Source organism: Pelophylax lessonae, assembly GCF_965119305.1.
Source record: "Pelophylax lessonae genome assembly, contig: HAP1_SCAFFOLD_227, whole genome shotgun sequence".
NCBI classification, from domain to species: Eukaryota; Metazoa; Chordata; class Amphibia; order Anura; family Ranidae; genus Pelophylax; species Pelophylax lessonae.
In genome coordinates, this window is record NW_028120103.1 from 7,585 (window position 1) to 151,763 (window position 144,179).

Consider the following 144,179-nt stretch of genomic DNA (forward strand, 5'->3'; position numbering starts at 1 on the left):
TACAAATAACCCCCAAATGATCCTTTTTTGGAAAGTAGACATTTCAAATGTATTTAGTAACAGGTGTGGTGAGTTTTTTTTGCAGTAGTCCTTTTTTCCCACAATTCTTTGTAAAAACATTTCTCACACACTTTATAGGCATACTTGCATATACACCCCAAAATACATTCTGCTACTCCTCCCGAGTATGGTGATACCGCATGTGTGAGACTTCTACACAGTCTGGTCACATACAGTGGTCCAACATCCACTAGGTGTTCTGGGAGCATAAATTACACAAATAATTTCATTGCAACCGATCACATTTTTGAAGGCCCTGCAGCACCAGGAAAGCGGAATTACCCACAAAATGACCCCATTTTGGAAAGCAAACACCCTGATGTAAATTCTACAAAGCATAATGAGTCTTTTAAACATCATTTTTTTTTATGCACAAGTTTTTGGAAAATGTGGAAAGAAAATGAAAACTTATTTTTTTTTTCACACATAGTTGTCAATTTATAAGATATTTCTAACACATAGCATGTACATAGCAAAAATTACACCCCAAAATACATTTTGCTACTCCTGAGTATGGCGATACCACATGTGTGATGTGGGACTTTTACACAGCCTGACCACATACAGAGACCCAACATCCTCTAGGCGTTCCAAGAGCATAAATTACACATCTAATTTCTTACCTATCACTTTTTTGAAGGCCCTAGAGCACCAGGACAATGGAAACGCCCACAAATTGACCCCATTTTGAAAAGCACCCCAACGTATAATTTATAAGGCATGGGCTGCAGAAAGGTACTCTAATATAGGTACCCGGGTACTCTAAGGCAGTGGTCCTCAACACCGGTCCTCGGGGCCCACTAACAAGCCAGATTTTTAAGTATTACCTTGGGGAGATGCAGACTAGAATACTGCAATCACTGAGCAGCAAATGAGATCACCTGTGATGTAGTTTAGTTATCTTGCAAACCTGGCCTGTTAGTGGGCCCTGAGGAACGGAGTTGAGGACCACTGCTCTAAGGGGCTGTAGACAGGTACTTGGGTACTCTGGTGGGCTTCAGATAGGTACTCTGGGCTGGAGACAGATACTTTGATGGTCTGCAGATAAGTACTCTGGGCTGGTGACAGGTACTCGGCTACTCTGATGGGCTGGTGACAGGTACTCGGCTACTCTGATGGGCTGGTGACAGGTACTCGGCTACTCTGGTGGGCTTCCGATAGGTACTCTGGGCTGGAGACAGGTACTTTGATGGTCTGCAGATAAGTACTCTGGGCTGGTGACAGGTACTCGGGTACTCTGATGGGCTGGTGACATGTACTTGGGTATTCTGATGGGCTGGAGACAGGTACTTGGGTACTCTGGTGGGCTTCAGATAGGTACTTAGGTACTCTGGGCTGGAGACAAGTACTCTGATGGTCTGCAGATAAGTACTCTGGGCTGGTGACAGGTACTCTGATGGGCTGGTGACAGGTACTCGGGTACTCTTATGGGCTGGTGACCGGTACTTGGGTACTCTGATGGGCTGGTGACGGGTACTCGGGTACTCTGATGGGCTGGTCACAGGTACTCGGGTACTCTGATGAGCTGGTCACAGGATACTTGGGTACTCTGATGGGCTGGTGATGGGTCCTCTTTATTACTGGGGGTAATCGGTGTGTTTTACTTTGTAATGTGGGCGGTAACTAGCTGTTACTGCAATCTTCTTCTCACACTGGGTCGGTGTGTGAGGAGGAGAACCTGGTAACGGCTAGTTACCACGGCTTGTTTACATTCTGTGACAGCCGCTCACATGGTAAAGAGCTGTTTTTATTGGCTCTTTATACTGATCAAGGATGGACTGTGTCCCGAGAGATGCTCCTCATCCCCCTATCGTTGTGATGCATGCCGATAATGGGTGGACGTCACATGACGCCCGCCCGGAGCGAGAGTGTTCCTTCCGGCGTCATTTTACAATGCGGCAGTAGGGAACTGGTTAAAAACAGTGACAAGCAGATGTGTGTTGTATCCAATCACAGTGGCATATGTTCCCCCTTCCACTTTACAAAGTGTCAGATGAAATAAGCCCGTATCCTTTATTTTTCACAACGGTTCGGCTAACATGTCCTTATCAAGGTGTCCATAAAGAACACAAACCACTACAGCCAACTGAAAACAAACCACCATAGACCTCGCAAAGTGGCCACCCAGCCTATAAACAGTGAGCAATTGCAAAAGGAGTTTTTTTTTGTTAATATTTAAAAAATATTTTATCTGTAAAGCATATGGTTGACTTGGAAAAAGTTAATACTTGGGTAGTAGGTGGTACCATTTGCCGCCACAACAGGGGTAAACCCAAGTTTTCCACACAGGTGGTCTACAGACAGCCGGGAGTTTCTACAGCTCTGATAAAGATTGGGTATGAGTGAATTGTCACAGAGTACTGACCGCACAGTTGTAAGATCAAAGGGCATTTGTGGGGAATTTTAAAGATGGAGCTCACAAAAATGGCGCCTAATACTGGCACAGTCTTAGTGTGCGCCAATTTTATAACATTAGGTCATGACAAAAGTAGGGAGTTTGCACTATTTGTGCTGGTTCCCAACTTCCATGTTGCTCTGGTGATATTTGCAACATTGCTTCCCGTTTATTAAAGTCTAAAATTGCTCTAATAATCTCCACCAAACTGGGGGTGGCGGAGTCTCCATTTCAGAAGCCAATTGTGATGTATAAAACAGATGCAATGGATGTTATACAGTAAATCTTATAACAGCCATTCCACCTTTTCTCACTACCCCAAGACTCACGACTGGGACTCCCTGTAAAAATCACCCTGTATTGGCGTTAGAAACAAATCAGACCAGTACCCATGAACTAAACCATTCTAGGTATAAAATTATACTGAGAGAATATAAAGAGAAAAACTAAAATCTTAACATTAACAATGTTTTAGTGTTTCTGTGACTTTTATTAAAAAACAATGACATGAAGATGGGTGATGTATGTAATCACAGTGTCGTATATCCTCCCTCAACCTTCCACAGGTCTATATATTGCCCACTCTGTTTTCTCCAGTGTCCTTCACTTTCCACATTGCTGCAAATCCCCCCCCCCCATATGTGTGGTACCCCGCTTTCCACACTGCTACAGCTTTACAAAGGTGGGTGCAACTAAATCTCCCTACCTGGCCCAGCAGCATCCAGTGATCATGAGCCACAAGGCCTGCAGCAGGTCTATGTGTGTAACGTGCTCAGATCTCAGTGAGTGCCGTCTTGTGCTCCAGAAAAGATAAAATCATTCCCTTTATTTGCTGGAAAACTTGCAATCAATAAAGTTTAATTAGTAGTATAGGAACTAGGAATTCCTATCCCTATAAAGGACCATTCTTAGCTGGAGGTATAAAGGTCCTCTGAGTGGATAGGAACTAGAGTTCGCACTGTGAGTTGGCTAGTTCCTATCCTTTACCAGGACCCGACCACTATGGAGAAAAAGGTCCTTTCGCAGGATAGGAACTAGCTCTCTCACTGTGAACCGTCTAGTGCCTATCTCTGTAAAGGACCATCCTTAGCTGGAGGTATAAAGGTCCTTTAAGTGGATAGGAACTAGAGTTCTCACTGTGAGCTGGCTAGTTCCTATCCTTTAACAGGACCCGACATCTATGGAGAAAAAGGTTCTTTCGCAGGATAGGAACTAGCTCCCTCACTGTGAAACGTCTAGTTCCTATCCCTGTAAAGGACCATTCTTAGCTGGAGGTATAAAGGTCCTTTGAGTGGATAGGAACTAGCTCTCTCAATGTGAACCGTCTAGTTCCTATCCCTGTAAAGGACCATTGTTAGCAGGAGGTATAAAGGTCCTCTGAGTGGATAGGAACTAGCTCCCTCAATGTGAACCGTCTAGTTCCTATCCCTGTAAAGGACCATTCTTAGCTGGAGGTATAAAGGTCATCTGAGTGGATAGGAACTAGCTCTCTCAATGTGAACCGTCTAGTTCCTATCCCTGTAAAGGACCATTGTTAGCAGGAGGTATAAAGGTCCTCTGAGTGGATAGGAACTAGCTCCCTCACTGTGAACCGTCTAGTTCCTATCCCTGTAAAGGACCATTCTTAGCTGGAGGTATAAAGGTCCTCTGAGTGGATAGGAACTAGCTCTCTCACTGTGAACCGTCTAGTGCCTATCTCTGTAAAGGACCATCCTTAGCTGGAGGTATAAAGGTCCTTTAAGTGGATAGGAACTAGATTTCTCACTGTGAGTTGGCTAGTTCCTATCCTTTAACAGGACCCGACCACTATGGAGAAAAAGGTCCTTTCGCAGGATAGGAACTAGCTCCCTCACTGTGAACCGTCTAGTTCCTATCCCTGTAAAGGACCATTCTTAGCTGGAGGTATAAAGGTCCTCTGAGTGGATAGGAACTAGCTCCCTCACTGTGAACCGTCTAGTTCCTATCCCTGTAAAGGACAGGGGCGTAACTACAGGGGTTGCAGGGGTTGCAATCGCTACCGGGCCCCATGCTCCAGGGGGCCCGGTAGCAAGCCAGTGGGTGAACTTCTAGGATCTCAAAGGTCACACTTGCGACCGGGCCCTGGCATATCACCACTGTGGGGAGGCCCCAAGATTGCAGGAAGGGGGCCCACTGCAGAACTTGTGAAAGGATCCTGATGCGGGACCATAATAAAAGGCCATGCAATGAGATTAAAGAGCCCCAGGATTAGTGGGAAGAGCCCCGGGCTTGAAGGGAAGGGCCCCGGCCAGGGGTCTGGGGGGCCCTTCATGGTTTCTTGCATCGGGGCCCTGAAGGTTCTAGTTACGCCTCTGGTAAAGGACCATTCTTAGCTGGAGGTATAAAGGTCCTCTGAGTGGATAGGAACTAGCTCCCTCAATGTGAACCGTCTAGTTCCTATCCCTGTAAAGGACCATTGTTAGCTGGAGGTATAAAGGTCCTCTGAGTGGATAGGAACTAGCTCCCTCACTGTGAACCGTCTAGTTCCTATCCCTGTAAAGGACCATTGTTAGCAGGAGGTATAAAGGTCCTCTGAGTGGATAGGAACTAGCTCTCTCACTGTGAACCGTCTAATTCCTATCCCTGTAAAGGACCATTGTTAGCTGAAGGTATAAAGGTCCTTTAAGTGGATAGGAACTAGAGTTCTCACTGTGAGTTGGCTAGTTCCTATCCCTGTAAAGGACCATTGTTAGCTGAAGGTATAAAGGTCCTTTATCCACTTAAGCCCCGGAAGTTTTTACCCCCTTCCTGACCAGGGGGTATTTTGCGATTCGGCACTGCGTGACTTTAACAGACAATTGCGCGGTCGTGCGACGCTGTATCTAAACGAATTTGGCATCCTTTTTTTCCCACAAACAGAGCTTTCTTTTGGTGGTATTTGATCACCTGTGCGATTTTTTGATCATGCGCTATAAACAAAAAAAGAGCGTAAATTTTGCAAAAATAACAATATTTTTCACATTTTTTTATATGAAATTCCCCCCCAAAAAAATGTAAAAATCAAATTTTTTTAACATTTTCGGCCAATTTGTTTTATGCTACCTATGTTTGGAAAAAAAAAATCGCAAAAAGCGTATTTTGATTGGCTTGCGCAAAAGTTATCGCGTTTACTAACAAAGGGAAAGATTTTTGTCATTTTTGTTGTTTTTTTTTTTAACGCGTAATGGCGGCGATCTGCGATTTTTTTTGCGGTACTGCGACATTGCGGTGGACAGATCGGACCCTTGACTGACATTTTTGACACTTTTGGGGTTACCAGTGACATTTCTACAGTAATCAGTGCTATACATATGCACTGTTACTGTAAAAATACACTGGCAGTGAAGGTGTTAACTTTTTTTGAAAGGGAGGGGCTTTATGTGTCCCTAGGGGCGTGCTTTCTACATTGATTGGCTGTGGCTTCAGATGTATGAACGGTGATCAACGGTTCTACATAGTAGAACCGTATGATCATCATTCATACACAGGGGAGAATGACAGGCAGCTTGTTTACACAAGCCGCCTGACTTTCTCCCTCTCCCCCGCCGATCGCAGAGTGACCGGCGGACATCGAGTCCGCCGGTCACACGCGCGGGGGGGTCCGTGACCACGCGGGAGCGCGCGCTCGCTCCCTAGACCCTCACAAGCAAGCGACGTAGACCTACGTCAGTTTACCTGTGAGGGGCTGACCGCCGACGTAGATAGTCGTGCGGCGGTCGGCAAGTGGTTAAGTGGATAGGAACTAGCTCTCTCACTGTGAACCGTCTAGTTCCTATCCCTGTAAAGGACCATTCTTAGCTGGAGGTATAAAGGTCCTTTGAGTGGATAGGAACTAGCTCTCTCACTGTGAACCGTCTAGTTCCTATCCCTGTAAAGGACCATTCTTAGCTGGAGGTATAAAGGTCCTTTAAGTGGATAGGAACTAGAGTTCTCACTGTGCGCTGGCTAGTTCCTATCCTTTAACAGGACCTGACCACTATGGAGAAAAAGGTCCTTTCGCAGGATAGGAACTAGCTCTCTCACTGTGAACCGTCTAGTTCCAATCCCTATACAGGACCTGGCCACTAGGGGGCCAAAAGGTCCTTTAGCTGGGTAGGAACTAGCTCTCTCAATGTGAGTTGGATAGTTCCTATCCTTATACAGGACCTGACCACTAGGGGGCTAAAAGGTCCTTTAGCTGGATAGGAAATAGCTCACTCACACTGAGCAAGCTATATCCTACCCTGAGAAAGGACAGGGTCCTTCTACTGGCTAGGAACTAGTCGCAACCGTTTCAATAGGTTTCCCTAGCAGGTGTCCACACACAGGCTCTCTTCTATACACAAAAGAGGACGGCTCAAGTATCTCGATGTTTCCTGAAGAAATCCTTTCTGTTTGGGCGGAAGTTGTGTTTGTAGCCTGAGTGATAGAGAGATGGATGCGGGGGGAAGGAGGACGCTGCTGGTTCGGCATCTCCCTGCTGAGCTGAGTCCCCAGGAGCAGAGAGAGCTGCTGGAGAAGAGCGGAGCATGCAGTGTGCGCATGTGTTGTGGGAGGACGAGGGGGAGCCTGGTAAGAGGGAGCACAGATACCGTGTATGAGCCCCTGTGTGCTCCATGTGTACAGTGATCGCTGTGTGTAATACTAGTACACTCCGGTTAGGAATAAATAATATTGAAGCTGATATGTTGGTATGATTTGTATTGGATAGTTCCATTGGTCCAGCCTGGCACAGTGTACTTACCTGAGGGATCCCTGGGGAAGCTGGAAATGCCCCTCCTCCACTGATCACCGCAGTCTTCTGGGTCCAGTGCCTGAGCAGCTGCATAGTGACCACATGGAGAGGTTCGCTGGCCACCGCTACCATTTACAGAATGTGTTTTTTTTTTTTTCATATTAACCACTTCAATACAGGGCACTTTCACCCCCTTCCTGCCCAGGCCAATTTTCAGCTTTTAGCGCTGTTGCATTTGAATGACAATTGCGCGGTCATGCAACATTGTACCTAAACCAAATTTATGTCATTTTCCCCCCACAAATAGAGCTTTCTTTTGGTGGTATTTGATTACCGCAAGGTTTTTTCTTTTTTGATACACAAATAAAAAAATACACCGAAAAGCTTGAAAAAATATGTTTTTTTTGTTTGTTATAAAATTTTGTAAATACGTTTTTTTCCTGCGCAGAGCACTGATGAGGAGGCACTGATGAGGAGGCACTAATATGCAGCACTGATAGGCGGCAATAATGGGGACTGGTGGGCGGCACTTATAGATTAGAATTATGGGCACTGGTGGGCGGCACTGATAGATGGCAATCATGGGCAGCTCTAATGGGGAGGGCACTGAAAGAGTCCCTGAGCCCTGATTGCCATCCCTTGTGGACATGGGTGGGCATCCCAATTCTCTGATTACCAGCACAGACCCCCACCTGTCAGGAGAGCCACAGATCGGGTCTCCTCTACTCGTGCCTGTCAGGTACGAACTGAGGAAAGCCGATCAACGGCACTTCCTATTTACTATGTGACTGGACACAGCTGGTCACATGGTAAAGAGCCTATGTCATTAGGCTCTTTACCGAGATCGGAGATGCGGTGTGTCAGAGTGACACAGCACCGATCGCCGCTCTGCGCACCCCCTGGGGGAGCACAAAGCACTCTATCCTGCTGGAAGTCATATGACTGCCAGTCAGGATAGTACAACCACTTTGCCACTGTCAATCTGTTATAGGGCGGGTGGCAAGTGGTTAAACAATACAAGACATTCTCTGATTGGATGAGGTGAAGGGGTGGTGATGTCCTGATCTACACCTCATCCAATCAGAGAACGCCCTGTATTTATTACCACTTGCCGACTGTGCTATTAGCTAAAAGACGGCTACAGCATGGTCCTCCCAGAACCCCCCCCAGCGGCACATATCGGGCGCGCTCTGTGGCTACAGTGTTCTTCAGACACATCTGAACACAGATCAGCATAAAGGGCTTAAAATAAGATTTAATTACCTTCCTGTCATGTGTTGACCAAACAATGCAGTAAAGAAAATAACTGGCAAGAGTATAGACCTGGACCTACTAGTCTGTGCTGGAAATAAGGTGAAATTACCAGTGATCAGAAAGGCAATGCTAAAAATGTAATATCAGATCTGTCAATGGTCTAAACTTTCTGTCTTTGTTCTTATTTCTTTTCAGAAGCATGTGGCTTTCGTAACATACCCAGATTAATTTGCTACTGCAAAGGTATTATTTCATATTTTTTTATGCTGCACGTCTTGTTCAAGGACTAACTAGTGGATGCATCATATGAAGTGTGTTAGCAATGCATACCATAGTGTACACTATTCTGGAACAAACAGGCAGAAGAGAAAATTGTGAATGAAATGAAGGATTCTGATTTTTATATTTGGTTCAAATTGCTGCAGCCATGATCATATTTTAAAGCCGGAGATTTTCAGGTAAAGGTGATCCGAGCGGCTCTATAGCTGTGACTAATGAAGCCGCAAGCGATGAGTTTTGTCACTTGAGGTTTTGGTGCCATTTCCCTAGCAAGTACTGCCAGTCAAGCAGCTGATAAAACAGATCTATTTGATGAGTTGCCTTGGAGGGCAGAAGAGTGGTCGTGTTCAATAGGCCTCCGATCTCTCTGTAATGGGTACCTGTCACTACAAAAGCTGTCACAACGGGTGGTGTTCACCCCTTGGGAAAGCAATAAAAGTTGACCCCCCCCCACCTCCACCTTCCCCATGCTAACCTGCAAATGCAACACGCACATAGGTCCCACATAGGTAATTGGTGATTGCACCACGCGTTTGAGGTATTGCCTTAAACTGCAAAGTGAGAGCAAAAATTCTAGTACCAGAGCTCATGGTTAATGCTAAAATGGTACCTGTAAGGGCTTTTAAAGCATTGAATATGTATAATTTTAGGTACAACAGTTTGTCGCCATTTCACAGATGTGCGCAATTTTGAATCTTGACATATTTGGTATTTACTTCAAGCAATACTCCCTTTTATATTTTAGCAAAAAAATATTATTGATATTATATTTGTGCTAGTGTGCACTAAAGTGTATTTTTTTCCTGTGTGTTTGACATATGGCTGCACAAATATTGTATGACATAAAAAAAATTGCAAAAGCCACCGTTTTACTCTCCAGGGCCTTTGCTTTCATAAAATATAAAACGTTTGAAGGTTAAAAGTCGTTTTATAGCACAAAAATGCTGATTTTTAACAAGCATGTAAGAAATGTCAAAATTGACCTGGATGGTAAGTGGATAAAACCCTGACAAGAGTTTCTTGCTAAAGATGAGATGTAATACATACTCTTCAACGGCTCCTTTGTCCTAGCTTTGCTCTGCAGAGGCACTACAGCCTCCATCAGAATGTAATTCTAAAGACTATTTTTTTTTAAAATTAAAATCAAGGTTTATGTGCTTGCCTGCTCTGTGCAGTGATATTGCACAAAGGGGCCCCTTACCTTTTTTGGCAGCCTAAACCTTTTTTTTTTAACCTTTTTTTTTTTTTTTCTTCAGGTGTCCCTATAGCAAGCCTTGTGCTTTTTGGACATATGTGCGGGAGCACTCCTTAGCCAAGCTGTGTGCGCACATATAGACACAACATGGCTTTGCCATGGCCCCGTTTCTTCCTCACAGAGGTTGATTGAGCACAGCAAGAGCCTACGGCTCCACTGCTGCCTGTGTGTTTTGTGAGACCAGGAAGTGAAGGGAGCTGCAGCCTGGGGAGAGAGCTGGATTGTGAGAGGACACAGATAAGTGTTCAGGGATAATGGAGAGGAACAGTTAGTGGGTGTTTCTTATCTTACCGGGAATGCATTAGGGTAAAAAAAAAAAAGCTGATAGCTTTTCTAACCACTTTAGGCATTTAACATTTCAGAATTGTGGATGCCTGTGTCCCCTTCTGTGCATTGTGGTTACATCCTCAGACACCTACAGTATCTCACAAAAGTTATTACACCCTCACATTTTTGTAAATATTTTATTCAACTCATCACTCAAGACATGACACTTTGCTACAATGTAAATTAGTGAGTGTACAGCTTGTATAACAATGTAAATATTCTGTCCTCTCAAAATAACTCAACACACAGCCATTAATGTCTAAACCGCTGGCAACAAAAGTGAGTACACCCCAAAGTGAACATATCCAAATCGGGCCCAATTAGCCATTTTCCCCTCACCAGGGTCATGTGACTCGTTAGTGTTACAAGTTCTCAGGTGTAAATGGGCAGCAGGTGTGGTAAATTTAGTGTTATCGCTCTCTCATACTGGTAACTGTAACTTCAACATGGCACCTCATGGCAAAGAACTCTGAGGATCTGAAAAAAAGAATTGTTGCTCTACATAAAGATGGCCTAGGCTATAAGACGATTACCAAGACCCTGAAACTGACCTGCAGCACTGTGGCCAAGACCATACAGCGCTTTAACAGGGCAGGTTCCACTCAGAACAGGCCTCACCAAAATAGAACAAAGAAGTTGAGTACATGTGATCTGTGTCATATCCAGAGGTTGTCTTTGGGAAATAGACGTATGAGTTCTGCCAGCATTGCTGCAGAGGTTAAAGGGGTGGTGGGTCAGCCTGTCAGTGCTCAGACCATATGCCGCACACTGCGTCAAATTGTTCTGCATGATGTTGTCCCAGAAGGAAGCCTCTTCTAAAGATGATGCACAAGAAAGCCCGCAAACATTTTGCTGAAGACAAAGAGGCTAAGGACATGGATTACTGGAATCATGTCCTGTGATCTGAGGAGTCTAAGATAAACTTATTTGGTTCAGATGCTATCAGCGTGTGTGGCGGCAACCAGGTGAGGAGTACAAAGACAAGTGTGTGTTGCCTACAGTCAGTGGGAGTATCATGGTCTGGGGCTGCATTAGTGCTGACATCACTGGGGAGCTACAGTTCATTGAGGGAATTGTGAATGCCAACATGTACTGTGGCATATTGAAGCAGAGCATGAGACCCTCCAGTTGTAGACTGGGCTGCAGGGCAGTATTCCAACATAACGGCCTCAAACACACCTCCGAGATGACCACTGCCTGCTAAAGAAGCTGAGGGTAAAGGTGATGGACTGGCCAAGCATGTCTCCAGACCTAAACCCTATTGAGCATCTGTGGGGCATCCTCAAAAGAAAGGTGGAGGGCACGGTCTCTAACATCCTCCAGCTCCGTGATATTGTCATAAAGGAGTGGAAGAGGACTCCGGTGGCAACCTGTGAAGCTCTTGTGAACTCCATGCCCAAGAGGGTTAAGGCAGTGCTGGAAAATGATGATGGCCACACAAACTGACTCCTTGGGCCCAATTTGGACATTTTCACTTAGGGGTTTACTCTCTTTTGTTGCCACCGGTTTAGACATTAATGGCTGTGTATTGAGTTATTTTGAGAGGACAGCAAATTTACACTGTTATACAAGCTGTACACTCACTACTTTACATTGCAGCAAACTGTCATTTCTTCAGTGTTGTCACATGAAAAGATATAATAAAATATTTGCAAAACTGTGAGGGGTGTACTCACTTTTTGTGAGATACTGTAAATCTCAACAGGACCAGTAGTGATGTGTGGGCAGGTGCATGGAAACTGACAGCATTGAGGGCTGAGCCAGCTAGGCAAGTGGCATTTTAGAAGGTCAGCAATGATGTCAGTACAGGTTTTCTATAGGATGTGTAGTTGGCTTAGCAAGGTAAGTTGAAGAGCATCAACCTTGAAAAAAAATTTGCAGCCATTATTATGGAAATAAAGAAAAATGCCTACTTTCCCTCTTATAGAATATCGAATTATTCAACAGGTTTTTTTTTTTTTTGGACTTCTCCTAAAGTCTCTAAAATTTTATCGCAAGCAGATAAATGTTTCATGCAGTTTAATTTTATTTTTAAAACATACAAGCACTCTGAAATGACCTCACACCATTCATTCACAGGCTGTTTCAGTACTTCACCAGCTCACAGTGTTGGGTCACACCCTTGTGGTTGAATATGCTAAGGAGAACCACGTTCACCTCCCAGACCAGCCATCTTTCTCTGAAAAAAAGAAAAGGTTTGTGTGTTTTGTTTTTTTGCTCTCTCTGTAGAGTAAAACTTGACTAAGCTATAGAAATAATGTGTGCTCATCTTTCTGGTATTTTGCTCTGGAACATACATGCACTGTAGGTGACAGCAGTACAAGGGTATTGTTTTTTCCATGACCTCCACTTACGCACATAAAAATATATTTTCTCTTTTGTTCATTGACGAACACAGCTCCATATCTTCTTTGACCCTTGGGTTATGCTGCTCTCTGTAGGACACTAGGGTCAAAGAAGATCTGGAGCTGTGTCCGTCAATGAACACCAGAGAAAAGGATTTTACGGTAAGACAAAAATCCAGTCCCCCCCACACTTATCTTTTTACTTGCCTGCCCAGTGACTTTTAACTACAGGTAAGCCTATAATAAATAAGGCTTACCTGTAGGTACAATTAATATCTCCTAAACCTGCACGGTTTAGGAGATATTTGCACTGCATGCAGCCACTGACGCGAGCGGCGCATGCGCTCTGAAGGTCTGGCGGACCTTCAGCGTTCCTTGCCGGGAAGTGCCGAAAAATGACTCCCGCGCGCATGCGCGGGAGTGACGTCATCGCGGCTCCAGCCACTCACAGCGCCGGAGCCGCTGAACCCGGAAGAGACGCCAAGGGATCATGTCAGCTCCCACAGCGGTGTCCTAGGGTCCGTGTCGGGGCTTCATTCTAAGGTAAGTATTTCATAATGAGCTAGTATGCGATGCAATACAAGAGATATTATCACAATAATAAAAAAATATACAATGGAAGTGTTGCGCTAAACCACATAAATGAGCATGTGTAAATAATGAAAATCCGAATGTAAACCGTCTCTTTCATAGACTAAACATTCAAACGGGATGATAACAAGTGAAGATACTCTTGCACTTTTAAGATCAGATGTAAAATCTCCACCAAGTGAAATCACTGCCATCACCAGTAAAGATGGACTCTTACCAAAGAGCCTTGACCCTCTATTAGGCCCCGTTTACACTTGTGCGCTTTGTCCTGTGACTTGGGACTGCAAAGTCGCATGACAATGTCATACCTCATGATTTCAAATCAGTACCATGCATATCGGTGCAACTTCAAGTCACAGTGACTTCAAAGTAGTCCCTGCACTACTTTGGACTGATCTTGATGCGATTTGAGGGCCAGAGACATAGGCATTTCTTTAAGTCCAATCAAAATCGGAGCAAAATAATTTGCCGTAAAATCACACGACTTTTAGGTTGCACAAATGTAAAAGGGAACTAAGGGAAGGTCATATCGGCTTAAGATGTTATCTCCAGCTCTTTAACACAGGTGGGAAACCGAGAAATCAGCTCAAGGCAGACCCCAGGACGATTACAAATCCTGTTACGTCTGGCTGGCTGATTGCAGACACTTTGGTACCTTTTGGCTCACTGCATAAAGTTTAGTAGAATCAAATCCTTCTCAGGTTGCTGGTTAATCATCATTAAGTCAAGGCAATGACCACAGTCTTCAGTATCTTCTCAAGTCCAGATGAAAATAAATGTGGCTTTAAAGCATACAGTTTGAAGGTCAGGAGCAGATAGACCCAAAGTGGAGTCATTGACAACACCTACATCAATAGGTGACGTTTGAACCACGCAGCTGTAGAGCAGAGCAGAACAAACGATACAACGGCAAGTGACCGATAAACGTTATGCAGCAAAAACTGCCATAGATGTGGTCTTACTGGTAAATCCCATTGCAATGGAGACTGGAGAGATAGCCTAGAGGTACATGGCTGCAAGGATGAATTGTGCGGTGTATCTTGCAAAATGTATACAGCCAGGGTCTGTGAATCCTGCAGTGCTGCTCTGTGGAAATCATTAAGCCACATGAAAGCTAATAGCTAAAAATCCATAGAGTTGTCTAGTACCTGAGGATGTGACTAAAGTTGCACAGATAAGTCCTGAAACCAGGTACATCCTGGGGACTGGCTTGATCACTCAAGGATATTCAGTTTTGTCCCATAGCTACTCTTTTGTTACCTTGGCTTTGTGCTTAGGATCATTGTCCTGTTGAAAGATGAACCTTCGCCCCTGTCGGGTCCAGAGCGCTCTGGAGCAGGTTTTCATCAAGAATGTCTCTGTTCATTGCTGCATTCATCTTTCCCTCAATCCTAAATAGTCTCCCAGTTCCTGCTGCTGAAAAACATCCCCACAGCATGATGCTCCCACCACCATGCTTCACTGTAGGGAAGGTATTGGCCAGGTGATGTGCCGTGCCTGGTTTTTGCCAGACATGACGCTTGCTATTCAGGCCAAAGCATTCAATCTTTGTTTCATCAGACCAGAGAATTTTGTTTCTCATGCATGATCTAAGAGTCCTTCAGATGCCTCTTGGCAAACCCCAGGCGGGTTGTCATGTGCCTTTTTACTGAGGAGTGGTTTCCGTCTGGCCATTCTACCATACAGGCCTGATTGGTGGAGTGCTGCAGAGATGATTGTTCTTCTGGTGGGTTCTCCTCAGAGAAATGCTGGAGCTCTGTCAGAGTGACATCTTGGTCACCTCCCTGACTAAGGCCCTTCTCCCGGTTTGCTCAGTTTGGCCGGGCAGCCAGCTTTAGGAAGAGTCCTGGTGGTTCGCAACTTCTTCCATTTTATTGATGATGGAGGCCACTATGCTCATTGGGACCTTCAGTGCTGCAGAATTTTTTTTTTTTTTTTTGTACCCTTCCCCCAGATCTGTGCCTCGATAAAATTCTGTCTTGGAGGTCACAGACAATTCTTGGACCATCCAACAGTGTATAATTTCCTATGTTACAAAAACATCTGTCTTTTTATAATAATTTCTTGTCTTCTTTCAACAGTGGAGAGAAAGCTGATGAATGTAAAGACTCAAAGCTTCCAAGCCAGGTTTCCATTGAGCGAGGAATAGCTCCAAATCATGGGTATGCGTTATGAAGTTTGACTTATATGTAACATCTACTATTTTGATTACTTTTGTAGAGCATTTGTATTGCAATGTGTATGCTTGCCTTAATTAAAATAAGGTCTCTCTCGGCAGTTGAACTGAAACTCGACCAATTTTTTTTTTTTTAAATGGTTATTTAACCTCTTCAATATAGGTCACTTTCACCCCTTCCTTTTTTTGTTATACAAGTGAAAAAAGAGCGAAATTTTGAAAGAAGAAAAAAAAAAAACACCTTCTTTTATGAGCCTTTGGGGGGGGGGGGGCATTCCATTTCAGAATAATTTCCCTCTTGGCAGATTATAACAAATAATTTAGCAGGGTTTTGGTGCACCTAGGCCTCTGCACATTATCCAGGATTACCAACAGAGCAAGCTCCGGGGAAAGAGGAAGTGAGAGCTAGAGGCGGTAGATGATGTGCTCCAAAACCTCAGTCCAATACTGAAGTATAACTGAACAGGTCCAGAACATGTGAATATATGTGCCCTCCTCATTTTTCACATCTGGGACACTCTTGTGATCGTTGATATATTCTGCGCATCCTCTGGAGGGGTATACTACACTCTGTAGAAATTTAACCTGTATCAATTTATCTTTCGAGGAGATCAATAACCTAACGCTATCCTCAAGGCAACTCTCCCTATCCAAATCAGGTAGATCCGCCTTCCATGAGTCCCATAATCTTTCTACCTTAGGACAATCCATTTTTAACAGATCTAGGTAGAAAGCAGAAAGCTGCTTGGCAAGCGACTCCTCGGCCAGTAAAAATAACCCAAATTAGTGAATATTATTTAGTCTGTGTGAAAGTAATAGTCTACAACCTATGGTGCCAGTAATTGAAAATTGATCACACCTAATCACACCTGATGTACCAATGGCCTATCTCATTTTTTGAGGTCCTGAAATGTCAGGACAGTACAATTTTCCCCAAAAATTATTCCTTTTTGGAAATTAGACATTCCAGGCTATTTAGTAAGAGGCTTGGTGAGTTTTTTGGAAGTTGTAATTTTTTTCCCCATAATTCTTTGAAAAATGAAGAAATACATATATATAATTATTTTTTTTTGCACAAAATTGTCATGTTATTTCTCACACACAGCATATGCATACTTGCAATTACACCTCAAAATACATTCTGCTACTCCTCCTGAGTATGGCGATACCATATGTGCACAGCCTGGTTACATACAGAGGCCCAACATCCAAGTAGCACCTTCAGGCGTTCTAGGAGCATAAATTACATATCTAATTCCATTACAACTTATCGCACTTTTGAAGGCTCAGGAGCACCAGGAGAATTGAAACACCCACAAAGTGACCCCATTTTGGAAAGCTAACACCCCAATGTATAATCTACGAGGCATGGGCTGCAGATAGGTACTCGGGTACTCTGATGGGCTTCAGAAAGGTACTTGGGTACTCTGATGGACTAGAGACAGGTACTCGGGTACTCTGATGGACTAGAGACAGGTACTCGGGTACTCTGATGGGCTGGAGACAGGTACACGGGTACTCTGATGGGCTGGGGACAGGTACTCGGTTACTTTGCTGGGCTGGAGACAGGTACTCGGCTGCTCCAGTGACAGGCACTCGGGTACTCTGAGGGGCTAGTAACGGGTCCTATTTATCTGTGGGCAATCAGTGTGTTTTATTGAGCACTGTAGGTGGTAACTAACTGTTGCAACAATCTCCTCCTCACCCAGGATCGGTGTTTTGGGAGGAAAGCCCAGTAACCGCTAGTTACCGCGGTTTGTATACATTTTGTGACTGGCTGTGATTGGACACTTTACCCTGATTAGGGATGGAATGTGTCAGAGTGACGCACTCCATCACCGCTCTGTGCACCCCATGAGCGGCAGATACAAGTACAGTGCATGTGGCCGGCTATGATTGGACACCGCCGGTCACATGGTAAAAAGCCATTTTTTATTGGCTCTTTACACTCATTGGGGATGGTCTGTGTCCCGAGGGACACGCCTCATTACCGATCGCCGTCATAATATGATGTCCGCCCAGGGGTACAGAGCATTCCTGCCGGCGTCATTTTACAATGCACCGGTAGAGAAGTGGTGAAAAAACAATGTCAAGGAAAACTACGGTATTTCTGCAAAGTAAATAACTTTTTATGGTGCTCAATTGCCCTCACCTGTGTGTGTGATTGGTCTTCGTCCTCTCCATCACCAATGACTTTTTCTAATCCTTATGCAGCTGACCTTAGTAAATGGATATGATAGTATATCATTTAGCTTAAGTTCACACTAATGTGGTGCTGGAAACCCATTAATTTGTGCGCGTTTCCCACACTGCATTTAGATCGCACTGTCCTTGTGATCTGCAGTGGGTGTCAGTGCAATCTTAACGACACCCCATGCTCCAGTAGCAAACAGTGGATTTGCCTTTCCCAGGCCCACTCCGAATATACGCTTCACTGCTGAACCTTTTAGTTGTGCTCATCCCTACTATGTGTCCAGTGAGTGGGGACACGAGAGGGGAGCACAGAGTGAAGGTCACAGATTGTCTATTGCCGGGGTCCTCAATAGGCGGACTCCGGGCCGCCTCCGGACCCACACGGATTAAAATCTGGACCGCCGAAGCGGTCTCCTTCCTTCTGTCTCAGCGGGGGGCAGAATGGAGAGGATCGGAGTGGCTGTGTTTAGCGCTGCATGATTACAAAAAGCCGAGTACAAGTTCTTCTGCAGCGGAGAGGATGTCCTACAAAGTCCCGCCTCCTGGGCCGGCTCTTACCTATTATAGACAGAACACTGGTGACGTCTATCATAGGAGCCGGTGTCCAGGAGGCGGGACTTTGTAGGACATCCTCTCCGCCGCAGAAGAACTTGTACTCGGCTTTTTGTAATCATGCAGCGCTAAACACAGCCACTCCGATCCTCTCAATTCTAACCCCCCCGCTGATGACAGAAGGAAGCCGACCGCTTCGGCGGTCCAGATTAATGGGGGCACGCACACTGGTCACTCTGCAATATTGGGGGCACGCACACTGGTCACTCTGCAATATTGGGGGCACGCACACTGGTCACTCTGCAATATTGAGGGCACGCACACTGGTCACTGCATTATTGGGGGCACACACACTTGTCACTGCATTATTGGGGGCACACACACTGGTCACTGCATTATTGGGGGCACACACACTGGTCACTGCATTATTGGGGGCACGCACACTGGTCACTCTGCATTAATGGGGCACACACACTGGTCACTGCATTATTGGGGGCACACACACTTTTCACTCTGCATTATTGGGGGCACACACACTGGTCACTGCATTATTGGGGGCACACACACACTGGTCACTCTGCATTATTGAGGGCAAACACACTGGTCAATCTGCATTATTGGGGGCACACACACTGGTCACTCTGCATTAATGGGGGCACGCACATGGTCGCTCTGCATTAATGGGGACACGCTCTGCATTAATAGGGGCACACACATGGTCGCTCTGCATTTATGGGGGCACGCACATGGTCTCTCTGCATTAATGGGGACACGCTCTGCATTAATAGGGGCACACACATGGTCGCTCTGCATTAATGGGGGCACGCACATGGTCGCTCTGCATTAATGGGGACACGCTCTGCATTAATGGGGGCACGCACATGGTCGCTCTGCATTAATGGGGGCACGCACATGGTCGCTCTGCATTAATGGGGGCACGCACATGGTCACTCTGCATTAATGGGGGCACGCACAATGCTCGCTCTGCATTGGATGGGGGCAAGTTTTGGGGAATGCCTTTTTTTGTTGTTGGCGTTCTGTATTTGGAATTTGACGGTCACTTTTCCGGACCTCGGACTGAATGGAAAATTTGTAAGTGGACCTTTCAAGTTTACATTTGAGTACCCCTGGTCTATTGTTTCACAGTTTGAGCACTTTTGGAATATCTACCTCACCAAATAGTTATTATTAATTACCAGGACTGTCTTCACTTTGCACTTATATATATATATATATATATATATATATATATATATATATCATTGTAGACTATAAGGATGCTTTTTCACTTGGCACTTTATGCATATTCATTTGGCATTTAATGTATATGAATGTATCTATTTATTTATGCTTTTTTGCACATCAAGAAATTGCACAAGTTTTTGAGCTGATATTTTGAGGATTTACACACATTAATTGCACATAGGATTGGCACATATAATAATTTGAACATACAATTTTAGTAATCCAATATTTATATATTTATTTTAAGTAGGCACCGAGCACTTTATATCGTTTAAATAAGGGAGCAGCGCTGATACACATATCATATATCTGAAACAAAAGGATCACCTTGTTTTATCAACAGCAGCCCACATTTATAATTTATCATGCACGTTGATTTTGATACATTTTTTCATATTGTGGAAACACAATATATATTCCTAAGCGCGGGTTCATTTATATTTCTATACCTAGACGATCTGCTTCTGTGTGCAGAGTCTTCATCGGCTCTAGAAGTTGATTTGGAAATTTACTGTGTGAACTCTACAAGGGTTCGGATAGACACTGAATTTTCAGAAATCGGCTCTGACTCAGTCTACCAAACTGGACTACTTGGGTCTGACGCTGGATTCAGCCTCGGCCCGGGTGTTTCTTCCGCAGGCAAAACTCTCTGCTCTTGTTGTCCAACCGTCGGTCGTTGCTCAGGACATGCATACAAGTGCTGGGTCTGATGGTCTCCACCTTCGAAGCGGTTCCGTTTGCTCAGTTCCATACCAGACCCCTGCAAAGAGAGATTCTTGCCAAATGGAACAAGGACCGCAGTTGCTGGAGAATCTGATCCTGCTGATCCGGGGTACGCAATGGTCTCTGATATGGTGGCTCCGCTCTCCGGCACTTCGCCTGGGGAAGTTCTTTCTTCCCCTGTATTGGACAGTGATTTCCACGGATGTCAGTCTGTCCGGATGGGGAGGTGTCTTTGGAGTATACTCCACTCAGGGTGTTTGGACTCGAGAGGAGTTCAGTCTACTGCTCAATATCCTGGAGATTCGGGCGATCAGGCTTTGTCTATCCCAGTGGATGGATCGTCTGCAGGGATGCCCGGTGAGGATACAATCGGACAATGCTATGGCTGTTGCATATGTCCATCATCAAAGGGGCACAAGAAGTGCCTTGGTGGCCCGGGAAGTAGCCAGTATCCTCAGGTGGGCAGAACGATGTGTTCCGGCCCTCTCTGCTGTGCACATTCCAAGGGTAGAGAATTGTCAAGCGGACTATCTCAGTCAGCAGACGTTGGATCAGGGAGAATGGTCTCTCCATCCGGAGGTGTTTCATTAACTGTGTATCCGGTGGGGGACTCCCGATGTGGACCTGTTGGCCTCCTGTCTCAACAGGAAGATGCAGAGGTTCGTGTCAAGGTCTCGGGATCCTCTCGCCGATGCCGCAGACGCCCTGGTGGCCCCCTGGGCTCAGTATCATCTGATTTTACGCTTTTTCTCCAATACAACTTCTGTCGAGATTGCTACGCAGAATTGAGGTGGAAGGGATTCCAGTCATTCTTGTGGAGTCAGACTGGCCTCACCAGTCTTGGTACGCAGGCCTGGTAAGGCTGGTAGCAGACATTCCTTGGAAACTTCCACTCAGGGAAGATCTTCTGTCTCAGGGACCAATCTTCCATCCTGCTTTACAGTTGCTGGCTTTAACGGCCTGGCTATTGAAAGCCAGGTGCTGAAGGACAGAGGGCTGTCTGAGTCGGTGATACCTACACTGTTGAAAGCTAGGAGATCTACTTCTAGGAAGGTTTATCATCGAGTTTGGAAGGCGTACATTACTTGGTGTGAGTCTCAGGGGGAGGGGGGGGGGTTTCTCCCTGTTCCTTTTTCTGTGTCTCGCCTGTTGGAGTTTCTGCAACTTGATGTAGATTAACGTTTGGCTCTCGGCACCATCAAGGGCCAAATTTCCACCTTGGCCATATTTCTCCAAAGGCCGTTGGCGGGGAAGTCCTTGGTTCACACTTATGTGCGGGGGGTTCGCAATCTGGCTCCTCAGGTGTGATCCCTGGTACCTTCCTGGTAACTCAATTTGGTACTGTCGGTACTTCAAAAACCTCCTTTTGAAAATATTTTAACTTCCTCTGCTCAATCTGTTGCAGAAGGTGGCCTTTTTGGTCGCTATTTCTTCTGCGCGTGGGGTGTCTGAGTTGGCTGCGTTGTCCTGGTGGTTCACAGGGACAAGTGGTGTTACGACCCTGTCAGTCGTTCTTTCCTAAAGTTGTCTCCCTAACGGGGGCAAAGACCACAATAAGAACTGACAGGTCTTCTAATCCATCTTCACTCTATCCAAAACTTAAAGTTTTGCCTTTTTAGTTTCTCTTTAACCAGTTTACGACTGCCTACCGCAGATGTACTGCGCTCGCTCTCGGGAGTCAAGGGGGCGAGCACGCGCCGCCGATGCGTGTGTTGGGCGGCTCCGATTGCTGCCTGACACCTGCGATCGTTCCCCGCTGAGAGAGGGCGGTCAGCTGTTGTAAACACAGCCGACCGTCGTCCTCCCTGGGATGATCAGAGAGCTCATGTGATCCTGCTATATAGGATCACATATCTCTATGGTCATCCCGGAAGCCACGCCCCCCCCCCCCACAGTTAGAATGACTCCCCTTGGCTCACATTTAACCATTTGATTACCCACAGGGTTAACCCCTTCCCTGCCAATGGCATTATTACAGTAACAGTGCATATTTTTAGCACTGATTACTGTAGTAATGTCACTGGTACCCACAAAAGTGTCAAAAATGTCAGTTAGTGGTCCGATCTGTCCGCTGCAATGTCGCAGTCCTGCAAAAAATCGCAGATCGCCGCCATTACTAGTTAAAAAAAAATAAATAAAAATGACATAAATCTTTTCCGTAGTTAGTAGACGCGATAACCTTTGCGCAAACCATCAAAAATACGCTTATTGCGCTTTTCTTTTTTTTTTTTTTTTTTTACCAAAAATATGTAGCAGAAAACAAATTGGCCTAACATGTTAAATTTTGATTTTTAAATTTTTCTTTTTTCTTGGGAATGTTCTATAGCAGAATGTGAAAAATATTGTTTTATTTATTTTTCAAAATTTCAAAATTTTTTTTTTTTTTTTTTGTTTATACCGCAAAAAATAAAAATCGCACAGGTGATCAAATATCAGCAAAAGAAATCTCTATTTGTGGGGAAAAAAGGGACGTACATTTTGTTTGGGTACAGTCGCACGACCGCGCAATTGTCCGTTAAAGTAACGCAGTGCCGAATCACAAAATAGGGCCTGGTCAGGAAGAGGGTAAATCTTCCGGGGCTGAAGTGGTTAAGAGGATATTTTCCCTGCATTGAAGTACTATGCTTTCAGTTGCTCTTTGAGTAGAGAAGGGGAGGTGCTGATGTCACTTGAGAGTTCAATCTCCAGTGCACTATGCTGCCATAGTGCCAAAAGTGCTGCCATATTATTGTGGTTCCATAATAACAGTCCATATAAACGAAAGAAAAAACACAATGTAAGGAAAGCACTGTACCCTGGTACAATCATGACATAAATCTCTGGATGAATAAAACATTTCAATTTATTAGAAATGATCCAAAGCATACAGTGGCAGGGAACATCCCATGATATAACGTTGTAGACCCAGTTAAAAATACCTGAAGATGTAACTGCATGAGTGACAGATATGCTCCAGAGAGAACAGTGGGGCTGGTTCAGCTGGGGTCCTGGGGAGGCAAGGCGTGCTGCAGGAGTCCAGATGTGATCCTGATCTGGCTGGGAAACTCAAAAGGAGCATGATGGAGATGCTCCAGTCAGCGAAGGAGCTGACCGGGGGCGTCTGGCTGAGGTGAAACAGCCGAGACGCCTGGGAATAAAAGCCCTCTCGCAGTGAAATCCGGACTGGTCGCCTGGATATAACGTCACAAGCTGGCGGAAGTAGAAGATGGTTAGCCGTAAGGCATGGGCAACGCTGTATCGATTGGGAAGCTCAAGCGGCTCTGTTGCAAAGGAAACATGGGATTAAAACCCAGTAGCCAAGACTACATGTTTCGGGACGTGGCCCCTTCTTCAGGTCTTAATGCCACAGGGTGGTGTCAGCTCCTGTTCAGTTTTCGAGCCAAATGATGGTCACATCTGGAGTCCAGAGATTTATGTCATGACTGTACCAGGGTACAGCACTTTCCTTACATGTGTTTTGTTTTTTCTTTGATCTCATTGGTTTATGAGTTTTGGACAGCAGCGACCCCCCCCCTCCCCCCCACAGCAGGCTCTTTTAATTTCCCCAGTAGTGATTCGAGCGCTTTGACATTTGTGCATTTAAAAGAAAGAGCTTTGTCATCAGCAGATCATGGCTGTAATCTGAAACAGAAAAAAAAAATTGGAAAATAATGAGCAAATTCATGGTGAGAAAGGAAAAAGTACAATGAATCTAAGGAATTTTTTTAATTTTTTCTTTATCCCCATATGAATTCTTGGAGTATATTTTTTTTACTTTTTTCTTTGGAAAGAATTGGGTATTTCTCTATGAGAAGAAAAATCTTTGTCAAAATGTATTATAGAAGGTTATTGAAAATCAATTACACATCTTATATATTGTGTAAAGGCACAGGAAAATTCCAAAAGATATATTTTTATATCTGATTTAATAAGTAAACTATAAAAAACATTATATGATCTTTATAAACTAAATTAATAAACATTAATAAAAAATGAAGAAAGTTAATGTGTAAATCCCCAGAATGCACTTTTCTTATTGGCTTTCGTTTGGTCTGGTAAATATACCTTTTGCAAGCATTTTGTTATATCTGTTTGATAACTGCAAAAAATAAAACAAAAAAAGGTTAATCTTGTCAGAAATTCTGAGCTGTCCTGTCGTCTGTACACTTGCTGTGTTATCTTAAAGAGCCATGTTAGTTCTTATCTTGTAAACAAAGCGTTCTGTATAGGTCACAGAAAAAAAGGAAGGTTATTTTGTCAGCAATAACATAGCGGGCTCTTTAATTCGGTGAACATAGACATTTATTTTGAAAAAATAGGGGATGTGATAATAACATCCGTGCAAAAAAGATGTCAGTGGGTACAATCAGTGTTGGGACAAGAAACAAGACATACATAACATGTGACAAACAGTGACAAAAATCGGCCGGCAAAATAATGTTGCATCAAGAATCTAAATAATCATATAATCAATCAAATGTTAGTTGCAATAATGGTGATTCTTGAAGAGGCTCCTTGGGGGGCTGTGGGGTCGCCAATGGGGCTGATGGCCGTACTGCACAATTGTATGGAGTGTTGGATCCAGTGAAGTCACTCTTTTTTGTGTGCTATTAGTCTTAGCTATGACTTTATGGGGAGAGGGCTGGGGGTATCTCAGTCAGAGAGGTAGCTTTGGGGGAGACAGTATATGTTTAATGTTGCTGCCATGTGGTAAAGCATCAATCGTTAGCATATAGGGTTCTTTGACGGGGACTAGGCAAAGATCTGACAATTGTCTTGATCACTGACGGTAAAATTACCGTTTCTTCACCCCTATCTTGTGACAGAGTGTCGCTCTACGTTTTAACCTTGTAGCTAGTATTGTTGTGGGGGGTATAAGGTGATAAAGGGGACTTGTGCAGAGCAAAACCGATCGGGTATGTGCCTCCGATTCCCGCTGACCGCATGTAATGAATGGCGGTTCAGTGCGGTAAGTGGTATCTCACTTACTCTGACGGCCCTTCGGCCGTTTCTTCACCCCTGTTTAAGGAGCACACAGTACCTCATAGATGATCCGTAGAGCGATTACTTGTGTCCTGCCGCTGCCGGTCTCCGTGCGTGCTGCCCTCGGCTTCTGCTCTCCCGAGCGATCCGTCGCCTGTTAGGAGTGGTGAGGGGATGTGCCGCCGGGCTGTGACGTCGACGCATTTCGCTTCCTGTTGCGTAGCTTCGTCTGGACGTGGTTGAGTCGGTCAGCTGATCCCTTATATGTAGATCTTCTCAGCTGTACTGACTTGGGATTGATTGTGACAAGGGAGTTTCTGTGTGTGCATTCTTCACACAGGTGGGGGTTGCTGCAAGGGCATTGTTGGAGAAAAGGATTTGGAATAAGTTCACGGGATTTTGATTGCCCGATTTTGATTGGACATGTATTGGGTCTAGAAAACATCAATATTATTTTCAAGATGTATAAATCTGAAAATTCGTGGGTTGGAGTGTGGGTTCATTACAGTCATAAAGCCTTTTATATCTATTAAGTATATACATAAATACAAGGTTACCCTTTGGTATAAGGCAATAGATGTATCAGATATACGTTTACTTTTTCTGAAAAATGGGTATTTATCTTATTTAATTTAATAAAGATGGAGTCCCATTTAGAGATCTTGTCCAAAATTTGTGTTTATACAAATTTTGGACAAGATCTCTAAATGGGACTCCATCTTTATTAAATTAAATAAGATAAATACCCATTTTTCAGAAAAAGTAAACGTATATCTGATACATCTATTGCCTTATACCAAAGGGTAACCTTGTATTTATGTATATACTTAATAGATATAGAAGGCTTTATGACTGTAATGAACCCACACTCCAACCCACGAATTTTCAGATTTATACATCTTGAAAATAATATCGATGTTTTCTAGACCCAATACATGTCCAATCAAAATCCCGTGAACTTATTCCAAATCCTTTCCTCCAACAATGCCCTTGCAGCAACCCCCACCTGTGTGAAGAATTCACACACAGAAACTCCCTTGTCACAATCAATCCCAAGTCAGTACAGCTGAGAAGATCTACATATAAGGGATCAGCTGACTGACTCAACCACGTCCAGATGAAGCTACGCAACAGGAAGCGAAACGCGTCAACGTCACAGCTCGGCGGCACATCCCCTCACCACTCCTAACAGGCGACGGATCCCTCAGGAAAGCAGAAGCCGAAGGCAGCACGCACGGAGACCGGCAGCGGCAGGACACGAGTAATCGCTCTACGGATCATCTATGAGGTACTGTGTGCTCCTTAAACAGGGGTGAAGAAACGGCCGAAGGGCCGTCAGAGCAAGTGAGATACCACTTACCGCACTGAACCGCCATTCATTACATGCGGTCAGCGGGAATCGGAGGCACACTCTGTCACAAAATAGGGGTGAAGAAACGGTAATTTTACCGTCAGTGATCAAGACAATTGTCAGATCTCTGCCTAGTCCCCGTCAAAGAACCCTATATGCCAACGATTGATGCTTTACCACATGGCAGCAACATTAAACACATACTGTCTCCCCCAAAGCTACCTCTCTGACTGAGATACCCCCAGCCCTCTCCCCATAAAGTCATAGCTAAGACTAATAGCACACAAAAAAGAGTGACCTCACTGGATCCAACACTCCATACAATTGTGCAGTACGGCCATCAGCCCCATTGGCGACCCACAGCCCCCCAAGGAGCCTCTTCAAGAATCACCATTATTGCAACTAACATTTGATTGATTATATGATAATTTAGATTATTGATGCAACATTATTTTGCCGGCCGATTTTTGTCACTGTTTGTCACATGTTATGTATGTCTTGTTTCTTGTCCCAACACTGATTGTACCCACCGACATCTTTTTTGCACGGATGTTATCACATCCCCTATTTTTTCAAAATAAATGTCTATGTTCACCGAATTAAAGAGCCCGCTATGTTATTGCTGACAAAATAACCTTCCTTTTTTTCTGTGACCTATACAGAACGCTTTTATATGCTGTTTTGGGTTAAGCCAGCCAAACACACACAGACAACACGGGCACGTACATAGACCACGCTAACAATACTCAAAACAAACTACCTTGTATAGTTCTTATCTTGGACTACAGAATCATTTAACTGTTGTGTTGAGATCTGGGAGCGGGAGTGATTTGAGCAGTTTAGCAAAGGCACTCGGTAGGGCTGACCTCACTTACATCACAAAAAAGCCGTGTGTTGTCAGTCCACAAAAGGACTTTAGAGAGGAGCGCATTTCTGGCAAATCTACAGGTACTTTACTGTACTTGCAGAGTCTTTAAAGGGTAAGTTCACTTTTGTTTTTTTTGTTTTTTCAAAAAATTAAAAGGTGAACTAACTAAATATGCAGGCCAATACCCCATACACCATTGCACATAGCTGGCAAGATGCCCTGTAACGTCAGTTTAGTAGTCTGTACACTTCAATACACAATCTCCGAGTGAGTTCCCATCATAATCCTCATAATGGCAAACACTCTTTGGTCTTTACATTCATGTGACCATCCTGACCAAGGAGAAGCACATCTGAGGTTTCTTCTTCTGGTATGATGTCCCAGAAGAAAGAAACATTTCTAATTGGTCAACATAGCTATGTGGTTGTGCTGAATAATGAGTGTTTGCCATTGCAAGCATTCTCATGGGCACTCACTCCAGGCCTGTGTATTGCAGTATACACACATGCTACACTGGCAGCATGGCACATCAGCCACTAGGTGCAGCGGTGTCTAGATAGGTAGCTAAGATATTATTTTTTATATTTTTGAATGGAGCCCTGCTTGTACTGTCTGCTCATTACTGGACAGGTATAATGAACATCCTGTCAAGAGCTGAATTATGGCTGAATGAATAATTTGTAAACTTGGGATGGTAATTTATGGTTAATAAATGAAGAAATGGTTGACAGTAGACTAAATTCCATAGTAAACACTCGGGGCATACCTGACTCCTGTAACAATATTATTTGCTATCACATTATTTTTTACATCTTCACATTAATACGGTCAGAATGGAAGTGTGAAAATGGCAAACTAGTGGTTCAAAAAAAAAAAAAAAATCATTGTATTTTACATGCTTTTATTATAATATTTTAGGATGTGTACTGTATTACAAGCTTATTTAGTTCTGCATGTGCCGATAAAATGCCTTAATGAAAACCTTTTTTTTTTTTTTTTTTTTTTTTTTTTTTTTGTAACAGGCTAGTTTTCCCAATAAAATCCAGCCTAAAGTACCTATATCCACCTCCTACAAGCACAGTTTTGGCAAACATTGCAAATGCCCTAGCAAGTGTCCCAAAGTTCTATGTTCAGGTAAAACCTGTTTTAATACATGTATTTAAATTTAAAAAGTAATTTAAGTTTATAGTTAATGTGACACTACCACTATAAATACAGACAAGGACACAAGAACAAGAGGGTAGGGGCTATGTGTTTTCATTGAACATATTGAATGTAAAGGCAGAGATTATGCATTAGGCAAAAGCCATTCAAACTTTCTTGTCAGGGGTTACGTTGGCTCTGGTGTGGGGGAAAAAAATGCATGCTGCTGGGTTTTCTTTTCTTAAAGGCTAAGATAACTTTATTAAAAAAAAAAAAATATATATATATATAATATATATGTGTGTGTGTAAGTGTAGGAATTACAACAGTTTGTATATGTGCCTCCCACTTTTTAAAGGACCAAAAGTAATGGTACAGATTAACAATCATACATCAAACTTTCACTTTTTAATACTTGGTCGCAAATCCTTTGCAGTCAATTACAGCCTGAAGTCTGGAACGCATAGACATCACCAGACACTGGTTTTCATCCCTGGTGATGCTCTGCCAGGCCTCTACTGCAACTGTCTTCAGTTCCTGCTTGTTCTTGGGGCATTTTCCCTTCAGTTTTGTCTTCAGCAAGTGAAATGCATGCTCAATTGGATTCAGATCAGGTGACTGACTTGGCCATTGCATAACATGCCACTTCTTTCCCTTAAAAGACACTTTGGTTGCTTTCGTATTATGCTTTGGGTCATTGTCCATCTGCACTGTGAAGTGCCGTCCAATGAGTTCTGAAGCATTTGACTGAATATGAGCAGATGATATTGCCCGAAACACTTCAGAATTCATCCTGCTGCTTTTGTCAACAGTCACATCATCAATAAATACAAGAGAACCAGTTCCATTTGTAACCATACATGCCCACGGCATGACACTACCACCACCATGCTTCACTGATGAGGTGGTATGCTTTGGATAGCAGTTCCTTGCCTTCTCCATACTCTTCTCTTTCCATCATTCTGGTACAAGTTGATCTTGGTCTCATCTGTCCATAGGATGTTCCGGAACTGTGAAGGCTTTTTTAAATGTTTGGCAAACTCTAATCTAGCCTTCCTGTTTGAAGCTCACCAATGGTTTACATCTTGTGGTGAACCCTCTGTATTCACTCTGGTGAAGTCTTCTCTTGATTGTTGACTTTGACACACATACACCTACCTCCTGGAAAGTGTTCTTGATCTAGCCAACTGTTGTGAAGGGTGTTTTCTTCACCAGGGAAGAATTCTTCGGTCATCCACCACAGTTGTTTTCCGTGGCCTTCCGGGTCTTTTGGTGTTGCTGAGCTCACCGGTGCGTTCTTTCTTTTTAAGGATGTTCCAAATAGTTGATTTGGCCACACCTAATGTTTTTAATATCTCTGATTGGTTTGTTTTGTTTTTTCAGCCTAATGATGGCTTGCTTCACTGATAGTGACAGCTCATTTGATCTCCCATTCAGCGTTGACGGCAACAGATTCCAAATGCAAATAGCACACTTGAAATGCACTCTGGACCTTTTTTATCTGCTCCTTGTAAATGGGATAATGAGGGAATAACACACACCTGGCCATGGAACAGCTGAGCAGCCAATTGTCCCATTACTTTTGGTCCCTTAAAAAGTAGGAGGCACATATACAAACTGTTGTAATTCCTACAAATTAAAGCTGAGAGTCTGCAGTTAAAGCACATCTTGTTTTGTTTTTATTTCAAATCCATTGTGGTGGTGTATAGAGCCAAAAAGATTAGAATGGTGTCGATGTCCCAATATTTATGGACCTGACTGTAGGTCTGGTTTACACTGATGCAGATCATAGTCCATGCATTTTTGATGCAGAATAAAAGTGTTTAACATGGGTTCCAGTGGCCCTAGTTCACACCAGTGTCGTGCGTTCCAGTGTAATCAACAAAAGTAAAGTGTGGCATTTTCTCTTACGTCCTCCGACAGTCGCCGACCATTCACACAGTCTTCACTAATGGGGTATTGCTTCCTCTCCACAGGAGTTTCTAGGCATAAGACTTGTAAAAGAACAATACATCTACATAGTCACACCTATGGGGGCTGTCCTTCTAGTCCAATACCCCACTGCAATAGCCATTCCAATTCAGTTTGTCTTCTGCCTAGCTTAGGAGTGGATAGGCTTCCCTGTGCTGAGGCTACAGTCTCAGCCTTCCTCTTTTTCTTTTATGATTTATTTTCAAAAGATGTAATTTTTCTTTACATTGTTAGCTGTTTATTTTACCAGCACTAGTTAGTGGATCTTCGGATGGAGACGGCGTTTGCGGAGCCGGGAATCGGACTGACCGTCCTGGTTCTCCAGGACAGAGGGTCAGATGGAATCCCAGCCCGCCATCGAGCGTTTCGCAGGCTATGTGTTGGCCCTGGCCTCACAAGCGACCCATCCCAGTCCATCAGGGATGCAGCCGTGTGAGGTGGCTACCTCACTGGACACAGCATAGGTTCATCCGTGCACTAATGGTGTCCTGCGTTCTGGCTGGCGGCACTCCCCTGCCATCTGAGGGTGGGCGATTTCCCGCTTGATATGAGGCACCCCACGCCATCAGGTACAGGTAAGTACATTCTGTGTGGGGCCTCTGTCTGGGGTCGGCAGTCCTGTGTGTCTGTGGTGTCCCCTATGTCTGTGCGTTTTTGGGCTTCCTGATCCGGTCACTGCGGGGGTTTTATTCTCTCACAGCAGTGCTGTGTGGGGTTTTGGGGGTCCCTCTCCTAAGGTCACTTTGGGTGCTTGGAGGTGCAGACACATGCAGCGGCCGCTGCGGGGTTAAAAACCGCCGGTCCGCCATTTTAAGTGTGGGCAGCATGTCTGGCTTCATTATGGGCGTTTATACAGCATGCTATGTAGTGATTTTGGCGCCTTGCGGAGCCATCTTGCGTGTGGCATTCGATCGTTCAGAGCACATGTCGGCGGCCATCTTGCCGAAGCCTCCCATTAGGTCTGGTCAGTTTTGTGCCTGCGGGGGGTCTGTGTGTCAGTCTCTATAGCGGTGTGCTGTGGGGGTCCGCGCCGCTCTTAAAGGGCCAGTTCAACAAACAAAACAAAAAAATAACTTTTTATTTCTGTTATGGAATCCCAGGACAGCAAATTCCCTCCAGCTTTGGTGGGGGATTCAGGGTCCTCTGAATCTTCTACCGTCACTAATTTTGGCTGCTGTTGTGGCAACTTTGGTGTCAAAAATGGATGTGCTGATATCTGAACGTGCTGCTAGGAAAAGGCCTAGAATTTCCTTTTCTTCTGATTCTGAGTGTGACATGGTTGCTGTAGGTAGCGTGGCCCTTTCGGGGTCTCGCTCTTCTCAGGACCCGCAAGAGTCTGAGTGGGAGGCGGAGGTTGCAGGGGTGGATGATTTCCCCCCCCCCCCCGGGTCACCCGAGGAACGCACAGCTATGAATGAGTTGATCCTAGCAGTAAAGGATACACTACATTTGGAGGATGAGACCACTCCGGGCGTTGTGTCCTCTTTTGGTACACACAGGACCCGCAAGACGGCGCAGGTTTTTCCTTGCCCTGCAGAGTTTCACCATAAGGTGAATGAGCTATGGCGTAATTTAAAACACACCTTCGTGGTGCCTAAGAAGTTTCAACTTCTCTACCCTTTTGCGGCTACTACGGCTGCGCGCTGGTTTGTGCCTCCTCAAGTGGATCACACGGTGGCCAGGTTGAACAGAGCTACCCTTCTCCCTGCCGAGGACTCCCCGGTGTTTAGGGATCCTACTGATAGGAGGCTGGAATCTCTTGCCTGACATTCCTACATGGTGGCGGGTTCCATGCTCAAGCCTATCTTTGCCTCTGTGATGGTGGCTCAGGCTGTGGCGGATTGGACCAAGGTGCTCAAACGCACCCTTGTGGCCGACTGCCCCTCCCACTACAGTGGAGATGGTGGATCAGATTTATCGCGGGGTCATGTATTTGTGCGATGCGGCTCTAAATGAGGCCCCTTTGGCGATACGCCTGTCCAGTGTCGCTGTGATTAACCGTCGCTTAATCTGGTTAAAATGCTGGTCGGCTGACCAAAAATCCAGGAAGACGGTGGCTGACATCCCCTATGCGGGGTCTCGCCTTTTTGGGGAATCCTTGGATGAATTAGTTAAAGGAGTCACTGGGGGTAAGAGCACTCTGCTGCCCCAGAATCCTAAGGGCAAGTTTTTCCGCGGTAAGCGGGGCCCCTCCTTTAAACCTACTCAAGGGTCCTTTCGTGCCTTCAAGGCGCAGAACAAGGGTAAACCCTTCAAGGGCCAAGGTGGTCAGAAAAAGCCCTGGTTTGGCAAACAAAAATCCGGCCAGGCTGGGGCGGCGGCTGCTTGAAGGGGCGCCCTCACCCGTTACAGGGGTGGGGGGACGTTTGCGCAGTTTCCTCCAACCTTGGCTGCTCCGAATCACGGACAGGTGGGTTCAGGAAATCATTCGGTCAGGGTACAAGATCAAATTTCTTTCACGGCTGGCGAACAGATTCTTTCCCTCAAATCTTCATTTGACCCTAGGGCGGGTACAGGACCTACATCAGGCGGTGCAGGATCTTCTCGCTCAGGGGGTGATCGTCCCGGTGCCTCATCGGGACAGGTTTCGGTGTTTTTATTCAAATCTGTTCACTGTGCCCAGAAAGGAGGGCAAAGTGCGTCCGATTCTGGACTTAAAAGAGTTTAACCGCTTTGTGCGAGTTCGAAAGTTCCGCATGGAATCACTCCGCTCGGTGGTGGCCTCCCTAAATCCGAGGGAGTTCCTGGCCTCTATAGACCTGAAGGATGCGTATCTACACATCCCCATTTTCGAGGGTCATCAGAGGTACCTCCGATTCGCTATCGCGAAGGAACATTACCAGTTTGTGGCGTTACCTTTCGGTCTCGCTTCGGCTCCAAGGGTCTTTACCAAAGTGTTGGCGCCTGTTCTGGGCCTGTTGCGGGCACAGGGCATTGTGGTCTTTGGATATCTGGACGATCTCCTGTTAAGATCGAGTGCCAGTCAGAGCCTGCTGCGCGATCTGTCTACTACAGTCCAGACGCTTCAGGAGTTCGGTTGGACAATCAACATTCAGAAGTCTCCTTCGGTTCGTCTCCCGTATCTGGGAATGGTTCTGGACTCTGCTCAAGCAAAGGTGTTCTTACCGGAGGACAAGCTCCGGACCCTACAGAACGAGGTCAGGTCCCTCAGGGACAACAAATCCTCGTCACTCAGGACCTGTATGCGGTCCCTGGGGTTGATGGTGTCGGCCTTCGAGTTTCACACGCGACCTCTTCAATCGGAGATCCTGGCCAGGTGGGACAGACTACCTCAGTCCTTGGACCTGAGAGCGTCTGAGTCGCCAAACCAGAATGGATCTCTTGTGGTGGCTTCAGTCCCCGGCGGTGTCGGACGGAAAATCCTTCCGGCCAATTTTGTGGACGGTAATGACCACGGATGCCAGCCTGTCAGGCTGGGGTGGCGTTCTGGGCAACCTGTCTGCCCAGGGCACCTGGTCAGAGGAGGAATCCTCCCTCCCAATCAACATTTTGGAATTGAGAGCGATCAGGCTGTGCCTGATCCACTGGTCGGATCATCTTCAGGGCCGTCCTGTACGGGTGCAGACGGACAATGCCACTGCGGTGGCTTACATCAATCACCAAGGGGGCACCAGGAGTGCCCGGGCGGCCCAGGAAGTGACCAGTATTCTGTCTTGGGCCGAGACTCATGTCCCGGCGTTATCGGCCGTTCACATTCCGGGTGTGGAGAATTGGCAGGCCGACTATCTGAGCCGCCAGACCCTGGACCAGCTTGAATGGTCCCTACACCCGGAGGTGTTTCAGATGCTGTGTGCGAAGTGGGGATCCCCGGATGTGGATCTGTTCGCGTCTCGACTAAACCACAAGGTGGAAAGGTTCGTGGCAAGAACGCGCGATCCTCTGGCAGACGCCTTGGATGCGTAGTGGTGCCTTGGCGTCAGTATCGACTGATCTATGCCTTTCCTCCGATTCAATTGTTGTCCAGGTTCCTTCGCAGGTTGGCCTCGGAACAATCACTGGTGATTCTGGTGGCACCGGACTGGCCTCGCCGGTCCTGGTGCACGGACATCGTTCACCTGGCTGTAGAGCCTCCGTGGCGGCTGCCAATGCGAGATCTGCTGTCCCAGGGACCGATCTTCCATCCTGCTTTACAGTCGCTGGCTTTAACAGCCTGGCTGTTGAAAGCCTGGTCCTGAGAGACAGGGATCTCTCCTCAGAGGTCATTCCTACTTTGATCAAGGCTAGAAAAGCCTCTTCTGGTAAAATTTATTACCGTACATGGAAAGCTTATTTTGCCTGGTGTGAGTCCAGGGGTTTCTCTCCTCATTCCTATTCGGTGGCGAGGGTGTTGGCTTTCCTTCAGACTGGTGTGGACCAGCGTCTTGCGTTGGCCAGGATTAAGGGCCAGGTCTCTGCACTGGCTATTCTTTTCCAGCGCCCTGTGGCGTCTTAATTCCTTGATTCGCACCTTTATTCAAGGTGTGCGTCACTTGGCTCCTCCTAGAAGGGAGCCTTTACCTCCATGGGACTTGAACTTGGTTCTGTCCGTGTTGCAGCGTTCCCCTTTTGAAAACATCAGGGAAATGTGACCTAATCCGTCCTTTTTGCCAAAGGTGGTTTCGGAATTCCACCTGAATGAGGACAATGTTTTGCCTTCACTTTGTGCGAACCCTAAGAATCCAAAGGAGGTTGCCTTGCATTCCTTGGATGTTGTCCGGACGATCAGGGTTTACCTGTCGTCGACTGAATCCTTTCAAAAATCGGATTCTCTTTGTCTTTCCTGAGGGACCTCGGAAGGGTATGGCTGTGTCTGCAGCAACCATTGGCAAATGGATCAGACAGACCATTGTACAGGCTTATTCGTTGCAAGAACGGGTTCCTCCCTTCCCAGTCAAGGCGCACTCTACCAGATCGGTGAGTACGTCCTGGGCCCTCCGGCATCAGGCCTCAGTGGCCCAGGTGTGCAAGGCTGCGACTTGGTCGTCGGTGCACACCTTTTCCAAATTCTATAAAATTGATGTTCTGGCGTCAGCTGATGCCCTCCTTTGGCCGCAAAGTTCTCTGTGCGGCAGTGCCATAGGGAACCCTGGGTTGTACGGGTCCCTGGCTGTCGGGGTTGTTTTTTCCCCTTGGTTATTTGTTTTCCTGGGTTGTTGCTCATGTTGAGCCCTTTCTTGTTACCCAGAAGGTCACCTTTCTGTGCATGTAAGGTTCCTTTCTCTGTCGGTACTGCGTTGCTTTTCTGGCGGTTGCGTTGCCCACCCCTCATGTCTACACTGCTTTGGGACATCCCCATAAGTGAAGACTGTGTGAATGGGCGGCGACTGTCGGAGGACGTAAGAGAAAACTGAATTTTTGTAAAATCTTACCGTAAAATTCCTTTCTCTGAGTCCTCCGACAGTCGCCGCCCCGCCCCTCTTTTGGGGTTTTTTATACACTATCACTGCTTGCGACCAAACTGAATTGGGATGGCTATTGCAGGGGGGTATTGGACTAGGACAGCCCCCATGGGTGTGACTATGTAGATGTATTGTTCTTTTACAAGTCTTATGCCTAAACTCCTGTGGAGACGAAGTCAATACCCCCATAAATAAAGACTGTGTGAATGGGCGACGACTTCGGAGGACTCGGAGAAAGGAATTTTACGGTAAGATTTTACAAAAATTCTGTTTTTTGCATTAGTTGTTGGGAGCCGGCAACCAGTGACTCATCCCGGATGTCATGGAGAAGTCACTGGCTGTTAAGATGCTGGTTGGTGGCATCTCCTAACAACCAAAGCAAAAATGGACTGTTGGTCCGTTTTACATCCATTTTGGTCCGCTTATGTTTTTTAAACATGTAAGAATGTATATCCCAGCTAAATGAAAGATTGGAGGTGGTTTGCCAACATCCCTGGGCTGAACAAGCAAAGTGGGGGGTCCCCCTAGGGTTGGGACTTTACCGGCAAACACACTTCCACGATATGTAAAAGTTAAATAATTTTATTAACAAAAGATAAAATAGATCATACATTGATCTAAGTTGTAGCATAGATATGTACAGAAAACATAGATTATATGGTATTCAAAGCATAGGTGTAAACAAAATGATTGAAAAAGATATAGTGATGCATATACTCGAAGGTATATGTAGGTTACTTGAAGGAAATCCTCCCACCCGACGCGTTTCAGGCACACAGGCCTTTCCTCAGGGGTCTGAAAGTGGGGAGGTTTTTTGATTTCCTATATAACATAATAGATATTATATAAATTAGTTATATGGAGTATTGCGTCAATTTCAATATAGATAGATCTCAAACATTCAATGTTATACCTATAGAAAAGTTTAGGATAAGGAAGTTTCTTATACCTGTGAGTATGTAGAAGGTGTGACAAGTGAGTCACTGCTGCTAAAAGAAAGAAAGAAGGGAAGAGGGTTCCGCTGTGTCGAGTGTCGATGTACCGCACCTCTTGGTCCCCGGAGGTGTGAGTCTTTCCAGGTGTGGCCCCAGCGAGGATGCTCAAAAGAAGGGGTCCGCAGTTTGTCTCTGTGTGGACGTATATATAGGAAGGTTGATCGTTTTAGTAAACTCAGAGAAATAGGTAATGTAATTTTAAAATGACTGCGGTGGTACAAAAGAAGGGGTGAGAAAATCACCTTATGGCAATTGTCGCAGCATATATATTGTTGAGAATATGCCTGTTGTGCTGAAGTTCGAGGAATGGTTGGTTTAATCTTCTGAAAGAAACACACATATACGTATATACATATGTATGTATACATCCGCATGTATATATGTATGCTATTTGTTTGGGACTGGGTCGTATCAAAAATTTAATCAAGGAGAATATATATGTTTTCATACCTTAGTTTGTTGGTATATATGTTCCGGAGAGGTTTAGTGATAGGAGATGTATTGTTGGTTCTCCGTCAATAACGAGGGGAAAGTGTGGTCCCTGGGTGAATATTTAGATGGAAGCACATTAGATAAAGGGAGGAGGAATAGAGAGTATTTATATTTGTAAATATTGATTAGGATATACCTAAGTAAATTCAGTCAGTCCATATTTGGTTCTCCCCTCTATGTTGCTGAAAAATGCATCTAGGGACCAAACATATGACATCTATGTAGCATACAATGAGATGATGAGGGGTAGACAAGGAGGGGGGGAAAAAAAAAAAAAAAAAAAAGTGAGGTTTAGGAAGTTCCAGGGGTGAGTCTGGATGGTAAAGTACCTGGTGTTAGGGATGGTGATGAATATTCAGGCTGGATTCCGTTGTCTTGTGGTATCCCTGAAATGGTATGTTACCTATTAGGATCATCTAGTAATAGTAGTAATAAGGATGGCTTGAAGGAGTGGTAAGGTTCCGGATGTTTACCTGGGGTTCAGGGGGTCCTCTGTGCGATCACGGCAGCGGGTGCTATGGTAAGCATCTGCCGCTGTTTAAATGTCGGTAAGGGACGCCGGGGCATGCGCAGTGCAAGCCGCAGGCACGCTGTTGCGTCCTTTGTGCGGCCAATGGCATCCCCCGCCGATGGAACGCAGGACACGCCCCCGGATGCGGAAGCGCGGCCTGCGTTCCAACGGCACCGACGCAATGATTGGTCCCAGCGTTGCGGGCGGGGATGATGTCTTCGCCCGTCGTCCGTAGGCGGGGCCAAAGTCCGGGGGAGGCCCGCATGGAGAATGCGTCTCCCCCCGGGTGCGCCGGGTGGGGCCACGAAGGGAAGAACAGCCCCAGGGGATGGAGAGATGAGAAGGGGCGGGGCCGACCTCGACATCTGGGAACAAGTGGACAAAGCAAGGAAGTGGTAGCTGGAAAGGAGGGGAGTGTGTGAGGGAATGAAGGAGAGAAGGAGGGGGGACAGAGGAGGAGAGATATGAATCTAGGATGGGGTGAAGAATGTTATAGAATGTTAGAAAGGTATTTCCATACTTAAAGTATCATACATTGGTCCATATAGAGTAATATGAGGCAATATCTAGCAAGACTAGAGGCTTATAACTGTATATATATATACCGAGAAGAATATATACTTAAAAAAGCTTATTAGTAGTTAGGTTATTGTCAAAAGAGATATTGATCTATACATTCAATATTAAATAAACAAAACAGAACAAAACAAAATATATCTTCAAAGATCTATGTATATACTGTAATTGTATATATAAAGTAGCCACATATGTCTATATCCTCTGGTACAACGGTATGGAAAAAATGAATAGAGAGAAGGAATTGTGGTGTAAAACCTGAGAACAGGAACCTCTACTGGTCTGGGAACAGCAGGCCTAGTTAGTACGAGAAGGAGCAATGGACAGGTCATATAAATATTCATATTAAGATGTTCATATAAGTTACATCATTTTTTATTTTACACTGAAAAAAATATATATAATATAAAATAATAATAATGACGACTGAGGAGAAAAGATGGGGTGGGCTGGGTTTACTTTTCCCAACCTCCGGAAGAGAACCCTTCCAAGAAGGGTCTATAGCTGAGGGAGTCGTTAAGGCCTGGGGGTGAAGTGGCGTTAAGTTCCACTATCCAGCGTGTTTCACGCTGTAATAGTGTTTTGTTCCAGTCTCCCCCTCTTGTGTTTGGGTGTATTCTATCTAAGATGATGAATTGAATCGCAGGGAAATGGCCATGGTGGAAATCTCTAACGTGTCTGCCTAGTGGAAGATCGGGGTTGGCCGTCTTCATGCTTAAAATATGTCGATAAGCTCTATTGTGGAACTCGAGTTTGGTTTTACCGACATAGTACCCGCCACATGGGCATAGTAGTAGATATACTACCCCAGCGGTTTTGCAGTTGGCATAATGTCGTGGTAGGTATTGTTTGCCATTGGGTAGGGTAATATTGGGGGTAGTGCACATATATTGACAATAAGTGCATCCACCACAGCGGAAGGTTCCTGGTCTTTTACAGGGGTCTCGTCTAGATTTACCTGTATACTCGCTATGGACTAGCATGTCCTTTAGTGATTTTGTTTTTCTAAAGGTGATTGCCGGGTATTGTTGTATGTGTTGATTGAGCGTGGGGTCAATTGTCAATAGGTGCCAGTATTTGTTAATAATTTTCTTGACTGTGGCATGCTGTTTGGTGTATTTTGTAATAATACGGATGGTATCTGTCTTTGCTGTTGTTTGTTTTTGTGGCTTAGGAAATAGTAGGTCTGATCTGTTTTTTGCCGCGGCCCGTTTAAAGGCTCTTTTTAGGCATGTGTTAGAGTATCCTCGTGTACGGAGTCTCTCTCTTAGTTTATTGGCCTCAATTTGGAATGTTTCATTGTCTGAGCAATTACGGCGAGTTCTAAGGTACTGACTGTAGGGGATGGATTTGAGAAGGGGGGCTGTGTGTGAACTGGTAGCATGTAATATTGTATTCCCGGCAGTGGGTTTGCGGTATATGGAGCTAGTAAGTAAGCCTTCGGCATTTTTTTCAATGGTTACATCAAGGAAATTTATTGTCTGTTGGTGATATGTCATAGTGAATGATAAATTAAAGTTGTTTGTATTCATGCGTGTTATGCAATCGTGTAATAGATCCAGGGATCCCGTCCATATGATGAACACATCATCTATATATCTATACCAGGATAAGATATGGTCTGTGAAGGATGCAAGTGTAGGATCTAGTAGAAATGAACGTTCCCATTCCCCCAGGTACAAGTTGGCATAGGATGGGGCGCAGCCTGTTCCCATTGCCACGCCTTGTACCTGGAGGAAGTGGGAACCGTTGAAGGAAAAGGCATTATGTGTCAGAATATACTCTAAGGCTTGGATGAGGAAGTCATTGAAGGGGGTGGGTGTGGGATTGGATTGTTGGAGGACACGTCGGATAGCCGCTATTCCTTGTGCATGTGGAATGGAGCTGTATAGAGCCTCTACATCCACTGCTACTAAGAAGGCTTCCGGAGGTACGACCAGACCTTCAATTATTTGCAGAAGGTGAATGGTATCCTTTACATATGACGAAAGGTCTTCTACGTACGGTCTCAGTTTCTCGTCGATGAGTTTGCTTAGATTCTCAGAGATACTACCTCTGCCTGATACAATGGGTCTTCCTGGTGGGTTTTCTAGATTTTTATGTACCTTCGGTAGGCTGTAAAATGTAGGGATTTTGGGGTGACTTATACGGATATATTCCCAGCATTCTTTGTCTATGGTGTTGTAGTAATATGCTGTGTCTACTAGTGAGTAGAACTCCTGGTGATATTTGTCAATGGTAGATTTAGTAATCGGTCTGTACCAGTCGTAGTTTTGTAGAATTTTGTTGCACATTGATGTATATTGGTTATTGTGCATAATCACAATGTTGCCCCCTTTGTCGGAGGGTTTAATCGTGAGTTCTGATTGTTGTAGTAAAGTGTCTAGTGCTTTTTTCTCTGAAGGTGAGAAATTGGAGCTTAATTTAGATGCTTTGAGTTTTTTGATATCTTGAGTAGTGGTTAGGAAGGCATTGAGATTGGGGTTGAGGGAGGGGGAGGGGAACTTATCCGATTTCTTCTTAAGTGTTGTTGTGTTGGTTGTATTTGTTGGTGATGAGTCTACGTGTGCGTTTAGGAGAGATTCTAGGTCGATCTTGTCAATCAGATCCAGACCTTCCTGTTCCTCTAGTAATGACATCAATGTGTCTAGGGCTAGATTTTCTGCTGGCATTTTTTCTTTGGGTTTAGTATAGAAGCTTTTTAATAAAAGTTTCCTAGCAAAGATTTGGAGGTCTTTTATAACTTCAAAATTATCAGTGCTCGAGTCAGGGCAGAAGCTTAGGCCCTTGGTAAGGAGGTTTAATTGATCTTCGGTTAAGGTGTAGTCGGAGAGATTAATGATGTTCATAAAGTTAGTTATAGGTTCAGGGCTTAGTGTATGTCATGTTTGATGTGAAGGTGCTTGGGGAAGTGTGGAGGGTGGTCCTTCTAGTTCGTTCGAAGGAGTGATGGGGGGTGCTATGGTGCTCGTGGTTTTAAAGATGGGTGCTGTGGTCGGTCTACTGGTGCCGTTGCGTAAGGTACCTGTATTGCGTGAGGAGGGCGTCCCTGTCGGTGCGCGTGGGAGTGATTGTGAAGGGGCGTGCGATTCGGTGATGTGCTTCTTGACATGTTGGTCCTCGTTGTCTTGAGGGGTCCTCTTCGTTTTTTGCTTTCTGTTTCCGTGTGATTGCTGTGAGGATGAAGAAATAGAGGAGTTAATGGATGAATCTGAACCGTGAAAATATTTCCTGTCTCTAGTATTACGAGTTTGGGGTATTGTTTTCTGCCATTTGTAGGCTTTTTGTTTATCTAATGTGCTTCCATCTAAATATTCACCCAGGGACCACACTTTCCCCTCGTTATTGACGGAGAACCAACAATACATCTCCTATCACTAAACCTCTCCGGAACATATATACCAACAAACTAAGGTATGAAAACATATATATTCTCCTTGATTAAATTTTTGATACGACCCAGTCCCAAACAAATAGCATACATATATACATGCGGATGTATACATACATATGTATATACGTATATGTGTGTTTCTTTCAGAGGATTAAACCAACCATTCCTCGAACTTCAGCACAACAGGCATATTCTCAACAATATATATGCTGCGACAATTGCCATAAGGTGATTTTCTCACCCCTTCTTTTGTACCACCGCAGTCATTTTAAAATTACATTACCTATTTCTCTGAGTTTACTAAAACGATCAACCTTCCTATATATACGTCCACACAGAGACAAACTGCGGACCCCTTCTTTTGAGCATCCTCGCTGGGGCCACACCTGGAAAGACTCACACCTCCGGGGACCAAGAGGTGCGGTACATCGACACTCGACACAGCGGAACCCTCTTCCCTTCTTTCTTTCTTTTAGCAGCAGTGACTCACTTGTCACACCTTCTACATACTCACAGGTATAAGAAACTTCCTTATCCTAAACTTTTCTATAGGTATAACATTGAATGTTTGAGATCTATCTATATTGAAATTGACGCAATACTCCATATAACTAATTTATATAATATCTATTATGTTATATAGGAAATCAAAAAACCTCCCCACTTTCAGACCCCTGAGGAAAGGCCTGTGTGCCTGAAACGCGTCGGGTGGGAGGATTTCCTTCAAGTAACCTACATATACCTTCGAGTATATGCATCACTATATCTTTTTCAATCATTTTGTTTACACCTATGCTTTGAATACCATATAATCTATGTTTTCTGTACATATCTATGCTACAACTTAGATCAATGTATGATCTATTTTATCTTTTGTTAATAAAATTATTTAACTTTTACATATCGTGGAAGTGTGTTTGCCGGTAAAGTCCCAACCCTAGGGGGACCCCCCACTTTGCATGTTTTTTAAACAGAACAAAAATAGAGACTTGGACTTTGAATGAACGCAGATGTAAACAGATGATTATCTGTTTGCCCATAGGAATGCATTGCTGTCGCTTTTTTCATCTGTCAACGGATAAATAAAGAATGGACATACAGAAATCCCATGTGAAAGAATCCTAAGGAATATGCTTCTGTTTTACTGTCAGTCAAAAACTGGCTTATTGGATAATGGGTTTTTGCTTTGTTTTGGCTGAATGAGTTCAATTTTTACAATCAGTGATACAGTGGTTGGTATCCTTGCTATATCTAATGAGAGACATTTTATTTTAGGTGTTGCATTTAATGAACAAAATGAATCTTCCAGCTCCTTTTGGACGTCTCACTGCACAGCCTCCTTTGGTGAGCAGATATTTGTATCATACATGTTTTACAGCACTTGAACTAAAATAAAAAAGATTATATATGATCAAAATTGGGGAAAAATGTATGTGCACTTGATTGTTTTTGAATTAATGCAATCTTCATTTCTTAACGTTTTGATGGAATTTTTGCTGTGGCTATACCATTCTAATAGAACCGTGTTTTCCAACCAACAAGACACTTGCTTTTCAATAACCAAGACACTTTAACAAAAAAAACTTTGGTGGAAAACACAATGATCAAAATTGGAGAACCATAATGACTGTAGCATGGAGAAAGAATACAACTAAGTTTACAACAATGAACAATTTGTAGGAAGTGTACGGGCTCTTGCTTTGAATGACTTCAGCACATCTGCGGCCACAGGACATTACTAGTCTATCACACTGCTTTGGTGTGATTTTTATTCCACTCTTCCAGTCCCTTCCACAGTTCGGTGACTGTAGTGGGTTTCTTGGCCATAACTTTGCCAAGGATTTTCCAGAGATTTTCTGTTGGGTTTAGATCAGGACTCTGGTCTGGCCATTTAATTATTTTCAATGTTTTCAGCTTTAAGGAACTGCTTTACCAGTTTTGCTGTGTGACAGGGTGTATTGTCATGTATAGAAATTGCTGCCGGATTGGGTGATGAACGCAGAGAAGAAGGTTCTGATTAACATTTACATTCACTCTGCCGTGTAGCTGTATAAGAGACCAAAATCCTGCTGCAGGAAACATCCACCATACCATGACGGGCTCCCTGTCCACCTTTCAAGGACTTCTTTACACACTTTGGGTTCAGTCTTTCCCCAGTTTGACAACGAACCTTGTTTCCCATCGGACCCAAATAAGTTTAAACTTGCTTTCATCACTAAAGTGAACTTTGGACCAGTTCTTCTCTGTCCATACAGCATGCTCCTCAGCAAAGTTTAGTCTAGCTTTTTTTATTCTTTCTGCTAATGAGGTTTGGTCACTGCAGAGTGGGATTTCAGTCCAAATGTAAACGTCGAGACACTGTATGACGAGACAGATCCTTACTCTGGTCAGTATGAACTGGCAAGCAGCTGCAGTGTTGAACCGATTGCCCATTGAGTTTCTCTGCATTTATCTTGTCCTCTCTTGCATTTGTCTTTTGTGGAGGACCAGCCTTCTTGGAAGACTTGAATGAGTTTGTGACGTAAAGATGTAATCTTCTAGAAATCACAGACTTAAAATAACAAACTTCTCTTGCTATGGTTGAAAGGATCATCCCTTCATCTGGACAACCTGTTGCTGGAGGATTTCAGTCGCTTTAGAATGACTCACCATCTTGCAAAGTCAGTGAAAACTGGAAAGTTAGGCTGCCAGTTAAATAGGGTTTGTCATAAAATTAAAGAAATTAGCCCAAGATTAACACCAATAACTGGGAGGTATCTGAAAGTGTTCTCTAATTTTCATCAGCGTTCTTTTTCAAATCTCATTGAAGTTTTTTATTCTGTGCTTCAAAATATATGTAACTCATGAAATATGCTTAACAAAACTGCTCTCTTACTTCTGTTTTACATCCTTTCAAATAGGACTAAGCAGTGACTTTGAAATTTAGGAACTTGTAGGTTGTTCTCGTGTGTATGTGTATGTATGTATGTATGTGTATGTATGTATGTGTGTATGTGTGTGTATATATATATATATATATATATACCGTGTGTGTATATATACAGGTCCTTCTCAAAAAATTAGCATATTGTGATAAAGTTCATTATTTTTCTGATCGTGTGTATGTATGTGTGTGTGTGTGTGTGTGTGTGTGTGTGTGTGTGTGTGTGTGTGTGTGTATGTATGTGTATTGTATTAGCATATTGTGATAAAGTTCATTATTTTCTGTAATGTACTGATAAACATTAGACTTTCATATATTTTAGATTCATTACACACAACTGAAGTAGTACAAGCATTTTATTGTTTTAATATTGATGATTTTGGCATACAGCTCATGAAAACCCAAAATTCCTATCTCAAAAAATTAGCATATCATGAAAAGGTTCTCTAAACTAGCTATTAACCTAATCATCTGAATCAACTAATTAACTCTAAACATCTGCAAAAGATTACTGAGGCTTTTAAAAACTCCCAGCCTGGTTCATTACTCAAAACCGCAATCATGAGTAAGACTGCCGACCTGACTGCTGTCCAGAAGGCCATCATTGACACCCTCAAGCAAGAGGGTAAGACACAGAAATTTCTGAACGAATAGGCTGTTCCCAGAGTGCTGTATCAAGGCACCTCAGTGGGAAGTCTGTGGGAAGGAAAAAGTGTGTCAGAAAACGCTTCACAACGAGAAGAGGTGACCGGACCCTAAGGAAGATTGTGGAGCAGGACCGATTCCAGACCTTGTGGGACCTGCGGAAGCAGTGGACTGAGTCTGGAGTAGAAACATCTAGAGCCACCGTGTACAGGCATGTGCAGGAAATGGGCTACAGGTGCCGCATTCCCCAGGCCAAGCCACTTTTGAACCAGAAACAGCTGCAGAAGCGCCTGACCTGGGCTACAGAGAAGCAGCACTGGACTGTTGCTCAGTGGTCCAAAGTACTTTTTTCGGATGAAAGCTAATTTTGCATGTCATTCGGAAATCAAGGTGCCAGAGTCTGGAGGAAGACTGGGGAGAGGAAAATGCCTGAAGTCCAGTGTCAAGTACCCACAGTCAGTGATGGTCTGTGGTGCCATGTCAGCTGCTGGTGTTGGTCCACTGTGTTTTATCAAGGGCAGGGTCAATGCAGCTAGCTATCAGGAGATTTTGGAGCACTTCATGCTTCCATCTGCTGAAAAGCTTTATGGAGATGAAGATTTCATTTTTTAGCATGACCTGGCACCTGCTCACAGTGCTAAAACCACTGGTAAATGGTTTACTGACCATGGTATTACTGTGCTCAATTGGCCTGCCAAATCTCCTGACCTGAACCCCATAGAGAATCTGTGGGATGTTGTGAAGAGAAAGTTGAGAGACGCAAGACCCAACACTCTGGATGAGCTCAAGGCCGCTATCGAAGCATCCTGGGCCTCCATAAAACCTCAGCAGTGCCACAGGCTGATTGCCTCCATGCCACGCCGCATTGAAGCAGTCATTTCTGCAAAAGGATTCCCGACCAAGTATTGAGTGCATAACTGAACATAATTTTTTTTGAAGGTTGACTTTTTTTGTATTAAAAACACTTTTCTTTTATTGGTCGGATGAAATATGCTAATTTTTTGAGATAGGAATTTTGGGTTTTCATGAGCTGTATGCCAAAATCATCAATATTAAAACAATAAAAGGCTTGCACTACTTCAGCTGTGTGTAATGAATCTAAAATATATTAAAAAGTCTAATGTTTATCAGTACATTACAGAAAATAATGAACTTTATCACAATATGCTAATTTTTTTAGAAGGATCTGTATGTATGTATGTATATGTGTATGTGTATATATATATATTATGTATGTATGTGTGTGTATATGTATGTGTATATATATATATATATATATAGTAGCAGAGCGTCCCAGAGAGAGCTGGGAAAAGTCCTGTTCGGGGTTTATACATCCCCAGGCACCTTTCATACACGTTTAGGGATCTCTGATCCATGATCCAGTTCAGATCTTGGTCCTCTCCCCCAGGCCAATTTAAACTCCCCTGAGACAGCCAGTGCTCTCTCAGCCTGGGAAATCAGACAACGTTTGTCTATGAGAGCAGAAGGTTGTTAAAACTGTCAGATTGTGTCTGTGGAAGCTGACAAGCTGTAGGCTTGCTCAGCCTGTAAGTGAGTGCCTGCATTGTGTACAATAAGTGCCGGGACACAGCTAGGTTTTTGTTTTGTTATTATTTCTCCTGCTTTTTTCTTTAAAGCACTGTACAGCACTTGGATATAGCACCAATAAACACTGCACTGTTTGTCACTACCGCACTGGATTTGGTATCTGTGCCTGAAAGACTGCTTTTTCCAGGGAGCTTTGCACCTGCTACCTGTTCCCCAGCTTACATATGGTGGAGGCCTGCGGGCAGTGGTAGTAAGTTACTACTTAAAGGGCCAGTACCTGGAGTGACTGAACATGGAGGAAATTCTCAAACAGTTGGTTTTATCCAACACTGCACAGCAGCAAGCAAAAGCAGCGCAGCAGCAAGCAAACTCTTTGCTTCAACAACAGATTGGTGCTGATTGGTGCTGTACAAGAGCAAGCCCAGTTAATGTTTGAAAAACTGGCAAGTGCTGCAGAAACAAACAGAAAGGCGCTGGTTGAGGTGGTGCAGACACTTGCGCAAGAGTCTGCTGCTAAAACCGAAGGGGTTAGAGACAGCTCCTCAGCCATCTATGTGGGTCGCTTCCTGTCCAAGATGACTGCTAACAATGACCCAGAGGCCTTTCTGGTTAAGTTTTGAGAGAACCGCTGAAAGAGAAGGCTGGCCCAAAACCCAGTGGGCAGGATTGATCTCTGCCTTAGTGGGGAATCGCAGAAGGCCTTTTACAATTTGGAGTCCATGGATGCAGGACAGTATGAGAAGGTCGAGGAGGAAATCCTGGCGCATCTCAGTGTCACCTTGGCCGTTCAAGCCCAGCGGGTCAACAGCTGGTCCTTCCGAGATGAGAGGCCCCCAAGATCACAGATGTTTGACCTAATCCACCTGGCATGAAAATGGCTACAGTCGGAGTCCTTGTCTGGTCCACAAATAGTGGAGCGTGTGGTCATGGATTAGTTTCTGAGGTCATTACCAAATGCTCTGCAGAAGTGGGTGAGTCGAGGAGACCCGAAGTCGGCAGACAACCTGGTGGAGCTCGTTGAGAGGTACTATGCTGCAGAGAGCCTGGTCACCACCCTTACAGCCGCACAGACTTTCCACCCAAAGCTACGACCTCCCCAGGCAGCCGATAAGACTGTTCCAGGGGAAGTGGGTGGTCAGCATGGCAAGGAGACAGGGGGGAGGATTTTGGTGCCAGAGCTGAAGCTTGGTGTCCCAAACAAGGGAAGCCACTGCCTGTCGGCAAACTAAACTGGGGCAACATCAGGTGTTTCCCTTGCCAGGAACTGAGACATGTTGCAGCAAACTGTCCATTGACAGATGAACCCATGCAGTGTAACATATCTTAGAAGGCAGTCTGTTTGCTGCTGTTTCATGCGCTACTGCGTCAAGTGTAGGAAAACGCATATGCCAAATGACTGTTAATAGCCTATTACGGCCTTGCTGGACTCGGGAAGTCTGGTGACTTTGGTTAAAGCGGAAATTGAAAGCAGAGTTGAAACTGTGAATTTCAATGCTAAAAAAGTTTCTGTGATCTGTGTACACGGTGATACTCTGGAGTATCCCATAGCTACTGTTAGCTTTAAAACTGATTTAGGTCCTATCCGTTCGGACTTGTGCCCCACTTAGTGCATGAGGCCATCATTGGTAGAGACTTCCCTAAGTTTTGAGAACTGTGGGATCGTCCTGACTCGGTCACAGTAACTGACTCCGTGGCGAAGCCAGAACCCCTGGCAAGCACTGACAATGTGGTTTCAATGGATTCTTTTCAATGTTCCCCGGGTTTTCCTTTCTCAGTTATGGCAGGAGAACTGGAGGAGCCTGAGGAAGTCCCCACAGCCAGTGAAGGTGGACAACCTTCTGCTGACCCTGAGGCTACATTGGAGTTTGCTGATCTTAATGTGCACAAGGAAAACTTTGGTAGCGAGCAGAGAAAAGACCCTACTCTTGCCAGGGCCTGGGAGAATGTAGGACAGGCCCTGTTTTCCCTTTTTCAGCAGCAATGAGGATTTATTGTATTGTGTATATAAACAGAACGATTAAATTGTTGAACAGTTGGTGGTCCCTAAGCCTTACAGACAAGTGGGGCTGGAATTGGCTCATGGACACTTACTAGGAGGTCATTTAGGGGTTGAAAAAAAACATTGAAAGGGTGTTATGCAGGTTTTACTGGCCTGGGATACAGAAAGATATTGTCAATTATTGTCAATCCTGTCCTGTTTGTCAGATGTCAGCCCCACAACCCCACTTCCGTAGTCCTTTTAGTGCCCTTACCCATTATTGAAGTGCCCTTTGAGAGGATCGCCATGGACCTCGTAGGTCCACTTCCCAAGTCTGCCCGGGGTCATCAATACATTCTTATAATCATGGGTTATGCTACTTGTTACCCCGAGGCAGTTCCCTTATGCACTGCATCCGCTAAGAACATTGCTAAAGACTTGTTCATGGTGGTCAGTCGCGTTGGGATCCCTAAGGAGGTTCTTACGGACCAGGGCACCCCATTTATGTCACAAATAACTAGAGAGTTGTGCAAGTTATTTAAGGTGACCTCGTTGCGAACCTCTGTATACCACCCTCAAACTGATGGCTTGGTAGAACGCTTCAATAAAACAGAGTATGTTAAAAAAGGTTGTGGAGAAGAATGGAAAAAACTGGGACTTCTTGATTCCATACTTGATGATCGCCATCAGGGAAGTACCCCAATCCTCTATGGGATACTCTCCTTTTGAGTTGCTTTATGGGAGACACCCTCAGGGACTCTTAGACATAGCCAAGGAAACCTTGGAGGGGAGCAGACACCCCCCAAAATTGTCATTGAGCACATCTCTCAAATGCAGGACAGGATTTCAGCGATCATGCCTATGTTAAAGGAACACTTACTGCAGGCCCAAGCAGCCCAATAGAGAATATACAACAGGGGAGCCTGACTCTGTGTCTTCTCAACTGGTGACAGGGTCCTGGTGTTAGTTCCCACTGTTTAGAGTTCCTGGCTAAGTGGCAGGGTCCCTTCGAAGTAGTGGAAAGAGTTGGGGAGGTCAATTATAAAGTGTATCAACCAGGTAAAAGGAAGCCAGAGCAGATATACCATATAAATCTGTGAAAGCCCTGGAAGGATAGGCTAGCCTTGACTGTGAGGTCCGTCCCTGAAACACCTAGGGGTACTGAGTTCCCTCTGGTCCCTGAGGTCACGATTCCAGACCCCCCTGTCTTATTCTCAAAAACAAGAAGCTAGAGAGTTCCTGATAAGGAAAAGAGAAAAATGTTCAGAGTTACCTGGTACGACTTCAGCGGTTTAGCATGATATATTGTTACTGAACCTGGGGTCCGTGTCAAGCTCAAACCGTACAGAATTTCCGAAGCTAGGAGAAAGGACGCTATTGATTAAGTAAAAAGGATGCTGGAGCTAGATGTCATTGAGGAATCCAATAGTGACTGGTCCAGCCCCATCATTTTAGTCCCAAAACCGGATAGTACTTGGAGTTCAATGACTTCAGAAAGCTTAATGCAGTGACAAAAGTTTGACACGTACCCAATGCTCAGGGTTGACAAACTTAGACCGACTTGGCAAAGCCTGCTACCTAACTACTGTGGACTTGACCAAATGATATTGGCAAATACCCCTGACTAGTAGCACCAAAGAAAAGACTGCGTTTGTGACCCCCAGAGGGTTCGTTTCAGTACATAAAAATGCCTTTTGGGTTGCAAAATGCCCCTGCGACATTTCAGAGGGCCATGGACAAAACCCTAAGACCTCACCGACAGTATGCAGCTGCCTATTTGGACGATATAGTGGTACATAGCACTGACTGGAAGTCTCACTTGCTCCCTGTCCAAGCTGTTCTGTATTCCCTCTTTAAGGAAGGTTTTACAGCAAATCTAAAAAAAATGCCATTGGTTTAGAGGAAGCCAGGTATTTGGGCTACACTATTGGTCGTGGAGTCATTAAACCTCAGTTAAACAAAGTAGAAGCCATCCAAGAATGGCCATGTCCTGCAAACAAGAAGCAGGTCAGAGCCTTTCTTGGGATTGCAGGGTACTATAGGAGGTTTATCCCAAATTTTGCAACTTCTGCCCCACTGACTGACCTTACAAAAGGGAAAGAATCGGTAATGGTGAAATGGTCCCCAATAGCAGAGGAGTCTTTCCAAGTCATAAAGAAGGCTGTTTGTGCACAGCCAGTGTTGTACTCCCCTGATTTCTCAAAGGATTTCTTGGTTCAGACAGATGTCTGATGTAGGTATTGGGGCAGTATTGTCACAGGTACACAATGGGGAAGAACACCCTGTGGTGTACCTGAGCAGAAAGCTTAATGAACACGAGAGAAAGTATGCAGTTATTGAAAAGGAATTTTGAGCTATAAAGTCGGTCTTGGATGCGCTAAGGCAGGGCTTGACAAATTTTCCTGAAATCTAGGAGCCAGCTAAAAAAGTTAGGAGCCAGTTTTTTTTTTTTTTAAACTTAACAACCAAGCTTTATTTACACATAAATACGACTAGAACCCCACTCTCCTCTATAGCACAATTGGATGAAAACAGACTGTCTCTTTCCATCCGATGCCATCTGATCCGATCCACGGGATGGATAGAAAATAGAACCACCATCTGTCTGCTTTTGGTGGACAGGATCAGATGGCAGCAGATTACTGCTTCATAGAGGAGAATCAAGGGTCCGATCAGGTCTGCCTGAAAAACTGACAGGCGGACCTGATCAGACAGCCCGTGTGAAAGGGGCCTTCGGCTGTGGCATGGCGATGAGGAAAAAAAAAAAAAAAAAAGTGTGTGTGTATATATATATATATATATATATATATATATATATATATATATATATTTTTTTTTTTTTTTTTTACATTTAAAAAATTAAATAAATAATAATAACCACACTCCCTGTCAAAGGTAACTAACTGGACAGGGGGATGGTAATGAATTGAGAACAAAAAGGCAGTGGAAACAGTCATTACAACAGTCATTACTCCCCGGCCTCCACAAGAGGGCGCCAGTTCCCCATTGGAAGCCTGTCATCTCAAGTAGGCCGAAAAGCCGGGGCCTCAATTTTCGGACGGCCCGGAAGTCCGTGCACTCTGTGCGCGGAAGTCCGGGCAAAAATGACAGGACACCTTCTGCAGGGCACCCCTAGGCGCCAGGTCGCTAATTCAAGTCGCAAATGCGACCTGGCGCCCGGGATTGTCGAGCCCTGCGCTAAGGTACTATCTGTTAGGGCACCAGTTTGATTTGATAACTGACCATGCTCCTCTAAAATGGATGGCCCAAAAGAAGGCGACTAATAGATGGGTGAACCAGTGGTTTTTGGCTCTACTAGATTACTGTAAAACACAGGCCAGGTGTTGAGATGGGGAATGTAGATGCCCTGTCCCGTGTCCACTCCTGTTGGGCCACAGGTGTTCCAACCCTGGGGTTGAAACAAGGCGGGAGGGGATATTTTGCAGAGCGTCCCAGAGAGAGCTGGGAAAAGTCCTGTTTGGGGTTTTATACATTCCCCAGGCACCTCTCATACACGTTTAGGGATCTCTGATCCATGATCCAGTTCGGATCTTGGTCCTCTTCCCCATGCCAATTTAAACTCACCTGCCTGCCTGCCAACGTTGGGGCATGCGCCTAATGAGACTACGGATGGTGTCCCAGATCTGGACCAGGGCATCACTGAGCTCCTAAACAGACTGAGCTGCAACCTGGTGGCGTCAGATGGACTGAAACATAATGTCCCAGAGGTGTTCTATTGGATTTAGATCAGACGAGCATGGTATCAATTACTTCATCCTCCAGAAACTGGCTGCATACTCTCACCAAGCATTGTCTTGCACCAGAAGGGACCCAGGACCCACTGCACCAGCGTAGGGTCTGACAATGGGTTCAAGGATTTTATTCTGATACCTAATGGCAGTCAGGATGCCATTTTCTAGCTTGTGGATGTCTGTACGTCTGCCTCCCCAGGCCATCACTGATCAACCACCAAAACCGGTCATGCTGAACGATGTTGCAAGCAACATAACTTTCTCCAAGGCTTCTCCAGACCCATTCACGTCTGTCACATGTGCTCAGGGTGATCCTGCTCTCATCTGTGAAAAGCACGGTGTGCCAGTGGCGGACCAGCCAATTCTGGTGTTCAATGGCAAATGCCAATCGAGCTACACGGTGCCAGGCAGTGAGCACAGGGCCAACTAGATGGCTTCGGGCCTGTGGAAGTCTGTTTTTGATTGTTTAGTCGTAGACATTCACACTAGTGGCCTGCTGGAGGTCATTTTGTAGGTCTCTGGCAGTGCTCATCCTGTTCCTCCTTGCACAAAAGAGCAGATACCGGTCCTGTTGTGATGGGCTTAGGACCTTCTACGACCCTGTCCAGCTCTCTCCTACAGTAACTGCCTGTCTCCTGGAATCTCCTCCATGCTCTTAAGACTGTGCTGGGCGATGCAGCAAACCTGGCAATGGCACGTATTGATGTGCCATTCTGGAGGGGTTGGACTGCCTTTGCAACCTCTATAGGGTCCAGGTATTGTCTCATGCTACTAGTAGTGACACTGACCCTAGCCAAATGCAAAACTAGTGAAAAACAGTCAGAAAAGATTTTGGACCTTGGTGACCCCATTACTGTATCCCTTGGTTCAGATACTTACTATGTATTATTTTTGTACATTGTTGACATTTTTTTTATGTCAATTTGCATCCTTGATTTTAATGATTGATCATTTTGATAATAAAACTATACCTTTTTAACTGCTTTGTCTACATTTATCTATATTTTGCCATATAGATCCCTGCCTCCAAAGTCCCATGTTTGGCGGTTCTATCACTGTATGCTTCCCCTTATAGGGGCTAATCTGTGGATTAGTACAGATGAACACCCTTTTACATTTTCTCCTATATTCAATTAGGAATGTGGCAGTGATTATTGGCTGAAGGTGAACCAGTGTCGGCATTTTATTATTCTATAGTCAGAAAAGATGAGTAGGGAAAAAACTGTCAGTGGCCACCACTTGTAAAACCATTTCTGTTTTGGAGGTTGTCTCATTGTTGCCCATCTAGTTGCACCAGTTAATTTCATTAACACCAAAGCATCTGAAACTGATTAACAACCCTCTCGGCTACCTAACTGACCAGATCAATATCCCAGGAGTTTAATTGGCTTTAGGATTGACTTGACTTTGACTCTGATTAAAAAGTGTTTGTTATTTTTGAGCAGTGTATATGTATGTGTGTGTATCAGTGATCGACCAATATCGTTTTTTTTTAATGCCCATACCGATATTTTGGTCATCGGATATCGGTATCGGCCGATATTGGCCGATTTATTTTCGGGCTTTATAAAAAGTTTTTCTCTATCGCTCATTGACAGACGTAGTCCTCGGTGATACAGCACCTTCGGGTTATGTTGCCTCCACAGGAGTAGGACTAGACAGGAAATAAAATGCTCTGGCCACACCCTAGGGGCAGTCCCCGAGGGTATATCCTCTCTCTCTCTGCCACAGCAAATCAGTTTTTTTCTGTCTAGTCAGGAGTAAGGACCTAGATACCTTGCTGGGATCTTCGGTCCTGGCAGGATTTTTTTCTTAAAAAGATTTTTTAGACAGCTTTTTTTCTCCAGTGTTCCTGTGAGATCTTCAAGCAAGAAAGCTGAACTGGGCGACGGGCTGGATGTTGAGATCCGGTGGTCACCCCAGTTCAGCCTACGAGCGCGTGCAGGCCATAGCTCCGCGCTGGGTCGGCCGCGAAATAGTCCCACTGGAGGGACTGACCCTGCGAGGTAAACGTCTCGCTAAAACGCCAAGGACCATGAGTCACGGCGTCCGTATTGGTCGACAGCCCTCCCGCCCCGGTGGAGAGGGGTACTGTCAGGAGTTGGTGCCCGCCTGGTTCCGGTATGGTGAGTAGTATGTTCCCCCCTTCCCCTGACGGGTCTTGTGGTGAACGCGGGCCCCTCTCTGTATGGTAAGGATGAGTTCCCCTCTATCCTATAACATGGCACAGATCCCCCTACTTTGAGTGTGATTTTTATGTGCAAAAAGCCAGGAGGCTTGGTTTGGGAGCTGACAATCTAATTGTAAATATGTTAAAAGATTGTAATCAGTGGCAGTATGGGAATCTTACTGTAATAATATAAGTATCCTACCAGTCAGAAGCCACGGACATATAGACTGCTTTCCAAGTCAAGTCTCCAGCAATAGCAGGCCTTCCGACGGCCATGCGGTCCGGTACCGCCGACCAGGCTAAATCCCCATGTAGAGAAGGTGTTGTGATGCTCTGCAGTCACGCCGCTATTCGGTACAACCGCCGCCATTGTTTGCTAGATCGCACGAGGCCGCCATTTTGGCGTAGCCTCGTGTCTCCAGCATGGGGGCGGCCATGTTTGAGGTGACCCAAACACCTCGTGGAGCTAGGGGAGGCGCCGGAAGGCGTGCAGAGGGGCGGAGCCGCCTCCTTTCTTCCCGGGCAGCCAGCCAAAAGACTTCCTGTTTGTGAAGACAGCGCTGTAACCTGTTGCAGTGAACTCTTGAGCATCAAGTGGTGAGCCTGGGGGTCTATCTCTCTCTCTCTCGATCGATAGGGATCCCTAGCAGGTAACACTGAGGGGCTTTTGTGGCGCTGGGGGTCTGAAAAAAAAAAAAAAAAGTTTTTTACTTAAGTTTGGATTGTATTTTCCGGGTAGTTACTGGAATAATCATGGACCCTGCCACACAAGTACCCCCACCTGTTTCCCTCGAGGGGGCCACGGGACCCGTCGGTGCACAGAGTATGGATGCATTTACAGCAGTTTTGGAGTCTATGGTGGCTCGGGTGGAGGCGGCCTGTCAGGGACGGGGGTCAAGAAAGCGACCCCCGCCTACCCCTATATTATCTGACACCTCTGACTCAGATTCAGAGACGGTCACTGCAGCTGCAGGTCCCTCTGTAAGGGCTGTTATCTCAGGTAAAGCTCCCTCAGACAGTGAGGAGGACGTTCATTCTTCCGCCATAATGCAGGAAGAAGCACTGGTGGACGCACTAGTTGTGGCGGTGCGGGAAACCTTAAGACTTGAGGTTTTACCGGCAGAGGCAACTGAAACATAGATTCCCTTTGGTACTAACAAGCCCATCAAAACGGTGAAGGTTTTTCCTGTACCCAAGTGTTTTGGTAATAAAATTAAAGGAGAATGGGAGCATTCTAAGCGTACCTTTACTATTTCCAAGCGTATTGCTAGACGCTATCCGTTTGAGGAATCCCTCATTAAGAAATGGACGGTACCACCAGTGGTGGATCCACCTATTTCCAGGCTGAATAAAGCCACGGTTATCCCAGTGGAGGACACTTCGTCCTTTAAGGATCCGGTGGATCGAAAGATGGAAGCAGAGTCCCGCACTATTTTCTCCCTGATAGGGTCAGCATTTAGACCAGTAATTGTTATTGGTCTAGTTTCCCAGACACTAACGGAATGGGCGAGATTGGTACGCCAAGACCTTAGGGGAAAAGATATTCCCCAGGGAACATCTGATTTGATGGAACAGATTATACAAGGGCTACAGTTTGTCTGTGCCTTGGATGCTACCCCCCTATTAGGGCATGCATCTATGTCAGCGGTAATCCTCAGACGTGTGCTGTGGTTAAAATGCTGGTCAGCTGACCTAGGTTCCAAAAAGACCTTGACGAATCTCCCTTTTTTAGGGGAATCGCCTATTTGGAGCCACCCTAGTTGAAATCATTAAGGATGCCACTGGGGGCAAGAGCACTTTTTTGCCACAGGCTGCTAAAGCTAAGGGACCTCGCAACAAGCGAGGACCTTTCTTTACCGCCCATAAAGGGCGCCCGGCTGGAACAAGCGGGAAAGGCAAGACTCCTCCAGGAGGGTTTAAGAAGGGCTGGTCGGACAAACAGAGGACCAACCCAGCCAAACCCGAAGCAAAGGAGTACACAGCCTGAAGGTGCGCCCCCACCCGGTTTCAGGGTGGGGGGACGTTTTCACCGGTATTCAGGACATTAGATCGAGCATCGACTACTACTACCGGTGCGATTCTTCCCTTCCAACATTTAAGTACTACAGGGAGCGGTAGTCACCGTTCCCTGAACAGATCTTTTTCTTTACCTTTTCCTAAGATTAGTCTCAATTCCCCACAGGAATCGGATCTGGTTGACCAGACAGACCAAGAAGCCTCTAGCCGGGTGACTTCGGTCCCTGAGATTCAACCAGGAGAGATCACCATTCCTGATAGGAATCAGGTGTCGGATAAATGTGTGGGAACAGAAAACGACCAGACTTTCTCGGATGGTCGGGGCCAGATAGCTCTAGGGACGCCTGGTTCAAATCCCGTCAGTGCCAGTGGTCCTAGAAATTCTAGGCTGGCCTCGTCAAGCCGGTCTGGCCGACTTGGACTTGCTAGTCGCGGACGTTCCGTGGGAACTGCGTCTCAGGGAGTATCTGCGGTCTCGAAGACCAATCTACCATTGTGCTTTACAGTCGCTGGTTTTAATGGCCTGGCCATTGAGACCCAAGTACTGAAGGACAGAGGGTTGTCAGCTTCAGTCATTCCTACCCTTATTAAAGCAAGGAAAGCGACTTCCAGCAGAGTCTATTATCACACATGGAAGACTTATATTGCGTGGTGCGAATCTTTAGGATTTCCTCCACGTACCTATTCGGTGACTCGAATATTGGCCTTTTTGCAAAAAGGGGTTGAGCAGAAGCTAGCCTTGAGCACCATCAAGGGTCAAGTTTCAGCATTAGCAATCTTCTTTCAGAAACCTTTAGCTACCAAGTCCTTGGTGCGGAATTTCATCCAGGGGGTGCGGCACCTGGCTCCACCAGTCCGCGCGCCCTTACTGCCCTGGGATCTTAATTTGGTTTTGTCGGTTCTACAGAAACCTCCTTTTGAAAACATCAGGGAGATTCCCTTGCTTACTTTATCCCAGAAGGTGGCCTTCTTGGTGGCTATCACTTCTGCACGCAGGGTGTCAGAACTGGCTGCTTTATCATGCCAGTCCCCATACTTGGTGATTCATAGGGATAAGGTAGTACTCCATCCTAAGCCATCCTTTCTTCCAAAGGTGGTTTCAGATTTTCATCTGAATGAAGATATTGTACTACCTTCCTTGTGTCCTCAGCCCAATCATCATCGGGAACATGCGTTGCATTCCTTGGATGTGGTTCGGGCAATCAGGGTATACCTGAAGGCTACGGAATCGTTCCGTAAGACGGATTCACTTTTTGTGATCACTGATGGACCCAGAAAGGGGTTGCCTGCATCTGCCGCGACTATTGCCAAATGGATTAGACAGACGGTGGTACAGGCTTATTCTATTAAGGGTCAGAGTCCTCCGTTCCCTGTTAGGGCGCACTCCACTCGAGCGCTCAGTACTTCCTGGGCCTTTTGCCATCAGGCGTCAGTGGTCCAGGTATGTAAGGCGGCCACCTGGTCGTCGGTACATACCTTTACAAAATTTTATAAAATTGATGTGATGGCATCGGCGGATGCCTCATTTGGCCGCAAGGTTTTGCAGGCCGCAATTTGAGGAGATCGGTGGTCTACCTCGAGGGTTTTTTTCTGTTTGAAAATTTTTTTGTTGAGTCTCATCATTAAGGATGAGCATTGTAAACTTCTAGTTGGCACCGGTTGGGCCTTCTAGATTTGGATTTGATTTCCATTTTCCCACCCCTCATTTGTGATACTGCTCTGGGACGTCCCGAAGGTGCTGTATCACCGAGGACTACGTCTGTCAATGAGCGATAGAGAAAAATGGATTTTTGTAAAATCTTACCGTAAAATCCTTTTCTCTTAGCTCATTGACAGACGTAGTACCCGCCCCTCTGTTTTTGAGTTGGGTTGGGTTAAATTCTCTAAACACTGCTTTTGTGACATAACTGATTTGCTGTGGCAGAGAGAGAGAGGATATACCCTCGGGGACTGCCCCTAGGGTGTGGCCAGAGCATTTTATTTCCTGTCTAGTCCTACTCCTGTGGAGGCAACATAACCCAGAGGTGCTGTATCACCGAGGACTACGTCTATCAATGAGCTAAGAGAAAAGGATTTTACAAAAATCCATTTTTTTTTTTTTTTTTCACAGGTACTCTTGGGGAGGGATCTGGGGGTCTAAAAGACTCAAAACCCCTCCTCTGCACTTAAAAGCATTCAAAACTCCAAGTTTGGCTGTTTTGAATGCTGTCTTTTTTTTTTTTAATTTGGCGCAGAGTACCCGGAACTGATGTCATGACATCACTTCCGGGTTTTTTACATGTAGACCGGTCAGAGCCGAATGTGACCCTGTCAAATCTACTAACTCCTCCAAGAGCTACAACCCCACCCCCCAAAAAAAAAAAAAAAAATATTCTGGTAAGCCAGCTCCTTGGAAGAGTGCATCTCCTGTGTCCTCTGCAGCTCTTACTGCTTTCTTGCTCTGACCTCAACAACATTAAATAGTAGTGAAGTGGAGGTCTGCTGTAAGAACCAGTGGTTATTCCTAATCAGAGGACATTGGTAGTGCATGGAGTTGTGTAAGTACTTGCAGATGTATGTGTTTTTTTTTTTTTTTTTTTTTCTAGAGGGAGCTGCTGAATTTTTTTATTTTGTTTGTGTTTGAGTCAGCAGGTGATGTGTGAGATAAAGTTTCTCAGTACTTGTAAGTGTAATAGGCATTTGAACTGTCATAAGGTAGTTTTTTCACGTCTGTTGTATCAGTATGCAGATCATTTTGCTGCACCGTCACTATACCCACCAGTCCCACCCGACCTTCCAGAGAACCCTCCACTACCAGAGCTGGATGATGACTATGATATGGATGTGTCAAGCCGAGAAGAGTCAGAGTATGAAAGTGGAGATGATGAAGAAAAGGATAGGTAGGTCTTGGGTGTAATGAAAGAACATTTCATAAGCTATAAGCCGATAAAGAATATAACATTTTGATACTAAGTAGGACATGGTAGCAACATTGTAGTTTTCCAGTACACCCTGTCAATATTCTGACCCTCATTAGTGGTCAGTTAGGAATGTCCTTTTTCTAAATATTGTCAAATTCTTGCAGTTGCAATATTCAGAACTTATTGACAATTGTATTTTTCTATTGAAACGTGAAACTCTCCCTACCTGTCAAATTTGCTAATCCAGAGTAGCTGTTGGTGAATTTGGGCTGGGCAGGTATCTTAATTTGTAATCAGGCCAAGTCAGGTCATGTAATTTTTCATACAAATGTTGTTTTTTTTTTTTTCCTTTTTTGAAGTCTCAGTAAAATGAATCTGGCTGTATATTAGCATACACAGCTGTTGGTAGTTACTCATCTTTAACTGCATTTGGGGCTGGTGAGTTCCTTTTTAAAGCTGCACTCTGGGAAACTTAAAAGTTCTCCCCTGCAATGTTGCTGCATCTTACATAGTTACATAGTAGGAGAGGTTGAATAAAGACAATAGTCCATCCAGTTCAACCTGTGTAGGTGTGTGTGGCTGTAATCATCTCACATACCCCTGAATGTTCTGATCCTTGAGATGTAAGTCTAAGAGTCTTTTGAAAGCCACCATACTACCCGCAGAAACCACCTCTTGTGGTAGAGAATTCCACAATCTTGTAGCCCTAACAGTAAAGAACCCCCCACGTTGCCTGAGGTTAAAACGCTTCTCCTCTAATCGCATTGTATGCCCTCGAGTCCTCATGCAATCCCTTCGAATGAACAGCTTTTTTTCTAAGCTGGGATCCCCATTAAGATATTTATAAATTGCTATCATGTCCCCCCTCAGACGTCTCTTCTCCAGGGAGAATAAATCGAGCGATTGTAGACGCTCTTCATAGTCAAGGTCCTCCAATCCCCTAATTAGTTTAGTTGCCCTTCTCTGGACTCTCTCCAGCTCCAACACATCCCTCCTGAGGACTGGCGACCAGAACTGGACAGAATACTCCAGATGCGGTCGGACCAGAGTTTTATAAAGTGGAAGGATTATAGTCTTATCTCTGGAATACATCCCTTTCTTTATGCATGCCAATATTCTGCTGGCTTTGGCAGCTGCCGCTTGACATTGCATGCTGTTGCCTAATCTATCATCAACCAAGACTCCCAGATCCTTCTCCATTTTTGATTCCCCCAAGGGTTCCCCTCCTAACGTGTATTGTGCTTTTATGTTTTTAGTCCCCAAGTGCAAAACCTTACACTTCTCCACGTTAAACCTCATTTGCCATGTCGTTGCCCACTCTGTAATTTTGTCCAGGTCATTCTGTAAGATATCTGCTTCATGCTGTGCAGTTATTGCTCTGGCCAATTTTGTGTCATCTGCAAAAACTGATATCGAACTACTGATCCCGACCTCAATGTTGTTTATGAATAAATTGAACAAGGTTGGTCCCAGGACTGAGCCCTGGGGCACCCCGCTTACTACCTCAGACCAGTCTGAGTATGCGCTGTTTATTACCACTCTTTGGACACGCCCTTTAAGCCAATTCCGTATCCAAGAGCAAACCCTGCTGTCGATACCTGCAGATCCTATTTTATAAATTAAGCGCTTGTGGGGAACTGTATCAAACGCCTTAGCGAAATCCAAGTACACCACATCCACTGGTCTCCCCCTATCTAGCTCACAGCTCACCTCCTCGTAAAATGTTAATAGATTGGTTTGACAAGAACGCCCATTTGTAAACCCGTGCTGATTACTGCTGATGATGTTGTTGTCTTTAGCAAACTCTACGATATAGTCCCTTATCATCCCCTCCAGAAGTTTACATACTATTGATGTCAAACTGACAGGCCTATAATTTCCCGGGATATGCCTCTGGCCCTTTTTGAATATCGGAATCACGTTAGCTTTCTTCCAATCCCCTGGTACATCTCCTGTCCTAATACTGTCAGCAAAGATCAGGAACAGTGGTCTGGATATAACCTTACTGAGTTCCTTGAGTACTCTCGGATGTACGCCATCCGGGCCTGGTGATTTGTTTGTGTTGAGTTTATCCAGCCTTTCCCTGATTTCACCCTCTGTTAGCCATAGTGGCAAGTCCTGTGTATTACTACTAACCAAACAGTCATGGTCAGTGTACCCCTCCGTTTCCTGTGTAAAGACTGACGAGAAAAAAGCATTCAGCACGGTTGCTTTTTCAGTGTCCTCTGTAACCATCCTCCCATCATTGTTAATTATGTGTGCAATATGCTCTGCCCTAGTTTTTTGCTGTTGATATATTTAAAGAATTTCTTTGGGTTTTTTTTACTATCCTCCGCTATTTGTCTCTCAAAGTTGATTTTAGCCATCTTGATTTCTTGTTTACTTTTCTTATTTGCCTCCTTGTATTGCTCGAAAGCCGATACTGTGCCCTCTGATTTATACTTCTTGAAGGCCAATTTTTTTCCCCTAATAAGTTTTTTGATGCTACGGTTTAGCCAGCCAGGTTTGGCTTTGTCTCTTCTAAATTTATTTCCCATAGGAATGCACTGCAAGATGCCTTTGCCTAATATGTTCCTAAAGCATTCCCATTTTTCCTCTGTGGTCAGGGATCCCAGGGTTTGGTCCCAGTTTACCCTTTCCATCAATGAGTACAATTTTGGAAAGTTTGCCCTTCTGAAGTTTAGGGTTCTTATGTTCCCCACTTGCCTTGTTATATTGTTATTTATACTAAATGTGATCATCCTGTGATCGCTAGCACTGCAAGGGTTAACTGTTTGTGTCTGGGAGGAACAGGTAAAGTTTCTGCTCCTGCAGACTGGTCCCTGCAGACTGTTTTCCCCTGTAGGTCCTCTGACATCATCAAGACCAATGCAGGAACCTTAGTCAGCCCTGCCCAGTGTCTTTTGTTAAACTTTCTAACCATTCCTCCTCACAGATCTACACAATTTTAAATTGTATGTTCGCTGCCAAAAAGAAAGCAAATAAATTCCTTGCATAAGCGTATTTACACGTTTGCAGTCACATATACATGCTTATTCATTTTTTTTTCCATGTGAATGAGAACATCTAAAAACTGTAGTTGTAAAGTAGGTGTTACCTCAGTTTGGCTGCAAAAGTGGAATCGCACTAGGCCATCTTCACACTTGAGCGTTTTGTAGCTCGAAGCTCAACAAGCAAAAACCTATTGTTTACAATAACCCTTGTTCGCATCTAAGTGTCCTGTTGCTTGTACCAAAATGCCTGTCCTGTAAAAAAAGTACGAGCTACTTTTCAAGCAGAATTGAGCATTTTTATCCCCATAGACGTCAATGAAAACTCCTAAAAAGCTTTTTTTCTAACATTTTTTTTAATTGTTTTTGTCATGCTTTTTCTACTCAAACAGCAGTTCCCGACACATTTTAGTTGAAAAACGCTTGAATAAACATCCAACAAAAGCTGCAAAAACATGCAGTTCTGCTCCAAAAATGCTTAAAAATGTGATGCTGTGATGTAGCCATGGGGTTTGTATATGCTCTTAACCATCAGGGTCAGGAACTTTAGCTTTTGGGGGGGGGGGGGGGGGAAGTGACAGTTGTTTTTAACTAAATCCATTGATTTAAAATTAACAGTTCCATGGCTAAATAAACATTTGTATCCTTGTGTTAAAGTATTACGAATCAAGCCTTTTGCAAAGTGTGTGAGAGTATATGTAGGTGCCTTTTTAGATTGCCAAAAATCAAAGTTGGTAATCACTGCTCATTAAGGCTCGGTTCACACTGATGCGATGCGGGAAGGCTGCGAATTCGCAGCCTATTCCCGCATCGCACACGCACCCCCGGCAGTTTACACTGCCATATGCGATCCGCTGGGGGTGTCAATGTAATCTTAACGACACCCCCAGTTTGATCGCATATCGCAGTGCGATCGTGCAGTTCGCACAGGATCGGATCGCACAAGTGTGAACCGCTGTGCGATCCGATCCTGATGCGGCAGCAAAAATGCCTCCTGTGCGTGTTTGCTGCGGGTGCGATGCGAATTTAGCCATACAAACTGTATGGCTAAACTCGCACCGCACAGCTGATCGCATGTCATGTCGGAGCAGTGCGCTCCGACATGACATGCGAACCCCGCACACGCAGTAGTGTGAACCGGGGCTAATGGGAATGTTTTTTAGATGGGAAATCTGATTTCATGTAGTATTAATGAGGAAAAAAAAAATAAAAACCTAGGTTGAGTGGCTAGAATTGCATGGTAAGTTTTCAAATTTGCAGCCTGTTTATAATGCCTGATTTGTTCTTTTGAAATACTCAGGGTTGCTCGTCTAAAAGAATTGGCAGACATGCTGCCCAAGAGACCAAGTCAGAAGAAACAATCTCGTCCTCGAAAAAAGATGAAGATTAAGGACCTTATAGGCATGCCTGCGGCACCCCAGTGAGTCCCAGAAGCATGTACTGTATACTAGGAGTGTGACGATAGAAGGAATTTATAAACGTATAAAATTACCAGACGTGTACACTGTCAAAACTGTGTGTTAGGGAATTAGCCAGAGCAACAATACACTTTATTGATGTCATTTTTCAGTCAGTATGAATTTATCTGTTAGGCTTGATTGAACTCTTGCCATTGCCCATTACGTGGCTGAAGTCGCCACACAGAAAGGAAATTCTAGACAAGATAGCTATGTAATGTGTTAAAGTTTTTGTGTCAATTAATCTAATTTCTTGTCTTTTTCAGACATGCACATGCACCGCTGTTACCGTCTGAGGTGTTTGAACAGCCGTGTATTGTAGGTCCTAAAAAAATGGAATTCCACATTCCTGCAGATGTACCTGCTGCTGCTGATGGTAAGCTTGATATAAATAAACAAACCCATTCCCTTGCGCACACCAATGTATTCAGTGTGACAAATCAAGTAAAGTGCTGCTGCTGAAATTTAGGAGTGCACCACTCACTCCTGTGAGGTAAAATATTTTAAAAATAAAAGTGATCATGCGCCCCACTCCTATAAAAAAAAAAAACACAGACAATTCTATATTTGTGTGAATTTACAAGTCCAACTGTATAACAAACTCCATATATTATCCCACCATTAGGAAGGTGCTGCGCTAGAAACAAAGTGAGTAGATTTCAGTCCTATGAAACGGTAAATCCATCTATCCACCAGGGTCAGCTGTTAGGGCAATTAGGTGCTCCCACCACCAGATCACCTCCAACCACACTGCCTCTTACCATCCTGATGTTAATGCAAAGCATCCAAATCCCAGGCTAATCCCGTATTCAGATCCACACCCAGGGATGGTTCAGGTTCAAACAGGCTCTCAGGGGAAGATCACACAAAATCCCCAGACTCCGAGTCCGGTCCCCAGGGAAGAGGTGTCAGGAGACCCCAAGAATATAAGAACACTCAGAGTAGTATGTAAGGATTAAAGGTCAAGAAATGTTATTAAGCTGTTACTCGCATAACAAATGCAGAACAGGGTCAGTAATCTGTGTGTAGTTCGGTTTCCCACCGACAAAATGGCCGATGCGTCCTCGGCGAGATGACGTCACACCCTCCAGTCCCGCCCCAACATAGCGTTTCGTCAGCAAATGACTCGATTCCTAGAGGCCAGTAATTCATTGCAATCTCTACTACCAGCATCCATCAATGCACGATCTAACGCTTGAGGGTTAAAACCTTTTTCACAAAAGCGTGATTTCAAAACTTCCGATTCACTCAAAAAGTCATCATAATTTGTACAGTTTTTCCGTAACCGGAGAACTGACTTTTAGGAACCGGCTTGAGCCAAGACGGATGGTGGCAGCTAGAGACCTCAATGTACCCATTTCTATCCGTCTCCTTAAAGAATGTAGAAGTCAGCATAGAATTTCCATCAACTTTGATTTTCAAATCCAGATAATGTACCTCCTTCTCGCTAGCCTCCTATTGTAAATGGATGCCCCTATTGTCATTAAACTCTAAAAATAACTCCTGCAGGGATTCCATACTCCCCTCCCACAGAAGGAATCTATGTACCTCCTCCAAAAAAAGTAGCTGTGGTCTGGGGTTACCATATACGACATCCTCCTCCCATTTGGGCATAAATACGTTTGCCATACTTGGGGCGAACTTAGCCCCATAGCTACACCCTTACTTTGCAAGTAGTACTTCCCGTCAAACAAAAAATAGTTATGTGACATGCAGTACTCAAGCAAAGACAGTATGAATTGATGCTGTTTTGGGGGTAGGGAGGCTCCTCCCAATCGAAAATACTCCACTGCCTCACGTCCATCTGCGTGTGAAATCAGTGTAGAGTGAGGTAATATCAGCTGTTGCAAGGAGATTACCATCTCCCCACTGTATTTCACGTAAGATGTTAATTACCTGTGTGGAGTCTTTTAGATAAGAGGGAGTAGTTGCCACTAAAGGCTGTAGGAATAAATCAATATACTTCCCTGCTCTTGATGTAATGGAGTTAATTCCACCAATAATCGGCCGCCCGGGAGGATTAGTCAGACATTTATGAATTTTTGGGAGGAAATAAATAACTGCCACTCTGGACGATAATGGTATCAGGAATGCCTTTTCTTTTTTCGTAATAACGTTGTTCCTAAAACCTTCCTCAAATGAACATGTTGCCAACATCCAAAAAGGTTTTCCTGGCCACAGTCTCTCAAAACATTACGCACTTTGCCACAATAGGGATTCCAAGGGGACCATGTTCTTTGGAATAGAACAGTTTGTGGCAAATTGGCGTGGGAGCAATATGGTCAGGGAAATCTCAAAACTGGAGGCACGGTGGATCTATAGGGCGAAGACATACACTCCACATGGTATGAATGTGGAGTCAGATGTCAACGCCTTTATAGCTAATAGTTAATTTTTCTGATCGTGTGTGTGTATGTATGTGTGTGTGTGTGTGTGTGTGTGTGTGTGTGTGTGTGTGTGTGTATGTATGTGTATTGTATTAGCATATTGTGATAAAGTTCATTATTTTCTGTAATGTACTGATAAACATTAGACTTTCATATATTTTAGATTCATTACACACAACTGAAGTAGTACAAGCATTTTATTGTTTTAATATTGATGATTTTGGCATACAGCTCATGAAAACCCAAAATTCCTATCTCAAAAAATTAGCATATCATGAAAAGGTTCTCTAAACTAGCTATTAACCTAATCATCTGAATCAACTAATTAACTCTAAACATCTGCAAAAGATTACTGAGGCTTTTAAAAACTCCCAGCCTGGTTCATTACTCAAAACCGCAATCATGAGTAAGACTGCCGACCTGACTGCTGTCCAGAAGGCCATCATTGACACCCTCAAGCAAGAGGGTAAGACACAGAAAGAAATTTCTGAACGAATAGGCTGTTCCCAGAGTGCTATATCAAGGCACCTCAGTGGGAAGTCTGTGGGAAGGAAAAAGTGTGGCAGAAAACGCTGCACAACGAGAAGAGGTGACCGGACCCTGAGGAAGATTGTGGAGAAGGACCGATTCCAGACCTTGAGGGACCTGCGGAAGCAGTGGACTGAGTCTGGAGTAGAAACATCTAGAGCCACCGTGTACAGGCGTGTGCAGGAAATGGGCTACAGGTGCCGCATTCCCCAGGTCAAGCCACTTTTGAACCAGAAACAGCGGCAGAAGCGCCTGACCTGGGCTACAGAGAAGCAGCACTGGACTGTTGCTCAGTGGTCCAAAGTACTTTTTTCGGATGAAAGCAAATTTTGCATGTCATTCGGAAATCAAGGTGCCAGAGTCTGGAGGAAGACTGGGGAGAGGGAAATGCCAAAATGCCTGAAGTCCAGTGTCAAGTACCCACAGTCAGTGATGGTCTGGGGTGCCATGTCAGCTGCTGGTGTTGGTCCACTGTGTTTTATCAAGGGCAGGGTCAATGCAGCTAGATATCAGGAGATTTTGGAGCACTTCATGCTTCCATCTGCTGAAAAGCTTTATGGAGATGAAGATTTCATTTTTCAGCACGACCTGGCACCTGCTCACAGTGCCAAAACCACTGGTAAATGGTTTACTGACCATGGTATTACTGTGCTCAATTGGCCTGCCAACTCTCCTGACCTGAACCCCATAGAGAATCTGTGGGATGCTGTGAAGAGAAAGTTGAGAGACGCAAGACCAACACTCTGGATGAGCTCAAGGCCGCTATCGAAGCATCCTGGGCCTCCATAACAACTCAGCAGTGCCACAGGCTGATTGCCTCCATGCCACGCCGCATTGAAGCAGTCATTTCTGCAAAAGGTTTCACGACCAAGTATTGAGTGCATAACTGAACATAATTATTTTAAGGTTGACTTTTTTTTGTATTAAAAACACTTTTTTTTAATTGGTCAGATGAAATATGCTAATTTTTTGAGATAGGAATTTTGGTTTTTCATGAGCTGTATGCCAAAATCATCAATATTAAAACAAAAAAATGGCTTGCACTACTTCAGTTGTGTGTAATGAATCTAAAATATATGAAAGTCTCATGTTTATCAGTACATTACAGAAAATAATGAACTTTATCACAATATGCTAATTTTTTGAAAAGGACCTGTGTGTATATATATATATATATATATATATATGTGTGTATGTGTGTGTATATATATATGTATGTATATATATATATATATATATATATATATATATATATATATATATACATACACACAGTGGGTACGGAAAGTATTCAGACCCCCTTAAATTTTTCACTCTGTTATATTGCAGCCATTTGCTAAAATCATTTAGGTTCATTCTTCTTCCTCATGAATGTACACATAGCACCCCATACTGACAGAAAAACACAGAATTGTTGACATTGTTGCAAATTTATTAAAAAAGAAAAACTGAAATATCACATGGTCCTAAGTATTCAGACCCTTTGCTCAGTATTTAGTAGAAGCCCCCTTTTGATCTAATACAGCCAGGAGTCTTTTTGGGAAAGATGCAATAAGTCTTTCACACCTGGATTTGGAGATCCTCTGCCATTCCTCCTTGCAGATCCTCTCCAGTTCTGTCAGGTTGGATGGTAAACGTTGGTGGACAGCCATTTTTAGGTCTCTCCAGAGATGCTCAATTGGGTTTAAGTCAGGGCTCTGGCTGGGCCATTCAAGAACAGTCACGGAGTTGTTGTGAAGCCACTCCTTCGTTATTTTAGCTGTGTGCTTAGGGTCATTGTCTTGTTGGAAGGTAAACCTTCGGCCCAGTCTGAGGTCCAGAGCACTCTGGAGAAGGTTTTTGTCCAGGATATCCCTGTACTTGGCCGCATTCATCTTTCCCTCGATTGCAACCAGTCGTCCTGTCCCTGCAGCTGAAAAACACCCCCACAGCATGATGCTGCCACCACCATGCTCCACTGTTGGGACTGTATTGGACAGGTGATGAGCAGTGCCTGGTTTTCTCCACACATACCGCTTAGAATTAAGGCCAAAAAGTTCTATTTTGGTCTCATCAAAGAATCTTATTTCTCACCATTTTGGAGTCCTTCAGGTGTTTTTTAGCAAACTCCATGCGGGCTTTCATGTGTCTTACACTGAGGAGAGGCTTCCGTCGGGCCACTCTGCCATAAAGCCCCGACTGGTGGAGGGCTGCAGTGATGGTTGACTTTCTACAACTTTCTCCCATCTCCTGACTGCATCTCTGGAGCTCAGCCACAGTGATCTTTGGGTTCTTCTTTACCTCTCTCACCAAGGCTCTTCTCCCCACGATAGTTCAGTTTGGCCGGACGGCCAGCTCTAGGAAGGGTTCTGGTCATCCCAACATCTTCCATTTGAGGATTATGGAGGCCACTGTGCTCTTAGGAACCTTAAGTGCAGCAGAAATCTTTTTGTAACCTTGGCCAGATCTGTGCCTTGCCACAATTCTGTTTCTGAGCTCTTCAGGCAGTTCCTTTGACCTCATGATTCTCATTTGCTCTGACATGCATTGTTATCTGGAAGGTCTTATATAGACAGGTGTGTTGCTTTCCTAATCAAGTCCAATCAGTATAATCAAACACACCTGGACTCAAATGAAGGTGTAGAACCATCTCAAGGATGATCAGAAGAAATGGAAAGCACCTGAGTTAAATATATGAGTGTCACAGCAAAGGGTCTGAATACTTAGGACCATGTGATATTTCAGTTTTTCTTTTTTAATAAATCTGCAACAATGTCAACAATTCTGTGTTTTTCTGTCAGTATGGGGTGCTATGTGTACATTCATGAGGAAGAAGAATGAACCTAAATGATTTTAGCAAATGGCTGCAATATAACAAAGAGTGAAAAATTTAAGGGGGTCTGAATACTTTCCGTACCCACTGTGTGTATATATATATATATATATATATATATATATATATATATATATATATATTTCTCTGCCGCTCATTGACAGACACAGATTCCATCTCTTGATATCCGTAGGGTATTACTGCCCCCTACAGGAGTAGGACACTAGGCAGAAAAAAAGTTCTGGCTACACCTATGGGCAGTCCCAGGGGGTATACCCTCTCTCTCCCTGCTATAGGATGTCAGTTTTTTTTTTTTTTTTTTTTTTTTTTCTGCCTAGTCAGGAGTAAGGACCTAAGTTCCTTGCTGGGATCTCTGGTCCTGGCAAGTTTTTTTAGATTAATCTTTTTTTAGCTAGCTTTTTTTCTCGGAATTTTTCCTGTGAGATCTACAAGCAGTTATGCCGGATCTGGGAGACAGGCTGGATGCTGAGATCCAGTGGTCACCCCAGCCGGCCTACGAGCGCGTGCAGGCCCTAGCGCCGCGCTGGGTCGGCCGCGACATAGTCCCGCTGGACGGGGACTGGCCCGCGGGTTAAACGTCCCGCCGAGTCGCATACGACCGCAGCGTCTCTTTTGGCTGACCCCCCCCCCCCTCCACTGGGCGGCGAGGGGTTTTGTCTGGAGTGGTGCCCGTTCTGTTCCGGTATGGTGAGTACTTGTTTCCCCCCCTTTCCCTCATGGCTGACTCTGGGGTGGACGCGGGCCCCTCCCTGGGACGGTCGGACCCCCATTGCTCTGGGTTCCCCTCTGTTCCTCTGTGCACCCCCCTCCAGTGGTGTCCCTCAAACCCCCCACCCCCCCCCCTCGGGGGGGGGGGTGTGTGGGGTGGCTGGCAGTGCGTGCAGGCCACTAAGGGGGCGGGGGGTGGGGGGTCTCGACGGTGCGGACGGCTGTTGTGCGGGGGGGCTGCCTCCCTGGCTCCCCAGGGCCTACCTGCCGATCGATCGCCTGTTGGTGTTGGTGGGGGCCCCTGGGGATCCCCCTTCCCGCCGCAGCGCGTGGGGCCCCCTTTTTCTTGTAGCCCCTCGTGTAGTTCATGGCAGCGGCCATCTTGGTACACCCAGCTCGTTCTGCAGAGCTGGGCTGCAGTGGGAGTTACTGGAGGCGTGTGAGGGGGTGGAGCCCCTCCCTAGACCCGGGAAGATCGCTCCACAGGACTTCCTTTTCATGTGGACAGCGCTGAACTCTGGTGCATCGTGTGGTGAACCTTTTGGGGGTCTCTCTCTCTCTGCGGGGGTCTCTAGGCACGCTGCCTTGCCACTGGGGGGCGCTGTAGCGCTGGGTAACATTTAAAAAAAATTTTTTTTTAAATTTTTGTCATAATTTGCTGACTGGTTCCCCTGGTCTACCATGGACCCTGCTGCACATGTGTCCCCACATGATCCCCTCGAGGTGGCCGCAGGGCCCTCCGGTCCCCAGCTCACCATTGATGCACTTTCGGCGGTCCTGGAGTCATTTGTGTCCCGGGTGGAGGTGGCCTGTCAGGGACGGGGGGCTAAAAAGCGACTGCCGCCTACCCCTGTCTCGTCTGATGCCTCAGATTCTGATCCTGAGCCAGTCGCTGCTGATGCGGGTCCCTCCTCTGGGGCTGCTGTCTCGCGCCCCGTCTCCTCTGATAGTGAGGATGACCTTTCTGCCTCCGCTATAGCGCAAGACAAGGCGATGGTGGACGCACTGATTGTGTCTGTCCGGGAGACCCTAAAGCTGGAGGTTGCACCTGCGGATGCGACTGATACGGAAGTTGCCTTTGGCACTCGCAAGCCCTCCAGGGTGGCGAAGGTGTTAACTTTTCTCAAATGCTTTGACGATATCATTAAGAAGGACTGGGTCCGTCCGAAATGACCCCCTAGGATGCCCAAACGGATTGCTAGGCGCTACACGTTTGAAGAGTTCCCCCTTAAGAAATGGACGGTGCCGCCTTCGGTGGATCCGCCGGTCTCCAGGCTAAATAAGGCTACTGTTATCCCGTTAGAGGATTCCCTGTCCTTTAGGGATCCGGTTGATCGTAGCGCGGAATATGTGTCCCGCTCTATATTCTCCCTGGCGGGGTCGGCCTTTAGTGTTTACTATTGCTCTGGTTTGCCGTGACCTGAAAGGTAGAAGTCTCCCCCCTGCCGTGGCGGAGTTGCTGGACCAGATGGTGCAGGGGCTACAGTTTGTTTGTGACGCCGCGCTGGATGCTGCTCCATTGCTGGGGCGTGTGTCGTTCTCGGCGGTGGTCCTCCAGCGCATGCTATGGTTGAAGTGCTGGTCGGCGGATCAGGTTTCCAAAAAAGCCTTGACTGATGTCCCTTTTTTCTTTTTTCTCTTTTGTTTGGTGCTACCTTGGATGAGATTATCAAGGGTCTCACTGGGGGCAAGAGCACTTTTCTCCCGCAGGCTGCCAAGGGTAAGGAACCTCGTCGCAGACGGGGACCTTCCTTTTCAGCTCACAAGAAGTTTTTTCGTTCCTCCAGGGCGGGTGACAAGACGAAGCCCTCCAAGGCCCCCGGGGGGTTTCAAGAGACCCTGGTCTGGTAAGCAAAATTCCGGTTCTTCCAGGCCTGAGGATAAGTCCGCTTCGACCTGAAGGTGCGCCCCCACCCATATCAGGGGTGGGGGGGGGGGGCGTCTTCGCCGGTTCCCGGACCCGTGGCTCTCCAGGCTTCAAGACAAATGGGTTCACAAGGTCATACGGTTGGGATACAAGATCGAGGTTCGAGCGTGAGAGCAATATGGTCAGGGAAATCTCAAAACTGGAGGCACGGTGGATCTATAGGGCAAATACATACACTCTACATGGCATGAATGTGGAGTCGGATGTCAACGCCTTTATAGCGAATAGTTAATTTTTCTGTGTGTGTGTGTGTGTGTGTGTGTGTGTATGTATATATGTATGTGTATATATATATATATATATATATATATATATATATATATATATATATGTGTGTATGTGTTTTTTTCTCTGTCGCTCATTGACAGACACAGATTCCATCTCTTGATATCCGTAGGGTATTACTGCCCCCTACAGGAGTAGGACACTAGGCAGAAAAAAAGTTCTGGCTACACCTATGGGCAGTCCCAGGGGGTATACCCTCTCTCTCCCTGCTATAGGATGTCAGTTTTTTTTTTCTGCCTAGTCAGGAGTAAGGACCGAAGTTCCTTGCTGGGATCTCTGGTCCTGGCAAGTTTTTTTAGATTAATCTTTTTTTAGCTAGCTTTTTTTCTCGGAATTGTTCCTGTGAGATCTACAAGCAATTATGCCGGATCTGGGAGACGGGCTGGATGCTGAGATCCAGTGGTCACCCCAGCCGGCCTACGAGCGCGTGCAGGCCCTAGCTCCACGCTGGATCGGCCGCGACATAGTCCCGCTGGACGGGGACTGGCCCGTGGGTTAAACGTCCCGCCGAGTCGCATACGACCGCAGCGTCTCTTTTGGCTGACATCCCCTTCAAGCTTCAAGACAAATGGGTTCACAAGGTCATACGGTTGGGATACAAGATCGAGTTTCGAGCGTGGGAGCAATATGGTCAGGGAAATCTCAAAACTGGAGGCATGGTGGATCTATAGGGCAAAGACATACACTCCACATGGTATGAATGTGGAGTCGGATGTCAACGCCTTTATAGCTAATGTTGATTTTTCTGATCATGTATGTATGTATGTATATATATGTATATATATATGTATATATATGTATATATATGTATGTATATATATATGTATATATATATATATATATATATATTATATTTTTTTTATTATTTTATTTTATTTTTTGTATCCTCATTTTTTTTATCTGGGTTTTATGTTTATTAATTGAGGTTTTTTTTTTTTTGTATATCTATTTTTTTGAATATTTGAATATTGTTTTTTGTTTTGCTATGCGTTATATTAATTATGTAAGTGCAGTATCGGTTTTCTTCCTGCTTGCCTTATAATATCCCTCTTTTCAAATGCATTAAATTGCTTTTATCCTGGTCGTTACTGATTAACACTGGCCTTTTTTGGAAGAATACACTTTTCCTGCTGTAATATTTAGCTTCTTTACTGAGCTAGATTTTGGGGTTATGTGGCTGTTTTCTTCCGGTCTGGATGCTGATGCATCCGCCGGATGTCACTTTCCCCAGTTAATTATGCCGTTTGCTCCTGATGCTATATAAAGATCGCGATGTTGTCCACCGAACACGCCTCTGATGAGTCATTTACTGACAAAACACCTCGTCGGGCGGGACTGGAGGGTGTGACGGCATCGCACCGAGGACGCGCGTCTATTTTGTCAGTGGGAAACCAAACTACACATAGATTACTTACCCTGCTCTGCACCTGACTTTCTAAATCCGTTTCATGTTTTTATCCTACATATGTGCAGCTGCTGGTAGTATTGAAAGTGATTTTTTTTTTTTAATTAATAGTTTTGTTAGTGGATCCAAGCGCAGCTTTTTCTTTGTTTAATATGATCCCACCATTCCAAGAAAAAAATCAGTAATCCAAGAAACAAACAAACTTAGGGTCCTTTTACACGAACGATCCAATCAGATCCGCCTGTCAGTTTTTCAGGTGGACCTGATCGGATGTTCCATGCATCCATATGGGGCAGCGGATGTCAGGTGACAACCCGCTGCTATCCGCTTCCGATCCTATCCGTGAAATCCGGACAGATGGAAACCCAATTTTCCATCTGTCTGGCGGCTCGGATCGCATGAGAACAGACAGGCGGTCCATTCTCATTCGATCTCCCCATAAAGGAGAGCGGAGATCTGACAACTCCATCTCCGCACACAGAGTGAAGATGGAGCTGTCATCCACCTGCTCAGTGGGGATCGGCGGATCGATCGCTGCTGAGCAGAACGGACTCCGTCGGCGGATGCGGACTGTGGGAAAGGCCAGTTAAAGATATACAAATGACAAAAAAAAAGTCTACGTTAGTGTAGTATTCCATTAACATCCACTAGCTTCTAAAAATGTGCTTGTTTTTAAGTGATCTTTACACTATGTGGGAGATTTACTAAACCTGGTGCACACAGAACAGGATTGATGTCATCGCGTCTCCAGCCAGTCACAGAGCCAGAGTCTGCGAACCCGGAAGCAAAACGGGTGAAGATGGAAGTTGTCTCCAGCGATGACATTGCATCGCTGGAAGGCTCCATTTTTAGGATATTTTTATAGAATGTGCTGATATGCGAGGCATACTAGCACATTATTCCTTTGCCTTGCAGGTACGAAAGAAAATAAAAACATGTTGCGGTTTACAACTGCTAAATCTAAAGGAAAATTGTACATTTTCTGTCCAGCCTTAAGGCTCGTTCGTACACACAATCAGATTATTGGACCAATTTTACGTCCTTTGTGTTGCATGCTAGTTTCATATGCAAAGTGAAGAGGTTACTTTTATATGAAAATTCTCGTACGTAATTCAACTTCAGAAATTATGCAATGTGTTGAATTGTTTTGTATGCATTCTTTTCATTTCCGAGCATTCGTAGTCTTGCTCTTACGATTGTTTTTGGACGAAAACTGTACTATGTAAACAAAAATTGGATGTTGTGTTAACGTACGATAATTTTATAGCCTGCACATTCAGCTTTTGTCGTACGAAAATTCGTAATCGGCTGTCAAAAGCACCATACTAACGATCCGAAAACCGGCAGATCGTTCGGACAAATTTTTACTTCTGATTTTCTTATCGTATGTACGGGCCATAAGGATTTGACAATAAAACCTAGCAGCTGATTGGTTATTGTGCACAGCTGCACCAGATTCTCTGTGCACCGGGTTTAGTAAATCTGCCCCTATGTGTACCCACCACCATTGGATGCTCAGCTCCTATGTTGACCCATGGTTAATAAGTCTAAAGTGCTTGTCCCTTTAAGGGCAATATCTGGATAGCATTTGATCCTCCCCTTGTCTCCGCCTGGTCTTTTTTCTCCCAGTGATGGTAAGCAGATACCACAATTGGAAGCTTAGGAAAAAATACATGGACCATCATAGTACTTACCATAAAAACAACTGTACTTATTAAGAAACTTCATACAGCAAACTCACATTTTGGAGTGCACTAGAGGCTGGTGCTCAACAGACAAGTAGCATGTGTAGAAAGCCCAGCGGCACTTCTACTGAAGACTGCAGCCTGTGGATGGATAGTCAGGGAAAAAAATGTGCGGCAACGTGATACCAACTTTTTATAAACTGGAAAGTTTATACACGATATTACCAAAAGTATTGGGACACCTGCCTTTTCATGCACATCAACTTTAATGGCATCCCAGTCTTTGTCCATAGGGTTCAATATCAAGGTTTAGGAATGTGCCTATGGCAATGTTTGACCATTCTTCCAGAAGCGCATTTGTGAGGTCAGGCACTGATGTTGGAGAGAAGTGCGAACAAAGAAGGGAGCGCACCGATCTAGCGCATTATCCTCAATGTAGGCTTTATTAATAAAACATAAAAATGACTACTCACAAACAAAGGTGTAAATCAGTCATATCAAAACCAAGTGTGTGAATATCAGGAGCAATCCATGCGAATGTCCACTGTCCTTAGCGAATGATAGCTGACACGTTTCGAGGCTTCGCCTCTTCCTCAGAGCCACTGTGCCATGTCGAACTCACAAGTTTAAATAGCAGAGTATCGCCCAACCCTCATCTGTGGGGCCTTGGGAACTCCTTCCTCTAGGGTGTGGTTACAATATTTTTAACCTTTTGCCACATATACCACTGCCATCAGCCCCCAGAGCTGTGGATTCATAACATACCATGATCAAGTGTGCCATCCATGTAACACACACTAAAAACGTATGCAAAGATGCAAATAAAAGTAAAAATAATAATAAGGTCCATTTCAAATTAAAACAATAATAATAATAATAAAAACCATTTCAAATTTAAAACACCAACATACCCCAAACAGATCTAAGGAGGTGTTGCTATTGGCCATAAGTACATCATGTTAATATTGCTGCTGATGATGGGAGTGACAATAAAAGTGTTGATACTGCACTTCCATATTATCCGTTATACATGACATGCAGGGAGGGAGCCGACCGGAGGCCTACCAAGCCTCCTACCCTGCTTGTGTCCACTGATATCAGTGGAACGCATGCCGCCAGCTACCACCCGGGTCGCTGCATTGTGCGTTCCAAACACGTGACGTCAGTTCCGCCTTTCATCTTTTCTCATTCACCGTCCATAACAGCTTGTATAAACCCCAGAACGGACAACCCAGGACTGATGCCAGTGAACCAAAGGAGCAGGGGCTCCCCATCCGTACATCCAGACCCCAAAAAATTCATTAAATCAACCCCTCGCCCTACTTAGCTGACATCCTTGTACATGATGGAAGGGGAGTAAGAGAATTCCTACATCCTGTCAAAATTAACCACCTGCAGCACCTCCAGAGGATATATATGGGCATTACAACTACTATGCATACAAAATTGTAAAATCATTTAAAAAACATTTAAAAACGTATTGATATTATTTAATGTATCTCTCTATGTACCAACAGTTCCATCTGGTAAAATACCTTTGTAATGGTACCGCATATTCAAGTACATATATATTTTAAAAACCTATAAATAGACCTAATTTGTGAATCCACAAAAGAGGCTACCTATAATTGTCACATTAAATCATAATGCGACCAACCCTGAAAGACCTAAACGATGGGCCCGCTTGCAAACTGAAACCAGATATATGAAAACTGTTGAATAAAAAGTAGTGTGTGTGTGTGTGTGTGTGTGTGTGTGTGTGTAAAACTATGTTAAAATATATAATAATAAAACACTGGATAAATAGATATGAGAAAATCATAAATAGTAAATTCTGCAGATATGTTGATAGCTATTATAGGAAAGAAAGAAAAGACAACTTTGTGCATGAGTGTGAGCAATTAACACATAGCTTTAACAAAAAACGTGTACACTGCTCCCCAAATCTTACCCTCAGGAGGTGTATGGTTTGTCCTACGTATAAGCAAATCAAACCATGGGTCAAATAATTGGTTCCACAATTGATAAATTGTTTGATCTTGTGGCTGCGACCATCTGATCTACACAGTTCTTAACCCCACATTTATTGTTGCCCGTTTGGTCAAAGACAGTAAACCAGGGGTTAGTCACTGGTACTCCTTTGTCCTGATTCGGAACCTTTTCAGGGGTTTTTACTCAAACCTTTTTACAGTTCCCAGGAAGGAAGGCAAGGTATGCCCAATTCTGGACCTCAAGGTGCTAAACTGCTTTTTTCTCACTTCTATCGACATCAAGGACACCTACCTGCAGATTCTAATATTTGCCAGTCATCAACGCTTCCTCTGTGTTGCCATGAGCGGGGGATTGCAGTACTGGGGTACCTCAACTATCTTCTTCTGCGAGCCGAATCTCCGACTGCGCTAATGGACAACTGGAGATTGCGAAATCGAAGGGAGTTTGGTTGGATTCTGAACCTTCAGGAGTCTGCTTTGGCTCTTTCCATCTAAACTGGACCATCTGGGTCTGACTCTGGATTCGGCCTCAGCCAGCATGTTTCTTTCTCTGGAAAAACTCCAGACATTGCAGGAGGCAATTCAGCTTCTTTTGTTTAGCAGATGGTTATCCCTCCGGGCTTGCATGCGGGTGCTGGGCCTGATGGTGTCCACCCTTGAGGCGGTCTGTTTGCACAGTTCACACAAGATCTCTGCTAAAGAGATTCTGGTGAAATGGGACAAGGATCCACGAGGATCCATCTCTAGAGGTGACTTTGTTCTCTGGCACTTAGACAGGGAAAATCCTTTTTCCCCCTGTGCTGGACGGTTGTCACCACGGATGCCCGCTTGAGGCATCCTCAGCACAGTTGTGCTCAGGGAGACCAGACTGCCGATTAATGCTCTGGAAATCCAAGCGATCAGCCTTTGTCTGGCTCATTGGACAATTCATCTTCAGCGGTGTCCGGTACAAATTAATTTGAACTTTGCCACAGCTGTGGTCTAGTCAATCACCAAGGGGGCATAAGTAGTGTCCTGGTGGTTCAATAAGTAGCCGGCATTCTAAGGTGAGCTGGATGGTTTGTTCCAGCCCTCTCAATTTTCTGCCACGACTCCTGTGCTCCTAGGAAGTTGCTGCTATCCGGTGGTCAGCAGGTGGTGCTGTGGAGCAGAGCAGAGAGCGCGGGATCAGTGCGGCGTGCGTGTGAGAGGAGCAGGTGTTTGCAGATTGGTGTGTGTGTGAGTACCCCCCCCAGTAGAACCGGCAGCGCCCGGTGCTAGAGCCCCCCCTCCAAACTAAAGCGGGCGGCAAGCGGTGCGGTAACCCCCCCACCCCTCCCTTGCTGCGGCGGCGTCTGGTGCAACAGATGTTTATTCAGGACTCTCTGTACAGCATTACAGGACAGCTCTGCATATCAATACATCTCTACATGTGTCTAAAGATGGCCACTCTGCCCCTTGACCCTTGTCATCACTCCTGGGTGGAGCCAGCCTTAAAGTGACAGTACATGTGAAACCCTTCAGGTATAACACCTTCCATCCATACCAAAAAAACAAAAAAACAAAACAAGAACAGGCATAAAACAGTAACTCATAATTGTCCAATACAGTCCTCCAACTCAGGAGATTTACATGGCTTCTTCCACGTCCGGATGTGAGAACAACTTCCAGGGACGCTACAGGGAGAAAATGGCAGCGGATCACTTTCGGCGGGCCCGTCAAAAGTCTCTTAACCGGTCTTGCATTTGAAACCGGTCAGGAGAGTGACAGTGTCGTTGAGGACGGGCACCCAGCGACTCGGGGCCGGAGGAAGCAGGGCTGGCCGGAATGGACACCGGCGGGGCCAAGAGGGGATCCCCTAGCTCAGAGGGTGAGCAGACCTCTGGACCAGGGCTGGAGGGCTCTGTTGGAGCTGAGTTCAAAAGTTCAGAGTCCTCCCAAGCATCAGTCTCAATGCCTCCTGATCCGGTAGGAGCAGATCCTTGAGACACTGGAGGTGCAGCCGATGTCAGGGATTCGGGCAACTGAGAACGAGGACGCAATTGGTCCGCATGCCTTCTGCAAATGGAACCATCCTCCAGGCAGACCCTATACATTTTGGGTCCCAAAGTCTCTGCGACGATAGCAGGAAGCCAACGAGTGTTGGAAGCGCCATAAGATCGGGCCCATACCTTTTTGCTGGGCTGTAAACCGGGGTATCTCGTCGTGTTCGACCCTCTTGTCTTGGGACTGCTGTACATGTTCTGGACCGTTTGAGGGCGGAGCATATCCAAAACAGTCCATGGCTGCCGACCCAAAAGAAGTTCAGCTGGAGTTTTCCCAGTGGTTGCATGTGGTGTGGTTCTGTAAGCAGAAAGGAAGGAGTCCAGCTGCTGGGGTGACAGGGACTGTTGTTTACTTGTAGCCACAGTAGCTTTGAAATAGCGTTTGAAGGTCTGTACAAACCTTTCTGCTTGACCATTTGTAGCCGGGTGGTAAGGTGCGGTCAACTTGTATTTGATGTTGTGGGCAGTCAGGAAACCCTGAAACTCCTGGCTTGTGTATTGTGCACCGTTGTCTGTGACAATTTCTCTGGGGTATCCAAACGTAGCAGCGAGATGTAACAGTATGGAAATCGTCGCCTTAGTCGTTGGCTGGGTAACAGGAATGACCTCAGGCCACTTTGAATGGGCATCAATAATGATCAAAAAGGTGTGTCCTCTGATCGGGCCTGCAAAGTCCAAGTGTAGGCGAAACCAGGGAACCGTGGGCCAAGTCCAGAGCTGGACGCACCCTCGAGGAGGGTCTCTTGCAGTTTGTGCACATCCAGCACACGCATTCACATATGTCGTGATATCGGAGTCGAGGTTCGGCCACCACACATAGCCTCGGGCCTTTTGTTTCATACGTGTGCCCCCGGGATGACCAGTATGTAGCAAGTCCAGAATGTGTCTCCGGAGGGTCTGTGGAACGATCACTCGGTCTCCCCATAAAACACAGTTGCCAGACACAGTTAATTCCAGACGCCTACGGAAGTAAGGTTCATAATCCTGTGTGACAGTTGCAGGCCAACCGTACCGTACCCAGGAGAGTATTGTCTTAAGAAAGGTATCCTTGGCTGTATGGGCTGCTACTTCCCCGGAAGACAGAAAGGACAGGCTGGTGTAACGACAACTCTTGACAGGTGGAGAAGAGTCTGTTAATGTCCTTGTCAGACGGGACATGGCGTCTGCATTAGCATTGGCATCATGGCTGCGATACTGGATTTTGTAGCTATATGCTCCCAAGAATAGGGCATAGCGTTGAAGACGGGCCGCAATCGTCTGGGAGATGCCTTTGTCAGGGCTAAAGATCTGAAGGAGTGGTTTATGATCAGTCAGTATGGTGAATTCCCTACCATACAGGTAAAGATGAAACCTCTTCATTGCCCATATGAGCGCCAGAGCCTCTTTGTCAATGTGAGAGTAATTGCTTTCTGCTTTTGTCAAGGACCTGGAGGCGAATGCCACAGGTTTCTCTGACCCATCTGACAAAACGTGAGATAGTACAGCCCCTAGACCATAGGGTGAGGCATCACAAGCCAAGGCGAGAGGCCTTTGGAGGTCATAGTGCACGAGCATGCGTGACGCCAACAGCTTTCGCTTAGAAACTTCAAAAGCACGTTGGCATGCAGCCGACCAGTTCCATCTGGAGTGTTTCTCCAAAAGCTTGTTTAATGGAAACAAAGTGTGTGCTAGATCCGGCAGGAATTTGTGGTAATAGTTCAGCAAGCCCAGGTATGATCGCAGCTGTTGGACGTTGGTTGGGGCTGGAGCTTTTACTAAAGCATCAACTTTGGCTTCCGTGGTGTGTATACCCTCTGCATCCACAAGGTGGCCACAAAACTCCAATTTAGGTACCATGAATTGGCATTTCGCTAAGTTCCCTTTTAGACCCTGCTCTTGGAGTCTCGCCAACACAAGCTCCACGTTATGCTTGTGTTCCTGGTCCGTCAGGCCCGTGATGAGCATGTCATCTAACAGGCACTGTGTGAAAGGAATGTCCGCCAAAATCTCATCCATTTTGCGTTGCCAAATGGCTGGGGCGGAGGCTACCCCAAACACCATCTGATTGTATTCATACAGTCCCTTGTGAGTGTTGATTGTTAGAAACTTGCGGGACGAAGGGTGGACCTCAAACTGTAAATAAGCTTGCCTGAGATCAAGCTTGGTGAACTTTTGAACTCCTGCAAGAGAGGCAAAAATGTAATCTACTCTGGGTAGGGGATACTGGTCTATCTCCATTTGAGAATTTAGTGCCATGCGGAAATCGCCACAAATGCGTAAGTCCCCATTCGCTTTCTTTACTGGTACAACTGGTGATGCCCACTCGCTGTGCTCTACCTTTGAGATGACACCTTGTTCCACCAGCAGGCTTAGTTCAGCTTCCACACCTGCTCGGAGTGCGAAAGGTACCGTCCGAGCTTTGAAGAACCTAGGCTGGGCATTGGGTTTCAGCCTGAGTCTCACACAGTCATGCTTTATTTTTCCCAAATGGTTATCAAAGACTTCTGGGAATCGCTGTTTCAGGGACTTCACCCATCCCTTTTCATCCCCTGATGGGATGGTCACGGTGTTGCAGGGGTTAATGGCAATGTCTGGCATGCCAAAGTGAGCAATCCAGTCTCTCCCAAAAAGAGGGGGTCCCCCATGTTCTAGGATATACAATGGCATTCTCTTTGTCTGACCCTTGTAGGATACCTGTACTTTCACGTACCCCAGTGGGTGGAGTATCTGCTTTGAGTATGTCTGCAGTTTGATTGGTGTTGGACGGACAGTTGTTCGGATCAGAAGTTTTCTCCATTGTTTCTGGGTGATAACTGAAACTGCTGCTCCTGTGTCTACATCCATCTTGAGTTTCTTTCCTTCCACTGTTACCTCTACAGTCATTTCTGAGGGTGCTGAATGCATAAAATGTATGTCTAATCTGTGGAGCACTTCCTCATCCTCTGATTCCGATGAAGACAGATATCTTCCCACCATATATGCCTTTGTCCTGGTGTTCAGAGGTTGTTTGTTTTGCACTTTCTTACTACGGCAGACTCGTTTCAGATGGCCTGCCTTACCACAATTATGACAGAGCTGTTCCTTAAACCGGCAGACTTTGTGATCATGGTCTGTATTCCCACAACGGTAGCAAGCTGACGTCCCGGTTAGTGAGGTTCTATATTTACCGTTAGCTGCAGTTTGCTTGACTGCTGTTCTGAAAACTTCCTCTTTAACCTCTCCCCTTCTACTCTGGGGGTTCAATGCCTCTGTATCTTTCACAGCAATTTCCATCACTGAAGCTATCTCAATTGCCTTTGTAAGGGTAAGGTCTTTCTCTGTTAACAGTCTCTTTTGGCTAGACTCTCTATTCAGTCCCATGACAAACTTATCCCTCAGTGCAGTTGGTAAGTACTCCCCAAAAGAACAGGTTGAGGCTAGTCTGCGAAGGGCGAGCACATAAGCCTTAATATCTTCACCTGGCTGCTGCTGCCGCTGATAGAACCGGAATCTCTCTGCAATCTCTAGTGGTTTAGGCTGGAAGTGATTCCCTAACAGTGTCAGGAGCTCTGCCAATGTCTTAGTTGCTGGTTTTTCAGGGAAAAGGAGATCCCTAAGAGTGTCATATGTCCTAGCACCAACCACTGTCAGAAATACTGCTACTTGCCTGTCGCCTGGGATGGCATTTGCACAGAAATATTGTTCTAGTTCTTCAATCCAGGAAATCCACGTTGTCTGTTCTCCATCAAATTCACTTAATGTCCCGATCAATGACATTTTCCTGCTGGGCTCTGTGGGTGTTTGTATTCCTGACAATCCAGAGTTTTTTTTCTTCCTTTCCTTTCTCACACGGATAGTAACCTTGTACATCCCATCCTCGTCGCCACTGTTATTTTCTCCGTGTTGTGAGAGACACAGGACTCTGGTCTGGAACAACGGATGTTTATTCAGGACTCTCTGTACAGCATTACAGGACAGCTCTGCATATCAATACATCTCTACATGTGTCTAAAGATGGCCACTCTGCCCCTTGACCCTTGTCATCACTCCTGGGTGGAGCCAGCCTTAAAGTGACAGTACATGTGAAACCCTTCAGGTATAACAACCTGTTACTGCCTGAGTGTCTGGGAGTGCCTGTTACTGCCTGAGTGTCTGGGAGTGCCTGTTACTGCCTGAGTGTCTGGGAGTGCCTGTTACTGCCTGAGTGTCTGGGAGTACCTGTTACTGCCTGAGTGTCTGGGAGTACCTGTTACTGCCTGAGTGTCTGGGAGTACCTGTTACTGCCTGAGTGTCTGGGAGTACCTGTTACTGCCTGAGTGTCTGGGAGTACCTGTTACTGCCTGAGTGACTGACCGGGCTGTGAGATTGTGAGTGTTGTGCAACTGAGTGTCAGTTGAGGGTAGCGGAGTACCAGAGGGTGAGAAGGTAGAGTTAGGAAGCCAGGAAATAGCCACATAGGATAGACTTAAATCACTGAATCCCCATTAGATAGATTAGTAGGTACAATGCCCGGCGGGTGTGGAGATGCGATTCGGTGTACATCTTGTGGTATGTATACGTTCCTCGATCATGAGATCGAGGGCGAATACAAATGCACAAAGTGTAAGCACGTCGTTTCCCTGGAAGCTCAGGTCCTGAATCTAGGGAAGCAGCTGGCAACACTGAGACGTATGTCCATACTGAAGGAGAGCTGGGATCGTACCCGCCAGGTGCAGGCAGGGGTCTGCACAGAGGTGGGCGGAATGACGGAGGTGCAGGCAGCAGAGTAGACATGTGACAGTTAGGAAGGGTAGAGGGCAAAAAGGCAAGGAGGCTGATCCTGGGCTTGAGCACCCCAATAGATACGCCCTGTTGTGTGATGTTGGGGAAACCAGTCAGGGACCAGCATTGCTGGAGCAGAGTGACGCCCCTAGCTGCCAGGGGAAGAACTCCTCCAGTGAGGCTGGGAGAAAGGGAAAGGAAAGACAGTTGCTGGTGGTAGGGGACTCAATTATTAGAAGGACAGACAGTGTAATCTGTGACAAAGACCGTGTGTGCCGAACAGTCTGTTGTTTGCGGGGCGCTCGGGTTCGGCACATTGAGGATCGGGTGGACAGATTATTGGGTGGGGCTGGGGAAGACCCAGCTGTCATGGTACACGTGGGTACCAATGACATAGGCAGAGGAAGATGGAGAGTCCTAAACAATTTCAGGGACTTAGGCACTAAGTTGAGGAGAAGGACCTCCAAGGTAGTATTTTCCGAAATACTACCTGTACCTCGAGCCACACCAGAGAGGCAGCGGGAGATTAGGGAAGTTAACGAGTGGCTGAGGAGCAGGTGTGGTAAGGAGGGTTTCGGGTTCCTGGAGAACTGGGCCGACTTCTCAGTCTGCCACCGGCTCTTTGGTAGGGACGGATTGCACCTAAATGGGGAGGGTGCAGCCGTACTGGGTGAGAGGATGGCCAAAAAGTTAGAGGGGCTTTTAAACTAGGGAATGGGGGGGAGGGTACAGATGTAGAATTAGCCAGTGGAAAGCAAGTTTCAGAGGGCAGAAATGGGGGCATTAGCGGTTGGGTGATCAGAGCTCCTATACCCAGGGTGGGTATGGGGAAAAATCAAGTGAGCAGCCTAAAAACATCAAATGAGGATAAATGTAACCGGTCAAAATTAAGAGGTTTGTATACCAATGCCAGAAGCCTGGCCAACAAGATGGGAGAGCTGGAGCTGCTGATGTTTGAGGAGGACTTCGATTTTGTGGGGATAACTGAGACTTGGTTTGACAGCTCTCATGATTGGATGGCGACCATTCAGGGGTATTCCCTTTATCGCAGAGATAGAGAGGGTAAAAAAGGGGGAGGGGTATGTCTGTATATTAAGAACAGTGTACAGGTAAATATGAGGGATGATATTAATAATGAAGCTAAGGACGAGGCAGAATCCCTATGGGTAGAGCTTCAAAGGGAAGGAACGGTGGGGAAGGTAATATTGGGCGTATGCTATAGGCCCCCCAACCAGAGGGAGGAGGGGGAGGCGGACCTCATTTTACAGATAGGATTGGCAGCAAGGACGGGAAATGTCATTATAATGGGGGACTTTAATTATCCAGATATAGACTGGGCAGAAGGAACCGCACACTCAGCCAAGGCTAGGCAGTTCCTAAATGTTTTGCAGGACAATTTCATGGGTCAGATGGTGAATGCACCGACGAGAAAAAATGCGGTACTTGACCTACTGATTACCAACAATACAGACCTGCTCACGGATATAGAAATACGGGAGAACTTAGGAAACAGTGACCATAGGTCAATAAGTTTCAGTATTAATTAGTTATAGGAAGCAGAGGGGTAATATAAGGATGCTGAATTTCAAAAGAGCCAATTTCCCAAAACTGCGCTCGCTGCTAGAAAATATCAATTGGGATGGAACCCTGGGAACAAAGAACACGGAGGAAAAATGGGAGTGCTTCAAGAGCATACTTAACAAGGGGATTGACCAGTGCATTCCAAAGGGAAATAAATTTAAAAGAGCAAAATTAAACCCTGGGTGGCTAAACTCCAACATAAAAATGCATATTAGTGCTAAAGAAAAGGCCTTCAAAAAATACAAGACTGAGTGGTCATTGGCAGCATTTAAGCATTACAAAGAGTGTAATAAGAAATGTAAAGACGAAATCAGGGCGGCTAAAATAGAACACGAGAGACATAAAGCGGAGAAGAGTAAAAAGAACCCCAAGAAGTTCTTTAAGTATATAAACAGTAAGAAAGCGAGGCCAGATCACATTGGCCCCATAAAAGATGATAAAGGAAATATGGCCACTGACGACAGAGAAAAGGTGGAAGTGTTAAATCATTTCTTCTCTTCAGTCTTCACAAAAGAATCGGGGGGCTACACGAATCTAGCTTGTAAGGCCAAACTAAACACACCACAGGAAGTGCCGCCATGGCTAACAGAAGATAGACTTAGAACTAAACTAGAGAAACTTAACATAAATAAATCACCGGGACCGAATGGCTTGCACCCGAGGGTTCTTAAAGAGCTCAGCCAGGTGATTGCCAGACCATTATTCTTGATCTTTAAGGATAGTTTACAGACGGGTATGGTGCCAGCTGATTGGAAAAAAGCCAACGTGGTACCAATATTTAAAAAGGGGCCAAGATATATCCCGGGGAACTATAGGCCGGTCAGCCTAACATCTGTAGTCTGCAAGATGTTGGAGGGGATGTTAAGGGACCACATACAAGACTTTAGTAATGAAAACAGTATTATTAGTAGTAATCAGCATGGATTCATGAAAAATCGTTCTTGCCAAACCAATCTATTAACCTTCTACGACGAAGTGAGCTGCCACCTAGATAAAGGTAAGCCTGTGGATGTGGTGTATCTGGACTTTGCAAAGGCCTTTGACACCGTTCCCCACAAACGCTTACTGTACAAACTAAGGAAGGTAGGTATGGACCATAAGGTGAGTACCTAGATAGAGAACTGGCTCCAGGGGAGAGTCCAGAGGGTGATGATTAATGGGGAGTATTCGGATTGGGCGGGTGTGGAAAGTGGGGTCCCCCAGGGTTCGGTCCTGGGATCAATCCTGTTTAATTTATTCATAAATGATCTAGAGGAGGGGGATATCTAGTACAATCTCAGTATTTGCAGATGACACTAAACTAGGCATGCCATTATCTTCTATGCAGGATGTAGAAACCTTACAAACGGACCTGAACAAAATAACGGGGTGGGCAACTACATGGCAGATGAGGTTTAATGTTGAAAAATGTAAAGTAATGCACTTGGGGGCCAAAAACCAGAAAGCAAGCTACTCACTAGGGGGGGAACCTCTGGGTGAGTCTAGGATGGAAAAGGACTTGGGGGTACTGGTAGACAACAGGCTTGGCAGTGGCATGCAATGCCAAGCCGCTGCAAGTAAAGCCAACAGAATACTGGGATGTATAAAAAAGGGGATTCACTCCAGAAATAAAGAGATTATTCTTCCACTCCACAAGACCCTGGTCCGGCCACATCTGGAGTATGCTGTCCAGTTCTGGGCACCGGTCCTCAGGAAGGATGTGCTGGAACTGGAAAGAGTCCAGAGAAGGGCAACAAAAATAATTAGGGGAATGGAGGACATCAGCTATGAGGAGAGGCTACAAGCACTGAACCTGTTCTCTCTGGAGAAGAGAAGATTGAGGGGGGATATGATATCAATATACAAATACTGTACTGGTGACCCTAGCATAAGGAACAAACTTTTCAGAGTAAGGGAATACAATAAGACACGTGGCCACTCACTAAAACTAGAGAAAAGGCGGTTTAACCTTAAAATGCGTAAGGGGTTCTTCACTGTGAGAGCAGTAAGGATGTGGAATTCTCTTCCACAAGCAGTCGTATCAGCAGGGAGCATTGATAGTTTCAAAAAACTATTAGATGGGCACCTTAGAGACCACAACATACAGGGGTATACAATGTATGGTTAAAAGCAAACACACACACACACATCATAGGTTGAACTGGATGGACTGTTGTCTTTTTTCAACCTCACTAACTATGTAACTATGTAAGGATCAAAGCTGAAAGGGATTCCGTCCAGACTGACCTCGCCGGTCTTGGTACGCCGATCGGGTATGGCTGGTCGCCGATGCTCCTTGGGGACTTCCTCTCAGGGAGGATCTGCAGTCTCAAGGACCGATCTTCCATCCTGCTTCACAGTGTCTGGCTTTGACGACTTGGCTGTTAAACACCAGGTGCTGAAGGATGGAGGTTTATCTGAGTCGGTGGTTCCTACGCGTTGAAAGCTAGGAAATCTACTTCTAGGAAGATCTACCATCATACGTGGAAGACGTACATTGTGTGGTGTGAGTCTCTTGGGCTTTATCCTCCCTCCTTCTCAGTGGCTCAGATCTTAACCTTCCTTCAACGGGGGGTTGAACATAAATTGGCCTTGAATACCATCAAGGGCCAGGTATCGGTTTTGGCAGTCTTTTTCGAACGACATTTGGCCTTGCACTCCCTGGTGCGTACCTTTCTTCAGGGTGTTCCTGCAATACAATGGCAATGGAGCCCTTCAATGCGGGCTCCATTGCCACCCTGGGATCTTAATGTGGTGATTTCCGCTCTACAGAAGCCTCCCTTTGAAAATATTTTGGAGGTTTCCCTGCTTGCGCTGCCCCAGAAGGTGACTTTTTTTTTTTTTGTGGCTATCACCTCTGCGCTCAGGGTGTCAGAACTGGCGGCGTTATTCTGTCATTCACCTTATTGGTGATTTACAAGGATAAGGTGGTGCTTCGCCCCTGTTCATCATTCCTTCCTAATGTGGCTCTTAACTGTCATTTGCATGAAGACATTGTGTTGCCTTCCCTGTGTCCCAGGCCAAACATCCGAAGGAAATCCCCTTGCATGCCTTGGATGTGGTCCGGGCAATTAGGGGTGTACCTGGCAGCTACGGAGTCTTTTAGGAAGTCAGACTCTCTATTTTGTGCTCACGGACAGACTTGACTTAAAAAGTTGTCTGCTTCTTCTGCAACCATTTCCAGATGGATCAGACAGAGGGTGGTTCAGACCTATTGCATCAGGGGTCAGGTTCCTCCTTTCCCTGTCAAGGAGCACTCTATTAGGGCACTTGGTGTCTCCTGGGCTTCCTTTTATCAAGCTTCAGTAACGCAGGTTTGTCAAGGAGCACTCTATTAGGGCACTTAGTGTCTCCTGGGCTTCCTTTTATCAAGCTTCAGTGACGCAGGTTTGTAAGGCAGCCACCTGGTCGTCGGTGCACGCTTTTATAAAATTTTTATAAAGTGGATGTGTTGGCATCTGCGGATGCTTTTTTTGCTGCAAGGTTTTGCTGGCTGCTGTTTAGGCAGAGATGTATAGTAACGAAGTAGAACTACTTCACTACTGTACTTAAGTACCGAAATGCGGTATCTGTACTTTCCTAGAGTATAATTTTTTTCTCCTACTTCTACTTTTACTTCACTACATTTTTTCGATGATTTCGATACTTCTACTCAAGTATTTTTTTTTTGTGCTGCATAGTTACTCGTTACTATTATAAAAATTACCACTGCCAGAACAGTAGATGGCAGGTTGCATAAAGCTCAAAAAAATGTGTATAATGTCATTTGTAAATCAGCGCATACGAAAATAAAGGCTGTGTATAATAAAAGCTGCTATACCAAATCTTTCTAATAAAAAGAAAATATGAAACAAACAAATAAATTGTGCTACAGCGCTTAAAGTGCATCAAGAAACTACTAACAAACACAACTTGGCTGTGCGAATAAAGTGCCTGTGCAATCGATATAATATCATTGTTGCCCCCAGTGCCCTGCCCACACTCCACACAGTATCAAAAATAAAGTGACATGAATGTGCTAAAGCCTAAATGCAGTGAAAATAATTATTCCCACAATGTAACAGTAAATTCAATTCATATAAAATATGACAATAAATCACAATAAAATAAGTTATGAAATAAGTTAGGTCAGGTGCGTGCAACAAGTTGAAGTGTGTAAACCTATCTATAACGAAAAGTCCATAAATTAATTCCAGTGTGCAAATCTAAAGTGTCACTTCACTTGTTAGATGCTTCCACCTCCTTCAGTGCTCGAGTGACCGACCAACACACTTAATGGTGGTGGCACTGGTGGATAGCGTCTGGGTGGCACTGTGGCACTGACTGCACTGGTTCAAAAAGCCATATATATTTAATTATTTCAATTCTCAATCTCATAGGTCCTCTCCTCACAAAATATTAATAACTTAAGATTAGGTGATGAACTTCTTGGCGGCCCTGGCAGGATGACGGGGACACCCGCCACTTCTGGAGCCGAGCCGCTGTGATTCCCCAACATGTGACAAAGTGACAGCCAGGAGATCTAGTGGCTAGTAGTGCTCAACAATACCGCTTTTATATATAAAAATGAAATAAAATATACTGACTCACAATTTAGTAGTAGTAGTAGTAGTAGTAGTAGTAGGTAGCGTGTAGCAGTGGGCAGCACAACTCAATTCAATCAATCCCACAGCCTCGCTCGCGCCGCGGCCCGCGGAATCACTGTCATGATCATCAAGTTAAGACCGCACTGGAGGAGCCGTGCTGCCGTCTTCCCGCTCGAGGTCTCCGCCTCTAAACGTGTTGTGTGTCACTCAGACTCCACCCCTTAGGGCACTTACTGAGAGGAGTTGTGACACGAGCGGCGGGACTCGGAGCATTTTCTTCGTTATCTCATCTTCTTCTCTATGAGATGAGTGAGGTGGACCGTGGAGAGGGCCTAATCCTTGCCATGGCAAATGTGCCATTTGAGAATCAAATAATCAATATAAAATATTAATATATTATATACACACGGGTCATGGGTGGCTTTTTTGAACCAAGAAGAGTGAGACTGACGGCTATGATGATTATCCGACCATCCATGGTCCATGGACCATAAGTGTTGTGTTGTGGTGGTGCCTGTGCTTCCTGCGGCCTGCCTCTGCCTGTACGGCTGTGGCAGTGGCACTTGACTTGAGCAAAGCAAATGAGCACTACTGGTGTGAAGGACAGGTGGTGGAAGCATGTTCCGACAAGTTCTTATAATGAAAATAATATAGACAGCTTTTTGAACCAGTGCAGTGCCAGTGCTACTAAGGTGAGAGGCAGAGAGAGAGGCTATCCAGTCCACCACTTTACTTGAGCAGATCACAGAAGAAAGGTGGAAGCATCTGACAGCAAGTCAAGCACTTCTTAGATTGCACACTGGAATTCAGTTATGGACTTTTCGTTATAAAGTTTAGTTTACACACTTAAACTTACACCTAACTTATTCACAATCACAACTTATTTTATTGTGGTATTGTCATATATATTTTATATGAATTCTATTTACATTGTGGGAATAATTTGCACTGCATTTAGCACAGACATGTCACTTTATTTTTGATACTGTGGGCGATGATTTTGAATACAAGAAGAATATATATATATATATATATATATATATATATATATAATTGCAGGCACTTTATTAGCATTTTTAGCACAGCAACTTTGTTAGTAGTTTTTGATGCATTTTTCACTTTAAGCCTAAGGAATTGTGATTGTCCTTTAGGTTAATCATTTGAATAAATCATTTAAAATAATAAAAAACAATATGATGTTCAAACTTTTGACTTCTTTCTTTAATAACTTCATAACACAGTACTTGTACTTCTACTTTCAGTACTTGAGTAGAATTTTTTTTTCAAAACTACTGGTACTTTTTACTTTTAGTACTTAAGTAGCAAATTTTTTGAAAAAACTACTTGCAATACTTAAGTAAAAAAAATGTTGAATACTTTAGTACTTCTACTTAAGTAACTTTTTTTGCGAGCACTTCCACTTCTACTCAAGTCACTTTTTGATCGAGCACTTGTACTTTTACTCAAGTAGAAATTTCGAGTACTTTATACAAGTCTGTGTTTAGGGGACCTGGTCCTCTTTGAGGTTGTATTGTTTTTTTCAGGTGAGCTCCAGTTTTTTTATGGTTGAGCTCAATGTTATCTGGTTGGCTTTAGTTAGCCTTGGGAATTTCTTTCTGCTTTTTTTCCCACCCCTCACGTTTAACACTGCTTTAGGACGTCCCCGAAGAATCAGAAGATGTGTCTGTCAATGAATGAAAGAGAAAATGGGATTTTGGACTTACTGTAAAATCCATTTCTCTGATGTTCATTGACTGACACAGCACCCACCCCTCTGGAGTTTGCTTTCTTTTGACCTTGCTTGTATCAGAAATGAGTGCCTGTAGCTGAGAGTGGGTGTACACCCCCTGGGACTGCCCATAGGCGTAGCCAGGCTTTTTCCTGCCTAGAGTCCTACTCCTGTAGGGGGCAGTGTAACCCAATGGTTAAGAAGAATCAGGAGCTGTGTTAGTCAATGAACATCAGAGAAATGGATTTTACGGTAAATCAAAAATCCCATTTTATCTTTCATGAGCGCTATAAATCGGGTTAAGGGCTTTCACAACATGATCGTGAGCTTCCTGTCCAGGCATAAATCCCACCTGCTCTGGGCCAATGAGCTTGGGCATAGATTCTGTCAGTCTATTGGCCAAGATTTTCACCAGTATTTTTATGTCCACATTTAGCATTGAAATTGGCCTATAGCTGGCGCAATCGGTAGGGTTTTTAGCTGGCTTGGAAATAAGGGTGATGTGATAATAGTGAGCCGTGAAGCCATCAGGGCCAGGGCTCTTTCCCAGTTTTAGACTCTTTATTGCCAACATAAGTTCATCAACTGTGATAGGTTTTTCTTAAAATCCAATTTCTGCAAATGTTAAAGTGGGCATACCACTGTCACTTAGATCATTTCTCTAAGCTGCCATCAGTGCTGCGTGTCAAGCCAAGCCCCCTCTGCCTCCACTGTTTACTGTCATTTGAATAACTGAGTAGGGATTAGTTCTGGGTGTTAGCCTTTAATCTCAATTTGGGAAGAAATCCCCTTGATCAGCCTGGGCCCAGGATCCAGTTCTCTCAATGATCTTTTTAAAGGTTAAAGGCTAAGTCCACCTTTTGGGACCATGTTTCTTGTTACACCCATGTTTAAGGTGTAACATGAACGTTAATCTAAAAAAGGTGGAGTTATTGGCACTTGCAGGCAGTTTAGGATTTATGTCCAAATTAGGATAATTTAGGTAAACCCTGCAGTAAAAATGTATTGTATGGGTTAGTTGACAACACACTATTCCCTGTAAAATCTGTAAATTAATAGGTTTGTACCAAGCAATTTCTTGCAATTGTAAATTGACAATGGACTGTGTTTATGTAATACATGTTCACAAAGCAGAACTACACTGCATCTGAGCACCATAAATCAAAAACGCTGTTTGATTCATTTCTAAAATTCAGAGCAAGCTAACCCATCCACCAGTGTCTCCATGCTTTCTTTTTCTGAGAACTCACTTTGATAAACACCCCCTAGCATTTCTGGTTTTGGCTATCTTTAGTAGGGGGAGATGATTCATGTAGCATTTACTTCCTGTAATCTATCAGTCCTTAGCTCAGGCATGCAGGTGTGCTTAGCTGAGAGAGCCCTTCCTGATGACTCCTGGGATGTATGACATAATTTACCTAGGCCTGGAAACCACAAAGTAACCGAAGAAATGTAAAAAAGTAAATACAAAAAAATATCTTCCTATCAATTTACTACTGCTAGCAGTATAATAATTAAAATTAGTTAATGTTGACTGAGACTGAAGTTCTGCATTAATGCTATTTGCCATAATGCATTCACTGGCCTACAAATGTTTTAAACTTTGTCCCTTTTTATCTGTACTGTAATTAGGTAAATTATAATAATAGCACCTGCAATTATTGTTGGTGGAATTGTTTATTTTTACAGAAAGTAGTAATCTAAAAAAATCCAATTTTTTTTTTTTTTTCACAGCCCCTGTTCCACAAGTAGAGGCAAAGACTGTTTTACAGGAAAGTGAAGAGATGCCAGGATTTGGAAAGATCTATCCCACTCAAGTATCTAAGGATGATGACGATGATGATGGAGATGAGGAAGATGATTTGCCAAAAGAATTTATTTCCAGGAGGGAATTGGGGAAAAAGAGAATTTCAAAAGAAGGCAAGTTTTCTTTGTAGATGACCCATAGTCTCCCAAGAATTATGCCCAGTCTCTCATTGTGATAACATTTGTAGATAGTAGCAATAAATAAAACCTCACAGGGGAGAAATCTATACATACCTTCTAGAAAAATTGTGCCATTCAAGAGTAGTTTTGGAAATGGATGTAGGTTTCTTTATAAGGCCATTAGAAAAATAATAAAATTATATTTGTGGCTTTAAAATAACAATACTGCTGTCAAGTTGAGTTGGAGGGAGTGCTTATATTTCTTCCTCCTGTGGTTATGAGCTGCGCATTTCCATTCCCTAATTATGTAGACTAAAGGTGCAGCACATGTCTCAGCTAGCAAATACAGAACTACAAGGAGTGAGGCTTAGTGCTGACTGGGCTCCAGCATAGCCGGGAAATCTTGCAGTTCTCCTAACAGGAAGCAAGAAAAGCCATTTATGTGCATCTGACTGTGAATTTGTTGTTGGCTGCTTAATTTCCACTGCAGTGGAATGAATTTTGTCACTTAAGGAATAAGGCAAATAGGAGTTCATGGTTCCAAGTATTTTTCTAGCAAAAAAACGAATTATAACATGTATGTGAAAATTTTCAAAATGACCTTGGACTAGTGATTAACACTAATATGTCGTACATGAAAAGTTTGATTGTGAAATAATCGATAACTTCTTTAAAACCTTGTTTATTCCTGGATGTAGAAATGCGCCAGCTTTCTGTGTTCAAGGGTTATGAGCCGGGAGAGCCAAACTGCAGACTGTATGTGAAAAATTTAGCAAAACAAGTCACTGAAAAGGTAATGATCACATGCAGATTGCGGTCTGTGTTTCTGTCATCATGTGCTCCATTTACCTACATATTGCACTTCTTTTCCAACAGGAGCTCAAGTTTATATTTGGGAAATTCATCAACTTTTCATCTGAAACCGAAAAGAATATGTAAGTTGCAGTTACTAGATTTGATATGACAAAGTAGTAAATGCCTTGTGGCCTACTTAACAGTACACATCCAGATTTTGAGTATTTTGTCATTCTGGCCTTTTTTATGGTACCAGTGGGTAATGACACCTTCAAGTGGTCAGAGGCTTTGGTTAACCGTATGAGCAGGTCTTCCATGTCAAATGAGCAGAAGACCAGCCTTCTTTAGCGTGTGCTGCTGTCAGCAACAGAAACGCATCAATTGAACCAAAGCACTAAACCTGTGAAGTCAGTGTTCAACTTGTTTACATAGACCGAGCCCTGTCCTGTACTTCTCGTTGTCGATCCACAGGTGTTGGCAGTCATCCATTGGCCAGCACCCTTTGATTGGCTTGTGCTGTGTCTAATCACAGCACAGCCAGGTCCCTGGAGGCTCACATGTACCCACGCCCCCTACCCGGAAGTCCCGGATCGCATACTAGGTACAAAATTACGAGGTTTGTATACCAATGCCAGAAGCCTGGCCAACAAGATGGGAGAGCTGGAGCTGCTGATGTTTGAGGAGGACTTAGATTTTGTGGGGATAACAGAGACTTGGTTCGACAACTCTCATGATTGGATGGCGACCATTCAGGGGTATTCCCTTTATCGCAGAGCTAGAGAGGGTAAAAAGGGGAGGGGTATTTCTGTATATTAAGAACATTGTACAGGTAAATATGAGGGATGATATTAATAATGGAGCTATGGACAGGCAAAATCCCTATGGGTAGAACTTAAAAGGGAAGGCACTATAGGGAAGGTAATATTTGGGCGTATGCTATAGGCCCCCCAACCAGAGGGAGGAGGGGGAGGCAGACCTTCTTTTACAGATAGGATTGGCAGCAAGGATGGGAAATGTCATTATAATGGGGGACTTTAATTATCCAGATATAGACTGGGCAGAAGGAAACGTGCGCATTCAGCCAAGGCTCTGCAGTTCCTAAATGTTTTGCAGGACAATTTTATGGGTCAGATGGTGAACGCACCGACAAGAAACAATGCGGTACTTGATCTAAATACTTGTAGAAATACGGGGCAACTTAGGAAACAGTGACCATAGGTCAATTAGTTTCAGTATTAATTATAGTAATAGGAAACACAAGAGTAATATAAGGACACTGAATTTCAAAAGAGCCAATTTCCCAAAACTGCGCTTTTTGCTAGAAAATATCAAATGGGATAGAACCCTGGGAACAAAGAACACGGAGGAAAAATGGGAGTGCTTCAAGAGCATACTAAACAAAGGGATTGGCCAGTGCATTCCAAAGGGAAATACATTTAAAAGAGCAAAACTAAACCCTGGGTGGCTAAACTCAAACCTAAAAATGCATATTAATACTAAAGAAAGGGCCTTCAAAAAATACAAGGCTGAGGGGTCATTGGCAGCATTCAAGCATTACAAAGAGTGTACTAAGAAATGTAAAGGTGAAATCAAGGCGGCTAAAATATAACACGAGAGACATATAGCGGAAGAGAGTAAAAAGAACCCCAAGAAATTCTTTAAGTATATAAACAGTAAGAAAGCGAGGCCAGAACACATTGGCGCCCCATAAAAGACAAAGGAAATCTGGCCACAGAGGACAGAGAGAAGGCGAAAGTGTTAAATAATTTCTTCTCTTCAGTCTTCACATAAGAATTAAGGGGCTACACTAACCCAGCTTGTAATGCTAAACTAAATAATACACCTCAGGAAGTACCGCCATGGCTAACAGAAGATAGACTTAGAACTAAACTAGAAAAACTTAACATAAATCACCGGGACCGGATGGCTTGCACCCGAGGGTTCTTAAAGAGCTCAGCCAGGTGATTGCCAGACCATTATTCCTGATCTTTAAGGATAGTCTACAGACGGGTATGGTGCCAGCTGATTGGAAAAAAGCCAACGTGGTACCAATATTTAGAAAAGGGCTGAGATATATCCCGGGTAACTATAGGCCGGTCAGCCTAACATCAGTAGTCTGCAAGACTTTGGAGGGGAGGTTAAGGGACCACATACAAACAAGACTTTAGTAATGAAAACTGTATTATTAGTAGTAATCAGCATGGATTCATGAAAAATCGTTCTTGCCAAACCAATCTATTAACCTTCTACGATGAAGTGAGCTGCCACCTAGATAAAGGTAAGCCTGTGGATGTGGTGTATCTGGACTTTGCAAAGGCCTTTGACACCGTTCCTCACAAACGCTTACTGTACAAACTAAGGAATGTAGGTATGGACCATAAGGTGAGTACCTGGATAGAGAACTGGCTCCAGGGAGAGTCCAGAGGGAGGTGATTAATGGGGAGCACTCGGATTGGGCAGGTGTGGAAAGTGGGGTCCCCCAAGGTTCTGTCCTGGGACCAATCCTGATTAATTTATACATAAATGATCTAGAGGAGGGAATATCTAGTACAATCTCAGTATTTGCGGATGATACTAAACTAAGCATGCCAATATCTTCTATGCAGGATGTGGAAACCTTACAAGCGGACCTGAACAAAATAATGGGGTGGGCAACTACATGTCAGATGAGGTTTAATGTTGAAAAATGTAAAGTAATGCACCTGGGTGCCAGAAACACGAAAGCAAGGTACTCACTGGGGGGTAAACCTCTGGGTGAATCTAAGATGGAAAAGGACCTGGGGGTACTGGTAGACAACAGGCTTGGCAGTGGTATGCAATGCCAAGCCGCTGCAAGCAAAGCCAACAGAATACTGGCATGCATAAAAAAGGGGATTCACTCCAGAAATGGAGATTATTCTCCCACTCTACAAGACTCTGGTCCGGCCACATCTGGAGTATGCTGTCCAGTTCTGGGCACCGGTCCTCAGGAAAGATGTGCTGGAACTGGAGAGAGTCCAGAGAAGGGCAACAAAAATTAGGGGAATGGAGGGCATCAGCTATGAGGAAAGACTACAAGCACTGAACTTTTTCTCTCTGGAGAAGAGATGCTTGAGGGGGGATATGATATCAATGTACAATTACTGTACTGGCGACCCTAGCATAAGGAACACATTTTTAGAGAAAGGGAATACAATAAGACACGTGGCCGCTCACTAAAACTAGAGGAAAAACGGTTTAACCTTAAAATACGTAAGGGGTTCTTCACTGTCAGAGCAGTAAGGATGTGGAATTCTCTTCCACAAGCAGTCGTATCAGCAGGGAGCATCAATAGTTTCAAAAAACTATTAGATGGGCACCTTAAAGACCACAACATACATGGGTATACAATATACGGTTAACCGCAAACACACACACACATCATAGGTTGAACTGGATGGACTGATGTCTTTTTTTCAACCTCACAAACTATGTAACTATGATCCAGCGCAGGAGAGCCACTCTGCCACCGTATAACTAGGTTATGTGGTCTGCAATTAATTAATAACGAACATGTCAAACCACCTCTTCTGAGGTCCCCTGCTGGCGCGGTCCGCTCTTCCTCTTCTCCGTTTGCCCTCCATAGCAAACTGTTTACTATGGGGGTAGACATGCCAGCTTGATCCTGAGCCCGGCCTGTGTGCGCAGCTCTGCCCCGCCCCCCACTTCCTTTTTTCAGGATTTAACTGATCGCAGTAGGAGTAAATGGCTCCTGCTGCTGAGTCTCATGTGAGAAGAGAAATTGGGTAGGAGCTGCAGCAGATGGACATAGTTAGTACTGGATTAGGCTCAGGTTAAGTACTTAAAGGCCGGCTGAGGGGGGAGAAACGTTTGAAATGGGTCCTGCCAGCGTGGGCACATGTACTGTTCTGAAATGCCACTACTCTGGATATTTTTTCATGAATTCTTTATGCAAGCTTTATTTTTTGTGCTCAGTAAGCTGATATATATTTTTTTTTTTTACCTAACAGGTTTGATATTCGTTTGATGAAAGAAGGGAGAATGAAGGGGCAAGCTTTTATTGGCTTTCCCAATGAAGATGCAGCAGCAAAAGCCTTAAAACATGTCCACGGATATGTTCTTTTTGACAAGCCATTGGTCATTGTATCCTTTTTTGTATACAGGCTTATTAGAAATAGTTCTAAGGATTCTCAGGATGTATGCCTTCATCGTTGATTCAGTGGAGATGAGACCTGAAGCTCCTGTTTCGCGTACTTGTCTGCTGAAAAAAACAAAGCATACAGTATCTCACAAAAGTGAGTACACTCCTCAGATTTTTGAAAGTCTTTTTTTCTCTTTTCATGTGACAACACTGAAGAAATGACACTTTGCTACAATGTAAAGTAGTGAGTGTACAGCTTGTGTAAATTTACTGTCCCCTCAAAATAGCTCAATACACAGCCGTTAAAGTCTAAACCGCTGGCAACAAAAGTGAGTACACCCCTAGGTGAAAATGTCCACATTGGGCCCAATTAGTCATTTTCCCTCCCCGGTGTCATGTGACTCGTTAGTGTTAAAAGGTCTCAGGTGGGAATGGGGAGTAGGTGTGTTAAATTTATTATTGCTCACTCTCTCATACTGGTCACTGGAAGTTCAACATGGCACCTCATGGCAAAGAATTCTCTTGAGGATCTGAAAAAAGAATTGTTGCTCTACATAAAGATGGCCTAGGCTATAAGAAGATTGCCAAGACCCTGAAATTGAGCTGCAGCACCGTGGCCAAGTCCATACAGCAGTTAAACAGGACAGGTTCCACTCAGAACAGGCCTCGCCATGGTCGACCAAAGAAGTTGAGTACATGTGCTCTGCGTCATATCCAGAGGTGGTCTTTGGGAAATAGTGCTGCCAGCATTGCTGCAGAGGTTAAAGGGGTGGTGGGTCAGCCTGTCAGTGCACAGACCATACGCCGCACACTGCATCAAATTGGTCTGCATGACTGTTGTCCCAGAAGGAACCTCTTCTGAAGATGATGCACAAGAAAGCCCGCAAACATTTTGCTGAAGACAAGCAGGCTAAGGACATGGATTACTGGAACCATGTCCTGTGGTCTGATGAGACCAAGATCAAATTATTTGGTTCAGATGGTTCAAGCATGTATGGCGGCAACCAGGTGAGGAGTACAAAGACAAGTGTGTCTTGCCTACACTTAAGCACAGTGGTGGGAGTGTCATGGTCTTGGACTGTATGAGTGCTGCAGGAACTGGGGAGCTACAGTTCATTGAGAGAATCATGAATGCCACCACGTACTGCGACATACTGAAGCAGAGCATGATCCCCTCCCCTTTGGTGACTGGGCCGCAGGGCAGTATTCCAACATAACAACCCCAAACACACGTCCAAGACAACCACTGCTTTGATAAAGAAGCTGAGGGTAAAGATGATTGACAAGCATGTCTCCAGACCTAAACCCTATTGAGCATCTGTGAGGCATCCTCAAACAGAAGGTGGAGGAGCGCAAGGTCTCGAACATCCACCACCTTTGTGATGTCGTCAGGAGTGGAAAAGGGCTTGAGTGGCAACCTGTGAAGCTCTGCTGAACTCCATGTTCAAGAGGGTTAAGGCAGTGGTGGAAAATAATGGTGGCCACACAAAATATTGACACTTTGGGCCAAATTTGAACATTTTCCCTTAGGGGTGTACTCAGTTTTGTTGACAGTGGTTTAGACATTAATGGCTGTGTGTTGTTATTTTGAGGGGACAGCAAATTTACGCTGTTATACAAGCTGTACACTCCTTTACATTGTAGCAAAGTGTCATTTCTTCAGTGTTGTCACATGAAAAGATATAATAAAATATTTACAGAAATGTGAGGGGTGTACTCACTTTTGTGAGATACTGTACCTGCTTGTTCTCATTTTGTGATATTAATTTCTGTTGCATATGATAGTCAAATTGCAGCCTTTTATTTTACCATATATTCAAGTGAAGGATATGTGAGTTTAATTAGGCTAAATTTGATAATGCACAATTAGTTGAATAATAGTGTAGAATCTTTAATTTTTGTTTTGAAGATGCAGATGTAAGTATTGTACTGGTATTTGCTTTAACGCACTGGATTCCATCATCTGCAGAATTTACTACTTTGTGTGGATTATATGTTAACCACCTTTCCTCTGATTACTGTATATTAACAGCTGAATAGGAACGGCACCAATGCAGGTGGACATAACTGTACGTTCTGCATCGGACACTCGTGTACACTCTAGAGCACACAGCAGCAATATTTGTGACTCCAGCAATCAAATGTACAAAAAAAAAAAAATCCTGATCACCTCACCAGAGCACTGAAGTCTTGCTATGGTAAGACACAACTCATGAAAGTCCCAGAAGCAAAATCCTTTTTGGTTCTTACAAGTTCTGTTTTTGTCTCAGCATATGTGGCCCTTGTTTTCCCCTTTTTGCATTGATGGTAACACTGCACTGCTCTGGTGACAGTATGCAAAAATAAGAAATTAAATAAAATGTGTTTTTTGTGGGGTGTTTTTTTTTTTTTTTTTTTTAATGTTCCGACTCATGGGGCCGGCGGCCATGATTGCTGCTGGGCACCCGCGATCGCTCCCCGTGGAGAGAGAGCGACCGTCTGCTGTTGTAAACACAGCAGACCGTTGTTATCTCAGGAATCAGCACAGAGTGCCTGCGATTCTTTTATTTAGGATCACAGGTCACTGTGTCGATTCCACAAGCCCATCCCCCTCACAGTTAGAAAACCCCCTAGGCATACAATTAACCCTTTGATCGCCCCTGAGTTAACCCCTTCCCTGCCAGTGTCGTTATTACAGTAACAGCGCCAAATTTTAACATTGATTACTGTAGTAATATCACTGGTCCCCCCAAAAATGTCAGTTAAGGGTCCAATCTGTCTGCCGCAATGTCACAGTCCCGCTAATTGATAATCGGCGCCATTACTAGTAAATAAATAAATAAATAAATAAAAATGACAGCCCTCTTTCCCCTCGTTTGTAGACGCAATAAACTTTGCGCAAACAAATCAAAATACACTTATTGGGATTTTTATTACCAAAAATAAGTAGCAGAATACAAATTGGCCTAAAATGATAAAAAATTTGATTTTTACATTTTTTTTTTATTGGGAATGTTCTATAGCAGAATGTGAGAAATACATATATATATATATATATATATATATATATATATATATATTTTTTTTTTTTTTAGGAATGGTTGCTCATTTTTTTGTTTATAGCGAGAGGAAAAAAAAAAAGAAATCGCACAGGTGATTAAATACCACCAAAAGAAAGCTCTATTTCTGGGGGAAAAAAATACATCAATTTTCTTTGGATACAGTGTTGCACAACAGCACAATTGTCCGTTAAGGTAACGCAGTGCCGAATCGCAAAAAAATGGCCTAGTCATTAAGGGGATAAAACCTTCCGGGGCTGAAGTGGTTAAAATGTAATTTTTTACCACACGTTTTGTAGGAAATGCAGGAATAGAAAATTAAAATGTATTTTTTTTTTTTTTTTTACACAAAGAACCTTCAGGCCATCTAGGGGCATAAATTATGTATCTAATAATTATCAGGGACACTTTAAATGGTGAAGCGACGATCAGAGACCTTATCTGGTGTGGCAGTGATCAGGGACACTGACTAAAAAAAAAAAAAATTATATACCGTATATATTCGAGTATAAGCCGCCCTGAATATAAGCCGAGACCCCTACTTTTGCCACAAAAAAGTGGGAAAACTTATTGACTCGAGTATAAGCCTAGGGTGGGAAATGCTGCAGCTACTGGACCCAACTGGACCACCACGAGACACAAAACAGGGGCTGCGTGCATGGTACAGGAGATAGCGCAGGTCATAGTACAGGCATTGCACAGGTCATGGTAAGGGCATGGCACAGGTCAGGGCACAGGTGATGGTATAGGCATGGCACAGGTCATGGTACATGCATGGCACAGGTCATGGTACATGCATGGCACAGGTCATGGTACAGGCATGGCACAGGTGATGGTATAGGCATGGCACAGGTGATGGTATAGGCATGGCACAGGTGATGGTATAGGCATAGTATAGGTGATGGTATAGGCATGGCACAGTAGGTATAGGCATGGCACAGTAATTAGAGGCATGGCACAGTAATTAGAGGCATGGCACAGTATGTATAGGCATGGCACAGTAGGTATAGGCATGGCACAGTAATTACAGGCATGGCACAGGAGATGCAGTGCTGCGGGCATGGTACAGGAGAATGTCTGTACCATGCCCGCAGCACTGCATGAGGAAATACAGGGGCTGCGGAGGCATCTCACTTACCTGTCGGTGAGGCGCCGTCTTCGATTTAAAAATCGCGACACCCGGCGCCGCCATACGTCACCGCAAATGCGCCACCGATGCTCGGGAAAAGCCGAACACGTTCGGCTATTTCCGGGCATGCAGCACATGCGCAGTGACACGTCGGCGCCGAGCGGCGCCATTTTTAAAAAGACACTCCAGTCAGTGACTCGAGTATAAGCCGAGGGGTGCATTTTCAGCATGAAAAAACATGCTGAAAAACTCGGCTTATTCTCGAGTATATACGGTATATATTTCCAGAAAATTGTGACAAAAAATAACTTTTTGACAGCTCTGAAAAATGGGTTTGACTTGAAGGGGGTGAAAGTCTTTTGGTCTAGAAGTGGTTAAAGGAACCGTATACCTGAATTACCCCTTTATTTACACAATATTTATTCAGTAGCCATAAAAACATAATGGGACTTGATGGGCTGCATGCTTCATCCAGCTAATTTGTAAATAGTGAAACCAGGCTTGAGATGATGATTTTAATGTGGACTCACTTCTGCTGCAGAGGCAGGGTTTTTTGTTTTTTTTTCTGGCCCTGTGTTGCATGTGTGAGTGAGCATGCAGATGTCTGTTATATAATTCTCTAGTTTTTTTTTTTTTTTCTTTTTTTTGTTTTTTAATGGTCATGTGGACATTCCATTTATGGATTTGGTCACAAAAATTGAGTATGCATGTAAACACTGTTCTTATGTTTTCTTATGTTTTTATGCGTGACCTTAACTGAGCAACAGCAGTTTGCACGATCGGCTCGTCCCAAGCCTAATACTAATAAATTGCCAGCCAAAAGATAGCAGCCAAGGTATGTTATACAAGAGGCACCATCAGGGCAAAATCTCAGGCACTCTTGGAATGAGTCCCATTGACTGTTCAGAGAGATAATCAATTTTGAGATCAACTTTGGTATAAAAGAATATTTATATTTACTTAGTCATATTTGTTTTATAGCAGGGTATCTAGCTGTCGTACTTTTTTTTTTTTTTGCTTGCATTGTAAAAATAATATGCGGTACAGTGTATAACAAAGGCAAGGTACATAACCGTACATCCACAGTTACATCACTGACGAAAACAAGGTAAAAAAAAGGTGAGAATTCCATTCTCAAGAAAGGCATATAGTGTACAATAATTTTAGACAAGATCCAGGATATTACAGTAAGGTTCAGAAGAACAGCCACGGCTGCCAAATCTTATCGAATTTCCAAGAACAATTCCTACTGAGGTAGGTTAATTTGTACATGGGTAATGCCTTATCCAGTGCAGATTCCCATGAGGTGAGGGTAGAGGGGGAAATCCAATTAGGAAGGATTTCATTTTTCGCATAAAACAATAGGTATGAGATCAAGAGTTTTTTTGTGTCTCTAGGCCTCTGCTCATCCTCATGAATACATACTAAGGCCAGTTTAGGAGTCTTCGGGAGGGACAGCTGTAGAAGGATATTGATAAGATCAAATACATCCGTCCAGAACATGTCGAACAATGAAAATGGGGACAATCTGGAGATCTAGATGGGTAGATTTGATGTAGTCTTTGAGGCGTATAGTACACCTTATGTAGACATTTTAGTTTGGAGCAACTTATCCCTAGATGAAATGATCAATTTAGAGTTGCTTTCAAAGCATTTCTCCCATGTCTCTCGGTCTAAAGCAAGAATATCCATACTCTAACATTCCCAGAGTTTCCCTATCTTTGGAGAATCTACACTTAGTAGGGTTGAATAAAGTTTAATAAGCTCCTCCTGTGCTAGAAGGTCTTCAACTGGGTCTGTTGCCAAAGAAGGTTGGTTTAGAGAACTGAGATCGAGCTGCATGACACAATTGCCAGTATCAGAAAAGCATCCAGCTAAGCATACTATATTGGTGCGACAGATCAGCGAAAGACAACAGGGTACGACTCGGCATAACCTCTCTGAGCGTCTTAACACCAAATCAGGCCCAGATTTGTAGGTCTGGAATTGATCTAAAGTATCCCAGCGAGGGATTCCCCCATAGCGGAGTATAGGGAGACCACTGATTAGGACATAGGAAGCGTTTCCTGGCCATCATCCAAACTCTAAGTGTTGCTCTGGTTGGAAGTGAAAAAGTCATAAACGCTATGTCCACGATATACTAAGTTCACTCAGTCTGTTAGTAAGCCCAGTGTAGCTGCTTCCAGACAAGACTGCTGCGTTAGCAAGCCAGCCCTCCACATCATGGATTTAGCTAAGCAGGGTGGAGCTCCATGCCGTAGAAAGGAGCCCACACAGCGATCTATCTCCTTAAAGAAGGTCCCCTTATCCAATTTGGGCAATTCCTAAAGACGTAAATAAATTTGGGTAGGAAGAGCATTTTGACCACATTAATACGCCCCATAAGATTTAACGGAAGGGAGGTCCAGGACGTGCATTTTTCTTTTAACTGCTGTAAAAAGGGGGAAGAGGTTCAACTGAAAAATTGCTGAGATTACTCCGGACCCTAATTTCTAGAAATTTGAACTCGTCTGCCCAAAGCAAAGGAGTGGGGATCACTGTTTCCCTACCACCAGAGTCCAAGGGGAAAAGTGCCGATTTTTTTCCAGTTGAACCTTATTCCTGAGTACTACTAATCGAAGATCGCAAGGGCTACCCACAGGGAGGAGTGTGCATCACATAGATACAGTAAAGTATCATCCGTGTACAGTGAAATCTTTTCCTCCAAGGGGCCAACCTACCATCCCTCAACAAGCCGGGAACTCCATATTAATAAAGCCAAAGGCTCAAGGGCCAGGGCGAAGAAACTCGAAGATAGGGGACACTCTAACAATTGCGGCGATAACTCACATGTGTGGTTTGAACACTGTTTACATATGTGGGCGGGGCTTCCGTATGCGTTCGCTCCTGCGCGCGAGCTAACAGGGACAGGGCGCTTTAATTTTTTTTTTCTATTTATTTTATTTAATATTTTTTATTTTTACAGTTTAAAAAAAAAAAAAAAGTGATCATTTTTATTCCTATTACAAGGAATGTAAACATTCATTGTAATAGAAATAGGCATGACGGGACCTTTTTATTGTGAGATCTGGGGTCAAAAAGACCTCACAACTTCACAAGTACACTAAAAAAAAAAATGGTTAAAAAAAAAATTGACACTTTAAGCCGGTTGCTAGTCAATGACGTTTGATGTCGCTCTGGTCCTCCAAGACAGAGTCGAGTGTGGGCCATCTTGCCCTCACTCGACTTCCTGTCTAAGAGGATATGGGACCGGTGTAACGTGAGAAAAACCTACCCTTGTCACTTCCGGCCAGGAACAGCTGAGCAGCGCAGCAGTGCGCATGCTCCCAGCCCCGGATACGTAATGGATCAGCTGAGGAGCAGACTACTGCGCATGCGCACTAGTATGAAATTATTACTGTGTTCCGTGAAAAAAACCTACCCACGTGGCGGTTACATAAAACATCTCGGCTGCAATACGAGTCATCTCCGCTCCTGTCCCTGTGACTTCCCTCAACTCGGCTAGTAAATATAAAAGCGGCTGGCGGCTCCGTGATTTATCTTTTCATACACCCGCCGCCGCTTTTATATTTACTAGCCGAGATGAGGGAAGTGACAGGGATAGGAGTGGAGATCACTCGTATTGCAGCACAGCTGTTTTAATGTAAACGCCGCATTACACACAGTGCCGTGCAACCGGAAGTGACGAGGGTAGGTTTTTCTCACGGGTAGGTAATTCTCACGGAACACCGGATCGGTTTCCCCGCTGTCGGCGGGTCCGGTAAGCTGGGAAAAGGATCGGGACGCGGCGGGAGGGGGGGGGCACCTCTTCCGCCACACCATAAATGTGATCCCGCAGCAAATCCGCCACTGGGACCACCCTTACCTGAAAGCCCTCCGTTTTTAAAAATACCGGGGTTATGGCAGCTATCTGCTGCCATAACCCCAGTATTTAGCGCCAAAAGACGAACGTACATCGATGGGCGGTCGATAAGTGGTTAAGTTAGTCACCTGCGACTAGCACATTAGAAACCCCATATTGTATCACTTGTTGCATTATAAAATATAGTAAGGCAGTATCCACCTGGGGTGGAAGTTAAAGACACACAATGACAAATTCAACATTAAATATTGAGGCATGGCCATTGAGTATTACAAATCTGCCCCCCGGGTCAGTTTGAACTCCCATAAGGGGATCAATGAACAAGGACACTCACCCCCTTAGCATAAGTGGAATAGGTGGCATGATAATGCTCACGCATGAAGCCAAAAAGAAAGGGAAAAAAAACACATCAGAAAAAACGTTTAAAATTCAGAAAGCTTCATGTGCATCCAATAACAGTTACAAACACATTAACCACTTTACCACTAGCCACTGTGCTGCTACTGCAGCAATGTGGCTCGTTATCGTCCAGCGACGTAGACCTACGTCGCTGGACTCCTCCCCCTTTCATTCACTCCGGGAGTCGGGCCAGGGGAGGAGCGGCGGCGATCGCCGCTGCTCTGCCCCGATCGTCGGGGAATCCAGTTTGGAGATCCGCCCGCTTGTGTAAACAGAGCGGGCGGATCTAAGTGACAGATCGGAGTGTTCAGCATAGCTGAACATCCAATCTGTCCCTGACTCACTCAGTCACCTCCCCCCCACACGTTAGTAAGCACCAGGCATACATTAACCCCTCCCTCTCCAATAAAATTAACCCCTTCCCTGCCAGTGTCATTTTTACAGTAACAGTGCATATTTATAGCACTGATTACTGCAGTAATGTCACTGGTACCCCCAAAAGTGTCAAAAATGTCAGTCAAGGGTCCGATCTGTCCGCCGCAATGTCGCAGTCCCGCATAAAAAAAAATCGCAGATCGCTGCCATTACTCGTTAAAAAAAAAAAAAAACACCAAAAATGACAGAAATCTTTCCCTTAGTTAGTAAACGCAATAACTTTTGCGCAAACCAATCAAAATACGCTTATTGTGATTTTTTTTTTACCAAACTTGGGTACCAGAAAACAAATTGGCCAAAAATTTTAAAAAAAATTGGTTTTTACATCTTTTTTGGGGGGAATTTCATATAAAAAATGTTAAAAATATTATTTTTTCAAAATAAACGCTCTTTTTTTGTTTATAGCGCAACAAGTAAAAATCGCACAGGTGATCAAATACCACCAAAAGAAAGCTCTGTTTGTGGGAAAAAAAGGACGTAAATTTCGTTTGGGTACGGCGTCGCATGACCGCGCAATTGTCAGTTAAATTCGTACAGCGCCGAATCGCAAAAAGTGGCCCAGACGTAAGACAGCAAAATGCTCTAGTGGTAAAGTGGTTAAAATAAAAAATAGGGTAAGAAAGAGATCCCTTTTTATATAATCTGTGATCCCAAATACGAGATGCTGGAGCAGTACACATACTAAGGATTCACTGAATTACCTGAACAAGTCAGGAGCACTTTCTTAAACAGTCAAATGGCATGTATGGGCCACATGGCTGAGGTAAACTTGGCATCTACATAGTGCATGAGCCACATACAAAAAATAAACCAAGTATTAAGAAAAAATAAAAATAGGAGGTAATAACAAAACAGAGAATTCAAGTAGGACCTCTAAATCCTAAAGGCTATGAATATAGCTTAGAGAAGCAAAAGAGACGTCACCACATAGCTGACTTCAATATGAGGAGGCAAAGTTTCTAGCCAGCTGGCTGCATCCAGAGTGTAATCAGGGAACAGCAGCAGCTTAGCATTTTGATGGTGCAGATCCTCGGTGCCTCGGGCTGCCGACAACGCTCCATCATGATCCCGGAAATTCATTAGCCTTAACTGGACGGCCTCGATCTTATTAGTCCGCACCGCTTGACACGACGTAATAGCCACCATGACCTCGGTATGCCCGGCGGTGAGGAGTCGGGCGTCTCCACAGGGTCAGTCTGCAAAGCCATATTGGAATGGCCCGCGGGAGACTCTGCCGAGAAAAGGCCCAGGACTCACTGGCGTGTCCGCTCCCGGTGGGAAATTAAGCTTCTATTAAGGCATACAGAGCTAGAGTAGCGTTGTTGCAGAGCGAAAGGGGGCCCAAATAAATGAAGGATTCAGGTTATCTCCAGCAGAGCTTCGGGAAACACATCTCCTCAGTCGGCCATCTTGGACATGCCCCCAGCTGTTGTACTTTTCATTTTAGTTAACACACTGACTTCTTTAAAACCCCTCTATTGTGTTTTAAACAGGCACTGTTGCCAGTCTACTCATTTCAACAATCAGAACATTTTCTGATAAAATTTTGTGAATTTAACATCCATGCATGTTATCTACCTGTTACAGGCCCCCTTTTGTAGACATCCAAAAGCCCTGAGAATGTTCCTGGGTGCCGCCATCTGGAACATGATGTGGACAGCCCCAGCTGACTCAGAGCTGTCATTCAACCAACTCTTGTATTCCCTTTCACTTCTCCCCCAACAGCTACATAAAGGGTTATCTAGGGAGTTAGAGGAGCTGGGCCAGCATAGAAAGTAATTAGACACTCCCAGAATGGAAGAGGGCTATGAGAGTAACGAGGAAAGTAGCTGTTCTAAGAAATTGTTTCTCTGGAGTAGTCAAACTAGCCAGTACAAAGGCACATTACATAATAAGTAACAAGTAAGCAATTAAAAATACCCCCTACAGGAGTGGGACACTAGGCAGGAAAAAACGCTACCACGCCAATGGGACAGTCCCAGGGGATACTCCCACTTCCTGCTATAGGCACCCAGTTTTTTTTTTTCTGCCTAGTCAGAGTAAGGACCTTGTGCCTTGCTGGGATCTCTGGTCCTAGCAATATTGTCTTTTTTTTTTTTTTTTTTTACTGATTTTTTTTTTTCCTCTCCTTGTTCTTTTCTGTTTCTGTGGAAACTACAATCAACTGCTGGACTGGGCGATGGACTGGATATTCTAGATCCTTATGGTCTCCCAAGTCCAGCCAGTGAGCGCGACCTGACCTCCGCTTTGTGCTAGGTCGGCCGCAACATAGCCCCACTGGACAGAGGCTGGCCAGCAAGTTAAACGTCTCGCTAGGACCCATAGACCTGGTCACGACCTGAGTCGCAGCATGCCTCTTGCCTTCAGCACCCCCATTCCGATGGTGTAGTGGTCTGTCTGGAGTGGTGCCCACTGGGTTTCCATGGTGTGGTAAGTAGTGTCCCCCCTTCCACTGATGGCCTTTTGGGAATGAACGTGGGCCCCTCCCTGGGACGGTCGGACCCCTTGGTTCTCTTCCTTCCCACATAGCATCCTTCCTCATTTATCGGGGTACCTCTGTGGCCCACCCCCCCATTTATCCACACTTAGCTCCCCCTCCCCCAGAGGTGGCCATACATGTAATGTCTGTGTGGGGGTGGTCCTGGTGTGGGGGGGTCCTGCCAGGGCCCCTCCTTACTGCCCTTTCGTTTCTGGGGGTCCTGGGCACCGCGTGTAGCCGCCATTTTGTTGTGAATGACTGCTGTATATATCGGCAGCCATGTTTCTGTAGTCCGGTGGCAATTTTCTTGTAGTTTCCCATTGCTATAAAGCCGCGGCCATGTTTTTGCAGCATAAGGGGTGGGGATTCGGCGGTGGACCTCTAGTGTTCTTTCCTGAACCTTCTTTCTCTCTGATCACCGCACGGCATGCAGCTTTGGTGCTCTGCTCTGTACCTGAGTTGGTGGTGGTGAGTCCCTGTGGGTGCAAAACGACCTCCCTCTTTCTGCTATAGCAGGAACTTGGTGCGCTGGGACTTTATTTTATTTTTTTAGCAGTATTTTTTCCTTTTTTTGCTGGTGGTCCCGGGGGTTAACCCATGGAGTCCCTGGAGCATGTCTACCCGCCTGACCCCCTCTCAGGGGCTGCGGGGCCCTCTGGGTCCCAGTCTTCTTTGTCTGCCATGATGGCGGTCCTAGAGTCACTAGTGTCCAAGGTAGATATGGTCCTGCAAAACAGGATGGGCAAAAAGCGTCCCCCGCCTTCACCTGCATCCTCTGTCACCTCAGATTCTGAGGTTGACCTGGCCGACGCGGACGCGAGTCTCCCTACTGGGTCTGCGTCCAGGCACCCTGAGTGCTTTGATAGTGACAATGATTCGTCTTCCACTATGGTCGCACACGAAAAGGCGCTAGTGGATGCACCGATCGTATCAGTGCTTGAAACATTTAAACTGAAGGATGCAGCTGCCGGTACATTTTGGTACCCGCAGATCCTCAAAGATGACAAAGGTTTTCCCAATTCCCGCCTATGTTGACAAAATTGTCGAGTCAGTCAGGGTGCCTAAGCATTTCGCTAAAAGGTATCCCTTTGAAGAGTCCCTGAAAAAAAAAAAACTAACCGTACCGCCTATGGTGGATTCTCTGGTTTCCAGGTTAAATAAAGCCACCCTTCTCCCGGTGGAGGACTCTGTCTTTTAAAGACCCTTTTGACAAGAGAGCTAAATCTGTGGTCTAACACCTTTTTACAATGGCCGCTTCCATCCGTAGACCAGTGTTTACCATAACTTTGGTTTCCCAGACCTTCACGGAATAGGCAAAGCTTATGGGCCAGGATTTGGAAGGGGAACAGATTCCCCCCAACCTCGTGGAGCTGGCGGCTCAGTTGATCCAGGGATTGCTGTTTATCTGTGATGTCTCTCTGGATGCGGCTCCCTTAGTCTGCAGGGTATCTGTAACAGCGGTGATCCTTGGGCGCATGAAATGGCTCAAATACTGGTATATGGACCAGGTTTCCAAGAAGGTCCTGTCTGATCTCCCTTTTGTAGGAGATTGCCTGTTCGGAGGTCCCATGGATGAGATCATTAAGGGGCTCACAGGGGGAAGGTTACTCTTCTCCTGCAGGCTACCAGGAGCAAGTAGTTCTGTTGCAAACGTGGCCCTTTCGTCTCTGCAAGCAAGCGGCCCTTTCATTCCTCAGGATTTCAGGAAAAGGGATCATCGAAACGAATCTGAACCCCCTCTGGAGGTTCAAAGAGGCCGTGGTGTGGTAAGCTGAGGGCGGGTCCCTCCAGACCCACAGATAAGCCCTCTTCTGCCTGACGGGACACCCCCACCCGTATCTGGGGTGGGGGGGGGGCGACTTTGCTTCTTTAAGGACCCGTGGACCTCCTTGATTCAAGACAGGTAGGTCCATGAGCTAATTCGGTCTGGTTATAAGATCGAGCTTCAGTCTTCGCCTCCAGCAAGGTTCTTTCCTTCCAACGTGCGTTTGTCGCCAGATCGCCTGCGAGGTCTCCTCGGAGCGGTGCAAGATCTTACAACGGGTCATTGTACCGCTTCAAGAATCTGAACACTTTCAAAACCTATTTGCTGTGTCCAGGAAGGAAGGCAAAGTTCATCCAATCCTGGACCTCAAGGACTTGACTTCTTTGTGCTGGTACAAAAATTCTGGATGGAATCCATTTGCACGGTAGTGGCATTCCTTCATCAAGGGGATCTCCTGGCCTCTATCGATATCAAGGATGCTTACCTTTATATCCCAATATATATCGGGCATCAGCGCTTTCTTCTCTTTGCCGTGTGCACGGAGCACTATCAATTTGTGGCGTTACCCTTTGGGCTCACCTCAGCTCCTCAGGTGTTCACAAAAGTTTTGGCTCCAGTGTTAACATTGCTGCGGCAGAGAGGGATTGCGGTACTGGGATACCTGGATGATCTCCTTCTGCGTGCAGAGTCTCCGATTTGTCGTAAGACAACCTGAACATTACTGTGCGAACCTTGCAAGAGTTTGGATGGGAACTAAATTTCCAAAAATCTTCTCTAGTTCCATCCACCAAGTTGGACTACCTGGGTCTGACCCTGGATTTGGCCTCAGCCCGGGTGTTTTTTCCAGGGGAGAAACTGCAAAAGCTGCAGGATGCGATTTGGCTCATGTTGTCCAACAGTTGCATGCGAGTTCTGGGCCTGATGGTGTCTACCTTCGAGGCGGTTCTGTTTGCACAGTTCCACACGCGACCTTTGCAGAGAGATTCTTGCCAAGTGGGACAAGAATCCACAGTCTTTGGACAATCTGATTCTGTTGAGCTAGGGCACGAGGGGGGGTCCCCAATTTGGGTTTGCTCTCCGGTGCTTCGTCAGGGAAAATCCTTCCTTCCCCTATACTGGACAGTAGTCACCACGGATGCCAGCCTGTCCAGATGGGGAAGACGTCTTTGGCACGGTTTGTGCTCAGGGGGTTTAGTCTCTGGAGGAGTCCAGACTTCAGATCAATTTACTGGAACTTTGGGCGATCAGACTGTCTGGCTCTGGACCATCTTCAGGGGTGCCTAGTGAGGATTCAATTGGACAATGCCACGGCCATGGCATATTTTAATCACCAAGGGGGCACAAAGAGTCTCCTAGCAGCTTGGGATGTAGCAGGCATTCTAAGGTGGGCAGAACGTTTCGTTCCAGCCCTCTCGACTATGCATATTCCAGGGGTAGAAAATTGGCAAGCGGATTACCACAGTCATCAGGCCTTGGACCAGGGAGAATGGTCACTTCATCCGGAGGAGTTTCATCCGTTGTGTCTCCGGTGGGGATCTCCTGAGGTGGACCTGTTGGCCGCTCGTCTCAACAGGAAGGTGCAGAGGTTTGTGGCAAGGTCTCGGGATCCTCTGCCCGACACCACAGATGCGCTGGTGGCCCACTGGGCCCAGCATCGTCTGATATATGCCTTTCCTCCTCTAAAACTTCTGCTGAGGATCGAGGCAGAAGAGATTCCGGTTATCCTAGTGGCCCCAGACTGGCCTCGCCAGTCTTGGTATGCAGATCTAGTATGGCTGGTTGCTGATGTCCCTTGGAGACTCCCTCTCAGAGAAGACCTATTGGCTCTAGAGCCGAGCTTCCATCCTGTTTAAGCCACTGGCTTTAACGGCTTGGCTGCTGAAGGATAGGGGGTTGTCAGACTCTGTGATTCCCACGCTGTTAAAAGCTAGAAAATCTACCTCTAGGAAAATTTACCATCGCGTCTGGAAATCATGCACTGCGTGGTGTGAGTCTCTGGGGGTTTCCCCCTTTCCTTTTCGGTGACTCGAATTTTGGCATTTCTTCAAAGAGGTGTGGAACAGCGCCTTGCCTTGGGTACCATCAAGGGCCAGGTTTTGGCCTTGGCGATTTTCTTTCGATGTCCCTTAGCTATGCACTCTTTTGTTCACACTTTTGTTCAGGGGGTTCGCCACTTGGCTCCCCCAGTGCGGTCTCCGTTGCCTCAATGGAATCTCAACTTGGTTCTATCGGTTCTTCAGAAAACTGCCTTTCAAAAATATTTGCAAGATTCCTCTGCTTACATTGTTCCAGAAGGTAGCTTTCTTGGTGGCTATTACTTCTGCACATAGGGTGTCGGAGCTGGCAGTTTTGTCTTGTCGTTCACCTTATTTGGTGGTTCACAGAGATAAAGTGGTGCTTCACCCTTGTCAGTAGTTCCTTCTTAAGCTTGTCTCTGGTTTCCATCTGAATGAAGACATTGTGTTGCCTTCCCTGTGTCCTAAGCATGCTAAGAAGATTGCCTTCCATTCTCTGGAAGTGGTTCGGAGATCAGGGTTTACTTGGCTGCAACTGAGTCAGTTCGAATATCAGACTCACTATTTGTCCTTACGGATGGTCCTCGCAAGGGGTTGGCCGCGTCTGCCATGACTATTTCCAGATGGATCAGACAGACGGTGGTGCAGGCCTATGCAATCAAGGGTCAGGTTCCTCCTTTACCTGTTAAGGCGCTTTCTACATGGGCACTTAGTGCCTCCTGGGCCTTCCGCCATCAGGCATCAGTGATGCAGGTTTGCAAGGTGGCTACTTGGTTGTCTGTACACACTTTCACAACATTTTACAAAGTAGATGTGCTGGCATCTGCGGATGCTGCTTTTGGCTGCAAGGTTTTGCAGGCTGCTGTTGAGAGGACTAGTCCTCCGTGAGGGTGCATGTTTCAGGTGAGCTCCAGTTGTTCCTGGTTGAGCTCCATGTTACCTGTTTGGCTAGGTTTAGCCTTTTTGTAATTTTTTTTTTTCTGCTGTTTTTCCCATCCCTCATGTTTGACATTGCTTTGGGACATCCCAGTGGTCAAGAGGATTCTGGAGCTGTGTACGTCAATGAACGAAAGAGTAAATTGGATTTTTGTCTTATTGTAAAATCCCTTTCTCTGATGTTCATTGATTGAAGCTGTGTCCGTCAATGAACATTAGAGAAAAAGATTTTACGGTAAGGCAAAAATCCAATTTTTCTGTGCTTCTACCTGCATTTTGTTAGGATCTCTTTAAAATGTTTGTAGGCGACACATTACGGAATAGCTGTATATTTTTCTTTTTAGATTTGTTTCTTTTTAAGTTTTGTGTAACTTCATTAACCTTTACAAGTAGCAAGACCACATGATTGGTTCGAAGTTGGACCTCTGTCTCCTTTTTATATTACATTTGCTAAAAATCTGGGAGAAGGACTAAGGAGAAAATGGTACAGGCTCAAACGCAATTGATCCAGAGGGGCAGCCACATATGCTATGTGTTTGCAGGACCATCCCAGTACTAGACTTATAAAATGTTTTTCATTACCATTTTAAGTATTTTTAAAGAAACTTGTAGATAGGGCGAAAGATGTAGAATGTTCCAAAATGCCTTGGCACTAGCTAGAATCTTTAAGCCTTTATTCACACTAGCATGACTTCTCATGCGACTTTGGACATGACAAGTCACAGCTATTCTTTTCAATGCCACCAGTTCAGGCTGATGCAATTTAAGTCGCAGAGATTTTGGAAAGATGTCTGCGCTACTGGTGCAACTTTTGGTGCGACTTTGATCCATTGAGTGTAAAGTCGCATCAGTTGTGCTCCAAAGTCGCACTGGAGACATGTGAATGGAACCTAACACTTTTTTATCACAGGAAAAGTGAATAGGAATTATTTGAATTTCATTTGGAAACTTTTGTCTGTTAAAGTGGAACTAAAGTCCACAGATACCTAACTTCCTTCACTGGTGCTGATATCGGTTATCAGCTTCCTCTGTGTATCCGGTCTAAAGCCATCCTGATTGTCTGGTGGGGTATGATGCAACTCCTGTATAACTCCCACGCATAGTGTACATTCTAAAGGATTGCAAACATGCTGGTCAGTTTGTTTTATTGCAGAGGAGATATAGTATGTTTCTTCTGCGATAGTTTGTCTGCTTGCAGTTTTTAATATTTGCTCTTTAGTTCCACAGAAACAGTGCTGACTTTACAGAGAAAAACAAGTACATGGTGATCTGTTAACCTTATTGTCAGTTTAGCTGCTGACTGAAATATTTGATTTCCTAGCTGACCAAGGTTTCCACTCGCGGCCAAGAAAAGCCTTGTATATGTCCAAAATGTGGAAAAAAGTGCAGCGCTAATAAATACTAGCAATATAAACGTGTGTGTATATATATATATATATATATATATATATATATATATATATACACCAAGAAAGGTAAATACAAATAAATTGCAAAATGAATAAAAGTGAACATCAAATCAACAGTCCCATATGTGAAGTGAATATATGTCCGCTTGTTAAGCTAGAGTAGACATTTTCTGGGCTAGGTAAATTGACACAGACATCGGACAATTGGCACATAGCAAAGTGTTGGGGTTATGTGCCTGACAGTATCTGTTCTGGTCATAATCTTCAAGTAATTGCTGGCATATCCTTCCCCTATTCTCAATCACATCGCTAACACCTTTACGTCTGTAAATTAGCCATATGATAATAAGAAAAACCCTTAGTTTGGTTAATGCAAGCTTATCCTTAAAGTTGTTGTAAACACTTACATATACTCAGTTAAGTGACTAGCCTCAGATGATACACAGAGATAAAAACAAATTTTCCTACATAAGTTGCAGCTGTTTATCTGCAGCCATTCAAAGTCCAGAATTCTATAACTTGTCTGAGCTGTTTTAAAAAGTCAGGAGGAGAGCCAAAGTTACAGTTTACAGAGCTCAGTGAGTAGAGCTCTGAGAGCTGATTGGAGGGAAGAGACACTCCCCCCCCCCCCTTCACACAGGAACAGACCAGAGGCTGTCATTCAGCCAGAGCTCCCTCCCCTGGCACCATTTTTCTCTTGGTGTCAGGAAAACTTGTCAGAAGTGACTCATGCTGATAGCAGAGGAAGGAAGCAGAAAACAGAAATGACATGTAGTGCTCCTAATTGAGACAAGTACACACTGTAGAGGGATATGCTTTGTTCATATTCCATGCCTGAGGTTTACAACTACTTGAAGCAAATGTAATTAGCTGGGACAGGAGCAAAGAAAAAAATAGAAGTTAAAAAAGATCTCCCTGGAAGAGAAACTGGTGCAGGGCTCGGCAGTCTGTATTATGTCTTCTGTCCAGCATAAAAATATAGCCGTGAAAACAGTTTTGCTGTTCTTCTCCTTAAAGATGACCATGAAACTGCTGTTTGGGCATTCAGAGTGTATCCTTTCATGTTGTATCCTTTTTAATATATGTAATTCCCAGCTAGATTAAAGAAGTAAGCTTCCTTATGATTTTAGTTACTTCTAATCATATTTCTGTTACATTTTAATGCTTCATAGTGATGTTTCTATACTGGTCTCATTCACAACATTTTCCCCTTATACATTAAACTGTAAACCTTATATAAAAAAGCAGGCATTACTGGAAGGCTTTTTCTTGCACAATTATAGCATAATGGTCTGCCAGATGTATATTGCCACACTGAAGAGCCTTTCCAAACCGCTTGCTTGAAAGACACTGGATTCCACACTTCAAATCACCAGGTGGTATCATAAAAGCCTTGGGGTCCCCGTTAATGGCAGTCCTCATGTATTGCACAGTTCAGCTGCCACTGTTCCAGTTTTTATCTATAGCACGGCTTAAAATATTATTGTATATCAATTCAAATATAAAATTATTCTCAACATTTGGGTGGACAGACTTGTGTAAACGCCAAGTGGCTGCTTCTTACTTGGGGCACCATGAAAAAAAAAAAAAAAAAAAACTATATATTGGTTGGTTTTCATTTCTGAGCACTGAAAAAGCTGATACAATTACTAAAATGTTATACTTCTACTTTAGATAAAAAGGGCTTGGCATGAAGGTTCTTTTTAAGCTGAACTCTGCCCACCCCCACCCTAGCATATTTAGAATACAATTCTTGTATATTTTAGAGGGGATTAAAATAGAAATACTTTATGCCATGGTCATGCAACCTCATTTTAGTCTTTACTCCACGTTCCAGGGTGGATGAGGCCTTAATATCACATACAATTCAGGACCAGGACTCTGCTGGCCCTGCTTTGCATGTGACAATATCAGCAAAAAACCTCTGTGACCATGGAGTAAGGTCACCATTTTTTATTAGAGCCCCCTAGACTAAAGGGGCATTTGAGTCCTCAATTTTCTGGAGGCAACCAGATGTTATATTTTGGGCCAGCCTGGAGTTGGGTTTTAAATGGTAGGTGCACTTTTATCCTGTAATCTGTATCCCTCCCATATTCGCCCTTCTGATCAAATTTGGAAATTTAACATCCAGCAAGGCGATGTTTTTCATGCTTAGAAGTAAAGCAGTTTGGATGCTGTTTGAAATGGTGCACCAGGTGCTGCTATACAGGGTTGAACTGGCTCTGTGCTTATCTCTGCAAATAAACCCCGGGCATGCTTTTTCTAGGACCAACTTGGTATATACATGTTATTATTTCAGAATGCACATGCAGAGAGTAGCCTTGGACAACATAAGCACTATGGAGGTCTAGGCAGCAGATGCTGTTTTGTAAGTTGGTAACAACTTCTGTTTTCAAAGGTGATCAGTTAGGTGCAGGGGTGGTGAAATACAATAAAAGTTTGCTTATTCTATTAAGTTACAGTGGTGATCGAAAGTTTGGGCACCCCAGGTAAAAATTTGTATTTAACCACTTGCCGACCGCCGCACGACTATCTACGTCGGCGGTCAGCCCCTCACAGGCAAACTAACGTAGGGCTACGTTGCTTGCTTGTGAGGGTCTAGGGAGCGAGCGCGCGCCCCCGGAGGCGCGCTCCCGCTCCCGCGTGGTCACGGACCCCCCCCCCCGCGCGTGTGACCAGCGGACCCGATGTCCGCCGGCCACTCGGCGATCGGCGGGGGAGAGGGAGAATGTCAGGCAGCTTGTGTAAACAAGCTGCCTGTCATTCTCCTCGCTGCAAAGACACTGATCACATGGATCTACTATGTAGATCTGTTGATCAGTGTCCTTACAGCTGAAGCCACAGCCAATCACAGTAGAAAGCACGCCCCTAGGGACACACACAGCCCCTCCCTCCCAAATAAAGTTAACCCCTTCACTACCAGTGTATTTTTACAGTAACAGTGCATATATATAGCACTGATTACTGTAGAAATGTCACTGGTAACCCCAAAAGTGTCAAAAATGTCAGTCAAGGGTCCGATCTGTCCACCGCAATGTCGCAGTACCGCAAAAAAAATCGCAGATCGCCGCCATTACGCGTTAAAAAAAAAAAACAACTAAAATGACAAAAATCTTTCCCTTTGTTAGTAAACGCGATAACTTTTGCGCAAACCAATCAAAATACGCTTTTTGCGATTTTTTTTTTTTTACCAAACATAGGTAGCATAAAACAAATTGGCCGAAAATGTTAAAAAATTTTGATTTTTACATTTTTTTTGGGGGAATTTCATATAAAAAAAATGTGAAAAATATTGTTATTTTTGCAAAATTGACGCTCTTTTTTTGTTTATCACAGGTGATCAAATACCACCAAAAGAAAGCTCTGTTTGTGGGAAAAAAAGGACGCCAAATTTGTTTAGGTACAGCGTCGCACGACCGCGCAATTGTCCGTTAAAGTCACGCAGTGCCGAATCGCAAAATACCCCCTGGTCGGAATGGGGGTAAAATCTTCCGGGGCATAAGTGGTTAATGTGCATAAAGAAGCCAAGGAAAGATGGAAAAATCTCAAACGCATCAAATTACAGATTAGACATTCTTATAATATGTCAACAAAAGTTAGATTTTATTTCCATCATTTACACTTTCAAAATAAAAGAAAACAAAAAAATGGCGTCTGCAAAAGTTTGGGCACCCTGCAGAAATAAAATCTTGTACTGCCCCCTTTGGCAAGTATCACAGCTTGTAAACGCTTTTTGTAGCCAGCCAAGAGTCTTTAAATTCTTGTTTGAGGTATCTTTGCCCATTCTTCCTTACAAAAGTCTTCCAGTTCTTTGAGATTTCTGGGCTGTCTGTCACGCACTGCTCTTTTAAGGTCTATCCATAGATTTTCAATTATGTTGAGGTCAGGAGATTGTGAAGGCCATGGCAAAACCTTCAGTTTACGCCTCTAGATGTAATCCCCTGTGGATTTCGAGGCGTGTTTAGGATCATTAACAGTTTTGCTGTTCTTCTTAAAGATGACCATGAAACTGCTGTTTGGGCATTGAGTGTATCCTTTCATGTTGTATCCTTTTTAATATATGTAATTCCCAGCTAGATTAAAGAAGTAAGCTTCCTTATGATTTTAGTTACTTCTAATCATATTTCTGTTACATTTTAATGCTTCATAGTGATGTTTCTATACTTGAGTCTCATTCACAGCATTTTCCCCTTATACATTAAACTGTAAACCTTCTATAAAAAAAGCAGGCATTACTGGAAGGCTTTTTCTTGCACAATTATAGCATAATGGTCTGCTAGATCCCCTGTGGATTTCGAGGCGTGTTTAGGATCATTATCCATTTGTAGAAGCCATCCTCTCTTTAACTTCAGCTTTTTCACAGATGGCATCAAGTTACCATCCAACATTTGCTGAAATTTTATTGAATCCATTTTTCCTTCTACTCGTGAGATGTTCCCTGTGCCACTGGCTGCAATACAACCCCAAAGCATGATTGATCCACCCCCATGCTTAACAGTTGGACAGAGGTTCTTTTCATTAAATTCTGTGCCCCTTCTTCTCCAAACGTACCTTTGTTCATTCCGGCCAAAAAGTTAAATTTTAACCTCATCGGTCCACAGAACTTGTTTCCAAAATGCATCAGGCTTGTCTATATGTTCATTTGCAAAGTTCAAACGCTGATTTTTGTGGTGAGGATGTAGCAGAGGTTTTCTTCTGATGAATCTTCCATGAAGACCATATTTTGTACAAGTATCTCTTTATAGTGGAATAGTGTACCACAACTCCAGTGTCTGCCAGATCTTTCTGGAGGGATCATGCAGTCAAACGTGGGTTTTGAATTGTTTTTCTCACAATCCTGCAAGCTGTTCTGTCTGATATGTTTCTTGGTCTTCCAGACCTTCCTTTAACTTCCACTGTTCCTGGTGACTGCCATTTCTTAATTACATTCCGAACCGAGGATATTGACATCTGAAAACGCTTTGCTATCTTCTTATAGCCTTCTCCAGCTTTGTGAGCATCAACTTTTTTCAGTTTCAGTTTTCTAGGCAACTGCTTAGAAGATCCCATGGTGCTGATTGTTGGGGCAAGGTCAGATGAGTCTGGGCATTTAAAACCTTTGAGATTGACATCACCTGGTCTTCCCAGACGATGACTGAAAACAATCCATGACACTGGCAGGTCTCAGCTTTGCAAAGGGGGCAGTGCATGCTATAAATTCTGCCCAAACTTTTGCAGATGCCATTTTTTTGTTTTCTGTAATTTTGAAAGTGGCAATGATGGAAATAAGATCTAACTTTTGTTGACATAAGTATGTCTAATCTGTAATTTGATGCCTTTTGGAGATTTTTCCATCATTCCTTGGCTTCTTTATGCACATTAATACAAATTTTTACCTGGGGTGCCCAAACTTTCGATCACCACTGTAAATCCTTTGGAGCTAAATTATATATTGTATGTCTCAACTCCTAAACTACAGCACTTGCTATAAATCCAGTTAGCTGGTTTTAGTAACTGAATAAATAGGAATGTTGTAATTGTGTGTAAAATGTGAACAATTTTAATACAAAATGAACGTAAGAAGCTCCTCTTGGGTAAGATGATTGTGGTGTTTTGGCAATGTAAGTAAATGGGACTAAGAACCTGTACCATCCATTTCCAGATGCACTTTGTTTCACTACAGCAGCATTTGATCCATTTAGAATACATAGATTTTTGGATAGGAGTACAGTAAATTTCCATCCGCTTCACATTGCTTACCTTTACATAATGCAGACTTGTTTGTTTGATATTTCACAGCAAACACAGCTAAACTGCATGTCAGAGGTGTAACTATAGGGGCTGCACTTGCAACCCAGCCCCATGCTTCAGGGGGCCCATGTGTCTCCCCTGTCATATTTGGTTCTACTGTTGGGTAGGAGGGCTGGAATATAGTGGAACCGATGCCCTCTATTTTCCTCCTGCAGCAGCTGAAAGCCAGCTTCTCCTCCTCTCCCTTCCGCCAGCATTCAACAACTACAGGATGAAAATAGAGGGCATCAGTTCCTCTATATGTTGCCCCTCCCATCCAGGTTTCTTGTTGCTGCCCCCAGGCCCCCCAAGCCCCCCCAGTACTCCCTCTCCCTGCAGCGCTGCCGGCTTCCCATCTCCCACTGTCTTCTGTGGTTGATGCTTTCATGAACAAGACATGCAATTTACCGGCCCCTTCCTTTTATAAATGAACACGGTGAGTGATCGGTACCAGCTGCTCCGGTGTCCATAACTGAAGCATAATAAACTGTTTATTATACTACAGTTTGTGAATGAATGGGAAGCTCTGTACAGAGCTATTCCTGTCCATTCATTCTGTGCTGCAGAGATGGAGATGGAGGGCTGTGTCCTCATCTCCTTTCTCTTAAAGGTGAAATATCAGAGACCCCTGATATTTCAGCAACCTAAAAAAAAAAAAAATTTTAAAAATAAACTAACATGGTGAAACTAATAAATTACCCCGTCCACTGCTCTGACCAAAATAATTCAGAGTCCTACTGACACCAGTTGGGGAATCATTTCACTGTTGCAAAGGTCACATGTGGTGTTGTCCCACTGTGGGGGGGATGCAGAGTATGTGAAAGGGTCCCATTGCAAGACCATAATATAAGGCCCCGGGCTCAGAGGTAAGGACCCCGGCTGGGGGTCAGGGGGAGCCTTTGGTGGTTTCTTAACACCAGGACCCTGAAGGTTCTAGTTACACCTCTGCTGCACGTGATGTGTGTGTTGTTTTGTTTTTTTTTAGATATTCAAGACAAAAGCATTGGCAAAAATACAAATTTTCACCTTCATTACTGCTTAGAATGTACAGGGACTGGGAATGAAAGCTATTGTAATGGGTATTAGTGAATATTACATTTTAATTAATGGTGAAGGTGTCCATTGAATAAAAACTACAGTACATACCTTGGCAAAATGAAACTGCTAACATTAGGTTAACCTGAGTTGCATAGAAAAAAAATATAAAGTTTAGATGTGGATCTCTCATATCCTGTCTTCATTCACAGAGCCATTCATGTCTTACCGATTAAAGTTTTTATTTACATGAGAATAGAAATGCTTTTGAATGGGGCTACTCCATACAAAGTAATATAGGAGACACTTTCTTTAATCCCTTAGTATATGAGGGACTTGGATATGAAAGAAAAATGGTTTCCAGAGATAGGGCCGTGTCATTTGTTTGATTCATGCGGGTTTCACATTAGCATACAACTTTATGAAAATACAAACCCTGTTTGAAGGAGGTCAGGAGGATGGCAAACGCTCCAGTCAGTAAATGCTGAAGGATCTCTGACGCTTCCTAAACTGACATCAGAAGCCCAAAGCCCGTCAACACAGACCCTTAGCTTAATCATCCAGCTGCCACCCCAGGATTTATTAGGAGGTGGTTCAAAAAAAATCTAAAATTACTAACTGAAGAGACTTTATTACGCTTTGTGAGGAGAAATTTGTAACCTTAATTTACAGAATTTTTTGGCATCCTGTGTCAATGCTATTCATTGCTGCTAACAGATCAATCATTCTACATTAGTTGCATTATTTGTACAATTAGCATTGATTTTACAGGCCAAAGATTACCAAAGCCTTCAGATTAAACTGTCATTTGTATTTCAGGTGATATAACATGGAAGGCAGAGAGCCGCTTCAGTACTGGCAGACCCAGAAGCAACTTGTTTGTAGGTCACACTGTACTTGTGGAATGTACATATTGTAATGATTTTTAGGTGAATAAATTGTTTATTTTTCAAAAAGGCTACAGTATTTTTTGTAATCTAAAACAATGTCCATTACTCAGCAAGCTTAACTCATGAAATATATTTCAGTGCAGAGCGTGTTTTTGATTACACGTTCTAGGTTTCCCTCCCATAAAATATTTATGTACGTATTCTCTGCGTATGTGTGTCTGCAGTCCCAGTACGCATACAAAACTATAAGGCCCCTTTGACCTGAAGGTTCCCATCCGGTCTGCCTGTCTGTCAGTTTTTCAGGTAGACTTGATTGGACCCTCCATTCACTCCTGAGGACCTGTGGGTATAAACAAACTTGTGTCTTTTTACACCCTCCTACCTCCAATCCAGTCCATTAAGAAAAAAAATAAAACGGGGATCGGTTTAGGCGAATTGGATTGGAGGGCACTCCACTGTCAGTTTACACCCACCTGTTCATGTCCGCTCTGCATAAATTGACCTGTCATCTGTCCACTCTGCTCAGATCATCGGGATCCTGCTGATCTAATATGACAGAGCTCGATCTGTGTGAATGGAAACTAAGCCACCAAATATTGCTGAAGTTGATTTTTAAGCATCTGAAAATGTCGACTTGATGCTGTGCCAATAACATTGCCACCGGTGGGTATCACCCCTAAATTAATCCAAGAAAAAGGTATGACCAAGCCAAAATGGGAATTCAAATACCCCTCCAGTAGACAAACGCACACAACCAAACCCCCTAAAAGAATATACAAAACTTTATAACATCCAATTAAAATCACATATATGGACAGCAAAACTACCACTTATTATCCATTTAAGGAAATAGAGTGTGTGTTTAATACGGTAATGTGTTGTGAAGGTCTATATGCTTTGCAGAGAAATTCACTTCCTCGGGACGTAATTTTTCATATGTAAATTTAACTGGACATTGCTGTAATTCTAAAAATAAAACCTACATATTACATACAGTGCCTTGGCTCCCCGCTGAGATCTTTTTGGTCCTAGCAAGGTTTGCTTTTTTTCTCCTTCCATGCATCTTTTGCTTTTTCTACTGGGAGATCTAAATTCAATGGCTGGGCGACCGGCAGGATAATCTAGATCCAGTGGTCCCCCTTATCCAACCAGCGAGCTCATGCAGACCGGAGCTTTGCGCAAGGTCGGCCGCGACATAGCCTCATATAAAGGCTCGCAGGGTCACATACGACCGGACGCTGGTCCAAGTCGCAGCGCCCCCTAAGCCAACAGCTCCTCTGCTGCAGTGGCGAGGAGTTCCCTCCTCCCCATCCAAAAAATTCCTCAGTTGAGCTAGGTTCCCCCCACTACTCTGTAAATGTTCCCTGGACCTGGAGTCTGGTGGGGGTCCTAATGCAGAATGCGCAGCGTAGACCCCTGGCTGTCTCTCCTTTATCCCCCCTCTGTAGAGCCAAGGGCACAGCAGAGACCCCTGGGTATATGTCATGCCAAGTACATTGCAGAGGGCGCAGCAGAGTTCCCTAGATGTAACTATTCCTGTGTGCGGTGTAGAGTACAGTACCTTGGGGGGGGGGGTTCCCAATCCAGAGGGCACAGGGAGGATCCTCACAGCCTGTACTGAGCGTTCGGTGCAGTCTGCGGCTATGTTTAGGAAGTCCGTGACATCATGGTGGCCATCTTCCCATGGTTTGGCTTGGTCTCTGGCCGGTGGCCATGTTTGTGTAGTCTGTGATGTCAGAGCGGCCATTTTCCCTTAGTCCAGCGTGACGCTGGAGATGGCCGGAGCTGCGTGGTGATGCCAGGGCCCCTCCTCTTTCTCTTATTATATGGATGGACCCTGCTGGTATTTGCTGGGTCTGAATATTCGGCGCTCCTTGGGGGTCCCTATTCTCTCTCTGCTAATAGGTGCCCTGAAAGTGGGGGTCCATAGTGGTGCCAAAAAAATGTTTTTGTGCTGCAGGGTCTCCTTTATCTTGATGGAGCCTCATGGTCCCATCTCTCTCACCGACCCCTCATGGAGGTGGCAGGTCCCTCCTTAGCCCCCCAATATTGCGCTGACTGTGGTCCTACAGTCCTTGGTATCCCGGGTGGAAGTGGCGTGTGAGAAAAGGCCCAGGAGGAAGTTCCCCTGACTTCTCTTGCTCAGTCTGTCTCATCCGATTCTGTGCCTGGCGCCGCCATGGACATTGCCCATCCAAAGGGACTTGATATCACGCACATATCGATAGTGAGGATGACTTCTCCGTGGTTGCAGCAGTAAATGAGAAGTCGCTGGTGAACACACTTATTACTGCGGTGTGCGAGACTTTAAACATGGAGGATGTGGCTGTCCCTTTTTTTTCCAAATATCCTCTTTTATTCAGGGATCTTAAAGGTACAGACAGGCTATTACACATAATCTTCTACATGTTACATATTTTTTCTGTCACAACATACAATATAGCTTCTTCCTTTATTATACCTTCAAGATCCCTTATTTTTACCCCTTTTTTTTTTTTCCCTTTCCCCCTCCCTCCCTCCCCTCCCTTCCCTCCTAAACAAACAATAAAAACTAGAGAAGAAAAAAAAAAAAAAAAAAAAAAAAAAAAAAAAAAAAAATTTTATTCCCGTGTATAGAGATGGTGTTCCTTTAGTTATTATCTTTTCTACCTCCTCTTTTCTTCCTCTTTCTTTCCCCTTTCTTTTTCCTTCCCCCCCTTATTATTTTACATATATTGTTTCGCTTCTTCCGAGTCTAGGAAGTCAGTCCATGCTTTCCAAATTTTCTCATATTTTCCCTGCTTATTTTGTGTTGTGGCGATTAGTTCTTCTAATCTCCTATTATCCTCGACCCTATTTATCCACTCTCTTATCGATGGGGGTTGTATTTTTTTCCAACTACCTGGGATGCCTACCTTAGCCGCATTTACTAGGTGTGGTATCAATGAGTTCTCATATTTACTTGCTGGTATATCCGAGATATTCAACAAAAAAAAGGCTGGATTCTCTTCTATTTCATATTCTACTACCTTCTGCACTATAGATCTCACCCCTTCCCAATAAGTTTTTATCTTAGAACAGGTCCAAAAGATATGATATAGTGTGCCCACTTCTTTTTCACATCTCCAACATAAGTTGGATTGATTTGAAGACCATTTTTGTAATTTCTTGGGCGTAATGTACCATCTTGTTATAAGTTTGTAGTTCATCTCTTGTATTTTAGTGCATTTAATTGGACTGAAGGTAAACCTCAATATCCTCTGAATCTGTTCCTTTGTCAAATTACAACCTAGGTCTCCCTCCCACTTTCTCACCCAGGGTAAATCTGGTTGATCTTCTGGGTTTATCAATAATCCATATGCAGCCGATAGAGTGCGTGTTAGTTTCCCTGGTTTTACGCAGGCCTGCTCAAATCTGGTTAGCTTCCTATCAAACTCTTCTGGTTTAGGTATGGATCCCAGGTAATGGTATAATTGCATAGCTTGCCAAAATGGCAGGTTAAATGGGCCTTCCTCATCCATCAGTTCAGTCACTAAGGGCCACTTTTTTTGTATTAAGAATGATGAAGCCTGTATCTGCCCCTTTTCCCTTAATGATGTAAACCTTTTGCTATCTAGTCCCACCGGGAATAGGGGGTTACCTAATATTGGATATAGGGGAGATCTCTCTGTTGTTAATTTAGAGTATATATTTGGTCTCGTACAGATACGCAACGTGTTCCCTATTATTAAGTGTTGTTTTAAATTTTTGGGTAGATCCTGGTAGCACCATATAGCTCTTTTCAAATTTACATCCGTTTGCATTTGTTCCAGTTCTACCCATATTTTCGTCTCTGCATTATGCCACCAGTCCCAAATCCTGCCCACATGTGTGGCCTGATAATAAGCTTTTATATCTGGTAGTGCAAGGCCCCCTTTTTTTTTTGGGAGGGTCAATATTCTCCGTGCTATTCGCGTTTTCTTACGAGACCAAATATATTTTGAAAATAATGAGTTTATCACTGCGAAAAATCTACTTGGTATCCTAACTGGTAAGGCCCGGAGGAGATATAAAAATTTTGGGAGTACAATCATCTTCAATAGGTTGCACTTGCCGAACCATGACTGCATCCCCACATGCCATTGTTCTAACAGTTTCTTGGTCATTGCTATCAGGGGTAAGAAGTTGAGATCGTATACTCGTGACAATTTTGTTGGTATATGTGTCCCCAAATATCTCACTGCCGTTTCACTCCACTTAAACTCATAATTATTTTTCAGTGCTTGTATTTGAGTTGATGTCATCCCCACTCCCATAGCTTCTGATTTCCCGAAATTAATTTTCAAATTTGACACTGCCCCATATCTTTTGAATTCTCGTATCAAATTTGGCAGTGAGATATTTGGGTTAGACAGTGAAAATAACATATCATCCGCGTAAGCGGCTATTTTGAATTGTTTTCCCTTTACCCTCACTCCCTCAATGTCCGGGTTCGATCGGATCTTACAAAGAAAGGGCTCTAGTGACAGGGCAAATAGGAGGGGTGATAATGGGCATCCTTGCCTGGTGCCGTTCTTTACTGGGAACGCATTTGATATTAGGCCATTGGCTTTCACCCTAGCAACTGGATTTGTATATACTCTGATTATCCTGTCTAGCATCGAATTTCCCATCCCGATATATTTAAGTACTGCAAATAGATAAGGCCATCCAACCCGATCGAAGGCCTTCTCAGCGTCGGCGCTTAATACCACACAAGGGATCTTTTTCTCATTTACTATATGTATCAGGTTGAGTATTCTGATGGTATTGTCTTTTGCTTCTCTTGATGTCATAAAGCCTACCTGGTCTGGGTGGATCAGTTTTGGTAATATTCTTGCTAACCTATCCGCTAACACCTTAGTGAATATCTTCAAATCTACGTTCAGCAAAGATATCGGCCTGTAGCTTCCACAGGCCGCTGGATCTTTGCCTTCTTTTAATATCAGTGAGATATGTGCTGTAAGTGTGTCTCTACTCAATGTTCCGTCCAGACCTGTTGCATTATACAGTCTTACTAGGTAGGGTCCTAGAATATGGGATAATAGCTGATAATATTGTGTTGTCAGACCATCTGGTCCTGGTGCCTTCCCTGGTCTCATTTTCCTTATTGCCTGTTGTACTTCCTCTAGACTAATTTCTTCCTCTAGGTATTCCCTGTCCTCCTCTGAGATTTTGGGTAAATTGGACTGATTTAGATATCTTTCTATTTCCCTTTGTGATGGTATCTCATTATTTAAATTATATAATGAGGCATAAAATTTTTCGAATGTCTCAGTTATTTGTGTTGGTAGAGTTTTTTTAATCCCTTCCGATGTTACAATATTGGGTATATACGATCTCAACTTCTGTTCCTGAACTGTCTTGGCAAGCAGTTTCCCGCACTTATTTCCGGCTTCATAATTTAATTTACGGCCCCTTTGTATGTTTGCTTTAGCTTTGTACTGTAGCAAATCCGTGATCTGCTTTCTGGTCATAGTCAGGTCTGTATATATGCTATTCGTTGGGGATTGTTTATGTTTTGTTTCTAACACTCTAAGCCTTTCCAGTAACTGAGACATCTGTTTATTTCTTTCCCTCTTTATACGTGCCCCATGCTTAATAAGGGTACCTCTAATTACTGCCTTATGGGCTTCCCAAAGGGTGCCCATATTGCAGTCATTTTGGTCATTGATCTCAAAGTACGTATTTAATTCCTGTATTACTTCTTTTAATATCTCTTCCCTTTGTAACAGGCTTTCGTTCAGCCTCCAAAACTGTCTTTTCTGTGGAGAGTTCTCTGTTAGTTTATATATTATTACTATAGATGCATGATCTGACCAGGCGATATTGTTAATAGATGATTTTTGGACTGCTTGTAACTGCGCATGTGGTATCAAAAAATAATCTATTCTCGAGTAGTTTTTGTGTACTGTCGAGTAAAACGTGTAGTCTTTTTCATCGGGATGTTGTAGTCTCCAAATATCGATCAACTGGGATTCGTGCATTATCTTCAAGACTCGTCTACATAGTCTAGTGGAAAGTACCGAAGTCCCTAGGGAGGTATCTACAGTCGGTATCAATGGTATATTAAGGTCCCCTCCAACAATCAGTTGTCCTTCAGAGAAGATCCTTAAGTTGGTCAGGGTCTTTGATATAAACCTGTCTTGTCGTTTATTAGGCGCGTATAATGTTGCTAGCGTCACCTGAGTTTCGCCTATCCGTCCTTTCAAAAATAGGAATCTTCCCTCCGGGTCTTGCCTACTATCCTGATAAGTCCATGGGACATCCTTTGCTAATAATATTGATACCCCTCTTGATTTTGTCTGTTCGTTTGTGGAATGATATGAATAGGGAAAAAATCTATTTTTAAGATATGGTAACTTATCTGTCTTAAAATGTGTCTCTTGTATTAGTGCGATATCAACTTTCTGTTGTCTTAATTCCCCTAATAGCATGTGCCTTTTTTCTGGTACATTTAATCCCCTAACGTTATAAGAGATAATTTTTACCTCCTCCATCTCTATTTACACAGGAAATCAAGAAAAAAAAAAAAAAAAAAAAAAAAAAAAAAAAAAAAAAAAAAAAAAAACCCCTTCCCTAACTAATTGGCAGTCGAGAGGGTTCGGTCCCTATCAAGGTCCTTCTCCTCTCTCTGTCAATTTGGATAGTTACCCTATCCTTATCTCACACGGCGTTGCTATATGCAACTTGTGTGGATTTCCTAACTAGGGGACTACCCCGGTGTGATTCTTCCTTTCCCTTCCCACCTCCGACCCCTTCAATTTTGCTATTAAGGGGAAGCCGTTCCGGGGGGGAGCTGGGGAGAGTTCTGAAATAATGAGGCGAGAGAAAAAAAAAAAAAAAAAAAAAAAAAAAAAAAAGGGTCTCCTCCTCATTTCCATTGTCTTCTCCCCTCTCAGCCCCCTTCCCGTCTACCCCCTGATTTTTACACATATACTTTTCCTCGACCCAAGGCTAAACACCTATCCTTTTTTCCCTCATCTTAAACTTTCTTTATATCCTATTGATAAAATAAAGAAAAAACCCCTCCTTCATGTAGGCTCTTTACCCGCCATTGAGGCAATTTCCTCTTCTTAATTTAACAACATTTAATATAGTTACCAAAAAAAAAAAAAAAAAAAAAAAAAAAAAAAAAAAAAGGCCCAATCGTGTATATTTTAAGCATAAGGGAGGGCACATCCCCTCCTTAATTTAGCCACATATAACATAAATACTAAGTGAAAACTCAACATTTTCAGTGAGAAAAAAAAAAAAAAAAAAAAAAAAAAAAAAAAAAAAAAAACCCAATCGTGTAGATTTTTTAAGGCATAAGAGAGGGAAGACATCCCCTCCTTAATTTATCAACATATAACTTTGATACTTAGTGCTAACTCAACATTCTAAAAAAAAAAAAAAAAAAAAAAAAAAAAAAACCTCAATCACCCAATCGTGTAAATTTTTTAAGGTCATAAGGGAGGGAGCACCCCCTCCTTAATTTATCAATATTTAACTTTGATGCTTAGTGCTAACTCAACCTTCCAAGAAAAAAGAAAAAAAAAAAAAAAAAAAAAAAAAAAAAAAAAAATCCCCAATCGTGTATATTATTTAAACATAAGGGAGGGCACATCCCCTCCTTAATTTAACAACATATAACATGAATACTAAGTGAAACCTCAACATTTTAGTATAAAAAAAAAAAAAAAAAAAAAAAAAAAAAAACCCTCTCTCCGTTAAATTAAGTCTGTTACATGGGGAGGGCCCTTTTCCCTATCCCAATTGTTATTTATTTTTCTCTTAGTACTTCTTCCTCCATACTCTCTATCCCTTTCTTCTGTCGCTGAGGGTGTTCAAAAGCTTCTTCCCTAGGTATGCGACTCAGCCAATTGGCGACCTGTATGGGTTCCGTCTCTATGAACCGGAAAAGTGCATCACAATCTTGGTGTGATCTCAGGATAAAAGATCTGCCGTCTCTACGGAACGCTGCATAGAAGGGGAATCCCCATCTATAAGTACATCCTGCCTTTCTGGCTAGCTCCAACAATGGTCTGAGAATCGCCCTTCCTCGCAATGTTCCTCTAGATATATCCGAATATATCTTAACTGGCCTTCCTTCTAATGTTATATCCTTAGCCTCCCAAGCTTGTCTCAAGATCATCTCTTTGTGTATATAGTGGTGTATCCTGCAGATCACATCCCTAGGCCATTTATCTTCTGTCCTTCTAGGGCCGCCGGTTCTATGGATCCTCTCGATTTCTAAATTTTCTGGTAGTTTGTTTTTGAGAACTTGTTTAAAAATCTCCTTCGCAGTCTCAGCTAGTTTGTCATGGCCAATAGTTTCAGCTATGCCTCGTAGTCGCAGATTACTACGGCGGCTTCTATTTTCAATATCCTCCAACTGTAACTGTATTGCGTCTTCTGTTTCTTTTTGGTTAACACCCTTTAACTCCAAAGCTAGTAATCTTTCCTTTAATGAGTTAATGGATGTCTCCTCTTCTACTAGACGAACTGTGATATCCTGTATATCTTTCTTTACCTCCTGTATTTCTTTCTGATGTTTTTCTTCTATTCTACTAATCATTTGCTCTATGTCTGCCCTTGTCGGTAGTGCTTGTAACATTATTTTAAGCTCTGAGTTCTGTGAGGCAGTTTGTGTGAGTATACAGGATATCGGGGTCTCTTTTTGACTATTCATTACGCTGTTGGCCTCTTCTTCTACAGAGGGGGTGGTTTCTAATGAATTTGGTATGTCACTGGTTTCTGGGCTTGTGAATGTCAATTTCACCCCTTTGGCGGATTTTTTGCTATTGAAAAAACGGTCGATTTCCCCTTCAGTTTTGCTTGTCTGGGCTTTTCCTTCTTTTCCTGTGCTTTTTCTTCCTTTTCTCCTTTTAGCAAGTGTCATCTTACTTTCTTATCCACTAGGGGGCTACAGCCTTTGCTCTCCAAAAATACTTCACAGTGTAAGGTTTTCTTATCCTCCTTAAATTGGGGCTCGGTCAGCTTATTTTGAATTGTCCCGGCCAGTCCCCTCTATAGGTTATTAGGGTATAAGGTCCCCTCTCAGGTTTCTAATGGTTAACACCGTTTCTCAGTAACTTAATCTCTTTCCCAGAGCTGTGATTTTTGGTAGTCTCTCCTTATTTATTATGTTTAAAGACTATGCACCATGTAAATCACTTCATCACACTGCAGTTTTCACGTGTTTAAAGTACTCACAGTTCTCCTTTTTTCTTGACCACTATGCTAGATTTCAGATTTCTCCCGTCTTTCCCTGCTGTTAAGAGGGGCAGGGTAGAGCTTTCTTTACAGCTTCCTCCTTGCGTTGTTCAGCTTTCTAGCGTCTCTGTTGCTTACGGTGATGTACTAGTATAGTGGTACACTAGCGCAATGGGGCAGTACCTGGCGGTATAGCTGGCGGTAACCACCTCTCCCCTCTCTACCAGCCTTAGTCCACAGTTACCCAGCCGATAATTAGCAATGTCTGCTCTGCCTCTCCCGTCCTCCGTCCACCACATGCGATATCAACGCCTGCGGCGGCTCGCTCTTCCACCTGGGGCAGTGCAGGGACCGTTATGTATGACGGCTCACTCCTCCGTCTTCGGCTCCTTCCTGTTCCCAATGTAGGGATCTAATGTCCGTGGCGGCTCACTCCTCCGCCTAGCGGGACGGTTCAATCCTCCGTCTGTGGCTCCTTCTGATCCTAACGCAGGGACCAGTATCTGCGGCGGTTCAATCCTCCGCTCCCGGGTCTCGCTCTATAATAGCCGACTCCCCTATGTCTCTCCTCGGCGTCTTCTCTGCTATCAGCGTCGGAGGTGCATTCGGCGTCGGGAAGAATCACTAAGCACGTCTCACATGACGGCTTCCGGTCACGCCCCCACGTCGTGGCTGTCCCTTTTTTGGTACACACAAATCGTACGGCTAAGGTTTCCTTATCTTCCTTATTTTGACAGATTTATCTAGAAAGAGTGGGGGCAACCAAAGCAACCCTTTGTGGTCCCAAACATTTTTCAGTATGTTACCCCTTTGAGGAATCACTTTTAAAAAAGTGGACTAGTCCACCAGTGGTGGACTCTCCTGTTTCCAGGTTGAACAAAAGCAACCATGATCCCAGTAGCGGAATCCCCATCCTTTAAAGACCCGGCTGACAGGAAAGCCGAGACTGTGGTGCGCAGCATGTTTACTATGGCTGGTTTGGCATTGCGACCAGTCTTGGTCTCAGCCCTTGTGTCTCAGACCCTAACTGAATGGGCCAAGCTTTTGTGTCAGGGTCTGGGTATTGACCAGGGGCTGCAGTTTCTTATGTGATGCATCTTTGGATGCGGCTCCAATACTGTCCAAGCTCTCCATTTCAGCGGTGGTAAATAGGCACATGCTGTGGCTTAAGAAGTGATCTGTAGACTAAGCCTCTACGAAAGCTCTCATTGATCTGCCCTTTCAATTCGATTGCCTGTTTGGGGCTACTCTGGATGAACTCATTAAGGGTCTTACGGGGGGTCACAGTCTAGGAAAGGGAAGGTGCCTTGTCGCAATCGTGGGCGCCCTCCTCCGCTCATAAAAAATGATTTCTCTTACGTCGTCTGACGGTCGCCGCCCACTCATACACTTCCTTTAAACCTAATCAGGGGTCCTTTTGTGTCTTCACTTATGGGTATTGACCTCTTATCCACAGGAGCAAGCTAGGCACAAGATTTGTTAAAACACAAAATAATTTGCATAGACAAACCTATAGGGGGCTGTCCCACGGGTCCAATACCCCCCCCTGCTAGCAGCATTCCCAGTTTGTTTTTTGCCTAGTTCAGGAGTAGGCAGGCTTCCCTTAGCTGGGGCTACAGTCTCAACCTTTTCTGTTTTCTTGATTTTTATTTTCTGTTAAGTGTTTTTTCTTTACACTAATAGCTTTTTATTTGTTCCTGCGCTTAGTCAGACTTCGGAAGACTACAGCATGTGCAGAGCTGGGAATCGGACTGGTTGTACTAGAGTCTTACGGAATCCCAGCCCGCCATCGAGCGTTTAGCAGGCTACGCGTACGCCCTGGCCTCGCAAACGACCTGTCCCTGTCCTCAGGGACGAAGCCCGCGAAGTGGCCACTTCGCTAGGATGTCTCTACTACTGTACGCCATGTGTTGCTAGCATCCAATTTGGCTGACAGCACCCCCACCGCCAGGGGTGGGAGGCTTCCCGTCGCAGAGAGGCACCCATGCCTTCGCTGGATCGGTAAATACCATGCTACCCCCTCTGTCTGTGACATTGTATGTCCGGGGTGTATGTGGGGCCTCTGTCAAGGGGATGGCAGTCTGCTTGGAGTCTGTGTTATCCCCATCATGTCTTTATGTCTGGGCCCCGCGTGTCCCTCCCGGTCCCTGCGGGGGCGCTATTGCGGTCAGGCCGCACTGTGGGGGGGTTGTGGGGGTCCCTGAACCCCTCGGTAATGTTTTGTGTACTTTTGGGGGTGCAGGCATGCTTGTGGGGACCGCTGCGGTGCAAAAATCGTGGGGCCGCCATTTTGGGTGTGGGCAGGCTGTTTTGGCTTCAGTATGGGCATTCAGCAGCCATTTTCCCTGTAGTGTATTTGCGCCCTTTCGGGCGCCATCTTTAGTGTGGGCAATGTATTTGTGCATGTGCTCGGCGGCCATTTTCCTGGAGCCTCCCCATAGCTTTACATTGGCAACCATTTTTCCTTGGCTCAAGTCCTATTTTGGCCTCTAGCGGTGTGACATAATTTCCTTTCTACAGGCATCGAGCTGCAAGCGTGGTACCTGTTTTTCAGGGGATATTACCTTTGCTGTTATATTCCTCACTGTTTGGTACCTCAGGGTAGTCCTCATTGAGGTGGGATTCGCCACTATCGCGAATTTAAAGGGCCAGCGGCAAAACATTTTTATGGAGTCCCAGGACAGCAAATTCCCCCCAGCCCTGGTGGAGGGTTCTGGTACGCCTGAATCTTCTGCGATGGGCTCCCTTACTGCTGCACTTGCGACTTTAGCGTCTAAAGTGGATCTGTTGATGTCTGAGCGGGCTTCTAAGAAAAGGCCCAGGCTTTCTCATTCTTCTGATTCAGAGCTAGATATGGTTGCCATGGACAGTGTACCCCCTGAGGGGTCTCAGTCCTCTCAGTCGGAAGGGGAGGCGGAGGATGAGGAGGGGGGATGACTCCCGCCCTGGGACGGCCAGAGAATGCGCGGCTATGTCTGCGCTTATTAGTTCTCTTAAGGATACACTACATAGAGAGAAGCGGTCTTCTTTTGGGACCTGCAGAACCCAGAAAACGGCACAGGTGTTTCCCTGTCCCGCTGAGTTTCATGAAACGGTGAACGAACAATGGCGCAATTTGAAGCGCAATTTTGTGGTACCAAAGCAGTTTCAGTACCGTTATCCCTTTGCTTCTCCAATGGATTCGTGCTGGACCGTGGCCCCTAAGGTGGATCACACGGTGTCCAGGTTGAACAAGGCCACTCTAATGCCCACGGAGGATTCTCCGGTGTTTAGGGACCCTACGGATAGACGGGTGGAATCTCTTACTTGCCACTCCTATATGGTGGCGGGTTCTTTGATGAGACCTGTTTTCGCCTCTGTAATGGTCTCTCAGGCTGTGGTAGAGTGGGCCAAGGTGCTCAGACGCACCCTTGTGGCTGATTGCGCCCCTCCTGCTACTTTGGAGATGGTGGACCAAATTATTCAGGCTGTTCTATACCTGTGTGACGCGGCCTTGGATGAGGCCCCTTTGGTCTCACGACTATCTGCTGTCGCAGTGATAATCCGTCGTATGGTATGGCTAAAGAGCTGGTTGGCTGACCAGACTTCCAGGAAGACTATGTCTGACATCCCTTATGCAGGGAATCGCCTTTTTGGGGACTCCCTGGACGAGTTGGTTAAGGGGGGGTCACTGGGGGCAAAAGCACTCTGCTGCCTCAAGCACCCAAGGGTAATTTTTTTTTACGCGGTATGCGGGGCCCTTCCTTTAAACCTAATCAGGGGTCCTTTTGTGCCTTCAAGGCACAGGACCAGGGCAAATCCTTCAAGAGCGCGGGTGGCCAGAAGAAGCCTTGGGCGGGCAATTTAAAAGCCGCCCCTGCTGGCACAGCAGCCCAGTCCGCCTCGACCCTGAAGGGGCGCCCTCACCCGTTTCAGGGGTGGGGGGGACGTCTGTGCGGTTTTCCCGAACCTTGGATGTCCCGGATTCAGGACAGGTGGGTTCAGGAACTCATTCGATCAGGGTACAAGATCAAATTCCTATTGCGTCCAGCGGACAGGTTCTTTCCCTCAAATCTTCATTTGACCCCAGATCGTTTACAAGATCTTCAACGGGCGGTTCAGGATCTCATCGCCCAGGGGATGATCGTCCCGGTGCCTCATTGGGACAGATTTTGGGGGTTTTACTCGAATCTGTTCACAGTGCCCAGAAAGGAGGGCAAGGTGCGTCCGGTTCTGGACTTGAAATCTCTGAACCCCTTCGTTCGGTGGTAGCCTCCCTGAGCCCGGGAGATCTCCTGGCTTAAATCGAACTCAAGGATGCATATCTACACATCCCCATATTCGAGGGTCATCAGAGGTACCTCCGTTCGCAATTGAGGAGGAGGAACACTATCAGTTTGTGGCGTTACCCTTCGGTCTCACTTCGGCTCCAAGGGTGTTTACCAAAGTGTTGGCTCCGGTTCTGGCCCTGTTGCGGGCGCAGGGGATTGGGATCCTGGGATATCTGGACAATCTCCTGTTAAGATCGAGTTCCAGTCCAACTCTTGTTACGCGATCTGTCAACCGCGGTTCAGACGCTCCAGGAGTTTGGGTGGACCATCAACTTTCCGAAGTCGACATTGTCCCCTTCTGTTCGTCTTTCTTACTTAGGGATGGTCCTGGACTCCGCCCATGCAAAAGTTTTTCTGCCAGAGGACAAACTCCGGACTCTGCAGAACGAGGTCAGGTCCCTTAGGGACAATGATTCCTCATCGTTCTGGACCTGCTTGAGGTCCCTGGGTTTGATGGTGTCAGCCTCCGAGGCGATACCATTTGCACAGTTCCACACATGATCTCTCCAAGCGAAGATCCTGGCCAGGTGGGACAGGCATCCTCATTCCTTGGAAAGGAGGATATCTTTGAGTCACCAAGTCAGAGAGGATCTTCTGTGGTGGCTCCAGTCTCCGGCTCTGACGGAGGGAAAATCCTTCCGGCCGTTGTGGACAGTGATCACCACGGACGCCAGCCTGGTGTGGCGTTCTGGGCACTCTGTCTGCCCAGGGCAATTGGTCGGAGGAGGAGTCCTCCCTGCCGATAAATATCTTGGAACTGCGAGCGATCAGACTATGCTTGCTCCGTTGGTCGGATCATCTTCGGGGCCGCCCTGTGCGTGTGCAGACAGACAACGCAACTGCGGCTGCTTACATCCATCACCAAGGGGGCAACAGGAGTGCCCGGGCAGCCCAGGAAGTGACCAAAATTCTGTCTTGGGCCGGGACGCAGATTTCAGCAGTTCACATTCCAGGTGTGGAGAACTGGCAGGCCGATTATCTGACCCGCCAGACCCTGGACCAGGGAGAATGGTCCTTACACCCGGAGGTGTTTCAGATGCTGTGCGCGCGTTGGGGATCCCCGGATGTGGATCTGTTCGCGTAGGGTCTAGTCTAAACAACAAGGTGGGAAGGTTCTGGCAGACGCCTCGGATGCGCTGGTGGTGCCCTGGAATCGGTATCGACTGATTTATGCCTTCCCCCCGATTCAGTTGTTGTCCAGGTTCCTTCGAAGGTTGGTCTCAGAACCGAAGTTGGTGATTCTGGTGGCCCCGGACTGGCCGCGCCGGTCTTGGTACGCGGACATCATGCAACTGGTCGTCGAGCCTCCCTGGCGGCTCCCATTACGAGACGATCTGCTGTCTCAGGGGCCGATCTTCCATCCTGCTTTACAGTCGCTGGCTTTAACGGCGTGGCTGTTGAAAGCCAGGTCCTGAGAGATCAGGGTCTCTCGTCGGCGGCCATTCCTAACCTACTCAAGGCTAGGAAGGCCTCGTCCGGTAAGATCTATTACCGTACTTGGAAGGCTTATTTTGCCTGGTGTGAATCGCAGGGTTTCCATCCTCGCTCCATTTCGGTGGTGAGGGTGTTAGCCTTCCTGCAATCCGGTGTGGACCAGCGTCTTGCGCTGACCACTCTTAAGGGTCAGTTGTCTGCGCTGGCAATCCTTTTCCAGCGCCCTTTGACGTCAAACTCTTTGATACGCACCTTTATTCAAGGGGTGTGTCATCTGGCTCCCCCTAGGAGAGCGCCTTTACCTCGGGATCTGATTTTGGTTCTGTCTGTTTTGCAACGTCCTCCTTTTGAGAACATCAGGGAGATTCCTCTGCCTGTGCTGTCACAGAAGGTTGCCTTTCTGGTGGCGATCACATCTGCCCGCAGAGTGTCTGAGTTGGCGGCCCTGTCCTGCCGCTCCCCTTACCTGGTTGTTCATAGGGATAAAGGTGGTCTTGCGACCTCACCAATGTTTCCTTCCTAAGGTGGTATCCGATTTTCATCTTAACAAGGACATTGTCTTGCCTTCGCTGTGTGCGAATCCTAAACATCCTAAGGAGTTTGCCTTGCATTCCTTGGATGTGGTCCGGGCGATCAGGGTGTACCTGTCATCTACTGAATCCTTCAGAAAGTTGGATTCTCTTTTTGTCCTTCCCGAGGGCCCTAGGAAGGGTATGGCTGCGTCTGCGGCAACCATTTTGAAATGGATCAGACAGACGATAGTACAGGCCTATTCAGTTAGGGAATGGGTGCCACCCTTCCCTGTCAAGGCATACTCTACCAGAGCGGTGAGTGCGTCATGGACCTTCCGACATCATGCATCGGTGGCCCAGGTGTGCAAGGCAGCGACTTGGTCGCCCGTGCAGACTTTTTCCAAATTTTACAAACTTGATGTTTTGGCATCTACAGATGCCTCCTTTGGCCGCAAAGTTCTGTACGCGGCAGTGCCTTGAAGGGGACATGGCGTTAGCCTGTCCCCGTCTGTTGGGGTTTGTTCCCCTTTGTTGATTTGCTTTCCTGGGTTTGTTTGCTCCAGTTGAGCTTTTCTGTTAACCGGCGTTTTTACCTTTCTGGTTCAGATAAGGTTCCTTTCTCTGACCTGGGTGCTGCGTTGCATTTGTGACGGTTGCGCTTCCCACCCCTCATGTCTACACTGCTTTGGGACATCCTATAAGTGAAGACTGTATGAGTGGGCGGCGACTGTCAGTGGACTCAGAGAAAGGAATTTTATGGTAAGTTCTTACAAAAATCCAGTTTTTGTGCTCCCGGGGCTGCAGACAAGAGAAATAGATCTTTAAAGTCTTCCCCGGAAGGTTCCAAGCAACTTTGGTCTGGTAAGCCTAGATCTGGTTTCTCCAGACCTGCAGACAAGACCCCTTCAGCATGAAGATCAAGATCTGCCCTTACCCATGACTGGGGGTGGCATCTTCGCTGGTTTCCGGCCTCGTGGACCTCCTTCTTGAGCGTCAAGGAGTTCCAAGAAATTATCCTCTTCTTGGGTACCAAAATAGGGGGCAGAGTTTGTCCGTTTCCGTGGTTCTAGGTCCTGAGTCTCCTTGTGCAGATAGAATTCCTGCAAAGGTTCAGGTGAGGTCCGAATTACCTAAGGTTCGCCCTATCCCTGTCCAGGAAATTAAATTACCTAGGTCTGGTTATATTTCTTACCAGGGTGGCCCTTCCTTTGGACAAATTTTGTGAACCACAGGCTGTGATTCGCTGGCTGCTGTCACACAGACTGTTTCTCTCCCGACTTGCATACAGGTTCTGGGTCTGTATGCAGCTCCTTCAGCAGGTTTGGCTCCACAGGAGGATACCGAGGTCTGTGGCGAAATCACGGGTTCCTCTGGAAGATGTCCTAGGGGCACTGTAAGGCCAGCAGCATCTTTGGCTCAAGCCGCGGTTCCTGCAAAGAATCAAGGGGGACGGTCTTCCAATCATTCTGGGGGCCATAAACGTCCCTTGGGAGCTACCTCTTAGAAAGGACCAGTTGTTCCAAGGGCTGATCTACCATCCTGCTTTACAGTTGCTGGTTTAAATGGCTTAGCTATTGAGAGCCAGGTACTGAAGGATAGAGGTTTGTCTGGATCAGTGATCCCTACTATGGTGAAGGTGAGGAAGTCCTCTTCTAGCAAGATATACTATCGTATTTGGAAAGCATACATTTCTTGGTGTCCAACAGTATGCGTTAAAAACAGGGGTCTTTAAGGTCTAAAGGGTGTCATTAAGAAGGGGTGGGCTCCTTTCAGGAGCTTTTGATACTTCTAATACTGCTTGCCATTAAACTGAAAACCTATAGCAGAGTGGGGGTTATATACCAGCTGAGGACAGCCAAACGGCGTAGCTAGGTTTATTTGTTCTGCCTAGTACTACTCCTGCAGTAGGTGATATAACCCTGTTGTTATGATTTATGGAGCGCTGTATCTGGCAAACTCAGAAAAATAGATTTCTCTATCGTTCATTGACAGACGCAGCTCCATATTCTTCTTGACCATTGGGTTATGCTGCCCCCTACAGGAGTAGGACACTAGGCAGGAAAAATCTTTACCACGCCTATGGGGCAGTCCCTGCAGGCATACACCCACTCACTCTGCTATACGATTCAGTTTGTTACTCCCTAATTTAGGAGTAGGACCCGGCTGGGATTTCTGTCTTAGCTTGTCTTTTTATTTTAAAGTGAACCTTTGTTAAAAATAAAATAAATTTTTTTTAGCTGGTTATGTTCCTGAGAGAACTGCAATTTAACAGCCGGACTGGGTTTCGGACTGGATATCCTAGATCCTTAAGGTCTCCCAGCCTGGCCAGCAAACATGTGCAGGTTATAGCCCAGAGCAGGCCTTACTATGACGGAGCTCCAATGGATGGGGGGCTGGTCCACTAGTGAAACACCTCGCCGGGACGCACACAACCTGGCTCTGTCTGAGTCGCAGCGTACTCCTTGGCCGTCGGCACCCCCATCCCGAGTGGTGAGGTAGTCTGTCTGAAGTGGCACCCATCCAATGTCGTTGGTATGGTGAGTAATGTCCTCCCATAGCTCTGGCGGTCTCAGGGCAGACGTGGGCCCCTCCCTGAGAAGGTTGGACCCTCTGTTACCCCTTATTCCCTCTGGCCTCTGGGTACCAGGCCCCCCAAGGCCTCCCTCCCCACCATTATAGAGGTTCTTACCTCAGTCAGCGACGGGGGTCCTTGGGGGGAGGGGGGGGTTGACACGCTGATGCAGCGTAATTGTTTGGACTTCTTAGGGGGTCCTGGGGACCGCATGGCGCCCCTAGGGGGCCGCCATTTTACGCTAGAATCATTCAGTCTCATTTTGCAGAAGTTCCCATTGAAATACATGGACAGCCATGTTTTTGTGGTTTCCCCATAGGAATGCATTGGGCAGCCATAGTCTTGGGAGTCCGCTAACGCTGGACAGCAGGGAGCAGCTAGGCCTTTACTCTAGTGATGACCCAGGTACTCAATCTTCCTGTGATGATCATTTTTTCTGCACAGCAGACCGATCCTGTTCTCCTCCATATCGAATGGTGGTATGTCTATTGGGGTCCCTGTAGGTCTCTCTCTCTCACCCTGCTATCTGCAGTGCTAGTGGCTGGGACTTGTAGTACCGCTGGTGCAGCAGAGTGAGTCATTTTATCCGCAGTTTTCTTAAAGGGACACTGTGCTAGTCCAGGGTTCATATGGAGTCCCAGGAACAAATTTATCTACAGATCCCCTCCTTGCGGTTGTGGTTACCTCGGTTCGCAACTCCTGTCTGCCTAACGGCAGATTTGGTAAACCTGGTGTCAAAAGTGGATTTGGTTTTAAAAAAATGCCACTAGTAAAAAGCGCCCTATGCCCTCCCCTATCACTGTATCCTCAGATTCTGAGGTGGATCTGGCCGCCGCGGATGCATGTCACCCTGAGGGTTCTGCATCATCGATGGCGAGGAGGACATATCCTCGTCTGCAGCCATGCGGGAAAGCACACTGGTGGAGGCACTTTTATAGTGTCAGTGCGGGAAATTTTAAAAATGGCGGATGATTCTGCAGCGTCAGGGACGCAGGTGTCATTTGGCACTCGCAAATCCCAGAAGTCGGGCAAGGTTTTCCCTTGTCCTAAACTTTTTGACAAAATTGTCTCACCAATGTGGGCGCCTCAAACAGGTGTTAGTGGTGCTGAAGAGTTTTAAGAGGCACTATCCATTCGCGGACGCGGTATCCACAAAATGGACTGTTCCACCGAAGGTGGACAATCTGGTCTCCAGACTGAACAAATCTACTGTGGTCCTGGTGGAGAAGTCCCTGGTCTTTACAGACCCTGTGTATAAAAGGATTGAGTCTCTGTCCCGCCACTTACATGTATTAGCGGGCTCAATGCTTAAACCTATCTTCGTGATCACTCTGGTGTCCCAGACCATAACAAAATGGGCAAAGTTACTAAAAAGTGACCTAGAAACAGAATAGCTCCCTATGGGCCTGGCAGACCTACAGACCAAATAGTCCAAGCCCTACTATTTATATGTGATGCGTCGCTAGATGCAGCCAGAGTATCCGCAGTGGAGGTAGCTATTAGATGCATGGTGTGGCTAAAAAACTGGTCTGCAGATCAGGCTTCCCTTTACGGGGGATTCCCTTTAAAGGGAAATTCTTGTCAAGTGGAACAAAGATCCTAAATCCTTGGAAACTGATTCGGTTGAGTCACAGCACAAA

At 44.9% G+C, this 144,179-nt stretch overlaps 1 protein-coding gene across 1 annotated transcript; it reads left to right on the plus strand.

Moving 5' to 3' along the window:
* Positions 1–6,837: 6,837 nt before the first annotated feature.
* LOC309543570 (RNA-binding region-containing protein 3-like) lies at positions 6,838–118,089 on the plus strand. The gene is made up of 14 exons (XM_082276037.1): positions 6,838–7,003; positions 12,361–12,476; positions 15,299–15,379; positions 28,310–28,421; positions 43,044–43,112; positions 59,522–59,679; positions 63,991–64,110; positions 64,414–64,523; positions 94,249–94,434; positions 95,139–95,233; positions 95,317–95,375; positions 99,225–99,357; positions 104,290–104,357; positions 117,840–118,089. Exons 1-13 carry the CDS (start codon positions 6,866–6,868, stop codon positions 104,347–104,349), a joined length of 1,437 nt encoding a protein of 478 aa, XP_082132163.1. The 5' UTR covers positions 6,838–6,865; the 3' UTR covers positions 104,350–104,357; positions 117,840–118,089.
* Positions 118,090–144,179: the final 26,090 nt, after the last annotated feature.

Coding starts and splice junctions, on each gene's coding strand:
- LOC309543570 (XM_082276037.1), top strand. CDS start 6,866: ATGGATGCGGGGGGAAGGAGGACGCTGCTGGTTCGGCATCTCCCTGCT. Junction 59,680..63,990: donor GATGATGAAGAAAAGGATAG/GTAGGTCTTGGG, acceptor TGAAATACTCAG/GGTTGCTCGTCTAAAAGAAT. Junction 99,358..104,289: donor TTGACAAGCCATTGGTCATT/GTATCCTTTTTT, acceptor ACTGAGCAACAG/CAGTTTGCACGATCGGCTCG.